This window comes from Pinus tabuliformis, chromosome 9 (assembly GCF_031772625.1).
Source record: "Pinus tabuliformis cultivar Carrire ecotype Pingquan chromosome 9, CPIR1, whole genome shotgun sequence".
NCBI lineage: Eukaryota > Viridiplantae > Streptophyta > Pinopsida > Pinales > Pinaceae > Pinus > Pinus tabuliformis.
The window spans coordinates 3,091,481-3,235,659 of NC_142307.1; the positions used below are offsets into that span (position 1 = coordinate 3,091,481).

The 144,179-nt window shown below is 39.7% G+C and overlaps 1 pseudogene; it reads right to left on the bottom strand.

Annotated features, from left to right (window-relative positions):
• Positions 1–57,299: 57,299 nt before the first annotated feature.
• LOC149146821 (cullin-3A pseudogene) lies at positions 57,300–96,701 on the bottom strand (annotated as a pseudogene).
• Positions 96,702–144,179: the final 47,478 nt, after the last annotated feature.

Below are 144,179 nucleotides of genomic sequence, written 5' to 3' on the forward strand. Positions count from 1 at the left end.
AACACCATGATATAAGGTGGAAACCCAATGTGGGTGAAAACCACCTGCTGCAATTCGTCTCTATCTTCTTTTAATAAGAAATTTCTTTTTACAATATTCTGTACTAGTGCAGTCTTATACCAGTACACAGGATTCTACCTACAAAAGGCTACAACCTGCTCTCGTTTTCCAGATTCTCCTGGAAGGGAGCTAGAACCCCCTTAGCTCTTGTACTAGCCGATCCATTTACTAGTATGTAGGCACCGGCCTACTGAAGGCTCCAACCTTCACTCGTTTTCTAGCTACTCCTAGAAGGGAGCTACAACTCCCTGGCTCTTGTACTGGCCGATATGTTTACCAGTACGCAGGCGCCAACCTACAGAACTCTATGATCTTCTTTCTTCCTCCAGGGACCACGTTTCATAAATTTTCATACTGGATACTCCTGAAGCATAACACCATAATATGAAGGCCACGTTTCATCCAATTTTCATACTGGACCCATCAATAACATTGAAGAATAGAATTAATCATCACTGCAATACACCCATCAACTACACCTGCATCACCGATCTCTGAATCACCCAATACTGAAACACTGAAACCCTGTCAACAACACAGTCACTAGAACACAGAATAGACAACAGAACTCTGCAACAATAAACAGATCATATCTCATAATGTATACGCTACTATGATGAACCAAACTGGCGTACATACACGCTTTTACCAAAGCCAACCCGCATACAGATCTGCAAATATTTACTCATAACTTTACAGTTGTTCCAGACATCAGTCATACCCAGATCATAACATTCATATAATAAAACATGCATCAAAAATTCAGATCTAGTCTATCCATGATCAAACCACATAATGATAATACATTCCAAGCCTCATGATCCCAATCCATCATCCATCATCAACCGCATAGGTGCATCCTTGATTCAGATCAAGCTAAGCATCACAAACCCATAACCAACACCCTCGATCTCACACTTCATCAGATATTCAATATGTTTCTCTTACACTCTTGGCCTAATGATCTTCTCCTTATATAGGTTTAGGCCTCTCTCAATACCATGGTCCAAAACCATGTAGAACCAATACCTTGGACCCAATTCTTGGGGTTAACACTTCAGACCAAATACCATGGACCAATACCAAAATACCATGGACCAAAACTTAGTTTTCTGACATGTACGCGCCTTTCCTTCTATGAACCTGCATGTATACGTGTATGCATCTTTTGTTCCACTAACCCACGTGTATACGCACTTTCATCAAGATTAACCTGCGTATACTTCTCGCTTGACCTGCTGCACTATGATCTGTCATCTGAGTGAGTTGCCATCAAGGACAACACCTATATCATTCCTCTGAGTGAGTTTCCATCAAGGACAACACCTGTATCATAATGCCAACAATCTCCCCCTTTGACATCAAGGGCAAAGGGCAGACCAAGTTGTTCTCTTCCTTGGTATACCTTCTAATGTCCATACTCCCTCTGAGTACCTGCTGAAATCTCTGATTGAGCTCCCCCTTTGTACATGCCAAGATGTACCTATCCGTCCATGCTCCCCCTGAGCACATGCAAGGTCTGTAAAAGCATAGCATGACTTTATACATATATCAATCTACCAACCAAGTGGGAATACACCATTTTAAACTCATCCACCCAACCAAGTGGGGATATACCAATTTTTTATACATGACTCAACAACTAGAACCATTACATCATCCATCCCATGCATAGTGGGGTAACAAAACAAAGACTAGCAATCTAATCAAGACCATGATCAGCAACTATCATACACCATGTATGATCTGCACCATAAGCATTTGTCATTAGCATCCAGACCTGTAACCTACATTACCATTCTTTTGACCAACCAACAATAAGTAGCAAGATGTATCATTTAGCTACCTAAGCATCATCACCAAAGATTTCTCATTAAAATGCCAACAATTCATTATTTGAAGTATATGCTCCCCTAGAACCTATGCCATGCCATCATCAAACAGTCACTAAACCATATCAGACTTTTGTACTGCTGCTTTTCTTCAGAACATCATATACGTGACTGTGCAGTGTCGAACTTGTGTATATACACGACTTGTCTTCATGATACTTGCATATGAGATTTAGAACACTGATGTTCCACACTTTTAGCTTCCTCTGAGTCTGTCATATCTGTGTACTCTGCTATGCCACATCTTTCTGGATGTATTTCCTTTTTCTTCCATATCTTCAACTGTGATGATGTTTTCTCCTTTTGGTATGGTGCCAAAAATCTTCTCCTGCATTCCTTTGCTATGTGTCCAAGTTTGTTACATGCATAACATCTAACATGTTTCATATTCCTCCTAAAACAGTCAATGGCTTTGTGACCAAACATATTGCAAGCAAAACAATATCCCTTAAAGTACCTAGAAGGTGATGATTATTCAACTTCTATTTGCTAGTAATCATATATTTCATCTCGATTTCCCAGTATAATTTCCTAAGTTGATCGAACACCGGTATAGTAGCATAATATAAATCAAGTTGCAAAGTGCCTTTGAGTTTTGCTCCCCATGACTGGGAGAGAAACATTCCATACCTTGGAGAAATATCATCAAAAACCACTTCCATGTTGAAATTTGGTACCGGAGGACAGGTGGTTTCCTTAGGCTTTGATCTTTGGCCTAGGGAAAAGTGTCCAAAAGAATTTAATTTTTCTCCTAAAGTGACTTTATAATTTTATAAAGTTAAATCTAATTTAAAAGTGACTTTTATAAAGTCAATGAAAAATTAGAAAGGAAAAGTGACTTTGGAAATAAATGACTAAGTGGGTCTTTATTAAAGTGGGGTGAATTAAAAAATAGAAAGTGAGATTTAAATGAGCATTTAATCTCAGCCATTGATCTAAATCTATTTCAGCCATTGGATTTAGGATCACCCAAAAGTCACTTGGAGTTATATTAAGGGAGGAAAAGGAGGAAAATATCACATTCGATTCAATTCTTTCATGAGTAGATTGGGAGAAGGAGAGCAAGAGAGCAAGAGAGATTTCTGAGCAGGGAGGAGAAGGAGACAGCAACTTGGCACACATTCCAAGGCAGCAGTTGAGCAGATTTGTATAGCTGATTCAGCACACAGTGAAAGGCAGATTTTGGCACGATTTTCGAGGAGTGGTTTGCACAAAAATCAAGGAGAAGTTTGTTGGTTTTTTTGCACACAAAACGAAGGCCGTACAGCATTTATTGCTGTCCTGTTTGCTGTAATTTCCATATTGTTGTGAGGCATGGGAAAGGAGATAAGTTGTAAATTTGCTTGCTGATTTTTTGCTGAATATTTCTCACTGTAAAAAGGCAATTTTCAGAAATAAAGAAGAGCTCTCAAACTGGTTTTCCCCAAGAGTTGTAGGGGGTTTTTCCAGGGTCACATTGACCAAAAATCTCAGTGTTTAAATGTGTTTTAATGGTTGTTTATTACTGCTGATTTTTATTTCTGCAATTTCCAGCATTCTGTAAAATTTCCAGAATTTGTGTTTTCAGCAAATTTATTTTTTCCAGCTTGTTAAATGTATGGTTATGGGAAAGGGCATTTAACTATATGGGAGAAATAAAGAGAAACTGAAAACCGAGGTGGGAAATGAGAAATTTCTACATGGTATGAGAGCTTAAGTGCTGAAGAGCAGTTTGGGACAGCAAAAGGAAAAAATACAGTTGTTGATTTTTCACTCAGAAAATTCCAGCAAGCTGATTTTTCATAAAGAGCAGTTTTACCTTTACTACAACAGTGCTATTTTTCAGTTTTAGGACAGCAAGATGTCATTGGGATTGAGTGTGGAGGATAGGCTGGATGGGCATACAAATTACAGTGTTTGGAAGGAGAGAATGCTGAGTATCTTTGAGGAGGCAGAAGTCTGGGATATCATGGTGAATACCATACAGAACCCTGTTGTTGTGCCTACTGATGCTACTCAGTTGGCTGAGTATAATAAGAAGAACAATAAGGGTAAGAGGTTGATTCTAGACAAAATCAAAGACCATTGCATTCCTCATGTGAGAGGAAAGAGCAATGCCCATGAGATGTGAACAGCATTGTCCACTCTCTACCAGAGTACCAATGAGAACCGAAAGATGGTCCTGAAGGAGAAGCTGAAGAACATTAAGATGGGTAATGATAGTGCAGCTGGATATCTCACCAAGATTACTAATGTGAGAGATGAGTTGGCAGCGATTGGAGAGGTCATTCCACCCACTGAGTTGATGCGGATTGCAGTGAATGGCCTCCCCCATTCATGGATGAACTTTGCCGATGGGGTTTGTGCACGTGAGACCCTTCCCACATGGGAGAGGTTTTGGGATGACTGCATTCAGACAGAGATCAGGAAAGGTCAGCTTAGGGCAGCCAAGCCAGTTGAGAAGGATGAGGATGTAGCACTGGTGGCAGGAGGCAAGAAAGGCAAAGGGAAGAAGCAGGCTTCCACAAGCAGTGGTGGGGGCAAAGGCAAAGGGAAAGGTAAACAGGGGAACACACAGAAGGACTATTCCAAGGTGAAGTGTTGGAATTGTCAAAAGATGGGACACTATGCAGTTGTGTGTCCGGAGAAGAAGAAGAAGAAGGGGAAGAACCAGGACGTGGCAGCTTCAGCAGAGATTGAGGACTTTGCAGGTTGTTTTGACCGGGAGTTTGCGTTCACTACGTGTGAGTCCTCTAGTGCGGGATCACCTGCCACACAAGTTCAGAGGGAGCATGCTTTTCCCTCAATTAGCGGAGCATCTTCAGGTATCTGGTATGTGGACAGTGGGGCTTCACGTCACATGACAGGAGTTCGTGAGTACTTCTCAGAGCTTTCAGAGAGTGGCACTGATATTGAGGTAGTACTCGGTGATGACAGAGTTGTTAGAGAAGTCGAGGTGGGGACAGTGACATTTCAGAAGGAGTCCAAACCTCCCTTGAAAGTGTTAGATGTTCTTTATGTGCCAGGGATGAGGAAGAACCTCATATCCGTCTCAGCTTTGGAGGACAGAGGTTATGAGGTACTGTTCAGGGGAGGACAGGTGTCGATGTATCCCAGGGGCACTCCAGCTAATTCAGCTAGAGTGATAGATGTACACCATTAAAAGGTGTACAAGTTTGCATTCCAGCCCCTTTTGGCATTGAGAAGTAGTACCGACAGCAGAGCTAGCAATTATGAGCTGTGTGAGATTTGGCACCGCAGGATGGGACATATGTATCATGGAGCCTTGAGGACATTGCGGGAGATCACTACAGGTGTGCCAGATTTCAGTACTGATCACTTTGATACTTGCAGAGGTTATGCGATGGGAAAGTTTGCCAAATCCCCTTTTCCTAGCAGTGACAGCAGAGCGACTGGGATACTTGATTTGATTCATTCCGATGTGAGTGGTTGGATGTCTCATGTTTCCTTGAGTGGATATGAGTACTATGTTTTATTCATTGATGATCACTCCAGGAGGACCTGGATTTATTTCTTGAAGACCAAGAGTGAGGTCTTCAAGCGGTTTCAGGAGTTCAAAGCTCTTGTGGAGAGACAGACAGGTCGAAAGATCAAGTCCCTGAGGTCGGACAATGGAGGAGAGTACACCCTTGGAGAGTTTGTTGACTATTGTGCGGAGGCAGGCATTAGGAGGGAGTTCACTGTTCCTTACAACCTCCAGCAGAACGGGGTTGCAGAGAGGAAGAACAAATCCATCATAGGGGCTGCCAAAGCCATGTTACATGATCAGGGGTTGCCATTGTTCTTGTGGGCAGAGGCCTGCAACACAGTTGTTTACTTGCAGAACAGGAGTCCGCATCGTGCCTTGGGGCACATGACTCCGGAGAGGCTTTTTCTGGGAAGAAGCCTGATATTGGTCATCTTCGTATCTTTGGGTGCATCACATACTCCTATATACCCAAGGAAAAGAGGACCAAACTAGAGCCCACCGCAGAGAAGGATATCTTTGTGGGCTACAGTGAGACCTCAAAGGCCTTTCGGATTTACATTCCTGCACAGAGGAGAGTTGTTGTCAGACGGGATGTGAAGTTCGAGGAGGACAGGGCCTTTAGGAGGTCATGGGAGTTAGAGTATCTGGATCATCCAGACCCTCAGCAGCAGTTGAGTCAGTCGCAGGGATCCAGTGGGCAGGGATCAGGAGGATCAGGAGGATCAGGAGGTACATCTATGAGGATGTCAGGTCCGTCAGTGAGCAGTGGCTCACCGAGCCAGAGGGGTGGTGCTCCGGGCAGCATGCAGAGCAGTTCACTAGGGAGTCCACTGATGGACAGTTCACACGGTACCTCAGCTTCTACAGGTTCAGGTGCAGGCAGGAGGACAGCAGACAGACAGTCAGGAGTTCAGGCTCCTGATGATGATGAGGAGGAGGAGTTTCATTCTCCGGTGGGAGAAGTGCACTCAGGGAAGAGGAAGCCCAAGTGGCTTCAGGACACCTTGAGAGATGCCACATCTGTTGCTAAGCCGAAGAGGCCGGTCAGAGAGAGTAGACCACCTGAGAGGTTTTGTAGCTATATGGCGATGGTTACCAACATCCTTGACTCTGAGCCTTCTAGCTATGAGGAGGCAGCTAGCCATGCAGGAGGAGTATTCTTCTATCATGAAGAATGATGTTTGGGAGGTGGTGTTGAGGCCTGAGGGCAAATCCGTGGTTACTTCCAGATGGCTTTACAAGGTAAAGCATGCTGCAGATAGCAGCATTGAGAAATTCAAAGTGAGGTTTGTGGCTAGAGGGTTCTCCCAGGTAGAGGGAGTTGATTATGAGGAGACCTTCGCTCCCATGGCTCGATATACTTCGATCCACTCCATTATATCGATAGCAGCAGAGATGGGTTGGAAGATCCACCAGATGGATGTGAAGACTGCATTTCTCAATGGCTTCATACAGGAGGAGGTGTACATTGAGAAGCCACAGGGCTTTGAGGTGCATGGCAAGGAGTCCCATGTGTGCAAACTGAAGAAGGCCCTTTACGGCCTGAAGCAAGCTCCCAGAGCTTGGTACTCCAGGATAGATACATATTTGCAGGGGATGGGTTTCCCAAAGAGTGAGGCAGATCCGAACCTTTAATTTATTGTGATTAGTGAGGAGCCTCTCATTCTGGTGTTGTATGTGGATGACTTGGTCATTACAGGTGTAGAGAGACTCATAGAGCACTGCAAGAGAGATCTTGCGACGGAGTTTGAGATGAAGGACATCAGCTTGATGCATTACTTTTTGGGCTTGGAGGTGTGGCAGGAGGAGGGGCATTTCTTCCTGGGGTAGGGGAAGTATATTATGGACATCCTTAGCAGATTCCACATGGAGGATTGTATACCCATGTCAACACCGATGATCACCAACTGGAAGAAGCTTCATGCTTCGGATTCTGAGTTGGTGGATCCCACATTGTACAGGCAGCTGATTGGTTCCTTGATGTATTTGGTCAACACTAGACCAGATATCTGTTTTGCAGTCAACACGATGAGTCAGTTTATGTGTGAGCCTAGGAAGGTTCACTAGGTGGCTGCAAAACACATTTTGCGGTACTTGCAGGGGACAGTGGATTATGGTCTGGACTACAGGCAGGGAGATGGAGTGAGATTGGCAGGATACACTGATTCTGATTAGGCAGGTCGTGCTTCTGATAGGAAGAGCACTTCAGGGTGCTGTTTTGGGTTGGGTTCAGCAATAGTGTCATGGTTCAGCCGGAAGCAGCAGTCAGTAGCACTGAGTTCAGTGGAAGCAGAGTATATGGCAGCCAGTCTAGCTAGTTGTGAGGCTATCTGGCTTCGCAAGATGTTGTTTGGCTTATTTGGTCAGCCGTTGAGACCTTCAGTGATTTACTGTGATAATCAGAGTTGCATTAAACTCACGGAGAATCTAGTATTTCATGACAGGTCAAAGCATATCGGGATCAAATATCATTTCATCAGAGACTATGTTCAGAAGGGAGCTGTGAAGCTTGAGTATATTTCCACTGATGAGCAGGTTGCAGATATTCTTACCAAAGCCTTACCATGGGGCAAGCATGTCTACTTCAGAGACAAGATGGGAGTGGTGAGGAACACCTTCCTCGGTAAGAGGGAGTGTTGAAATTTGGTACCGGAGGACAGGTGGTTCCCTTAGGCTTTGATCTTTGGCCTAGGGAAAAGTGTCCAAAAGAATTTAATTTTTCTCCTAAAGTGACTTTATAATTTTATAAAGTTAAATCTAATTTAAAAGTGACTTTAAGTGATAAAGTTACTAAGTCTAATTTTAAAGTGACTTTTATAAAGTCAATGAAAAATTAGAAAGGAAAAGTGACTTTGGAAATAAATGACTAAGTGGGTCATTATTAAAGTGGGGTGAATTAAAAAATAGAAAGTGAGATTTAAATGAGCATTTAATCTCAACCATTGATCTAAATCTATTTCAGCCATTGGATTTAGGATCACCCAAAAGTCACTTGGATCACCCAAAAGTCACTTGGAGTTATATTAAGGGAGGAAAAGGAGGAAAAGATCACATTCGATTCAATTCTTTCATGAGCAGATTGGGAGAAGGAGAGCAAAAGAGCAAGAGAGATTTCTGAGCAGGGAGGAGAAGGAGACAGCAGCTTGGCACACATTCCAAGGCAGCAGTTGAGCAGATTTGTACAGCTGATTCAGCACACAGTGAAAGGCATATTTTGGCACGATTTTTGAGGAGTGGTTTGCACAAAAATCGAGGAGCAGTTTGCTGGTTTTTCTGCACACAAAACAGAGGTCGTACAACATTTATTGCTGTCCTGTTTGTTGTAATTTCCAGATTGCTGTGAGGCACGAGAAAGGAGATAAGTTGTAAATTTGCTTGCTGATTTTTTGCTGAATATTTCTCATTGTAAAAAGGCAATTTTAAAAAATAAAGAAGAGCTCCCAAACTGGTTTTCCCCAAGAGTTGTAGGGGGTTTTTCTAGGGTCACATTGACCAAAAATCTCAGTGTTTAAATGTGTTTTAATGGCTGTTTATTACTGCTGATTTTTATTTCTGCAATTTCCAGCATTCTGTAAAATTTCCAGAATTTGTGTTTTCAGCAAATTTATTTTTTTCAGCTTGTTAAATGTATGGTTATGGGAAAGGGCATTTAACTATATGGGAGAAATAAGGAGAAACTGAAAACCGGGGTGGGAAATGAGAAATTTCTACATTCCATTAGAACATTTTTTGTCTTAATCTGATCTAAAGATACTACCAATTTTTTAATGAGACCGAGACACTTAACTCTTCCCTAGTCAAAGGAGTAAAGGTCATGATATGATCAAGTAATATCCAGTCCTAACTTGTCCATGATGGCCTTGGGCATGAGATTGTGAGAAGCTCTGGAATCTAACAAGGCATTATGAAGGATGAAATCATGGATCCTAAGACTAAGGTAAAATGGTGGGACTTCATTTTCTTCTAAACTTCCATCTATGGCAGGGCCAAGAAAAATCTCACGGTGGTCATCACTAACATTCACCATGTCTGGAATTTGATCGACCTTTAGCAATTTAGCTATATGGAATTCATACTAATCATTCTTAATTAATTCGGTCAAAGGAATGGAAACCTTCAATTTAGAAATATCATTCTCAAGACGAAATGAGTTAGGATGTTTTTCTACCTCTTTCGAAGTCATATCCTTCTTTTCTGGTTGTTCTTTGGTGGTGATATCCTTTCTTTGTCCTCCAGTTTGTGTTTCTACATTGCTCTTTCCCTGACTAGTGGCAGAAACCTCCTTTTCTTTGTTCTAACTTGTAGAGGTTGATTCTTTCGTATGAGCATATTTTTGAGAAGTTTTCTTCTTTGGATTTGAAGTTACACACTTCTGTTCCACAAATTATACTGCCTTTGCACTTGGCTAAGAGAATTTTTGTAACACCTTTGATAATATTCTGTTTCAACTGCCAACACATCATCATTTGAAATAACAAATCTCTGATCATAAGCTGCATATGGTTCCTCAAAAAACTCATTCTCTTTTGTGAGAAAAATAGGTTGTTGATCCTATTCAAAAAAGTGATTCTCACCTGCAAGCTCTTCTTCATCATCAAGTCATTGTGCATAATTTTGCTGGAGTGGAGTATGGATTTGTTGTTGTGCTCACTGATCCTGACCCCTCTACTCTCTTTGTTTGATTCTAAATTAAGGTTGTTGTTGTTGAACTTGATAATTAGGATTCCTGACTTGATTTTATGATATTGTCATATTATCCATTATTTTCTCCATGGTTTTGATTAAAGTGTCAAGGTTACCATCCGATGAAGTAGAGGTATCCTCTTTGATTGTGAATTTCTTTTCTATTTTCATCTTAGATTTCTTAATTAGCAATTTTGCTTCAACACTCACGACATTCCTCTGCATTTCTTCAAGAGATGTAAGATTCCTCTCTCTCAGTTGATATCCCATGTCATGATCAAAATCATCAGGATTTTGTATCAATGCCAAGTCAGGAGGAGGTTTGCTGTTGTCTGGGATAGCATTGTAGACCTTATTGAATCTGACAGTAAAGTCTTGCACAAATTCATTTGGATCTCTTTTCAATGAATTATATTCACCCAAGATCTGAAGGGGGCTATTTTTCTCTTCCCATATATCCAAGAATAGGTCTATAAACTGTTGGGGATTATCTATTGAAGAATCTCTCAAAGCATGGAACCATTTCTTCATTTCTCCTGAAAAACTTTGAGCTATGAGGCACATTTTGTCATCATCTTCGTCAAATTATTCGAGGTCAATGAAATAAATTATCTTATCAATATGTTGTCTCGTTGTGATCTCGGTTGTGCCATCAAATAGAGGCAACATTTAACCACAATTCTGAGGCAATGCAACAAGTTGCCCAGGCAAAACCAAAGGGCCAAATCTAGCCATAAAGGTTGCAGAAGGTGATACGATAGTTACAACAGGGTTTATTGATGGAGGAGTTGTTTTAGAATAATATGGTTTGGGAGGAGATGATGGTTTAGTTGTGGAAGATGATGGGGTAGTTGAGTAATGAGGTGTAACAGATGATGGAACAATGGGGAAAGCCTCTTGCTGATATAGGGTATAAGCCTTTTCAGAAGTTACTTTCAGTTGATCGACTAAATTTTGGAGTTTATGAAAATCGAACCAAATCTTACTCTCAAGCTTAGTAAATGAAGCCTCAGAAGATTGCACATATGACTCAAACTTAATAGGGTCAAAAAGTGTTTGTGCAAGGGAAGACACAGACTTGGACTTGAATAATGATAACTCAAAGTCAAGATCAAAAGACAAATATTCAAGAGAAACCAATTGTGTAGGTAAAGATGTATTTCTTAGCAATGGAGATGTACTTGTTTCAGATTCTGGAGGCTAAGACTTCATCTTTCTCAAGAGATTCTCAGGATTCTCAACTATTGTTGGATGGTTGGGATCAGGATTTGACCTTGTATATATTTTAGGAGCCAGTGTTTTCCTCAATTTGCACTTTAGCTCAATCACTGAATCAACCTTCTTGAAAATTAGAACTTGTCACCCAGAGGCCTAGATCTCAATGAACTCTTAAGAAACAATCTGGGGAATATTTGACACTTTATTCCCCAGTATGGTCGCCATAAATGTTAGCACTCCTCAGTGTCCCAAGGCTGAGAAAGGAGACTGATGGAGGTAACCTCAAACCAATCTTTAGATATGGTAGCTAGCCCTACCAAATCAAAGAGGGCTCTCTCAAGGATATCACAGTCAATGAAGTGACTGGAGAGGGAATCAGATGCTAGGATAGATATTAAGCTCAATGGTGTTTGAATTTAAGGTTTGATGGATGAAGCTCAAAGATCTAGGAACTAGGCTAGGGTTTCAAATCATCAATTGTAGAGTTATAATGAGGCCAGGTAGGTATGCTCATTAATAGAAGTAGGTTTTCATGGTGGTGCAAGGATGGAAAGGTAAAGGATCATAATGAGCATGTAACCATGAATTCATTCATCAAAAGAAAAGAACACTAGCATGAAAATCTCATCAGAATGGAGCATATAACTTATCAATTTTGTTAAACACCTATGAGTTGATCAAAAGAAATCATAGATATGGTAGTAAGGAAAAATATATATTCAATTTGATGATAAAAAAATAAAAACACTATCACAAAAGCATACCACAAGAATCCCAAGATAATAGTTGCAATTGCATGTTGTATTATTGCAAAAAAGTGTACACTAGCTCAACCTATGATTATCAAGCATCCAACCCTCTCTATGACTTAAATCAGGCTACATATAGATCAAAAATCACTTTCCCTCTCTCAGCGATCGAATCCATATTGATAGGAACTGTTGACAAGAATATCTCCAACCATACCTAAGACTAGGGAGGTTAGAAACCAACTCCCAATTTGGCCCAAACTGATTCACTTTAACTTTACAAGCTTTTATGAGCATGAATCTACAATAATTTGACATTTACAAGATTAATTACATTTAATTACATCATAAGAAAACCTTAGAGGATAAATTACATCACAAAACTTGACTTTGACCAAGAAAAACTTGAAAATTTCACTTGTTGACAGAAGCATAGTGAATCTCCTCAGAAGTGCAATGAATTTGATAGAAGCGCAGCAAATAGTTTGAGGGAACTTTTGAGTGACTTTTCTTCATCCACATTTTGAACTAAATGTAGATCTAGAAATCTTGGGATGTCCACTTATCCTTAGGACCTTAAAGCATGCACAAACAACTCTCCAAGGCAGCTAAAAATCACTTTTCCCAAGACTGCTCCAGAAGCGCAGCGAGGGGGTCAAAAATGTGGCAGAAACATGAATTTTAGCATGTATTTTGACTTTTCTCTAAAAATACAAGTTGAAATGGAACCCCAAGTATATATTTGATATGTATAGGTCATAAGCTATCCAACCATATAATATTTTCCTCATTTATAGGTTCCCAGAAGAAGTGCAACGTAAGCTCGTCGCGCTTCTGTGCACCATGACTGTCAAAAATGAAAAAAATACCCAAAATTGCAAAATTTGCCAAAATTTCTTCAAAATTGCTCCTTTTTCTCCCTGAATGATGAGTTAAATAATAAATTATGCATTAGAAAGTATTTCAAGGTTATCTCTCTTTTTAAGCTTCTTTAGGGTTTTCTTTAGCTTCCTCTTCATGATCCTAACCCTCATTTTGCAAATCTGATTTCTAGTGAAGTAATGTCTTTCCATGTTTCTCTAAAGCTTGGTGTCCCTATTGGCCTTCTTCAAGAGCTTCTTCAAGTTCTCATTAACCCTACCAAGCCACAACTCCTTGTCTTTCTCAATCTCATCTGCAATGGTGTCTTCAAAGTCTTGCTGACCTAGTGGAGCAGATGGCTCACTTCCTAGTGCTTCCTTTCTTTTTAGCCCTCTGGTATTTGGTCTCCTTGGCTTGATATGATGCTCCTTATCTTCAAGTTTCTCAAAATATATCACACTCTTACCTTTATCATCATAAGCCACCAAATCAACCCTAGGTTTAGAAAGAAAAAATTGATTTACCTTAAGTTGCATGTTCTCCTGCTGTAAGAATGTAATCATGATTTTTTCTTTTTCCAAGTCATCCTTAAGCTCTTTGATTTCTACCTCTTTCTCTTGGATGATCTACTCAAGTGACTTGTCTTTCTCATTCCCTTCTAGGTCTACCATGTGAGTATCAAAATGTACCTATTCTTCTTCTTGCAAAGGTGCATAATGATGATATCCTGATGCTTCTTGTCCAACAATAGGAGGCTACACTCTTTCTACATTGTTAGGAACAAGCCTCTTACCTTTGCTATATTTTTTTTCACCTCTGCCCTAGGTGTCCTTGTCATTGGTTTGCTTGTAGAGCCAACTTCTTGAGGTCTTGGTGATTTTTCCAATGGTGAACTTTGACTGCTAGATTGACTAGTAGCAGGCAAAAGAGAAGTTGACTGCATGAATGCCTCCCAAGATAAGTTGACCTATGAAAACTAATGAAAAACAATAATTTTTACCAAGCCATGATGAAATATGTTTTCTTGGTGATCTTTCCCTTTTCTCTGTACCTTCTCTGTCATCTTGACCAGGCTTCTGTATAGGTAATGAGATAGGTTAAGAGGTTTGATGGTTGTGAAATGCATGAATAGTCTTATGTGATATTGGTATAGCCTTGAAAACCTACCCTCACTGGTAAATTACTTCATGATCATCTTCATCAATGGAGAAAACCTGTCAAGCAAGTGTCTGAAGGAAAAAATGTGACTGGGAGCATTCTTGTAGGGTGGCTTTAAGAATGTTGTGTAGTTCTAAATATCTAGATCCATCCCTTTGAACCAAATTTCTCCATGGTTAGGGATTCCAGTGGCTATGGAAATGGCATCTGTTGAAATGGTGAAGTTACACCCTACTATGTTGGCCTTGTCGCTCCTGAAGGTGGTGGCAAAGAGGCTTGTCAACCTAGCATTGGAACCTACTTCTTAAATCTTCTCACAGAAAACTAGGCAGCCTACATATTGGAAAAAATTCTTGATGAAAGGTGAGGCCATGATTTCTTGGACCTGAGTGGGCTCATACCTAGAAATTTTCCCTCCTTTGTACTTTTTCTTCTCAGTGTTTGAGGTTTCAGTCTCCATGGTAAAACCATAGCTCACAAGGAGGAAGGATAGGGTTTGATTTGGGAAAACAGGGGATTTGGGACTATTTTGTTTAGGGAAGGGAATGAAGGGGTTAGGGGTGATGTAAATTTTTGGGTGTAGAAATTTCTCATTTCCCACCCCGGTTTCCAGTTTCTCCTTATTTCTCCCATATAGTTAAATTCCCTTTCCCATAACCATACATTTAACAAGCTGGAAAAAACAAATTTGTTGAAAACACAAATTCTGGAAATTTTGCAGAATGCTGGAAATTGCAGAAATAAAAATCAATAGTAATAAACAGCCATTAGAACACATTTAAACACTGAGATTTTTTGTCAATGTGACCCTGGAAAAACCCCCTACAACTCTTGGGGAAAACCAGTTTGAGAGCTCTTCTTTATTTCTGAAAATTGCCTTTTTACAGTGAGAAATATTCAGCAAAAAATCAGTAAGCAAATTTACAACTTATCTCCTTTCCCGTGCCTCACAGCAATCTGGAAATTACAACAAACAGGACAGTAATAAATGTTGTACGGCCTCCATTTTGTGTGCAGAAAAACCAGCAAACTGCTCCTCGATTTTTGTGCAAACCATTCCTCGAAAATCATGCTGAATCAGTTGTACAAATCTGCTCAACTGCTGCCTTGGAATGTGTGCCAAGCTGCTGTCTCCTTCTCCTCCCTACTCAGAAATCTCTCTTGCTCTCTTGCTCTCCTCCCAATCTACTCATGAAAGAATTGAATCGAATGTGATCTTTTCCTCCTTTTCCTCCCTTAATATAACTCCAAGTGACTTTTGGGTGATCCTAAATCCAATGGCTGAAATAGATTTAGATCAATGGCTGAGATTAAATGCTCATTTAAATCTCACTTTCTATTTTTTAATTCACCCCACTTTAATAAAGACCCACTTAGTCATTTATTTCCAAAGTCACTTTTCCTTTCTAATTTTTCATTGACTTTATAAAAGTCACTTTAAAATTAGACTTAGTAACTTTATCACTTAAAGTCACTTTTAAATTAGATTTAACTTTATAAAATTATAAAGTCACTTTAGGAGAAAAATTAAATTCTTTTGGACACTTTTCCCTAGGCCAAAGATTAAAGCCTAAGGGAACCACCTGTCCTCCGGTACCAAATTTCAACATTGGGGAAATTTTGGTGAGTAGTAATAGGTGTTAGGGAGTGTAGGGAAGTTATTTTTTGGGAATGAGTGAGGGGAAGGGGCAGAAAGCTGAAAAACACATTCGTAGCCTAGGAAATTGTAGCATAGGCTAGGGTTTATGGGAAAGTGAGGGGGATGAGGGGAATAGGTATGGGAAATAATTAGGGGAGTTAAATAAGGTGTAGAGGAGAGTGATTGAGCAAAAAATGTGATGGTTTTAACACTACAATGAAACAAAATTCCCTAGAAACCAAAATCGCAGCGAAACCTTAGGAGAGGTTATTTCATTGACCTTTTGTGAGAAAATTGATGAAAGAAAGAGTGATGGAGGTCCACTTACTTGCGAAGGATGTTTTATAACCTGTAGTTTCTTAAGAAAACCTTTGTGATGGCTTATTTGTCTCCCTCTTCAAAAGCTCAACGTTCTACGAGAAGCACAGTGAAGGAGGAGAATAGCTGACTTGGAGGAAAAAATTTGATGCTTTGGTGGCTAGGGTGCACTCTGATGGTGGAGAAATCCTTCATGAGAGTGAAATAATAAATTGGTGTGCTTTGTTGGTCTTCTTATAGGCTGGAGGTCTATTTTTTCCTTGGGTGATGATGTAACACCATTTATCTTTTTGAAAAATGAAATGATAGGCTAGTATACTGCAAATTTAAAACTTTAGTATGCATAGTTATTGTTATCACAAAATCGTGTACTAAGGGCTGCTACTTAGCAAGATCTCATGTAACTATTTCAAACCTGGCTTTAGACTAAGGCTTAGCCTCCTTAGTCAGAGAGGGCTCTCTCACAGATTTTTGATATGAATTAATAACAAGAAAAGATGGCTAACTCTTCAAACAGTTCATGAAAATAAGCTGGTTGGAACAACAAAATAACACTTCTTCCATTGGGCTCATGGAGTCAAACACCTCTGCAGTAAACTATTAACTACTCAATCATGGAAGCCAAGGCATATAATGTTTAAACACTCAGAACATTTCTCAAAAAGAACCTCAACTCATAAACATACACAGGAAGTCTGAGCACTAGGTGAATTCAGAGTGATTGCATGTCTATTGAGCTGTAAAACAAAAGGGATAAAGACAAAACCATATATATTCTGAGCCTTTGAACACAAGATGAATCTTGGGAAGAAAAAGTAATCTTTCTATTACTGTCAAAAGTCTTTTTACATTAGCCAATATGAAAACTCTGTTTTTTCATAAATCTCCAACCCCTTTTACATTCATCCGTGATCCATATATAGGAACACACTATTCCCTCACTAGAGCGAGCTCAAAGGCTCTATTAACTACTCCTATATGCTATTTAACTAATTCATTAATTACAAAAGTGCTGAGCTGTAATTACAAAAAATCCTAATCAAACTAAAACACTAATTCCATTCTCCTCGTAACATGATTCTTCTTGGATCCTTGACAGCTGTCCTCCTTCAGTTAGGCTGAGATGGCTGAGCTAAAGATGCAATAAACAAGCTAACCTTGGATGCTTGAAAGCGCTGATGGCTCATTAATTGACCAAAAGATGTGCTCTGTTTTTACGGTCTCTGTCTCCCAACATTCTTCATCTCTTAAAGAACATGTCCCCTGCTCTCTAATTCCTCATAAACAACGCATATCACCTTACTTTCCAATGAACTGGAAGCCTTATGTACTGAACAGGTGTACAAACAAACACCTCCAGTAACCTTCACCAGAACCCTAAAAATTCGGTCATTGACTGTCTTCAAGTAACAAGGAAGAAGAGATGTATGCCAATCATTGGTAATGAAAACAAAACTCTCCCCATAAGGTCCACTAAAGTGTTCACTGCTTGAGAGATTAAGAATCCTTGGAGTTTCAATAGCTGCCTGACATAAGAGGCCAAAACAAAGTTCATTGTCATCTTTCAATTTCTGCCGTAATAACAAATAGCTCTGCATTTCTTGCTGTAACCTTTGCTTCTGAGCCAGTACTATTTCGAAAGCCTTGATTTCAAATTTTCCAAGTTCAGAATACATCATAATCCAATGCTTCACCCTTTCCACAACTGAAAGATCTGATGGGAAGAGTGATTCAGAGAATACTATTTCAATTGCTTGAGGTCTGAAATCTTTGTCATAACAACACATTATGATTTTGCGTGGGATCCATTCAAACTCATAATCAATAAATGAACCATCTGAACACTTCAAACAATAAACTCTATGTATATATCTGCCAGCCTTTCCAGAGTATACATACGAACAGAAACAATTTTGTCACGAAGGCGATCAGCTACAAACTTAATTATCTCCATCGGTATAGATTTCAGGGCATAACTAGCAATATCACAAATTTCTGCCACAACTTGCTTATGCACATTTTCATCACAGTCCAACAATCTATCGCTCATCGCAGAAATGATGTCAGCTGCCTCATGCCTAAATGGATTCAATAAAAGACATTCTTTTGCATGTTCGACAACTGATAGTCGAACTTCAACATCCTTATCTGTAAGTCTCTTTAGGAATTCCAAGAAAAGCGGCCGAAACACTTCTGGCAGAGGGTGCCCAGGTATCACAAAAAGGAGACCAAGTAACTTCACTGACTTCAACCTCACATCTAATTGATCTGTCAGGAGCTCATGTGTCATATTTGGAATAACACCCTGCAGCATCCGGGGCGCACATTGATATGTATCATAAATAATCGCATGGTAGGCAGTTTGCAAGGAGACTATTTATATTATCTAAACCGCGGAAAGCTGTAACAATCAAATGAAAGACATCGCTCAACACATCATCATTGTAAGGAGCCTCTGGTGTTGTGATTCTGGTGATTTCACTAATGCAGGTGGCCATCAGAAGTGCCACATCTCTATCCCGGTGTCACTAATAACGGCGGCCTTGTGGCAATCAAATCCTTACCATCATTTGGCCTCTTCACTCATTCCATACATTTGGTAATATGGCAAGGGGGGTCCTCATAAAGACCACTTGACACATGGCATTTAATCGTTGCATTCCGTAAGAGAAAATTCTAATGCTAATGTTGTCAAACAGTTTACGTGCATTCTCCATGCTACTGCACATGGCATACATAATCACAAGATTGGGGATAATGTTTTGATCAAGTTCAATCTTCATCATGTGGGCATGGATCCATTCACGACATCGTAGAACCCTTAAGTGCGCACCCACTGGCAATACGCTAACCATGATAACAATATCATGGCTCACTCCTTCCGGCCTCAAGGCTTCTTTGACATCTTCACTCTGAGCATAAGCAGCAATCGTGTTACCCCATGAGACGGCATCTCGTTGATGTCTTCGGTCAAACAATTGACGTGCGAACTCCAGATTCCCAAATTTGGCATACATTATAGCAGGTGAATTATTATTTGACACAAAACCGCTTTTGATCAGATGGGTATGAATCTTCTTCCCCTCTAGAAGAACAGGGAGCTTAGTTCATGTCTTGAATACAAACAGAAATATAGAATTATCCGGCTATAGAATGTGAGAGCTTCCTTGTACAGACCACTTGAGATGTAGCCTTTGACATTAACATTCCATAAGAACATATCTGGTTTATACATTTTACCAAACAGTAGGCATGCATTCTCCATACTACTGCAAGTGGCATACTTGCTTACAAACTTGGTATCGAGATTGATATTCTAGCTAAGTCCATGTCTGCGCATATGACAATGTACTTCCTTCACTGCTCCATAGAATGAGAAGCATTATTCAACTTCACACAGATGATTTGTATCTTGTATGTGCATCATTATAAACCAAGACACAGAAAATAAGTACATTGAGGTTAATATTCTTTGTCCATGATGGTTCCATAGGTACAAAATTATGCCTCTGCATGCTGGGGTGAGTTTAAGTGTCTTTGTAGGATATGAAGAACCAACAGATCCATTAGCATCATTGTAATAGCTGTCCACATATCTGTTGAACAAAGATTGCTGCCCAAATGGCTGTATGATAGGCATTGGTCATGCATCCATCAATGAACCAATTATTGCACCCTTTCTAAGAAACTCACACTGACCAAACTTAATAACAAGCATTGATGATGACTTCTTGAGAACATGCCACCTGTAAAATGTATCCACCCCGGAACTATTTTGCATGACAGCTACTATGGATTCGAACAAATCCCCCATTTCGTAGCACGCTACGAAATCACTAAATCAGGCTGCGCTGCGAAACTGCTAAAGGATTCATGCGCTGCGAAAACACTTGGTCTTTAAGCTAATCTGAGCAAATGTTTGGAAACAGAATTTTCAATGATAACAGTTATATCTTCATAAGGATAAAAATTTACTTTAGGAATCATTTTAGAACATTTTCCCTAAATTACTACTCCCATAATGATGACCTAGGTGATGACATGACTCATTATGACCCTTTTTTGATGACTTGACCTAATAATGACACCTAATGGATTTACAAACTGATGATTTGGACCTTTGTACCTTGCAGTATGAATTACCATGAGATGATGACTGAAATGGTGATCAAGACACTTTACTGATGACCTATCACAAGGAGTGATGGCATGACCAATATGGAATTTTGTGACCATGAAATGATGGGAGCAGTAATATACCTAGACATACTAACTAATGATCAAATTTTTATTTAAAAACTCATTTGAAACTATAAAAATTTGACCTAGGACCTTATCAACAACTTTGAAAGGGTACATTTGATCACTGGTGACTGACATACACTAACATTCCTCATGTATGGGAGGTTGTGATGTCATTTACAAGAGGTTGTAGACTAGATTGTTGACCATTTGGAGGAGATAACAACTGGTCTCACCTGCTGCTTATGAACTAACCGAAAGGTTGGTTGAGCAGAGAATTCTGATATTTAGGAGATAATTGACTAAGGAGGATTTGCTCAAGTTTGGTGGATCATGTAGCAAGAATTATTTGAGGAGGAAGGGACTTTTCTTAATTTGCGAGGAACCATGGGGACCTAACCACTCATGCATGGGTGGCACAGAGGAGATGACAAGGGAAGATTAGGAGGAGATTCCTTCTAAAATTTAGGATGAGGATTATTCTTCTATAGTTGAGTCCATGGACAACTATGAGGAGCATGATTAGTCAGTGGGGGTTGTTGATAGCAGCTAAGATATGCAAACATGTTTGGTAGAGGATATTGATCAGCAACAACTTGTTCCCATTCAGCATGAGCATCACATAGTGGAGCGCAGTGCATATGATGGGCCATCTTTGGGGAGTCATCTAGTGGCTCATGTTGAGCCCATGATAAAGGAGGATGAGCAGATATCCTTGGGACTAGCCATTGATGAGGAGCATGCAGAAGTACAAACAACCACTAGGGAGGTAGTATTTTTAGACATGGGTCATCAATGTAGGTTTTAACCCTATATATAAATTACCTGCATAAGAATTCTAAAATAACAGAAAATAAACAATGGTGAAAGCATAAAACATAAAATAAATATACACAGAGATTTTCCTCTGGATCTCAAAACTGGGACTAGCAGATTGATTTTTTAGTATATTCCTTTGAATTTTACAATACATATATATACATGTTAAAGCATCCATAAACCCGAATCCATTATCCCTAGATTAGAACATAATCGTAGTTCCCTTGACCGGACCTACAAGATACCATGGGAAAAAAACCATCATACCCAAAACCATGTGCAAAACCCATGCACAAAACCATATGTAGGTTTGATCACCTAATATAGGGTCCAAAAAAAAATCTATGGGTGCTACCCTAGAGCTCGTAGAGGGCGGCAAACCCTCTGGCTTCACACATGGGGCTAGTCGTGGAAAGAATATAACACACAGCCAACATTCTTACACGTTGTTTTATTTTCCATGCAAGGGGTCATAGAAGAGCTTAGTCATTAGTAAAACCCTGCAACACCCATTGTTTCTCTACACCAAGAAAACTTCTCAGTGCTCACAGACTTTGTCAATGCATCTGCAGTATTCTTCAAAGTGTCCACCTTTACTAGCAACACCTTTCTGTCCTCAACCATATCCCTCACAAAGTGATAATGAACATCAATGTGCTTTGTCTTTGAATGATAAGAAGGGCTCTTTGACAAGAACAATGCACTTTGCCTCTCATAGTCTATTCTTATAGCTCGTTGTACTAACCCCATACTTGAACACAATCTCTGCAACCAAACTGCTTCCTTGCTTGCATGAGTGGTTGCCATGTATTCTGCCTCTATAGTCTAAAGTACCACTACAGACTGTCTCTTGCTCATCCAATTTATTTCACCTCCAAATAGGTTAAAAACATACCCATTTGTATATCTTCTCTAATCCATGTCTTCGGCCCAGTCTACATCAACAAATCCATGGATGTCCAAAACTCTTTCCAATCCCAGTCTTCCTTGGTAGCACAGACCATAATCACTAGTACCATGCAAATACCTGAAAACCCACTTCATTGTTGTCCAATGCTCCTTCCCAGGTTTTAACATAAACCTGCTCAATACTCCCACTACATGTGCAATGTCTAGTCTAGTACATACCATTGCATACATCAGGCTACCGAATGCACTTGCATATGGAACACAGGACATGCCATCTTCCTCTTCTTGTGTCTTGGGACATTGTTCAGCATATAAATTTACACCTACAGGAATAGGAACCTTCGTCGGTTTACTATCCTGCATATTAAACCTCTGCAGTATTATCTCGGCGTACTTCCTCTAATTTAACCAAAGCTTCTTTTTTGTCCGATCTCGTTTAATTTCCATGCCCAAAATATAATTTGCAGCATTGAATTCCTTCGTGTCGAATTTGGAGGATAATTCGATCTTCAAATCCTGGATAATTTCTTTGTTATTTTCAATCAGCAACATATCATCCACATACAAGACCAGATAAATAACACGGTCGCCAATTGATTTAAAGTACACACAGTGATTAGCTTTGCTTCTGGTGAAGCCAAGTCCCCATATAAATGTATCAAATTTTTGATACCACATCCTTGGTGACTATTTTAACCCATATAAATAATTTTTTAACCTAAATACCAGTTCTTTCTTTCCCTTCACCACAAATCCTTCAAGTTGCTTCATGTAGATATTTTCTTCCAAATCCCCATGAATAAATGTTGTCTTCACATCCATTTGTTCTACCTTAAAATCAAAAGCAGCACTGACAGATAAAAGTAATCTAATAGAAGCTACCTTGGAAACAGGAGAAAAAATATCACCAAAATCAATTCCCGGCACCTCGGAATAACCTTTTTCTAAAAATTGAGCTTGGTATTTCTCCACCTTTCCTTCTGCATTCATCTTCTTCTCAAACACCCATTTTCTTCCAATAGATTTCCTTCTAGTCAGCAACTCCACCATCTCCCAAGCCTCATTTTTTTTCGAAGTTTCCATTTCATCAACCATGACCTCTTTCCAGAGTTTTTCATCTAGATGATGATCCGAGAAAATCTGGATCTCAAAATTCCAGAGTTAGTCTCTCCAAGACCAAGATACCTTATCCTCCTCCTTATTGAGATCAACATGATTTCTGCACTGTTGAATCCATTGTTGTTGCATCACTAAGATTTTCATCATAGATTCTTCATTACATTACAGAGATCTCTTTGTCTTCATTAAGATCTTTCATCATGACCTTAATTCTCTCCCTTGATTAATGCACCAAGGGCTTCACTGTTGTTACACCATACTTGGATCATCACAGTACCTTCTCTGGAATTGTCATCATGTTGACTGTGAGCAACAGAGAGTATACGTTATAACAAAAGTGTCGAGACAGTGAGGGCAATCATAGAATCATTGTGTTTCTCCTTAAGACAACATAGTGAGATTAAGGCTATATGAGGACAGTCGGGATTCTGAGGTTCTTTCCATCACACAAATACATTCACTGAGATCCATTCCTTCCATTGTTGTCAAGACCGTATCTTCAATACTGTAATCAAGTATAACAATGCACTGTGAGGATATGCGAGGAGGTAAGATACCCTTATATGTCGAGTATGTAAGTCACTTACATTTAGGTTGCTACAGGAATGTCACTGAGTTCAATGAATCGGAACTATTATGTGAAATCATATATTTCAAGATTTTTATTATAGTAAGTGTGTATGTCCCAGAATGCATGTTGTCACAATGTTTACATCCGCAATATTCTCTAATATATCCATCCGATAACTTTACCTTTAAACCATAGGTAAGCCGAGAGTATATTATTTCGAGTTCTGCTGCTCCTTATACCCATTAGAGGAGGCAGTTGTACCCTAGATCTAGCCCACTGAAATGTGGATCTTCTTCTCCTTCATCACCCGAAATTTCAGAGACCAATTGCGAAAGTTCTTCAATCATTTGTGCTGACCCTTCATGGGTATATATAGTAGTTTGTGTACATATAATAAGACGACGTGAATCCATGAACCGACATGACCTTCTTCTCAAACCGACGTGACTTTAAATTATGCATTTAATTTATTTTCGAGCTGACATTAAGATCTATTGCTTTTCGCTTGCAGACTTCTTGGAGGATTTCGCTTGGTCTTTGGAGGGCTACTACACATATTGTAGGCTAGAATATATTGCACATAGGCTCTTAAAGAGCTCTTCAATACATGACATGACTCTTTGACAATTACATAAAAACCTAAAGACATCAATAAGAATTCTTTGACAATTACATAAAAACCTAAAGACATCAAGAAGATGTCTTTGACCTAATTACACTTCTTGCTCATGAAACCCATGAGGCAAGATTTACAATAATAATTTATTACATCATTTACAAAGATCGTGTCATTATGAAGACCGAACCTTTACATTTTCTTCAACACTCCCTCTTAACTAGGGAGGTATTCATAATGGTACTTGGTCATTTTCAATCTGAATAATTTCTCATAAGAAGAATCAGATTTGCAATCCATATGTTATAGCACCATTTCAACCAACATTGTTTCCATATAGCAAGGCCTTGACTAACAGCTCCATCTCTCACTTAGATCAGAGCACACAATGTTGTCGAGGACCAATGATTGATAGACATGCATCATCATTGTCTCTCTTAGGGACATACCCACCCGGGTGTTCTCCAAGTATGCCCACCCCTCAAGAATATTGGTCCTCTTGCCCACTCTTGTCTTAGATGCCCTACCTCATCCTCAAAGAATGTCGAATGCCAGATGATTATACAATCCTCCATTATTTCTTCCAAACTAAAGACAAGAATGTCGTGTCTAACTCTCCCTCTTAACCAAGGATGAATTCCAAGTTTCTCTTTACTTAGAGACTTGATCGAGTTCCTTGACTCATAGGAACCTCCCAGAGCTCCCTCTTACATAGGGGCTCTATCATCAGTACTTTATAGGGTCTTCTAGTTGACTAACAATCCATGATCTTGATGTCATTAATTTCTTCACGTGTAGGGTTCAGCCATCCATTAATTTCCTCCGTCATTCATTCCTTCTTTCCTGGAAAGTGTCCTCCTTGGCTTGACATCTAGGGCTTCCTTCATAAGCTCCTATGTCCCCACTTTTCTTTAATAGTGATTTCTCTGGATCACATAGTTGTGACATCCTTCACAACTCTCCTTTTCATGATCCTAAACACATACCTAGACTTTTCCAAGAGGTCAAACACCAAAAACAAATCACATATTACCTTTTGGTGATGGCCTTCTTTTAGTGACATCTTCTTGTAGGCATCAATCATCCTGCATCTATGATGGCACATATCCCAATGATATATGGTGTCAAGGGTCCTCATCTTTTCAGACTTCCATCAAAGTCTACTCATCATTCTAGGAGGTTTCCCGATCAAGTCTTCCTGATCCTCCGGATGTTGATTGCCTTCATCATGGTTGCATGTCTCATGATCTCTTTCATCCTCATGTCTTTTATTCCCATGAACTCTCATAGTTCTTCAATGGTCATCAACTACCTCATACTATATTATGAGGACATATTATGTTGATTTCATCTAGTCTGACTTTCTGCATCCTTTCAGGGGGGGGGATCTTTTTCTTCTTGATCATGCTCGATCCATTTTATCTGCAACCACAGAACATCACATCACAATATCAAATACAAATACAATTATAATCATACATACCTTATTTTTATTTAGGTATCTTTCAACAGCTTCCTTGATTGAACGGTTCTTCAATCCCTTGATCTGCTTCATTCTTCATGTCATTAAACCATCATCTCATGAGATCCAAGAGTTGGAATTTATGCTGAAACATTTGTTGCCTTTCCGAACTCGAAGTTCCTCTATTGAAATCTCTATCAGAGATCCTTCATGATCTAGTATATCCCCATCTGGAAAATGTTTCCTTTGACCTGGATGAACTCTTCCTCTCCTGAAATGTACAATGAGATTCCAAAGAGATATGTTCTTCATGATTTTATACAAGCTCTTACTTTTGTTAGTGCCTGCCAGTCATGTTAGTCACCAGTGATCAAATATGCTCTTACAAGGTTTGTTAGGGTCTCGAGGTAAAATTTTATCATTTCATTAGGTTTCAAAATAAAATTTGGTCACTAGATATTGTGTCTAGGTCACTGTTGTTCCCTTCACTTACTCATGGTCTTCATCACTCATCATGGTCATTGTCTTCTTTGAGGTATCATATCTCCATTTAAGTGTCTTGGGTCATGAAATGGTTAAATTCCTCAGTTTAGGTCATGTTTTAGGGTTTCACTCCATGTGTCATCATGATACCATATGTCAAAACAAAAAACATGTCCACGATGTGAGTTAGTGGGTAAAGGGAGTTAGTAGCTTAGGGAAAGAAAAATAAAGGTAAAGGTAACGTTTTATTTCAAATAAGACAATGTTGCAGTACACCACCTCATCTCATCATTTCTCAAAAGGAAATATGATGTTATGCCACAACCAAAGCAAAAATCAACTTTCAAGCTACAAAGGACCATTAAAAGCATCAAAATGGTTTCATTTTAGCGTTCACATGTTTAAGAATCTCCTTGGCAAGTAAGTAAACATCTGGAACCTCTTATGCATCCTTCATTTTGAAGAACTCAATGAAAATCCCTCTCCTAGGGTTTCCTTGTGCTTTTGGTCTCCAAATGCTTTTTTTTCATAGCAGTGAGAAAAAACCTAGTTTTTATGTTCCATAACTTCCACACATATCTTATATACCTCTCCCAAACATTTCTCATACCCATTCCCTTCATTTCCCCTCATTTTCCCTCACTCTTTTCAATAAATTCCACCTCCATACACTCCCTAACATCTATTCCTACCACCTAAAATTTCCCCAAGAATTTAGACAGCCCTTAAACCCTTCATTCCCCTCCATCTACAATATTGTCTCAAATCCCCTATTTTCCATAAACCAAACCCTAATTCTTCCTCCTAGTGAGTTAGGGTTTCACCTTGGAAGTAGAGGCCACACACACTGACAAGAAGAAGTAAAATAATGGATGACATGTCTGAAGAGTTGAACCATCTAACATCAAAGAGATAAATGCCTCACAAACTCATCAAGAGCTCATTTGCAGCATGCAGGGAAGGTTTTTCTTCAAAGTGTGTTTCTGGCCCAATGGAGATGAAATGGACAAAAATGGAAGAGGTTTTTTTCAATAATATACCCAGGGACAAAAATCTCCTTCAGTTTTTACACATGTATCATATATTGGTAGATATGAAACTTTCTTGGAGACTTATGCCAAAAAAATAAATAAATAAAATCAAGTTAATTTCCTGTTTTAGTCATTATTTTATGGCGCGGATTCTGAGAAATTGAAAATTTATTTCCCGAAACTGAGAGAAGTGTTTCTTTAAAACATCCTTATCTACAAAACTCTCTCTCATTTTGCCAAATAACTTTATGGTTAGAGATATATCTCTCCATATTTTAGGCCTATGTTCGCAGAAAAACACAAAATTTTCACCCTATCTACAGATGTCTAAATGACAAAAAAATGTATGCTTGGATATATAATCACCTATAATTATCAAATAGATACTTTTGCAAGATTTGTGAAAGATAAATTGGGAGAAAAAGCCAAAAAATAGGTCAAAAAGTCACTTTTTGCCACTATTCTGAAATAGGCGCTGGCTTATAGAAATACCTTGGGAGAATTAATTTTTGAAGGCCTTCCCATTGGTAATTTTCCAAAATTCAATATTTTCTAGAAACTAGACAGGAAATTCTAGTTGACCATTCTCTCAAATTTCAATTTTGACTTCATAAAGGCTTCCAAAATCCTCCTGCAAGATGGCATTGTGCTTATGATTGAGTGTGTTGCACTTATGCCTAAATGCAGTGCGCTTTTGCCTATAGCAGTCTTTCTCAATTTATTTTCACCAAATCTTTGTTTTATGATGTAATTTCAATATTTAAAAGTCTTGATGATATAATTATGGAATAAATTAGCATGATAGTTTGTTTTTTTGCTTAAATAGGCCTCATAAATGAAGAAAAACTCAAATCGAAGTCTAAGAGAAGAGTTTGTTTTTGACCTTCTCATTCTCTCTTGTTGGTTGAGAGATTCTTGGGAATTGTTCCACCACTTAGGGATTTGACCCCTGAAGGTGGGGAAATGGTTTATTCTAGTCCATATGTATCATTTCCCATTCAGAGAGAAAGGTGGGACTTCAGAGGAGAGGACTTATATCTTATGCTTTCATACAGTTAATCGAGCAGTTACAGCTATTTTTCAGGAATACTTGTGCAGTGAGTTTGTGGGGTTATTTTCCTTCTATATCAGTTTCTTATGAATGAATTCATCTCCCTTAACATGATTTGCTTTCCTCCGTGATTTTCCTTACAGTTATATAGGTAGAATTCTTTAGATTCAAAGTTCTGTTTATGTGGAAAATCATGTTTGTGTATTTCTTCTTCTAGATTAATCAATTCATGGTAATACATGCTCATTATGATTTCTTAAGCCGTCATACCCTACACTACATTGACCAAAATATTAAATCCATCATAAGACATTGTTATCTTGCTCCTCTTTATGCATGCTACTGCAAACCTTTGAGACCTTAACCTAATTGCTCTTTCTCGTCTCTAGTCCAACAACCTAAAAACCCTAAATTTTCAAAAAATCAAACCTAAACTATTATACCTAGCCTAAAATCCATTTCTCTTCCAATGATAGACTGAGAAATCCTTAGAGAGATCCCTCTCTGGTTTAGCATGGCTAGCTGTTGAACTGCAAGTGGTTTGAAGTTACCTCTTTCGTTCTCCTCCTCAGCCTAGGGCATTACAGAGCCTAACATTTTGGCGCCATTGCCAGGGAACGAAAGATCATATCTTCCCTAGGAAAGAATGACAAGGATGAGGTCTGATTGCTGATGGTGGAAAGTGATCAGACACGGGAAGGTTGAAGCATCCCACCTGGCGACTCCAATCAATTTCATGCAATATCAAAGTACTCCATTTATGATTGAATAGGAGAGTTCACTGCTGCAAGATGAATCCCAGATCTGCAAGGTATACTCCCTTAAATCATGCTCATATTCCAGGTTTTCCAAACTGCATGACTTGTGTAGATTGGCAGACTTATTTGTCGAAGTTCAAAGACAAGAAAGGAGAGCATGCTACTCTTCACTTGGTCAAATTTGGCATGCATGTACATAGACTATAGATTCAGTTTCCTAAAGATTGTCTGATGAAGATGTTCATGGCCACCTTGGAGGAACACGCAAGATCGTGGTATGAACGTTTGCCACTTGGTTGTATTTATTCACTTGTTGATTTTCATATGATGTTTTATGAAAATTTTAAAGAAGAACATCCATCTTTGCTGCTGGTAAAAGATTCTTGCAAGCAATTTCAAGGTTTTATTCATCAATTGGAAAGTGTTTATGGTGATGAAGATTTCATGGACGAAGAGATCATTGAGGCTTTATATGAGAACCCTTTCCATCACCAAGAAGAACAAGTGCTCTCTCCCTTGGATGAAAGTGAAACTGAGCAGGAGTCCAATGATGACATTAAAAAGGTTGTAGACATTTCAGAAGAACAAGACAATATTCATCCCTGTTTAATGAAGAAATGATGCTTATGAATGATAGTCATGTTCCATCCTACAAGTTTGATGAATCTTTGCAACAGATTTGTCAGTCTTTTAATAAAAGGTATGAATATAGTCATTCATTTGTTGTTTCAGATTGTTCTTTCTCGACATTTTTATTTCAAGATCAGGTTTGTGAAGACCAGGATGAGGTTTCTGATGAAATGCATGAATAAGGATCTGAAACACTATTCCAAGAGCAAATTTGTGCAAATCGTAATTTTGAACTGGCATATGTGGAGGTTTCACACAATGTAATTACAATAAAGAATAACCATCAAACATTACAAGCAAATGATGAAGAGGAGAGTAGCGATAAAGGAGAGGTTGTTTTAGAGCCTCATTCACATGATGATCTTCCTCTAGGTAAAGAAAAAGAGGAGATTGTCCCAGATCCTATGGATGTGCACATATTTGCTATTGAAGATATGGTTGCCTCAAATGCAGAATTTCAAGAACAAACTTCCCTTTTTCCTGATGCAAATGAAAAACTTAATGAACATATTCATCCTGACAAAAATTTTGCATTGGAAAATGAAGGGTGTGCTTGTATTTCTGCTGACTTTCAAGATAGGGTAACATTTCAGATTATTCAAGATCCTTTTACTAACTTGCTTTAGTCATCAAGGGAGATGAATTTTATTGTATTAATGGATCATGTACATATGTTCAATGGACACTAGGACTGGCCTATCTTTTGTTTTTTTTGCCTGCTCAAGGAAAGTACGAGCATGATTCAAATAAGTAGCCATTTGCTGGATTGGTTACACTAGAGGGATCATTTCACATTATTGTATATATATCTTCAACACATGGGCAGTTATCATCATGATTTGAATCCCTCAAATCTAGATGATTGTGTACCATAAGTAAGTTTCGTCAGTATGTTTTTCTATAGTCAAGTCAGTTCAATTAGTCAGTCAGTTTTCAGGTTTGTGTTTGGTATTTTTATTTTTGACTCCATGCCCAATAAATAAGGCTACCTGGTCTATGGTGTTTTTGACACCTCCAAGGATTTGCCATCCCCAACTGGAGCCAATGTTAGTTCCTGCCAGTCATGTCAGCCACCAATGATCAAATATGCTCTTACAAGGTTTATTAGGGTCTCGAGGTCAAATTTTATCATTTCATTAGGTTTCAAAATAAAATTTGGTCATTGGATGTTGTGTCTAGGTGATTGTTTTTCCCTTCACTTACTCATGGTCTTCATCACTCACATGGTCATTGTCTTTTTCGAGGTATCATTTCTTCATTTAAGTGTTTTGGGTCATGAAATGGTTAAATTCCTCATTTAGATCATGGTCTAGGGTTTCACTCCATGTTTCATCATGATACCATATGTCAAAACAAAAAACATGTCCATCATGTGAGAGAGTGGGTAAAGGGAGTTGGTAGCTTAGGGAAAGCAAAATAAAGGTAAAGGTAATGTTTTATTTCAAATAAGAAAATGCTACAGTACACTACCTTGTCTCATCATTTCTCAAAAGGACATATGATGTCATGCCACTACCAAAGAAAATATCAACTTTCAAGCTACAAAGGACCATTCAAAGCATCAAAAGGTTTTCATTTCAGCGTTCACAGGTTTAAGCATCTCCTTGGCAAGTGAGTAAACATTTGGCACCTCTTATGCATCCCTCATTTTGAAGAACTCAGTGAAAATTCCTCTCCTAAGGTTCCATTGTGCTTTTGGTCTCCAAATGTTTTTGCTTCATTGGAGTGAGAAAAATCCTAGTTTTTATGTTCCATAACCCCCACACATACCTTAAATACCCCTCCCAACTATTTCCCATACCCATTCTCTTCATTTCCCCTCATTTTCCCTAAACCCTAGCTCAATGTTGCATGTTTGCAAATTTCTAGGCTAGGACTATGTTTTGGACTTTTTCACACCTTTCCCTCACTCTTTTCAAGAAATTCCACCTCCCTATGCTCCCTAACATCTATCCCTACCACCAAAAATTTCCCCAAGAATTTATAAACCTCTTAACCCCTTCATTCCCCTCCATCTACAAGATTGTCTCAAATCCCCTGTTTTCCCAAAACCAAACTGTTGAGATTGCAACAAGATGATGGAGCTTAGTGAAATGAAGTCGCCTTCACTAAGTGGGCCCGCAGGCTCTTTTTGGCGCAAGTCTATTTTTAGACATATGGATCATGTCTATGGATTGCAGGTTGCTATTTATGGATGATTGGTCAAGTTGGGAAAAATAGATGGACTTCTATTTTTAGATCACAGCGGAGTGACTGCTCAGTCTAAATATAGAACAGTCAAATATTATTAGCTCATAATAATATTTAGACTATAAACTTAATCTTATTCTCTTGGAGCACTTCAGGATGAGCTACGGATGTGGTACATGCAGATCCCAGAAGGAAATACGTGGTTACCTATGGGATGACTGATCTTTACATGCATGACTTCAGTTAGAACTCAAGTGAGTTGATTTTAGTGGACTGGAGGTGCAGTTGATGGAGTTGTGTTCAGTTTAGCTTTGTTAAACTGGTTGTATTTAGTCTAACTGGAAAATAGACTAGAGATGAGTTGGGTGAATTAGTTATTAATTAATTCACAAGTTATTAACTCATAATGCAACTAAAGAATACATTAGTTAACTCAGTTGCATGTCAGTGCATGTTCAGTTCAGCAGGGATAGGTGTTAGAGGATCAGATTGCTATCAGTTGTGACTATAGTTGTGCATGAGGATTTGCACAATCAAAGGGATTGAGTATGCCAATGAATTGGCCAATACCAATTAATTATAGCCTGTGCTCACATCTTCCATAGTGTGAGTGATTCTTTGTAGGCAAAATTAGAGTTTGGTAAACCATTCTCATCAATTCTTGAGCAGGTATTGAGCTGTGGAGGCAGGCAAGCAGTGGAATAGATTTGGAGATCAGATCTGAGTTGTATTGTGTGTAACAGGTGGAGTTGGTACTAGATTTCTTGTGATAAGCATTGTACTTTGTAATGTTACATGTTCTCAGTCATTAATATACAGATAGTGTGGGGTTTTTAGCGAGATGCTTTCCCCAGGTTACATACTGTGTTAATGTGTGAATGCTCTTAATGTTTTATTGTTATTGATGCTGCTATATTGATGATCAACGTAGAGGAGCTTATGTATTGTGTATGTATTCCGCAATAGTACATGATCAGGATAATCTCTGTGAATATGTGTTAAATTATTCAAAATTTCTACATGGTATCAGAGCTGTTGATCATCTGATCTACTATTCAGGAAGTGTTTACATTCTATTTCTTCAGGCGGAGTCTATAATCGGGCCAGGTAGCCTGTGGATTCATCCTTCTTTTGGAAGGTGAGATATCCGGTGAATGCCCATACAGTCGATCTCTGTACGAGAGATATTTTGTTCTCACGAATCTTAGATCCGGGGCGGTTGAGTTGGTTGCTAGTGGAATTCGAATTTGCAGCAGTGTTTTCTTGGTGGCAATACAACAATGTCTTTCAACGGATTGCGATTGGAGTATGCTCTTGAGTGCAGCTCAAACTATATTGCATGGAAGGACAGGATGGAGTCAGTATTGGATGATAACGGGCTGAAGGAGTTCATAGAGACGGATGTCCCAAAGCCTACTGATGCTACTCAAGCTGATGCTTGGCAAAATAAGACCGCAAAATGTCGAAGAATTCTGTTGGAGGGCATGAGGGGTCACATTGTGTCCAGCCTCCATGGAAAGGCTATTCCATATTTGATGTGGAAATCATTAACAGAATTATTCCAAAGCAAGAGTGATCAAAGGAAGCTGGCGCTCAAAGATAAACTCAGAAACATCAAATGCGAGAAGGGTGACAGTATGCCCAAGTATCTCACGAGGTTCACTCAGTGTCGAGATGAGCTGGGAAGTGTGGGGGTTACTGTCGATGATGAGGACTTGGTGAGCTTGGCTCTCCTTGGTCTTCTGAAGAGTTGGCATTTCTATCAGGACTCTGTCAATGGTCGGGAGAAATTGCCAGGATGGGAAAGACTGTCGTCAGATCTTGTGCAGGAGGAGATCAGGCGGAGTACCAGGGATGGATCTTCATCAAAGGGAACTGATGAAGAAAATTGCGCTTTGGCTACCAAAGCAAAGAAAGGGAAGAGAAAGAAAGCTTCTCAATCTGGTGTGAAAGGCAAGAAGAAGGACATGTCCAAGGTGAAGTGTTTTCACTGTCACCAGCACGGACACTATGCCACTAATTGTCCGCAGAAGAAGAAGAACAAGCAGGTTGTTGGATCTTCAGCAGGAGAGGCTCTAGCCTCGTAGTTTGAGCTTGATTTTTCATTGATCGCATGCTTGGTTTCAAGTGTGATGGGATCGGTGTGGTTCTTGGACAGTGGTGCATCTTTTCACATGACGGGAGATAGAGATTTGTTTTCTGATCTGGAGGACAAAGATCTTGGAGTGCACATCGAGATGGGCGATGATGGTAGATACAGTGCGACCAGTATCGGTACCATTTCCTTTGAGAGGCAGTCTGGTAAACCCTTCGTATTGAAGGAATTCATGCATGTTCCAGGATTGAAGAAGAATCTCATCTCTGTGGCGATGTTAGAAGACAAGGGGTATGATGTTGTTTTCAGCGAGGGAAAAGCTTTCCTGCACAGCAAGACAACTGGTGAGACCCGGAAGATAGGGGTTCGAGTAAGGAACCTTTATCAGTTGCATGTAGATGGATGCACAACAATGGCAGGCAAGGCAGAAGGATTGGTGAGCCAAGATGATGGCGAGTTGTGGCACAGGAGATTGGGTCACCTTCACCATGGAGCCTTGAAGATACTGCAGTAGATCACTACAGGGCTTCCTAAAGGCACTCTTGCGCAGTTAGATCAGTGCAAGGGGTGTACTTTGGGGAAGTTTGTGAAAGCCACCTTTCACGAGAAGGATAGTCACGCCATGAAAATCCTTGAGAGAATTCACACAGACGTGTGTGGACCTTTCTCAATTGCTTCAACAGCAAAACACAGGTATTATGTGATTTTTGTTGATGATTTCTCTCGTAAGTGCTGGATATTCTTTATGCAGAAGAAGAGAAAAACATATTCAAAGTTCTGTGAATTCAAAGCACTGGTCGAGAAGGAGTCGAGGAGGAAGGTGAAGGCTCTTAGGAGCAATAACGGTGGTGAATACATCTTGGACGAGTTCAAGGGTTTCTGTAAGGCAGAAGGGATTCGTAGAGAGCTCATGGCTCCCCATAACCCACAACAGAATGGGGTAGCTGAGCGGAAGAAAAGAACGACCGTGGGTGCTACACGGGTGATGTTGCATGATCATGGTCTACCCCTTCACTTGTGGGCGGAAGCATACAATACAACAGTTTATGTGCAGAACCGTTGTCCTCATAGGATACTTGGCATGAGTACACCCGAGGAGGCTTATTCTGGTAAGAAGCCTGATCTTTCTCATTTGAGGATTTTTGGTGCTAACGTTTACATGCATGTGACAAAGGATGTCAGGAAGAAGTTGGAGCCGACTGCAGAGGTTGGGATATTTGTGGGGTACACTGATACACCCCACAACTATCGTGTGTATTTGCCAGACAGTGGTAAAACTGTTGTGCGACGGGATATAAAATTTGAGGAGGAGAAAGCCATGAAGTGTTCGCTTGAGAGGGAGCTACACTTGCATGCAGATGAGGAGCTATTAGTTCCTAAGGATGAGCTTCAAGATGTGGATCAGCCACAGGACGAGGTTCATGGAGTGGAAGATTCCACTCATGCAGCGCCAACCATCAGAGGGCGAAAGCGCTTGAAAGAAGTTCAGCGACTGGCTCAAGATGCAGAGAAAGTTGTAGGACCACTTACAGCCCAATGCAGGCAGAGACAGTCACCTGATCGGTACACTGGATAGATGGCTCTTATGAGCAAGTGTGTTGTGACTGAGCCATCCTCTTTCGAGGAAGCCGTGGAGGATCCCGCATGGGTAGACGCCATGGTGGAAGAGTATGATTCTATTGTCAGAAATAGTGCATGGGAGATTGTTCCTAGACCGGAAGGGAAATCAGTGGTGGGTTCGAGATGGATCTACAAAGTTAAGTAGGCAGCTGACGGGAGTGTGGAGAAGTACAAGGCAAGATTTGTTGCCCGAGGCTTTTCACAGATAGAGGGGATCGATTATGAGGAGACCTTTGCACCTGTCGCAAGGTATTCTTCCATACGGACGATTCTTGCTCTCTCAGCGCATATGGGATGGCACATTCATCAGATGGATGTGAAGACTACGTTCCTCAATGGAGTCATTGAGGAGGAGGTGTACATTGAGCAGCCCGAAGGCTTTGAGGTCTTCAGCAGCGAGTCGCATGTGTGCAGTCTCAAGAGAGCGTTGTATGGGTTGAAGCAAGCACCACGTGCTTGGTACACACGGATAGATAGCTATTTCACAGGACTTGGATTCTCCAAGAGCAAGGCGGATCCGAACCTATACCATATTGTGGTGGAGGGAAAGTTGCTTATCATTGTATTGTATGTTGATGATTTGATTCTAACGGGTGATGAGCTGTTGATACTGTCATGCAAGAAGGATCTTGCTACAGAGTTTGAGATGAAGGACTTGGGCCTCCTTCACTATTTCCTAGGATTGGAAATATGGCAGCACAGTGGTGGACTGTTTGTTTCTCAGGGCAAGTATGCTCGGGAGATACTGGAGAAGTTCAACATGCATGGCTGCAAGCCTGTTGATACTCCTCTTCCTGGAGGTTGGAGGAAGGAGGATGCCACTTCGGGAGAAGAAGTGGATGCCACTGTTTATCGACAGTTGGTGGGGTCGCTGATGTATTTGGTCAATACACAACCCGATATATGTTATGCAGTTAACCAGCTTTCAAAAGCTATGGTTAAGCCTACCAAGCTCTTCCGGAAAGCGGGCAAGCATGTATTGCGCTACTTGAGAGGCACATCGGGATATGGATTGTGGTACAGACAAGAGGATGAGGTGAAGCTATGTGGCTTCACGGATGCAGATTGGGCAGGTAGCCCAACGGACAGAAAGCGCACATTAGGAGGGGTCTTCAGTATTGGATCGACAACAGTTTCTTGGTACAGCAGGAAGCAGAGATCCGTGGCACTCAATTCAGCAGAGGCCGAGTATATGGCAGCAAGTTTGGCTGCATGCGAGGCTATATGGATGAGGAAGATCCTGGTTGGTTTGTTCGATTCTCATTTGGATCCTACTGTGATTTACTGTGATAACCAGAGTTGCATTAAACTCTCGGCTAATCCTGTATTTCATGATATATCTAAGCATATTGACATCAGGTACCATCATATCAGAGATTGTGTGCAGCGGAGGATCATGTTACTTTCATACATTCCAACGGAGGATCAGGATGCTGATATTCTGACGAAGGCTCTCACCAGGAGAAAATTCGAATACCACCGAGGAAGGATAGGGGTTGCTGATAATCCATATCTTGTCGAGAGGGAGTGTTGAGATTGCAACAAGATGATGGAGCTTAGTGAAATGAAGTCGCCTTCACTAAGTGGGCCCGCAGGCTATTTTTGGCGCAAGTCTATTTTTAGACATATGGATCATGTCTATGGATTGCAGGTTGCTGTTTATGGATGATTGGTCAAGTTGGGAAAAATAGATGGACTTCTATTTTTAGATCACAGCGGAGTGACTGCTCATTCTAAATATAGAACAGTCAAATATTATTAGCTCATAATAATATTTAGACTATAAACTTAATCTTATTCTCTTGGAGCACTTCAGGATGAGCTACGGATGTGGTACATGCAGATCCCAAAAGGAAATACGTGGTTACCTATGGGATGACTGATCTTTACATGCAGGACTTCAGTTAGAACTCAAGTGAGTTGAGTTTAGTGGACTGGAGGTGCAGTTGATGGAGTTGTGTTCAGTTTAGCTTTGTTAAACTGGTTGTATTTAGTCTAACTGGCAAATAGACTAGAGATGAGTTGGGTGAATTAGTTATTAATTAATTCACAAGTTATTAACTCATAATGCAACTGAAGAATACATTAGTTAACTCAGTTGCATGTCAGTGCATGTTCAGTTCAGTAGGGACAGGTGTTAGAGGATCAGATTGCTATCAGTTGTGACTATAGTTGTGCATGAGGATTTGCACAATCAAAGGGATTGAGTATGCCAATGAATTGGCCAATACCAAGTAATTGTAGCCTATGCTCACATCTTCCATAGTGTGAGTGATTCTTTGCAGGCAAAATACGAGTTTGGTAAACCATTCTCATCAATTCTTGAGCAGGTATTGAATTGTGGAGGCAGGCAAGCAGTGGAATAGATTTGGAGATCAAATCTGAGCTGTATTGTGTGTAACAGGTGGAGCTGGTACTGGATTGCTTGTGATAAGCATTGTAATTTGTAATGTTACATGTTCTCAGTCATTAATATACAGATAGTGTGGGGTTTTTAGCGAGATGCTTTCCCCGGGTTACATACTGTGTTAATGTGTGAATGCTCTTGATGTTTTATTGTTATTGATGCTGCTATATTGATGATCAATGTAGAGGAGCTTATGTATTGTGTATGTATTCCACAATAGTACATGATCACGATAATCTATGTGAATATGTGTTAAATTATTCAAAATTTCTACACAAACCCTAATTCTTCCTCCTAGTGAGCTAGGGTTTCACCTTGGAAGTGGAGGCCACACACACTGACAATAAGAAGAAAAATAATGGAGGAAATTTCTAAAGAGTTGATCCATCTAACATCAAAGAGGTGAGTGCCTCACAAACTCATCAAGAGGTCATTTGCAGCACACAGGGATGGTTTTTCTTCAAAGTGTGTTTTTGACCAAATGGAGATGAACCTGAAAAACGTGGAAGAGGTGTTTGTCAATAATATACCAAGGGACAAAAACCTCCTTCAATTTTTACACAGGTATCATAGATTGGGACACATGCAACTTCCTTGGAGACCTATTCTAGAAAATCAAAACATTCAAGTTAATTTCCTGTTTTAGCCATGATTTTGTGGCACGGATTCCGAGCGACTGAAAATGAATTGCCATAAAATGAGAGAGGTTTTTTCTTTAGACCATCCTTATCTACAAAATCCTCTCTCATTTTTCGAAAAATATTTATGGTTAGTGATATATATCTCCATATTTGAGGCCTATTTTGCAGAAAAAACCCAGAATTTTGACCCTGCTATAAGGCGTTGAGCTTTCTCTACAAACCTCTAAATGACAAAAAAGTTGTATGCTTGTATAGATAATCACCTATAATTATAAGATAAATAATTTTTCAATCTTGTTGAAAGATAAATTGGGAGAAAAATCCAAAAAACAGGTCAAAAAGTCACTTTATGCAACTATTCTGAAATAGGCATTGCACTTATAGAGACACCTTGGGAGAACCAATTTTTGAAAGCCTTCCCATAGGTCATTTTCAAAAATTCAAGATTTTCTGGAAACTAGACAGGAAATTGTAGTTGATCATTCTCTCATATTTCAAATTTGACTTCAGAAAAGGGTTCCAAAATCCTCCTGTAATATGGCGCTTCACTTATGACTGAGTGCGCTGTGCTTATGCCTAAATGCGTTGCGCTTTTTCCTGTAGCAGTCTTTCTCAACTTATTTTAGCCAGATCTTGATTTTACGATGTAATTTCGATATTTTAAAGTCTTGATGATGTAATTATGGAATAATTTAGCATGATAGGTTGTTTTTGGGCTTAAATAAGCCTCATAAATTAAGCAAACCTCAAATCAAAGTCTAAGAGAAGAGTTTGTTTTTTACCTTCTCACTCTCTCTTGTTGGTTGAGAGATTCTTGGGAAATGTTCCACCACTTATGGATTTGACCCCTGAAGGTGGGGAAATGGTTTATTCTAGTCTATATGTATCATTTCTCATTCAGAGAGAAGGGTTGGACTTCAAAGGAGAGGACTTATATCTTATGCTTTCATACAGATAATCAAGGAGCAGTTGCAGCTATTTTTCAGGAATACTTGTGCAGTGAGTTTGTGGTGTTATTTTCCTTCTATATCAATTTCTTATGAATGAATTCATCTCTCTTAACATTTTTTTCTTTCCTCATTGATTTTCCTTATAGTTATATAGGCAGAATTCTTTAGATTCAAAGCTCTGTTTATGTGGAAAATCATATTTATGTATTTCTTCTTCTACTAGATTAATGAATTCATGGTAATGCATGCTCATTATGATTTCTTAAGCCTTCAGACCCTACACTACATTGACCAGAATCTTAAATCCATCACAAGACACTGTTATCTTACTCCTCTTTACGCCTACTACTGCAAACCTTTGAGACCTTAACCTAATTTCTCTTTCTCATCTCTAGTCTAGAAACCTAAAAACCCTAAATTTTCAAAAAATCAAACCAAAACTATTATATCTAGCCTAAAATCCATTTCTCTTCCAGTCATTGACTGAGAAATCCTTAGAGAGATCCCTCTTTAGTTTAGCAGGGCTAGCTGCTGAACTGCAAGTGGTTTGAAGTTACCTCTTTTGATCTCTTCCTCAGCCTGGGACATTGTAGAGGCTAACAACTTCCATGATGCCATGATGCATCTTCTTACTATGTTTATATATGCAAGGACTTCTAATAGGATTCCTTTGAGAGGTGTAGGAATTTACAGGGTAAGTTCCTCAGACAGAACACCAAAGGACACCGCTCACAACTAGATTGCAGATCAATACACCAGTATTTTTGACGTGGTTAAAACCCTCAAAGAGGGAAACAGTCCACAGCCTGAGCCAACGCGGCCACTTCAGGCAATTTATTAATAAAAGAATGAATATTTACATAAGCTTCTCTCATAGACGGATTACCCTACAAATGACCCTCCATTCGCTTTAAATAGAAATCATGGACCAATCGGGTGTCAAGCCACGGATCAAGTGTCGGTAATACAGAGGAGAGAATGAACCGTCGGATCACTACATATCGTGACCGTCGGATTGTAAGTTACAATATGTACATAGTAAAGAAACAAACTTTACCTAACCCTATACTAGACCAAGTTGTACTTAACTATTTCCTATGTGTCGGAATATCCTAACATCCCCCCTTAAGAACAACTTGGGATAGGATTGAAGGATTTACAAATATGACACAATAGGAGAAGGAAGGAGGCACTAGAGCCTATCCCCCCTTAGTGACAACTTCCTGAACTCCAAGCATAAATCGAAGTTTAGTGAACTTCGCCTCTGTTAGAGCCTTTGTAAAGATGTCTGCAACTTGATCATCTGTTGAACAATATTGCACTTCAAGAACATGGTCGTGAATGAGCTTTCTGATGAAGTGCATGTGCAGTTCAATGTGTTTGCTGCGCTGATGTTGGACTGGATCTTTGCATAGTTGAATGGCACTTTGATTATCACACCAAAGTGTAGTAGGATGCTGCTGCTGAAAGCCAAACTCTCACAGGATCTGACGAAGCCACAAGGCTTCCTTATTAGCTTCTACAACACCATGATACTCTGCTTCTGCTGAAGAAAGAGAAATGGCACCCTGTTTCTTGCAAGCCCATGTAATAGGTCCTGAACCAAGAGTGAACACATAACAGGCAGTAGACTTTCGATCATCAGGGTCACCAGCCCAATCAGAATCAGTGAAACCAACCAATAGAGGAGCTGCTTCGGCACTGTAATGAATCCCAAACTGAACTGTACCTTGAACATAACGAAGTATTCTTTTAGCTGCTTTCCAATGACTTTCATGTGGGTTTTGCATAAACCGAGCAACAAGGCCAACAGCAAAGGAAAGGTCAGGACGAGTATGGGTTAGATACAAAAGTTTTCCTACAAGTTGACAATATAAGGTAGCATCAACTTTAGGAGAAGTACAAGTGACTAAAAGTTTGACTCCAGACTGAAAGGGAGAAGGGGCTGGCTTACAGTCTTCCATGTGAAAATGGCGTAGAATATCACAGGCATACTTGGACTGGGAAAGGGAAATACCCTCCTTGGATTGCAAGACTTGAAGACCGAGAAAATAATGTAAGTGTCCTAAGTCTGTCATTTCAAATTTATTTTTAAGGCTGGACTTCACATGGTTTATAAGGTTGGGATCACTACCGGTAAGGATAAGATCATCAACATAAAGAACAAGAATGATAAGAGACTTGCCCACTTTCTTGGTGTAGACAGTATTGTCAGAATGACACCTAGAAAAGCCAGATTCTAAAAGAAAGCTATCCATTTTGGCATACCAAGCTCGAGGAGCTTGCTTGAGACCATAAAGGGATTTCTTAAGCCGACATACAAGGCTGGAGTCTATTTTTATAAAGCCAATGGGTTGTTCCATGTAGATTTCTTCATGCAAGTCCCCATGCAAGAAGGCAGATTTAACATCCATCTGATGGACTTCCCATTTGAAAGAGGCAGCAAGGGAAAGAACAAGGCGGATAGAGTTCATTTTGGCAACAGGGGAGAAGGTTTCAGTGTAGTCAATGCCTTCAACTTGTGAAAAACCCTTAGCAACAAGACGAGCTTTATGCTTATCAACTTTCCCATTTGGTCCATACTTGGTTCTGTAAACCCATTTGCATCTAACAAGTTTTCGTCCCTTTGGTAGAGGAACAAGATCCCATGTATCATTTGCCAATAATGAATGATATTCTTCATTCATAGCTGCTTCCCAATCTGGATGGCCTGAAGCTTCTGCAAAGGTGTCAGGATCATAATTCACTGGAGCTTGAGCCAGTAAAGAAGAGGCTCTATCAAACTGAGAACGTGTACGTCGCTGATCTGTAGGATCACCGGCAAGATCACCTGCTGCATCTCGAGTAGCACGGACCCATTTTGGAAGCTGAGGAGCTGAAGGAGGATCCTGAGATGGTGGGGGAGGATTGTGATCCTCACTTTCATCATCTGAAGAAGAAATGTTTTCAAAAGTAGAAGAGATAGGGAGAGGTGGCACATCCGCCGAACTAGGCTCGCGGGCCGATATATTTTCAGCAAATTTTACATCTCTTCTAATGATAACATTTTTGGACTTAAGTGGAATAAGTCTATAGCCTTTGACATCTTCAGAATATCCAACAAAAGTACATTTTTCACTCTTAGGTTCTAAAGCTTTATGCTTTTCATCTGGAATATGGGCCCATGCTTCACTTCCAAAAACACGAAAGTGACTTACATCTGGTTTAATTGGGCTCCATGCTTCTTCTGGAGTGATATTCTTTAAAACCTTAGTAGGAGTGCAATTTATTATGTAATTTTCACAGTTAATTGCTTCTGCCCAAAAACTAAGACCAAGTCCTTTAGATTGTAGCATACAATTAGCCATTTCCTTTAAGGTGCGATTCTTCCTTTCAGCTACACCATTTTGTTGTGGAGTATATGGAACAGTATGTTGCATTTGAATTCCATTCTTAGTGCAAAAGTTGATGAATGTGTTTTTAACATATTCTCCGCCATTATCAGATCTTAGCTTAAGAATTTGATGTCCAGATTGTTTTTCAACAAAGGCCTTGAAGGCCAAAAATGTGTTAAATACTTCACTCTTGAGTTTTAAGAAGTAGACCCAAGTGCGTCTAGAGAAATCATCAATGAAAGTTAAGAAATACTTGCAGCCAGAGAATGAAACAACTGGAAGTGGACCACATAAATCACTATGCACAAGCTGTAAAGGGCTGAGGTGTGCCAAGAGGCACGTTTTTCCAAACTGTCCCGATGATGTTTTCCGAGTACACATCTGGAACAAACACCATCTCTGCAAGATACCATTGGAAGACCTGTCACCATATTTTCTTTACATAGATGTTGAAGGGAGCGATAGTTTAAGTGACCAAATCGCTCATGCCAAAGTTTGCTCACTTCATCGTTATGAGCAACAAATACGGAGGGAAGATTTGATGACCCAAAGTTGTGAAACTTATACAACCTTGTAGAATCATCAACAATGCCAGTAGCTAAAATCTATCTAGGATTTCTTAGATCCTTAATTACAACATCGTGAGGTGAAAATTCAACGATTTTACCTTCACCTGAATGAGTTATCTGATATACAGATAGAAGGTTGCAGGATAAGGTTGGAACACATAATACATCATTAAATTGACCATTGTCTAGATGAACAGTTCCAGTCCCTACAACATTAATAGATCTATCATCACCAACATATATATTTTTGGTGTTACAATCATTTAAAAAAGAAAACATGGCTTTGTTTTTGGCCATGTGATAAGAAGCTCCAGAATCAATGAGCCACTCATGAGAATGAGAAGAAGAAGATACATTTAGTGCATAACCAGACCGAGATGATTGACAACCACATGTAGAAAGTGCCATTCCTGAAGATGAAGTTGAAGTTGAAGAGTGCTCCAAATGGATGTTATGCTTCTTCATTGCTGCTTCCAAGGCTTCCATCTTCTTAAAGCATTTGGATTCTAAGTGGCCATCTCGATTACAAAAGTTGCAATGTCTATCAGTCTTCTTCCATTTGTTTTTATTTGTCTTATCATTTTGTTGAAATGATTTTTCATTTTGAGGCTAAGATTGCTTAGGACCCTTGTTTGGTTTAGGACCATTCTTTTTAGGATATGACTTCTTAGGATTCTTTGAATTTGGTTGTTGCTGGGCGGCTAACGCATTCTTGGAAGAGTTTCCAAGATTAAGAAGACCAAGGTGTAAGAGTTTTTCTTGTTCTCTTATTAAAGAATCACAAAAAGAGTCAAAGGAAGGGGACTTGTAGTCTTGTCCTTGAGAAATGAAGGCTTCTCTTGTAGAATGGAAGGTGGAAACAAACACAGAGTAGGCTGGTCCCAACTTAGTAAGGATGGAATAGATAAGGTTACTATCTTGTTTCTTAACCTTAACACCTTCCAAGAGATATCTAAGGGTCTTGAACTTGGACAAGAAATCTTCAATGCAAGAAAAATTATTGGGGTCCAATGTAAGCAACTCATTTTCAAGTTGATGGACTCTAAGTTCATTTTTAATTCCAAAAACTTTATTGATTTGTTTCATTGCTTCATCAGGAGTATCAAGTTCTGCAATATGGAATCTAAGATCTAGAGAAATAGACATCCCTATCAATCCACGTGCTTGATCTTGCCTATTTTCCCATTTAGCAGCCTTCTCTTCATCTTTCGGTTTGGTTTCTTGGTCTGAGGTTATTCTGTAGAGACCTTTACTTCTAAGTAAATCCTCAATGTAGGACAACCATTGGAAGTAGTTGGTGCTGTCAAAAGTAACTTGGTATTGACTTTACATTTCAATGGAAACTGAAGCTAAAGATACTGAAACTAAGTGTTCCAATGGATAGATCTCGAAAAATTAGGCTGGTTTAAAAAAAACGGCTCTGAAAACGGCTTCCGAATGAAGAAGTTATGGCTTTTTGAAGAAAAGTTGTTGAAGATGCCGACGAAGTGCGCGAATGTGCGGAAATGAAAAAAAACGCCCCCACAAAATGGAGATTTGAACTCAAGACCTCTACTCTCATAAAATAGCTTTGAACCAATTGAGCTATACAAAAAATTTGAGAGAGGGGGGGGGCTTGGGTTGCGTGCTTGCCTTGAGAAAGCTCTTTTTTCCTACAAAACAAAAAACACAAAACCCAACACGGACATGCAAAGAAAATGAACCTTACGGCTCGAAGTTAGCTTTAGCCGGAAACTAAATATTTTCCTCAATGTTTCTGATTTTCCGAGATCACACTAAGGCGCAGGGAAAAGAGCATACGCATGAGAAAAATCCTTCCTTTATGTTTCTGATTTGCCCAGATCGCACAGAGTCGCGGGGCAAAGAGCATATGCAGAAATGAAATGTATAGATTCGATAATAAAAAGGGCTAAATAAACCGAAACCGAAATAAACAGAGAGAAAATAATTGTAAACTGCAAATAAACACTGTATACCTCCAGATCTTAAAAATGACGCAGCTAGGGCTACCGGAAACCTTTTCGCGTGAAATGAAAGGGGTTCCTCACTGTAACAGATGCTCCGAACAAAATAGAGTAGTCCTCTCGACCTGAAAGTAGTCAGAAACAATAGATCTAGGAAACGACAGTCGGATGCAGTTCTACCGGCTTCAGATTTGGATCACCAACGGACGTGGCCCTCAAATAGCTCTGATACCATGTAGGAATTTACAGGGTAAGTTCCTCAGATAGAACACCAAAGGACACCGCTCACAACTAGATCGCAGATCAATACACCAGTATTTTTGACGTGGTTAAAACCCTCAAAGAGGGAAACAGTCCACGGCCTGAGCCAACGCGGCCACTTTAGGCAATTTATTAATAAAAGAATGAAAATTTACATAAGCTTCTCTCATAGACGGATTACCCTACAAATGACCCTCCATGCGCTTTAAATAGAAATCATGGACCAATCGGGTGTCAAGCCACGGATCAAGTGTCGGTAATACCGAGGAGAGAATGAACCGTCGGATCACTACATATCGTGACCGTCGGATTGTAAGTTACAAAATGTACATAGTAAAGAAACACACTTTACCTAACCCTATACTAGACCAAGTTGTACTTAACTATTTCCTATGTGTCGGAATATCCTAACAAGAGGGACACCATCTCATTCATAATGGAGATGTATTCCCTCTTTCCCTGATCCTTTCTTCAACTTTATCCATCCTTCTAGCAATATGAGCTTCTCTTCCATAATGTTGTTTTGTCTTATCAACCTTTTACTTATCTGCACTTATATGTGACCTATTAGCTTTCCTTTCTCTATTCGACATAGGTACAAACACTGCTGATTAAGGTAACTTTCTTGTGTATGGACATTTGTCACCTTGCTTATTAACGATGATCATCTATTCATCATTTTCCTAGATCTCTTAATTGAGACTTCTTGAAGATGTTCCTTCATTCCTTCTATACTTTATTTCAGAGAGTATGTCCTCTAGTACTTCTTGAATTCTACCTATGTCTCCTTTCTTGTTTCATAGAACCCTACTAGTTCTTATGAATTTAAAGGAGACCTTGATGTTCTGACTTCTCTAAGGATAATGACAATCCTCCTTATTCTATGCAAGAAGCTTTGACGACCCATACAACATATAGATCTTCTTGCAATGAAGTCATTACAAAAATAATTAATGAAAAATACTTACTTGAGATGTGAAGATAAAATCTTCACCTTGATCATGTTGGAGTAGGTATGTTGATGCTTCCTTTGGTTGATATCTGTGATAGGCAGACTGCCTTCCTTCCCTTCAAGCCATCTTCATTGATATATCAACAAACTGCTGATATAATTGGGTAGAGTGCAGCATCAACTTGTGATTGCAAGTGTGTTACAATTGATATCCAAAAACCCTTGCTATTGTAAACTGCTTCCTAGGGTTTCAAGAAGGTGTAGGCTTCAATTTTAAGATCCTCTGGGCTACCTTGATCTTAAGGCAATTAGGTAATGATTACTTGAGACAAAGTCTCTTGCTGATATAGACAGTAACCCTTGTTACTAATGTTGTAAGTTGATCCTTTGATATAGGGTTTAGATCTTTCTTGCTTTGATGCTCTGTTTCAAAACTTGATCCCTGCATGTCTCTTTTATGCCCTTTTCCTTGACTGATGAACCAATCCCTCTTATACCATGTTGAAGAATCTAGTGCAAGTATATTTAGAATGATTCTTCTTAGCATGATAACAATTTGTGAAGTATTTATGTAATTTAATCTTAGCTTGATCTTTCATTCATTATTAATGTGTATGAGTTAGCTTCATCAAAATGCTATCAAATCAAAAGAGACAAGAACACAAATGATCGGCTTTCTGCCAAGGAAAAAACCTCTCCCTCTTGGAGAAGAAAACCCATGCAAAATTCTTCTTATAGAGATTTCATTGAAAAATATCAAGACCATAACCCTTGACACAGTTAGCCTCTCCAAGATCAAGATACCTTATCCTCCTCCTTGCTGAGATCGACATGATTTCTACACTGTTGAAGTCATTGTTGTTGCATCGCTAAGATTTTCATCATAGCCTCTTCATTACATTACAGAGATCTCTTTGTCTTTATTAAGATTTTACATTGTGACCTTAATTCTCTCCCTTGATCGATGCACCGAGGGCTTCACTGTTGTTACACCATACTTGGATCATCACAGTACCTTCTCCTGAATCGTCATCATGTTGACTGTGAACAGTAGAGAGTATATGTTATAACAAAAGTGTCAAGACAGTGAGGGCAATGATAGAATCATTGTGTTTCTCCCTAAGCTGAGATAGTGATACTGAGGCTATACGAAGACAGTTAGGATTCTGAGGTTCTTTCCATCACACAAATACATTCACTGAGATCCATACCTTCCATTGTTGCCAAGACCGTATCTTCGATACTATAATAAAGTATAACAATACACTGCGAGGATATGCGAGGAGGTAAGATACGCTTATATGCCGAAATAATATGGCGAGTATGTAAGTCACTTACGTTTAGGCTGCTACAGGATTGTCATTGAGTTCAATGAATCAGAACTGTTATGCGAAATCATATATTTCGAGATTGTTATTACAGGAAGTGTGTCTGTCCCTGAATGTGTGTTGTCACATTGTTTACGTCCGCAATCTTCTCTAATCTATCCATCTGAGAACTTCACCTTTAAACCATAGGAAATCTGAGAGTAGATTAGTTCGGGTTCTGTTGCTCCTTATACCCATCTGAGGAGGCAGTTGTACCCTAGATCTAACCCACTGAAATGTGGATCTTCTGCTCCTTAACCACCCAAAATTTCAGAGACCAATTGCGAAATTTCTTGAATCATTTGTGCTGACCCTTAGTGGGTATATATAGTAGTTTGTGTACATATAATAAGCCGATGTGAATCCATGAACCAACCTGACCACCTTCTCAAGCTGACGTGACTTTAAATTATGCATTTAATTTATTTTGGAGGCGACATTAAGATCTATTGTTTTTCACTTGCAGACTTCTTGGAGGATTTCGCTTGGTCTTTGGAGGGTTGCTACACATCTTGTAGGCTAGAATATATTGCACATAGGCTCTTAAAGAGCTCTTTAATACATGGCATGACTCTTTGACAATTACATAAAAAACTAAAGACATCAAGAAGAAGTCTTTGACCTAATTACACTTCTTGCTTGTGAAACCCATGAGGCAAGATTTACAATAATAATTTATTACATCATTTACAAAGATCGTGTCATTATGAAGACCGAACCTAGTTACATTTTCTTCAATATGCCCTTCTTTTCCACATTTCCAACACATCTTTATAGGTTTTCTCGGAGATTTAGATCTCCCTCTAGATTTAGATCTCTCACTCAAGGACTTATTTTTATTTATGTTATGGGACTGTCCTCATACAGACAAAGAGTCTCCATTCTTTCCCTCCATATTTTTCCTTCGCATCTCCTCCGACAGCAAGGATGAGACTATTTCACAAAACTTCAAGGTAGTTGTATTGCTACCTATTGCAACAACCAGACTATCCCATGAATATGGTAGAGAACACAGCAAATTGATGCACTTATCTTCATCTGAAATTTTAATATCAACAGATAACAACTGACTTACCACAGTATTAAAGGTGTTTCGATGCTCTATCACCAAGTCTCCATCCTTCATCCTCAAATTATACATGTTTTTCCATAGGAACAATTGTTCACCAAAGACTTAGATTGGTACAAAGTCCCTAACTTATCCCACATATCCTTCGTTGTAGCTTCCTCTAATCCATTCAACAATACTGAATCTAAGATACACAACCGCATTGTGCTCTTTTCTTTCCGATCCAACTTCCCCCAGTTTTCATCTGACATTTCTGTTGGTTTAGTATCTGGATCTACCACGATCCACTAATCTTTATCCACCTGCAAATCCTCCATATTTATTTTCCAAAACTCAAAACTTTGACCATTAAATTTCTTGATCTTTATCTTTTCATTGTTCATTGGCTTCTTTCAATGCAAGAATTGATCCCACAGATCTCCCACTGAGCAGGGTCTACCACAAGCTCGAGCAAAACCCCTCAACAGCAAAGGCATCCCCTTAAAGCCGAAACAGCTCTGATACCAAATGTAGGTTTTAACACTATACAGAAATTACCTGAATATGAATTCTAAAAAAACAAAAAATAAATAATGTCGAGAGCATAAAACATAAAACAGATATACACAAAGATTTTCCCCTAGATCCCAAAACTAGGACTACCAGATTGAATTTTCATTATATTCCTTTCAATGATACAATACATATATGTACATGTCGAAGCATCCATAAACCCCAATCCATTAACCCTAGATTAGAACATAATTATAGTTCCCTTGAATATATCTACAAGATACCATGGGCAGAAAACTATCATGTCCAAAACCATGTGCAAAACCCATGCACAAAATCATAAGTAGGTCTACCCACCTAATATAGATCCAAAAAAAAAAATCACGAGGCGCTGCCCCTGACCCCGTAGAGGGGGGATATTGCCCCCTCAAACCCCACTACGACCGACGCAACGAAGGGAGGGCTGACCACCCCCCCTGGATTCACCTGTGGGGCTAGTCATAGAAAGAATATAACACACACTGAACAATCAAGAGACGCTGGGAACTGACAAGATAGTTTTGCAGGTGATGAGTGGACCGATGGAGCATGGGGTTTTCAATCATATGAGGGAGGCTCTTTTGGAAATGGTGGTGAGTCCATATTTGGGTCTACCCACTAATGAAGTGTAGGTAGATGTAGTGGCATCTAGTGAAGCTACAATATTTCCAGGTAGCATCACTTTCTAGGAGTACATAAACAAGGTGTGTAGCATGGGTTTCCCACTTATAGGGAGAGAGGCAGGGATTCCTAGACATACCCAGTTGATTCGTTGGATAGAGCTACATGATTTGAGCATGGTGCAACGTAGTGGACTCGTGCCATATACAGCTACACATGTATCTAATCCTTCCCACAGGATGGATTGGTAGGAGGTTATGATTTTGTATCCAGTTGGTGGCACAATATTCTCAGTGAGGAGCATAGTGCAGCAGGGACCCTTAAACATGAGGAGTACAACATACCACAGTCGGCAGTGGAAGGTAGGCCAACATCTTTCCAGCACTTCAAGCCTACATCTACATAGTGGGATTGACCTTGGCCTATGCCCAGAGTTGGACTAGAAAGAGGTGATGAGTTGGTACAAAATTAATAGATCAACATTCATCGCCGGAGCTATTGCACAGCAATAGCCATGGAGCATTGATGTTTGTCCTCGATGGCATTGGGATCCACAAGGATTTTTTGATGACAAGTTCAGTCAAAGATTGGTCTGGGATTCAGGCATTGAGGGGTTCGTTCATGGTGGATTGAAACAGAGGCATAGCATCACCTAGTGGTTTGTATGGGATCTAGGCATTAGGTCTTAGTTGCATTGGGCCACCAGACTAGTCCACAAGTTTGGATTGCTTGAGGGCAAGCAATCTTGGGGCGGGAGGATTTGTGATGTTCCTTTTTTTTGGTGTTCCTTATGGATGGACTTTCAATATTGGAGGCAAACAGGTCACAAGTGCAGGTTTACTTCATCAGCGGGCCTAGTGGCTTTTAGAGATGTTTCATGGGGTTTTGAGGAGTTTCTATGGGATCTGATGGTATTTTCTTGGCATGTTCCATCATCTACACAACTTGTCTTTTGTTTTGTTGCATTCTGAGAATTTTCGAGAAACAAGGTTATTATTGAACATAACTCAATTAATTATGCTTAAGGTGGAATTCCAAGAGAAATACTTGAAGTAACACCTTAGTATAATAGTTCATTCAAATCGGAATGAGGAGATCTACATGATGGGATGGTTAGAAGTGATTTTCAGTGACCTAAGGAGACATAGTGGTCAATTTACGATTTTCCCACACTTAAAAGAATATTTTAATTGAAATGAAAAGAGGGAAATGTGTTCAATGATTAAAATAATAATAAAATAGGAGGTTCTAGAGGGTTCCATCAGATTTATAAAAGAGGAAAATGAGGCCATTGGGGAACATCTGGGATGTTATCTTCTTCTTGTATGAGAAGTTTGAGAACCTGTTATGAATAAAAATATATATATAATAATTCAAATAATGTAAAACAATAATGATAATAGATAATGATTATTTAGTAACTAGTTGGGAACATCTGGGATGTTATCTTCTTCTTGTATGAGAAGTTTGAGAACCTGTTATGAATAAAAATATATATATAATAATTCAAATAATGTAAAACAATAATGATAATAGATAATGATTATTTAGTAACTAGTTAATGAAAATGTATGTACATAAGAACATAACCATTGGAAAAGAGGTACTTGCTTAGGGTATATAAGCAAGCCCTCACCTTCATTGTAATCATCTTGTATCAATTCTTTATATAATATTCAATATACAATTACTTGTCCTATTATGAATGTTTACGTCTTTCAAGTATTTTGAAGCTTACTTTGTTGTGCATACAAACCTTATCTGTTACATTGGTCTCATAGCCACGTTGGCTGACCACTGCCTTTGGCTATCAAGTATCCAAATTTGTTGTCGAAAGATTAAAGCTCTTAACCACACAAGTAATTGGAGGTTCTCCATTTCACTATCACGCCTTTGGGCATAAAATTTAAATATATATAAAAAGAAAAAATATATATAGATTTTACATTATTAAAAAAAAAAAGTCAACATAAAAAGATATTAAAAATGGACTCGTCACCAAATTCACCACTACTAGAAATGGAGTCATCAGCGTGAGCTACAAAAATATCATCTAGCTTAGAGTCTTTAGTTTCCTTAAGGACATCTGCAACCTCAATAGTAGTAGTAGTAGGTCTGGCAAAAGCATGAGTTGGCTAAGTTGCACAAATAGTGGTTGCGTGTGCCCTGATTGGTGCTTCGCTTCCTTCAGCGCTTAGTCCAACTATTGGATCTGCATTGGTATCTACCCTCGCAACTACATGGCATCAATATCAAAATAAGCATCAAACTCTTTTGGTTGAGATTCATCTACCCATATTGAAGTCGGGCGAATATCATCCAACACAATTTGATCTATATTAGATCTTTTGTTATGCAATTGGTGGTTTCTTAGTCGGAGGTTGTATTGTACAAAACGAAATCATTTGATCATTTTTGTTCCCACTGATTTATCTTCTTCGCGTGAATCTACTCAAAAACAAACCAATTGCCCTCACATCCAAAAGTATTACAAATTTGGTTGAAGACTCTAACTACAAGCTTTTGCAATTGAGGGCATTGGCTACGAAATGACTCCCACCAATGTGCCACAAAGATAAAGTATAAAGTTAGTTCACTAGCCAACAATTAAGATTATGAGTTTGACTCAAGTATTTACAATTTGAATTTTAAACAATTGAACTTTAAAAAAAAAATTGGAATTGCTTGTCTAGTCGAGTCCACATCTTTTGCAATCGTTGCTAAGTTTTTGCCAAAGGTACATGAGGCCCTAGCGAAAGCATTGATTTGTTGATGCATTTGCAATTGCTCAAACTCATCACAAACCATGCACTCCAAGCACTCACACAACCATCTTTGACCTCCCTAGTATGATCTTCTCCTAACCAAGCTTTGTAATGATACCTTGGGTTTAGCAAATACCCAAATAGGCCCATCCTTACCTACTCTATCCTTATAGTAGGCTATCCTTATTTCTTTGCTTGATTCATTGCCTATAGTAGGCTACCCTTATCTCTTTGCTTGATTCATAGCCTATAGTAGGCTACCCTTATCTCTTTGCTTGATTCATAGCCTCATAGTTGTAACCCATGGCCAAATTTTCCTCATCCACCAACTGCAACACCTTAACAAGAGGCCCGCCAAATTTTCACTCTTCTACATTTTTCAAAAGTGTTGTAAATAACTTTATTTTTGGTGTCTTTTCCATCTTGTTTACGAGTCGATTGAGATACATTCCAATCATCACTGGAAAACATTTTCTACAAGTTTTGTGCTTGGGAAAGGATAGATTGCAACGTGAGGAAGTGAGTTGCAAATCTCGTGATGGCAGCAACGTGAGGAAGTGAGTTGCAAATCTCGTGATGGCAGCAACGTGAGGAAGTGAGTTGCAAATCTCGTGATGGCAGCCACGTGAGGAAGTGAGTTGCAAATCTCGTGATGGCAGCAACGTGAGGAAGTGAGCTGCAAATCTCGTGATGGCAGCAACGTGAGGAAGTGAGCTGCAAATCTCGTGATGGCAGGCCTAACACGTTCCTTGCCCATGGTGTTTTTCCTCATTAGACTCAATACCCATGAGTGGTTATAGATGTATTTTGTGATACACTTGGTATGCTTTGTAGTGTTATTTATCCAATCCACTTTACCTGGTCCTCAAGCATGTGGTATTTGTAATGTGTATAGCACATGGAGTCCGAAATATGACCCTATATTTGGACTCTAGCACCTTACCAACAAGAACATAGTTTGAGGGATTATTCGTGATGATTTGAACAACATTTTGCACCCCCATCGTCCCAACCATCTCATCCAGAAGCTCAAATAACAAATTTGCACCCTATAAGGCACATCAATGAATTACAAATACATGGTTCCTTGAGCACAAGAGATAAGAAAATTTATGATAGTAAGATGGTACAATTTGTGTTAGCCCGTGACTATTTAAACTCCTTCAAATATTCATCTATAAACAAAACCTTTTTTTGCAAAAGAGAACCCCTCAAGTTGTGCATACTAAGGTGTGTTACTGCTCAATTTAGCAGAGGTCCGAGGAGGGGTTGTGGTGGGCCCCAATATTGTAGCAATAATGCTACAACTCCTGGAACTCCCTTCTTTAATTTTATCAACCCGGTAGTTCGTAACAAACTTGGAAGCGACGGTGCTGTATGCACAAGTACTAGCTCTTGCCGCAGCTGTCACTTGGTCAGCTGGCACAAGTCCGCTAGGGGCTCAAGCCAACTTCTATGAGCTCTTAGAAGAAGCTTTTTAACTGATGGACAAAAGCTAACTCAAAGGAATCTAATCTACTTGCGGAAAGAAACTGAAAGCCAAAAAGAAACACAAACCCTAGCAAACCCTAATTCTACCAGCTAGTCCTACCGATGCAAAGGAGAGCATGCAAACTACCAAAAGAGATGCCATTACTTCTAAGAAGGTAAAATGCATGTGTCTAAGTTATCATTATCTAAAGAAAACATCTTTTTGTATTTTTGCTTAAATTGTTGGAAATATCATGCATGGGCTTCTAACTAGCTTTTCACTGTGCAGGGATGGATCAAGGGATGAAATGCTTTGGGAAAGGTTGGGATGGTACAGAGAGGGTCTAAGGGATACCTGACATTCTCTCTGAGAGTTTCACAAAGTCTGGATGACATGCAACCGTGTTTATGAACTTCTACAGGAAGTCTGCAGGGGTTTCTACAGGATGTTCTGCAATTCTTCTACAGGATGTTTCGAAATGGGATGTTTGAGGATGGATGGTTGATGGAAGATGCATGGATGGTTATGGAGGTAGGATAGGGGTCTGAAGTGACCCAAGAACTGATGGATGGAGTGGTGAGATGATGTGGAAGGCTGACTTGCATCAACGAAGGTTTAGGCAATGGAAAAGCAAGAAGGTAGGGTTACGTGGCAAAAGAGCAGATGGGAGATGAGGAAACAGACTTGGTGATGGAGGAGCTGATCTGGACGAGGCTCAGATGAACAAGGAGGTGATAGAGATTCCCTGCATAGTGTTTACAACTGAACCAACAAAGACATGCAAGAAAACAAAGATCTAGTTATAAAACCTATGACCTAGTTACTTCACTCTAATTTGACCTAACAGCAAAAGGAAATGAACAGAAGTTTATTGGCAGTGAAACTATGTGAAACAACTATGAAACTAAGTGATTATAAACCTAAACATGCATCCAAACTGATATCGAGTTCTGCAAAGGAGATTCAAACACTAATGATTGCATGGTGAAGCAAAGAAAGTGTTTTTGTTGGCAGCAAGGTTACATTGGTCCCAGCTCATTATCCCACTGAGGGAGAGGTGAGATCCAAGGTACTTGATGGCCTTTTTGTAGAGATTTTCCTTGTCAATATCCTATCAATATATGCTAACATAAACAGCTACTTCAACCATCAAAAGAAATCTAAATAATAAAGCAAGATGTAAGTCTAAAGAGAAGATTTCATTTTAAGAACACAGCAAACACATAAAGATAGACAAGGGAGGTACTGAGCGCTTGAGATGGGCCCAACCCCAAGAGCTACAGCCTCCCAAGAGATATTTAGAGCTGGTGCAAAGCTGGATTCATCTTTATTAATCAAGAAATGAAAAGTTACATCAAAACTGTCCACAAGGAGAGTTTGAGAATGAGCTGAAAGCAAAGCTAATCTATTGCATAAAAATCGAATTACAAAATGCCTACAACAAGACTATGCAATGACTAATCTACCAGCTACAAAATGACTAACCACTAGCTCCCCAAAATGACTAACTAGCTAACCCCCAAATGAGGCCCCAAGCCTTCTTATTTATACAATTTGAGGACCTAACAGTCCTCCTAAAAGTTAGGGACTTGGCTGCCCAAGACTTGTAGTTAACAGCAGTCCTACTTGACTTGCTTGGCTGCCCTTGTGCTGATTGATTCGGTGGCCCTTGAACTCCGAGTTGATGGTGGAGAATTCGAGGTAAGGGCCCATAAATGAGGGGGACACCTTCCTACAAATCCTCTAGCTTGTTCTCCCACGAATTTGGCTGCCAAGTGCTCATTAAGACCTTCCATTTTGTCTCCAAGTTGACAAAAAAGGCTACACAAAGCACCCATTAGACTTGTTGGCATAATGACTAACCAAATTCACTCTATTAACATAAAAATAATCAAAAACATGCAATAAACCAATGAGAATGGTGGATTAAGTCAAATGAGGAGGTTGAATGAGCCCAAATAATTGCCCATTTTTGGGGCTCATCATCACCCCCCTACTGAAAGTGTTGCTCATCCTCTGAGCAACCAATCTCTCTCCTCGTCTTTGGATAGCCCTGGTGGTTGCTTTGGCTAACATCTCGGCCGATTTCTCCTTTGGCTTCCCTCTTTTCAAACTTCCTGTAGAAACAGTCTGCTGGCTTCCTGTAGAAACAGTCCTCTGTCTTCCTGTAGAAACAGTCTGCTAACTTCCTGCTGAACCAATTTTCCCTGATTTTGCTTACTTGGCTGGGGGTGCCTTCTCCTTGAACTGTGTTGTGGCAGCCTTCGTCTTCTCGCCCTTCTGCTCTTCTTCCTCACTGTCTGCTGCTTTATCATATCCATGAAGTCTACCTGAAGGTTAGATCTCCATGTGTGTCTAAACTGTGATTGCAACCGTGGAATTCAAATACCCATTGAGAGATATCAATTTACAGTTCACACTGAGGTATGCAGGCCAATATAAATTGTATGCTGAGATCCTTGATCATAAGACAGATCCTTCAACTTCATCTCTTTGATCTCCATCAAGTGGAGTCCAGCATTGCAAATTCGAACAGTTTTACTGAGTATGCAAGCACTGTTAAGTGCACCAAATCCAGATGACCCTCTTTTTGAAAACATTGCAAAACACTGGAAGAAAAATGAAATTGAGGTTGTGGAAACAGCAAAAGAATGGATAAGGCTGTATGCAAGTGGGGCTTGACATTCTACATCGATTCATTCAATAGTACTGTTCTAATGTGGTATTTGTGCGAATGAACAGGCCTTGTATGAGTGGTTCTTTTCTTTTTTTCTTGCAGCCACTGTTCCTATTTTCACCTTGTAAAACTTGCTGGTGAAACTGTCCTTGAACTGGAATGTATCTTTTTCCCCTATATCCCTGCCCATAGGTTCTTTACGCAGTACATTTTCCCTTTACACAGGCAAGAGATTGCAAGCACCTTTTCAGATCTGCAGCTAGGATATCTGTTGCCTGTTCAATTTCTTTATAGCTCAGACAATCTGCTGAATTAAACAGCATTAGAATACACATCTGATAAGTGGAAACATTAAGTTCATGTTTCCTAGATTTACCAAAGGTTTCTTTTAGGTCTGCAGTTCCCATGTTAGTCTGCCATGTCAATCTCCGACCGGTGTGTGTGTTGAGATAGTATCCCCTAAGCCTTTCACACACAGCCCAGATTTCTGTGGGCAGGTTACAACATGCACCTGGCTGTGTTGGCCATGAACCTGTTGTGAGAACTTGCACGGCCAAAGTAGGCTCTTCGCTGACTTCATTGGAGCCAGCCAGCAATGTATTGAAGCCTTGCATAGTGTCCCTGGAAGTCTTCATATCTGTAAACATACCTTCCAACTTCGAAGTGAACTGATAACCACATTCTGTCTTCAATTTCACAATTAGACTCCTCTCAGCATCGTCTGAAACAGTTTTCCCTTGTCAAGTATTACTTCTACATCCTCTTCGCTGACTCCTTTTAGACCCTTCCGACGTTTATCATCAACAAACAAAGAAATATATTCTGGTGACATTGTATTCAAATTAATAAAGAATTCAAATGATGAATTCAAAGCATTTTGGAAAGTTTTATCATTGCTAAATGCCATGCTAATAATTTTGTCATACTTATCAAGAAGGTGTTGCACAAAGTCAACTGAATCTTTCAGCATCTCTGGAGTTCCATGAGTACTTGTTCATTTTTCACTTTGTTGCACAGGTACTTGTAAAAAAATGTCAAAGCACACAGAGAGTGCAGCATGCACGGATTGAAGCAGTTGAAAATTGGTGGTCTTTTTGGGATAACAAGAGACACCTTTAGAAGCTGAATTACCAAAACCAATCAGATATTACCTTTAGAAGCTGAATTGCCAAGAACGTGGAAAAATTAATCAGCGGATGGTGAGAGTGAGCCGAGCATTTTTTTAATTACGGCATGATTTGTGGTGAGGGAGTGAAGTGGCCAAGTGTACGTGGCCACATGCAACTAGAAGTTTTGTTCCTGCACTCTGTGTTTTCCCCCTGTAATCACTGTCGTGAATTGAACTGAAGTTTAAACAACCAACACTCCTTGTTGCTTTAATTTGCACGTAAGTCAGCTATCCACGTGTACTGCGTGACTTCCAGCTGAGTTCTAGAGAAGACAATCAGCTTGACCTTGCTAATTCGTGTCTTAATCCCACCATTCCATTAATTCATGCAGTTTTTAAATTAAATTTATGCAATAGAGGAATGAGTTTCAGTCACATACCTCGAAGTTGAATGGCTGCCGTGAGCTTTTTGCTGTTGCATGCTCTGATTCTGCTGCTGCATGCTTGGATCCTTTGATTGCATGAGGGCTTGGCTGATGTTTTTTGATTGCTCTTCCTTGTGCAGGTGTCCTCTGGCCGGATCTGAGCTGCATGCAATTGTTTCCACGTTCAGATCTGCACCTTCAATCTGCTGCTGCTGCATGGTCACAAAACCAGAACTTGTTTTCGCCATTTCTCCCAAACGGCAAAGCGGATCGATCTAAAACTTGCTGAGCATGTTTCTATCATCATTATGCATCTCCCACAGAAAAATCGTGATCAATGGATGCACGGATTTCGAGAAAAATGGAAAATGTCTGAAGATTTCAGAGCTCGATTTCTCGGAAACCGTGCATCGGAATTGGCTGAAACTACTTGGGTAGGTTACCATCACCCATGTGCATCTCCCCATGAAACAGGTTTTGAAACGGATGCACGGATATGGAGAAAAGGCAAAAATGGCTGATGGTGATGGAGGTTGATTTCTTGGAAACCGTGCACCGGAATTGCATGAAACTGCTCAGGCATGTTTTCATCAACCTTGTACAATTCCCCATAAAACGGTTTGTCAAATGGATGCATGGTTTTCAAGTTATGGCAAAAACAAATTTTGTTCCATGTGTTTTTTCTTCAAGGCATTTTGCAAGTGGTTGCATGGAAGGGAAAACTGAGCTTGGGCTGTGATGCAGGTATGGAGATGATGGAGGAGGAGTTGGAATATTACATGAGGACTTCTGAACCCTTGAGGAAGCTACCATGTTCGCCAAACCACTTTTTGAAATGCATGCCTAGTTTCCCACAATTTCTACAGGAAGTTCCTGTAGAAGCACAATGAGAAGCACAAGGAGGTGGAAAAAATGATGGAGAAAGGCAAGGGATGGACACACAAGTGCTTGTAGGCCTAATCAACAGATTCCCACCATCAGATTCACTTTTGAAATTGGATTTGGCTCGTCCAAAGGTTCTACAGGATGTTTCCTGTAGAAATACAGAGCTTCCTGTAGAAGGCACAAGAAAAATTACTTTGACCTTGATTGGAGTGCTCCTCCTGTCATGAAACGTCCTTCTTGCAACCTGCAATGTCATTGCTGCAACATGAAATTATTCAATGGAGATTAGCTTTATTTTTCTTTTTCTTTTTTCTCTTTTTTTTGAAAAACAACTAGGGCACCTCATGGAGGTTTTCACCCTAATTGCCTGCCCTGGGCGCCTCCAAGGGAGGTTTTCACCCAGAGATCTTATTCTCTTTTCTCTTTTTTTTCCAACCCATTGACCGCCTCATGGAGGTTTTCAATCAATGAGCCAATCTAAGGCGCCTCCAAGGAGGTTTTCACCTTAGATTTTTATTTTTCTCTTATTTTCATTTTTTTCTCTTTTTTCTTTTTTTTTCTACCCTACCCTACTTGAAAAACAAAATCATTTTCAAGTATAAGAATACTTCCAATGGAGCCATGTGCACATCGATATTAGAGATAAAATTATGTGAAGGCTCGAAATGCATGCTTGGACAAGTATCCAAATCTCAGAGACCAACTGATCTGGCGTTGAAGGGATCAAGCAAAGCTGAGGAAGACAGTACTGTTGCAACTTAGTGACCTTCTGAAACCATATCTCAATATAGCTTTGATATCCTTGGTTCTTTTGCTGATCTGGATCATTCTTCATGTCACCTTCTATCATGACCTTCTGATCTTCCTCTTTTTGTTGATCTTTCTCTTGAGTACATGGAGGATCTGATGATAACCATGAGGGAACTCTCTTGATCTCTGATTCTGATCTCTTCTCTTCATCAAGTGCAGCCCATGGTTCTTTGATCTCCTCTTTGGAACCTTCTTTTTCCTTTGGTCCTTCAATGTGGTCAATAGAATCTCTCTTTTGCAACACTCTTCCTGAGCTTTGGTGAAGATCATTGAGCTCACGAGGAATCATTTGCACATGTTGTGCCTCAGATTTGCAATGGGGTTGAGCTGCTCCATTGTATGGCTTTGGAAGTGGTATGGGTAGTTGAGTGGAGGTGTGAAATTGAGATGGAGATGGATGGCATTGTGGTTGGGTAGGCATTTGAGGTTGCCTTGGTGGAGGAGGAGGCGATGGTTGTGGATGAGCAGGTGGTGGAGGAAAATAAGCGGGAGGAGTGTTGTATTGGGGCCTCCACTCCTGATAAGGTGCATTCCACTGAGGTTGTGGCTAAGCATAAGAGTGAAACGAATGAGAAACTGGTTGGGCATAGTATGGATCTGTGAAGGAATAAGGAGGAGGTGCGAACCAAGAAGGATGAGCAGGGGGACCCCAAGAAGGCATGAAGGTGGCTTGATAAGGGTCATAATAGGTCTCGGGTGTCCCTTGTAGTTCCTGCTGGTAGGGTATGGGTCCATGTGGCCTCCTTTGGTTCATATAACAGAGTGATTCAGTGGCTCCCTTGGCTCTTTGATATGTAGCTTTGATTCTGGGCAAGGAAGGGCACTGATCTGTAGGATGGTATTCTTCACAGATGAAACACACTTCTAGAGAGTGCATTGGACATTCGTTCCTAGGATGCTTTCTAGTGCACCTAGGACAAAAAATGGCCAAAGCCCTCTTGGCTTCTTCTTGCTTCTTTTGGATCCGCAAGGTATCCAGTTGCATGGCAAGAAACTGCCTCATATCACTCTTGAAATCTTCGATCTGATTTGCAAATTCATCTTTGGACAAGGGACTGCTCCCAACATTTCTGCTGGTAGCCATTTGCTTCAGAGGAATGTTTCTTTCTTCTTCTCCCCTAGAGGTTCTTTAAGTATATCTTGATGTCCATCCAGGGGTTCTTCTTAGTCACAGCCATCGAAGAAGAGAGAAGGTTGGCTGTGTGAAGCAATGGGGGGTGTTGTGCAATCATTTTTCTAACTTATCTCTACTCCTACCAGGCATGAAAGGAAATCTTTTTGGTTGATTTTTGTTTTTTTTTTCTACTTCTACCTGCAAAACTGAAATAGATTGAACTGCAACTAACTATCTTGCGAAATTGAAAATGCAGAATTGAAATGAAAGCAGGAAAGGACTAATCTATTTTGCTCAAATGAAATTGCAGGAATCAAATGCTAGGCTACGCTTGCGAAATTGAAATGCTAATCTACGCTTGCAGAAATGAAATTGCGGAATTGAAATGCTAATCTATGAAAGCAAGAAATGCTAATCTACTTTTGCATAAATGAAATTGCATAATGGAAATGAAATAAACTACTTAGCAGAAGGTTGTAGTAGAAAATAGAAGAATAGCAACAATCACCAATACTCTGCCGCTTCCCCGGCAACGGCGCCAAAAAGATGGTGGGCCCCAGTATTGTAGCAATAATGCTACAACTCCTGGAACTCCCTTCTTTAATTTTATCAACCCGGTAGTTCGTAACAAACTTGGAAGCGACGGTGTTGTATGCACAAGTACTAGCTCTTGCCGCAGCTGTCACTTGGTCAGCTGGCACAAGTCCACTAGGGGCTCAAGCCAACTTCTATGAGCTCTTAGAAGAAGCTTTTTAACTGATGGACGAAAGCTAACTCAAAGGAATCTAATCTACTTGCGGAAAGAAACTGAAAGCCAAAAAGAAACACAAACCCTAGCAAACCCTAATTCTACCAGCTAGTCCTACCGATGCAAAGGAGAGCATGCAAACTACCAAAAGAGATGCCATTACTTCTAAGAAGGTAAAATGCATGTGTCTAAGTTATCATTATCTAAAGAAAACATCTTTTTGTATTTTTGCTTAAGTTGTTGGAATTATCATGCATGCGCTTCTAACTAGCTTTTCACTGTGCAGGGATGGATCAAGGGATGAAATGCTTTGGGAAAGGTTGGGATGGTACAGAGAGGGTCTAAGGGATACCTGACATTCTCTCTGAGAGTTTCACAAAGTCTAGATGACATGCAACCGTGTTTATGAACTTCTACAGGAAGTCTGCAGGGGTTTCTACAGGATGTTCTGCAATTCTTCTACAGGATGTTTCGAAATGGGATGTTTGAGGATGGATGGTTGATGGAAGATGCATGGATGGTTATGGAGGTAGGATGGGGGTCTGAAGTGACCCAGGAACTGATGGATGGAGTGGTGAGATGATGTGGAAGGCTGACTTGCATCAACGAAGGTTTAGGCAATGGAAAAGCAAGAAGGTAGGGTTACGTGGCAAAAGAGCAGATGGGAGATGAGGAAACAGACTTGGTGATGGAGGAGCTGATCTGGACGAGGCTCAGATGAACGAGGAGGTGATAGAGATGCCCTGCATAGTGTTTACAACTGAACCAACAAAGACATGCAAGAAAACAAAGATCTAGTTATAAAACCTATGACCTAGTTACTTCACTCTAATTTGACCTAACAACAAAAGGAAATGAACAGAAGTTTATTGGCAGTGAAACTATGTGAAACAACTATGAAACTAAGTGATTATAAACCTAAACATGCATCCAAACTGATATCGAGTTCTGCAAAGGAGATTCAAACACTAATGATTGCATGGTGAAGCAAAGAAAGTGTTTTTGTTGGCAGCAAGGTTACATTGGTCCCAGCTCATTATCCCACTGAGGGAGAGGTGAGATCCAAGGTACTTGATGGCCTTTTTGTAGAGCTTTTCCTTGTCAATATCCTATCAATATATGCTAACATAAACAGCTACTTCAACCATCAAAATAAATCTAAATAATAAACCAAGATGTAAGTCTAAAGAGCAGATTTCATTTTAAGAACACAGCAAACACATAAAGATAGACAAGGGAGGTACTGAGCGCTTGAGATGGGCCCAACCCCAAGAGCTACAGCCTCCCAAGAGAGATTTAGAGCTGGTGTAAAGCTGGATTCATCTTTATTAATCAAGAAATGAAAAGTTACATCAAAACTGTCCACAAGGAGAGTTTGAGAATGAGCTGAAAGCAAAGCTAATCTATTGCATAAAAATCGAATTACAAAATGCCTACAACAAGACTATGCAATGACTAATCTACCAGCTACAAAATGACTAACCACTAGCTCCCCAAAATGACTAACTAGCTAACCCCCAAATGAGGCCCCAAGCCTTCTTATTTATACAATTTGAGGACCCAACAGTCCTCCTAAAAGTTAGGGACTTGGCTGCCCAAGACTTGTAGTTAACAGCAGTCCTACTTGACTTGCTTGGCTGCCCTTGTGCTGATTGATTCGGTGGCCCTTGAACTCCGAGCTGATGGTGGAGAATTCGAGGTAAGGGGCCATAAATGAGGGGGACACCTTCCTACAAATCCTCTAGCTTGTTCTCCCACGAATTTGGCTGCCAAGTGCTCATTAAGACCTTCCATTTTGTCTCCAAGTTGACAAAAAAGGCTACACAAAGCACCCATTAGACTTGTTGGCATAATGACTAACCAAATTCACTCTATTAACATAAAAATAATCAAAAACATGCAATAAACCAATGAGAATGGTGGATTAAGTCAAATGAGGAGGTTGAATGAGCCCAAATAATTGCCCATTTTTGGGGCTCATCAGGTTGCTAAGGGACTACTACTAGATCAAGTGGCAACAATGGGACAAGGACCCACTGTCACCTTAGTGGATGTCCCCTACTCTTTACAGAGTTTTACCGATGGGAAGAGTTTTAGTATAAGGAAATCACTAGGAATGATGAGTCAATGATAGGCTAGGTAGTGATTGCGAGAGCCCATTCACAAGAGAGACTCAAATGATCGGGTTTGCTTGCTTTAGAAGCAAGGTGAGGGGCTCTCTAAGAAATGCTCAAGGAGGCTTAGACCTAGGGATTATGAATATTCCTTGATGAGGGATCCCCTAGACCTAAGATTCCTAAACGAAGAAGGTTTCTAAGTGGCCTTGTGAGATAAGGAATGATGAAGAGATGGGACCACAAAAAAGCCCAACGAGACCCGATCCAAGCCTACGGTTTCAGGTGAAACTTCAAACAAAAGATCTAGACCAAGCAAGGGAAAAGAAGGGATCAAAAATAAGTGAACTTCTTTTGAGTTTTCTAGTGAAATAGATCCCATTGAAGGTCGCTAACCTAGAAGGACCAAGGGCTAAACTTTTAGGATCTAGGGCTTTGTGTATCTCACAAACCGACTGTGGGATTGACTTCCAATTTGAAGGGCATGTAGAGGACACCCGAATGCAGCTCCTTACCAAATTGTTGGGCAAACCAATGGCTAGAATGGAAATCGTTGGATGCCCTGGGTAGGTCGTCTAGGGTTAGGGCATGAAAATTCAAGAAAGGAAAAAAAAATTGTGGTGATCACCAAGGACTTGTGGACCAATGCCTTGCCAATTGTGGAGAATGGAGTCAAAGTGATTTGATTTAGGATTTTTTCTCTTCTAAGGAGCCTAATTGCAACTTTGCATGCCCTAGAGAAGTAGTGACAAGGTCACAAGGAGGATTTATATTTCGACTTGCCAAGTAATGGAGTTTCAAGGTGTAAAAAGTTAACCCACCCCTAGAAATAGTTCGATCTTCTTGCAAAGATGAATAACATATGCAATGAGCCAAAATTACCAAGTGTTAATGAATTTCGCATCACTAGTTAGGGCATAACAGTAATCAAGCACAGTGTTCCATACATTAGACAATAAAACATGAAAAAACTTGCGTATAAAGAGCAATTACAAGACAAGAAGATTATATCCATCCATTAGAATTGCAAGAATGAAGCTCCAAGACAAGATAGCAATTATCCAAACATCAAAATGCATCAAATAATCTCCAATTCGTCGAACAATAGCAGGTCCGAGTTCCTTTTCCAAGAGATACAAATCCAAGTGATGATGAGGAATGAAATGAACCTCTCATCAATTTATATGATCCTCTGAGGGATTTGAAATGCCCAATTGGGCCTCATAATGCCCCTAATAATAAAATAATGTGCCAAACAGCATCCTTTTGGTGACAAGCTCACCAAATAGCTCCATAATATGAAAAATAAGCCTCTCACAAGGGCCGAAATGGTGATACAATCGCCAAGAGGGCCATTGAAAGGCCTAATGAAGTCCTTCATGCGCCAAAATGAGTAAAAGGGCTCCAAAATAGTGATGAAGGGGATGGGCCCCTTAATTTCCAAGCAAATGACTTGTGGTGCTCCCAAATCGTTGTGGGGGCACAAAAGCATCCTCATGGCTCTCCAACTAAAGTATGTATCCCATCTGCAAGGGTTGGAACAATGATGCAAGCCCTCCCTCTGTCTCCCATCGTGAGACACAACCCCATTTGGGCCTTGGATCAACTGCTAAGTGGATGGTGCAAGTGTGTAGTTGGTTGGGCAAGGTGGTCCAGGTGCATCATCATCATCGAATAAATTGAACACTAGCGGGAAATGAATGGTGCTAAAAGATCCCATGGCATGGAAATCCACTCTCTGCTATAGTGGAAACCCATGGCTTTCAATGCACACTCTATAAATGTCAATATGATCCTCTGGAAGGCTTGGACCCTGTATAGGGAGACCAACCCCCAAGATGAAGACCCACCTGTAATCCTGTATAAGATCCAATGTGTCTCCTCACCTTCCAGTACCTCAAATCATTAGTGTAATTGAGCAAATGATCTTACAAATCATGGAACCAAGTGAACACTTCATAGCCGCACGCCCTTCCATAATGGGCTTTAGAATGTACAAGTGTTCCCAGGTACAATAAAGAGGTTAATCAAGGACCCTATTAGGTGTTTTCAGCGTCCAAGGGAGTGACAGGTCCATGGTACATCCCTCAAATGGCAGGTGTCATGTGATATAATGATGGAATGGATTGGGGGCATCAAGGGAGACTCCAAGCCACATGCCATGGTACAAGGGTAGAAAAAATGAGGTAAGGCCACACATGGGTATGTAGATGAAGGAGAGAGCAATCGTGGTACATGAGTTACCCCGACCTTTGTTATTCCACCGTTCTTCATATGTCTTTTGTCTTTTAATGATTTTTCTTTTATAACCGCTCGGGGCTCTAGGGAATGAGAGCATGATGTGAATGATATAGAAGTGGATACCCCCTTAAGGTTGGGTAGTTCATCACCCATCAGGGGTTGGCACAATCATGGGTTTTTGAATGATGCAAGTGGCTCATATGAGAGGCCCTAGGAACCAAGGTGATGGCCATAATGATAGGGGTAGAGCTCATGTTGGCTTTTGCCCATGTGCTAAATTTGTATGTCGCGTCCATCTTGTGCATTTTGTGGTACATTTCCTATTGATAGTGGCCAAATTATGCTTTTAACTTTTCTTTTCGCTGCATCAACCTCTGGGGCATCATTCCAGGCCCGACCCAAAGTGTGGACAAAGGGGAGGGTGAGGCTAACTCCCTATGGACCCAAAGGACAAATGTGGACCCAGATGGGAAATATATGAAAAGGGGCTATAATGAGTGAAGGAGAGTGATGTATGTGATGTCGGGAAGCGGGACCACACAACCAAAATCAAGGCTTCCCATGTAGTGCCCTCCTAAATCTAGTAGCCAATAAAAGAGATCCCACCGGACTAGGATACAATATTAACTGTCAAATTGGACAAGGGGGCAAGAGTACAGACCACACCCATTATTTCCGTTGAATCCCCCCACTGATCTATGTTCAAATGTGTCTGTAATAAGTAAGCAAGAATACCCAATTACATAATGAAAAGCCATACCTTCAAGTTTGGAAAGCCCGCCTTCAAACACACGATCATACAGAAAGGGCGAGGGCACATAATGGTTGCCTCAAGTGGCAGAGATAGTGGCACATCGAGCTATCCAGTGGCTGCAAAGGGTTGTTGGCCGTCGGCTGAAGACGATCTAGGAGAAAACTTCTCCTATGGGTGTCACCCACAAGATGGTGGGAAACATCTGACTCCAACTAGGACATGATGTCTCAATAAAGTGCACAAACGTACTCAAATGGGGAGGTCATGAGAACACCAACAATCTCTTGGGACCGTAGACATGTTATTTGCACATCAAAGACTAAGCACACGGGGTAGCATGTTTTTGTGGTCTCTCATGATCGCCCATGCTTGTGTTAGGCCACAAAAAACAACCGGAAATAAAATTTGACTTTAGATGCAACTTTAATCTAAATGCAGTTATTCTAGCATGATAAAGACTATGACATTAGTTCTAATGCAAAAATCAGCATGCAATACATCCTACTCTAACATGCATATAATATAATATCAAGTGCCCTCGGGGTAATATTCTTTAAGGAGTTGCCATTCACAGGGAGGCAAACGGATTCTCCATCAAGAGTTTGTAATGATAGGAATTTATACCGGCCATATCAAATATCTTGTAGGGACCTACCCATAAGTTGTCCAATTTTCTATGCATACTGGGTTTTTCTTTCCTTTTATCCCATAAGAGCACAAGGCTTCCTAGTTCAAAGTTTTTGCTTTTAACATGCTTATTGAAAATAGCTTTCATTTTGTCATGATTGCGGCCAAGTTGGTCAAGAGCTTTCCTCTTAATCTCATTAGCCTTAATGAGTTGGTCGGTTCGGGCTTGAATGGCATCTTGTTGATCAGGAAATGCTTTTAGGCATTCAACGGCAAGCAACTGGAGTTGGATAGGCAATTTGGTTGCAACACCATAAACAAGTTAAAATGGGCTATGTCCTGTCGATGCCTTTACAGTGGTACAGTCGGCCCATAACACATATTTTATCTTGCTATCCCAGTTTCGTTTGTTCTGACGAACTATTCTTTTTTATTATCTTTATTAGGTTTTTGTTGCTTGACTCAACTTGACCATTTCCTTGAGGATAATAGCTAGATGAATGCGACAAAATTATTCCATATTACATAGGGATGTTAAAGCCATAGAATCGAATGTTTTTGCATTCTCTGTCACAATCATGGCGGGAACACCAAACCTAGTAATGATCTTCTCCTCAAGGAAATCCATGACCACTTGATCGGTTGCTTTCTTGGTAGGAATTACCTCTACCCATTTGGTGAAGTAATCAATGGCAGTAGAATCCATTTGTGCCCATTGCTTGAGTTGTCCTTGAATTCACCAATAAAATCCAAACCCCATTTTTGAAAAGGTGCATCCACAATGACATTTTTGAGGGGCATAGCAGTGAGATTTTGTATTCAACAAATAGTTGGCATGGTTGGCATTTCTTGACAAAATTCAATGTGTTAGCAAAGATAGATGGCCAATAATATCCTGCCCTTAGGATCTTATGTGCGGTAGTCTTGGTAGCATAATGTCCACCACATAATCCTGCATGGAATTCCGTTATTAGATTCTCAGATTCTTCTTTGTTCACACATCGGAGGATCACCCCATCAGGGCTCATCCAACCAAGGCCATCTTGGGCGAAACAATATTTAGTTTCCTTTAATCTCAAGGCTCTCCTTTTGTGATCAAAGATGTGTGGGGGAGAAACAAGTGACGCGAGTAATAGACAATGGTTGCATACCATTCATCGTTTTCAAGTTCAATAGAGGTAGCACATGCTTGCTCCTTTTCACCTTCCAGAATGGCCTAATTATTACTTTCCGTCAACATTTCTACTAAACTTTGACCCTTGACAATCTTCTTAGGACTTATATCTAAATCATATTCCCGTATTTTTGCCATCCATTTCCCCTAGATCCAAGACAATTAGTTTGTGATAATATATCTTTCACTGCAGGGTAAGGGACATAAGCATATATTTTATTGTACCCCACATATGCTCTGAAGTGCTTGAGAGACTTAACCAGGGCATATGCTTGTTTTTCAGTAAGGGTGTATTTTGCCTCAGCATCTCTAAATGGTTTACTCATGAAGGCCACTGGTCAGTCCCTCCCCTGATCATACTTTTGCATAAGAATACCAGCAATATTATCCTTAGAAGCAAATGAATAGATGATGAAGTCTTTAGTATAATCAGGACAAGCAAGGACAGAGACAGAAGCAATCCTTTCTTTAATTTCTTCAAAAGAACTATTCTTTGTAACATCCCATGTGTAAGGAACATCTTTCTTCAAAAGGTTGTTCAAGGGTTTAATAATTTCAGCAAAGTTTGGCACAAATCTTCTTACAATGTTAATCTTGCCAAAGAATGATCTTAAGGAGCCCTTATCCTTTAAGGGAGGTATTTTCTTGATTGCTTCAATTCTCTCTAGATCAATACTAATCCCATCTTTAAATACCACATGCCCTAGCAGTTTGTCTCTATCAACCCCAAAGATAGATTTCTTAGGATTGAGGGATATGTTGTATTATCTGCATTTCTCAAATACCTTTCTTAGGTGTTTGCAATGATCTCTTCTTTCTTTGGAAGCTACGCTTAAATCATCTTGATATACTTTCATGATTTTCCCTATAAGGTCTCTAAAAGTGAAATCCACGGCCCTTTGGAAGGTTGAACCTACATTGAGTAAGCCAAAGGGCATCCTAAGAAACATATAAGTTCCCCATGGGGTGGTGAATGCAGTTTTTAAACGATCTTCTTCTTTTACCACAACTTGGTTGTATCCAGAGAAACCATCAAGAAATGAAATCATTTGAGATCCAGTTATTCTTTGTAATAAGTTCTCTATGTTTGCCAGCAGGGAATTATCTTTTAGGCATACTTAGTTGAGGTCTCTAAATTCAATGCACATCCTAATATTGTCAGTTTTCTTACAGATGATCACAGGATTAGAGACCCATGAGGAATGACGAACAGGAGCAATAAAGATGGCATCCACCATCTTCTAAAGTTCTTCTTTGACCAAGGGAGAAAGCTTAGGATTCATTCGCCTCAACTTTTTCCTTACAAGTTTAGCACCTCCTTTGAGAGGGAGGGCATGTTGAATGATTTTAGGACTATATGCTTTGAAATCACCATAAGACCATGCAAAAATGTTCTTGAATTCTCTTAGCAATCTCTCAAGTTCATTCCTTTCTTCTTTGGTCAACCTTTTTGCAATCTTAATTATTTGAAGGGATGATTCGGACCTTAGGTTGAGGTCCACAGTGTCAGGTGAATCATGATTCTCAATTTTAGTTATATTATGATCATCTCTATTGAAGTGTTGCTCATTGATGATATCTTTCTCTTTGATAGTTGATTCACCTTGGTTTTGGAGAAAACCTTCTATTTCTTTGTCATTTCAAAGACTGACCAGTGGTCATCATAGTCAAGAATAGAGGATCGGTGTATGGTATCAATGATACACCTTCCCAATTTAGTGATGTTTTCATCAATGCATTTGGATCTTGATGCAACCACAACTAGGGCATCAGCAATAGAATTAAAAGTTCAGGGAATAGCTCGGAATGAAACCTCTTGGAAGCTCTTAACAATATGGATAGCCCTTTCTCTATATGGTTTTAATCTTCCATGCTTAGTGCTAAAATTTCCCCTTACCTCTAGCACAATCAAATTTGAATCCCCTATCACCATTAATCATTGGACTTGTCGTGATCTAGCAGCGTCAAGTCCTAATAGGAGAGCTTCATATTTTGCAATATTATTGGTGCATTTAAATTGGACTTTGAGAGCAAACATGGTATATTATTCAAATGGGGATATGAGAACTATACCAGCTCTAGCTCCAAAGCCAGCTTGGGATTTAGCGCCATCAAAGTACATGATCCACATTTCAGTAGAAGGCGTGGTTTCAACAAGCTCGTTTTTAAATATCCTCCTTTCACAAGGCTCAACATTTTCTTCAATTAGCTCTTCATCAAAATCTTTTGAAGAGGCAATCATAGGGGCAAAAAAGGTTTCCCTAGGCACAAGAGCATAAGAATTTTCACCCATATGTAGATATATACTAGATCTTTCATCATTGGTAGCAATCTTTAAATCCTCTATTAATTTCTTTGACAGGATCATTCCCCACGAGGGATGAGTTTGTACCACAATTATATCTACGATTATTTCCTTTTCCGGAGAACCAAGGAAAGACACCTTTCCCCCTTTTATAACTCCATGGATTTTGACTTCCTCAAAATTCATAATTAATTTATTAGTGCATTCATTGGAGATATTAAAATTTTGGTTTTGCATTACCCTTAAAGGCATGATGTGGAATGGGCTCCCAGAATTTATGATACAATTTCTTAAGATGTGGCTATTGATGTTGAAGGAGACATAGAAGGGGTCACTCATATCAAGATTGATTCTAATTGGAAGTCCTTGGGAGGGTCTTTGCTTATCATGTCTTCACATGGAGACGAGTTTCTCTCTTCTATAGGGATATCAGGGTCACTAATTTGCACAATGTTCACTAATGTTTCCCTCATAGCTTAATCAAGATCAAAGGTGATGTTTTGGGCTTGAAAAAGGTCAATGGCTTTCTTATTTCTAGCATCAAAAGCCAATTTTCCAGTGAAGGCATTGAAAGAAGCAGCGAAGATCACCTCTTTAGGGGGTCTTAGGTCCTCAAGGATCAGATGTGCCATAGTGTTGAATCTCTGTTTGAACTCTCCAAATGGTTCTTCCTCTTTCCTTTGACTAGAAAGGAAACCTTTACATAGCTCAACCACATCCCTTTCACAAAACCATTTCTTTTTTAATGCAAGGGAAAAGTCATCCCGAGATGAAATAGAGAGGGGGCTTAAGGTTTTATACCATATTCAAGCATCACCTCGCAGTGACATGGCAAATAAAATGATATGGCCATCTTCACTATATGTTGAGTTACACACAAGGAACTCAAATTGGGTAAGGTGTTTCTGAGGGTCTCCTTTTCCATAAAATAGTGGCAAATCTGACTTTTCTGGAATACGATGAAGAAGGGCCCCAAGAATATTTGAAAAGTTTACAAGAATGAAAAATTATTGTTTATGCTTTCTTTTATTAGCCACCCTATCATAGAAAGGAATATGAGGAGGTTCATCACCTCTTCATTGATAAGTTAGAATTTCAGGGTTATCCATGTCAATGAGAGTATCGTGGAGTCACCAAATGAATGTTTGTAATGTCATTAATGAATCAATTCCTCAATGATTTACTAGGGAGGCAGACATGCTTCCTCCCCGACAACGACGCCAAAAATGTTACCGCTCAATTTAGTAGGTGTACTAGGAGGGGTTCCAAAGGGACTACTACTAGATCAAGTGGCAACAATGGGGCAAGGACTCACTATCACCTCAACCGATGTCCCCTTCTCTTTACGGACTTTTACCGATGGGAGGAGTCTCGGTATAAGGAAATCACTAGGAATGATGAATCAATGATAGACTAGGTAATGATTTCTAGATCCCATTCACAAGAGAGACTCAAATGATAGGGTTTGCTTGCTTTAGAAGCAAGGTGAGGGACTCTCTAAGAAAGGCACAAGGAGGCTTAGACCTAGGGATTATGAGTATTCCTTGATGAGGGATGTCCTAGACCTAAGATTCCTAAAGGAAGAAGGTTTATAAGTGGCCTTGTGAGGTAAGGAATGATGAAGGTATGGGACCACAAAGAAGCCCAAGAGGACCCGACCAAATCCTAGGGTTTCAAGTAAAACTTCAAAGAAAAGATTTAGACCAAGCAAGGGAAAAAAAGGGATCAAAAATAAGTGAACTTCTTTTGAGTTTTCTGGCGAAATAGATTCCTTTGAAGGCCACTAACATAGAAGGACCAAGGGCTAAACTTTTGGGAGCTAGGGTTTTGTGTATCTCACAAACCGACTGTGGGATTGACTTCAAATTTGGAGGGCACATCGACGACACCCCAGCGCAGCTCCTTACCAACTTGTTGAGCATACCAATGGCTATAATGAGAATCGTTGGATGCTCTAGGTAGTTCGTCTAGGTTTAGGGAATGAAAATTCAAGAAAGGAAAAAAAATTGTGGTGATCACCAAGGACTTGTAGACCAGTGCCTTGCCAATTGGGGAGAATAGAGTCAAAGTGATTTAATTTAGGATTTTTTCTCTTCCGAGGAGCCTAACTGCAACTTGACATGCCCTAGAGAAGCAGCTACAAGGTCACAAGTAGGATTTATACTTCAACTTGCCAATTAATGGAGTTTCAAAGTGTAAAAAGTTAACCCACCCCTAGGAATAGTTCAATCTTCTTGCAAAGATGAATAACATATGCAGCGAGCCAATATTACCAAGTGTTCATGAATTTTGCATCACTAGTTAGGGCACAACACTAATCAAGCATAGTGTTCCATACATTAGACAATAAAACATGAAAAATTTTGCATATAAAGAGCACTTACAAGACAAGAAGATCATATTCATCCATTAGAATCGCAAGAATGAAGCTCCAAGACAAGATAGCAATTATCCAAACATCAAAACGCATCAAATAATCTTCAATTCGTCCAACAATAGCAGGTCTGAGTTCCTTTTCCAAGAGATACAAATCCAAGTGATGATGAGGAATGAAATGAACCTCTCATCAATTTATATGATCCTCTAAGGGATTCAAAATGCCAAATTAGGCCTAATGATGCCCCTAATAGTAAAATAATGTGCAAAATAACATCCTTTTGGCAACAAGCCCACCAAATAGCTCCATAATATGAAAAATAAGCCTCTCAAGAGAGTCGAAATGGTGATACAATAGCTAGGAGGGCCATTAAAAGGCTTAGTGAAGTCCTTCATGCCCCAAAATTAATAAAAGGGCTCCAAAAGAGTGATAAAGGGGATGGCCCCATGATTTCCAAGCAAATGACCTAAGGTGCTCTCAAATGGCTGTGGGAGCACAAAAAACATCCTCATGGGTCTCCAACTGAAGCATGTGTCCCATCCGCAAGGGTTGGAACAATGACGCAAGCCCTCCCTCTCTCTCCCATGGTGAGACACAACCCCATCTAGGCTCTAGATCAGCTGCCAAGTGTATGGTGCAAGTGCGTAGTTTGTTGGGAAAGGTGATCCAGGTGCATCATCATCATCAAATAAATGGAACACGAGTAGGCAATGAATGGTGCAAAAGGATCCCATCTGCTCTCTGCTATAGTTGAGGCCCATGGCATGGCAATCCGCTCTCTGTTATAGTGGAGGCCCATGGCATGGCAATCCGCTCTCTACTATAGTGGAGGCTCATGGCTCTCAACGCACACCCTATAAATGCCAATATGATCCTCTAGAGGGCTTGGACCCCGTATAGGGAGACCAAGCCCCAAGATGAAGACCCACCTACAATCCTTGTATAAGATTCAATATGTCTCCTCACCTTCTAGTACATCAAATTATCAGTGTAATTGAGCAAATGAGCTTACACATCATGTTACCAAGTGGACACTTCATAGTCACATGCCCTTCCATAATGGGCTTTAGAATGTACAGTTGTTCCCATGTACAAGAAAGAGGTTAATCAAGAACCTTATTAGGTGGTTTCAACCTCCAAGGGAGTGACAGGTCCATGGTACATCCCTCAAATCACAGGTGTCATGTGATATAATGATGGGATGCATTGCGGGCATCATGGGAGGCTCTAAGCCACATACCATGATACAAGGGTAGCAAAAATGAGGGAAGCCCACACATGGGTATGTAGATGAAGGAGGGAGCAATTTTGGTACATGAGTTACCACTGCCTTTGTTTTTCCACCCTTCTTTATATGCATTTTGCCTTTTACTAAGTTTTCTTTTATAATTGCTCGATGCTCCAGGGAATGAGAGCATGATGTGAATGATATAGAAGTGGATACCCCCTTAAGGTTAGGCTCCAACTGAAACTGAGCAAGAATGTTCACTACAAAACATATATCTGGCCTAGTATTTACCAGATACATTAGGGAACCCACCAACTATCGATATGAGGTATGATCCACGAGACTAGAGTTAGAGCCCCTCAACTTCTTGAGGTTGGTGATCATAAGAGTAGTCATTGGCTTGAAATCGATCATCCCGAATTTCTGCAATAACTTGATGATGTATTTTCCTTGCCCCAAATATATCTCTCTAGGTCTCTGCCATACTTCTAGACCTAGGTAATAGTGCATCAATCCTAGATCCTTCATTTCAAATTCAATTGCCAACATCTTCTTGCATTCTTGAATTCTTCGCTCTACACCCATGATGAAGAGATCATCCACATATAGTAGAATAATGACGGGCTCATTATTCATGACCTTGATGTAGAGATTCAAATCTGCAGAACTCTTCACGAACCCAATTCTAAGTAGATATGCATCCATCCTTGCATACCATGCCCTAGGTGCTTGCTTCAAACCATATAAGGTCTTCTTAAGTTTGCAAACATGAGAGTCCCTACTATTAACTTCAAAGCCCTCGGGTTGTTCAATGTACACTTCCACATCAATGTTCCCATTCAAAAATGTGGTCTTAACATCCATTTGATGGATATTCCACCCCATTATAGCAATCAATGAAACCAATGATCTAATAGTAGTGTACCTTGCTATGGGTGCAAAGGTTTCTTCATAATTGATGCCTTCCTTTTGAGAGAAACCCCTTGCAACGAATCTTGCTTTGTACTTGTATATGCTTCCATCAATAGCATGTTTGATCTTATAGATCCACTTAGATGTGACAACCATTTGTCACTAGGTTTAGGAACGATCTCCCAAACCCCATTCTTCATGATGGATTGATATTCTTCCTGCATTGCTTTCTTCCAAACCTCTTCAACTTCCTTGAATGAAGATGGTTTGGCTTCAATTAACTTTGTCATATATGCAACATAGCCAAAATATCTCGTTGGTCTCTTTCCCTGGTTCGACTTCAATTAACTTTGTCATATATGCAGCGTAGCCAGAATATCTCTTTGGTCTCTTACTTTCCCTAAAGGAACCTTTCGCAGCTTCATGTCCTTCAACATCTTCCAATGTAGCTTTCAACCAATTTGGCCTCTTCCTTGTGGTTGGGATGACCACTGATTGAATAGGTTCACTTGGTCCTTCTTCTTCGAGATTTGTAGTAGAGTTGTCATGATGAACTTTTTCTTCTTCAAGTATGGAAACTTCCTCGTCATCAGAATCAATAGGAATATCCCTTGATTCCTTGTATGCTTGATTCTCATCAAATATGACATCCCTGCTTACTTCAATATGTCTTCCTTCCTTGATGTAGATTTTATATGCTTTTGAAGAGAGACTATAACCAACGAATATTCCCTTGATACTTATAGAGTCCAACTTCTTTCGTTTGTCTTTCGGAACATGGATATATGCTGGACTTCCAAAGATTCGGAGGTGATCCACACTCAGCTTCTTTCCTGTGATACTTCTTCAGGTGTTGTATTATCAAGACTCTTATGAGGACTTCTATTTTGAATGTATACGGTTGTCATCGTTGCTTCTCCCCATAAGAACTTTGGTAGATCTTGATCAAGGAGCATAATTCGAATGCCTTCTTCAATTGACCTATTCTTCCTTTCAGTCAATCCATTTTATTCAGGATAATAGGGAACAATGAGCTCCCTCTTAATGCCTGCTTCCTTACAATATGCAATCAATTCCTTAGAAGTGTATTCCCCACCATTGTCAAACCTCAGAGTTTTTATCTTTCTTTCGGTTAGGGTTTCCACTTCAACCCTAAACTCCTTGAACTTATCAAATACTTCATCTTTTTGTTTTGAGGAGGTAGAGCCATGTCTTTATAGAATGGTCATCAATGAATGTCACATAATAGAGATGACCTCCAAGTGATTTGTCAAACATGGGCCCATACATATCGGAATGGATGAGGTCTGATATCTCTTTAGACCTAGTTTCTCTATTATGAAATGGCTTTCTTGTATGTTTTCCCAAAGAGCATCCCTTGCACACACCTTCGTGATCCAACTTCATATTAGGAATACATGAACTAGTTGACTAAGAGTCGGGATGACCTTATAATGTAGATGACCATACCTCCTATGCCATTGCTCAATGGGACTTATTTCCATATGAACCAAAGCTTGAGGTGGTGTAATGACCCTATGAAGACTTCCTTCACGAATTCCAATAACCCTAGCTTTATCAATGCTAGAGTCTTTCCCCAAACCAATACTTTTCTATCAACAAAAGCAATTATTTCCCTTTTATCTTTTAAGCAAGAAATAGAAAGCAAGTTCTTTTTCAAACCTGGAACATATAAAATATTGTTGAGATGTTGCTTCGATCCATTATCCAACTTCAACGATGTTGATCCCAGGCCTCTAATAGCATAGCTTTTGTTGTCACCCAATTCCACTGCATGAGAAGATGGCTCCTTTGATAGTGTATGAAGTTGTTTACTTTCACCTGTCATGTGTCTCGATGCTCCACTATCAATGATCCATGCATTGTCATCAGTAAGAGAACCTGTAAGAGCAGCCAAAAATCCTTGACTTTTGACCTTGTTGAACAAATAGTAGATGACCTTCTTGATCCAACAGTGTTGATGCCCATTCTTATATAGTTCATCAACGAGGGAGAATCCATGGCAACAAAGTGATCTACGACTCTTCCTGACCTTAGCTCTGATACCATGTTGGAAAATCAAAGTAGTTATATTAGGGTTTGATTCTCCTTTCTTGATAATTACTTGTGAGTGTGTTGGCTTCTTTTACTTCTTTATTGTCTATTCCTTCATCAAGCAATTACCATATTATGTGTGTATGAAGATCACAAAACAAGAGACACAAGATATAGGCACTATGCCGGGGAAAAACCCCCTTCAAGGGGAAAACCCAGTCAAGATAATTCTTCCTTTCAATAGTATTCTTTGAGACTCTTCACCCTAGACCAAGACCAGACCTCCCCTCCACACCAAGTCAGCCTCCCAGATCTTCTACCCCTTCCAGCAACTTCGACTAGGCAGCAGCTTCTAGCAACAAGCAGCTTTCGACAACAACGAAACTTGGAAGACTTCGATCTCCCAAACTAGGGCACGAAACAAAGAGAGAGAGGCACCAAAAGTTTGATTTTCTTCTTCTCCTTAGACTTCCCCAAACTCGCACTACATTTGACTTCCCAGCAACAGACTTCGCACTTCTCCAGTTACTCTTGAGATATCAAACTAGTTTGAGATGTGATGCTCCAAATGACTTTGACTATCTTGTATTTATAGGCTTCTTGTGGGTCGAATTAGGGTCCTTAGGCCAACTTGATCTCTCTTATAGGATGACTTGGTGTGGAGGACACATAAATCATATTTGACTTAATACTAAACCTTTTTACATGATTCAAAAGCCCAAGAAGGGTCTCTTTGGATGTACAATGACTCCATAAACTCAATATTAATCCTAGGGTTCCACAATGGGGACTTTGACTAGTATAATGATTACCCAAGCGTGAAACCCATGCTTTAATAAGACATTGTTACAATAATAAAAATTCTTTTCTTTATTCTTTTGACAATTTTTTGTCTTGATGACTCAAGTACATTAATGAAGACCAAACATAGTTACATTTTCCAACACAAATCCCCTCAATTGTGACCCGGTTTACGGATAGGAGGGCGGGTTATAGACCCCCAAAGGTCTATTGGTAGCCCCATGTCACGCGAGCTGCCAAGTTCCTCTAGGTTACAAAACAAGGGGTTACAATCCAACACCATAGCTCAAAACAATAAAATAATGCCATAAATACCCACACGTGTGGGTGTTTTACAAAACAAGGGGTTACAATCCAACACCATAGCTCAAAACAATAAAATAATGCCATAAATACCCACACGTGTGGGTCAATCTCCTCCAAATGCATGGCTTCATGCACTTTTTGGGCCATAAATGCTACAAAAAGTGTGGGATGGGGTAATGAGATGTCCCACCATCATAATCAACTCCAACCCTTGAGGAGAGACCTCAAGAAGTGCCTCAAAGTGCCTCCATGTCTAGAAACCATGCTCTGGGTGCCCTATATCACCCTCTCAAGGGCTAGATGGGTGATGTCGCATTATCCCTCTCCAGCATTGGGGCTCCAAGAGTGGGAGCAATTCCTCCCTCATCATCCTAGGGATGACTATCACCATCTGGACTTCAGATCAAGCAACGTCCATCAAACAGTGTCAAGGCCGACCTAGGGGCATCCTAGGTCTGCTATGTACAACATCAATTCAATCCAACACCAAGCCAGAGGAGCTTAGCATTTCAACATTTGGGAGTGCTCTAGGGTTTCAATCATCATCTGGAATCATCAAAGTGCCCAATGCTCTACTCTGGAGAGGTAACTGCATCTATAAGGTCATCACTACAGGTTGGGCATGTTGTGTAGTGGAGTGATGTAATGTGGCCTTAAAGCCACTTGGTAAAACTATCTCAAGATTGAGTGAAAGCCACCAATCATTAGTGCAATGACCATAGATGCATCATAGTGGACCACACTTAATTGTTAAGGGCATAATAACACTTCAAAGTAAGATCACCTTCAAATATTTAACTACTAAGATCACCTTCAAATATCTAACTAGACCAAATGCCCTAAAAGTATTCCCTACTTGTACTAAGGATGGTTAGATGGCCAACCCTATTAGGTGTTCCAGACCCTAAGGGGAGCTGACATGTCCTAGGTCAACCCTTCAATCCATAGGTGCTTGCGATAATAGTGGCAATGGAGGGGAAAGACTTCCAGACAAGATGCCCATGGAACCAGTTGATGGAGGTCCATCATCCTAACTGTATAGATGTCAGGAGTGGGCAATCGTGGAGGTATGAGTTACCCCTTTCCCTATCCTGCCTTTTCCACCCCTATCGTGCACCTTTTACCTATTTTTGATAATGCTTTAACTAGGAGCATAGCTTAGGAGCCCAAGCTTGCTTTTAATGATTTAACATTTATTTACCCCTTAATGATGAATCAGTTTTTCACTCATCAAGGTTGGGACATGCAAAATTTCCTTTATCATGTGATGAAGCATCAAGTGCTCAAGGAACTAGGTGATAACTGATGAGGAGAGTCAAGGTCATCCTAGGCTTTTGCCCATGCACAAATTGATGTCCTAGGCATCTATTGCATTTTAACTTTCTTTTACTTTCATTGTGGCCATTTTATTGTTTTAACATTCTTTTGTTGCATCAACTTCTAGAGCAAAGTTTCTGCCCCAAACTAAAGGATGAAGATAAGAGAGTGTCAATACCAATGAACCAATCACCACAAGCCCAAAGAATGGAGATGAAACTTGGGGAATGATGGAAAGTGGTAAGTATGAAATATCATGGACCCGCCACTTCAATCCAAGTCTCCCAAGTAGTGTCCCTCCTGCAACCCTAAGGCCTTAGAGGAGGTCCCACTTGACTAGGGTCAAAAACTAACCTCCCTAGTAAAGTGAGAGAACAGGTTTATAGTCAAGATCGATCAATCATCCAAATGAACCCTTAATCCGTGTTAGAATGCCCAAAACATTGAGTAAAAGCACATGATAGCAAGATGGTTAAAGTACCTATTAAACAATGACCCACCTTCCGTCAAGAGGAATGTTGGATGGTGAGAGGTGTTTGACCAGTGCAAATGGTGGAGGATCCTAAGATAATTTCATGTACCAAACAATGTAGGGCCACTGACAGGCTGGCTGTCCAATGAGGGAGAAAAAAATTCCCCTATGGGGTTACCCATATTTTGGTGGGTAACAGGGCCCACTTCCCCTGCATGAACATTATCAAAACCCGAACATCCTTAAGTCAATTCCATGCCTCCATGGAAGCAACCAAGCTATCACGTTCTATTTAGAGATAAATGCCCTCCTTTTAAATGCCAAACACTCCTCTTTCAATGTAGGGTGTTCTCCAAACAAGCAAGCTCCCTCGTGTGGTCAACAGGTAAAATGTCACCAAGGTGTTTGAAGATATCTAATGCTCTAAGGAAAAATATCATGCAAGTAGCGAACAAAGGTCAAGCAATCAATAATTATGCCATCTCTAATGTGCAAATCCATCACAAACCATCCAAGGATTAATCGTACACGATGTACCCCATATATCATGAAGTGCCCTTAAACATGGTATAAACACTTTTGGAGTAACCCTCAAAGTTAACACCCCTCTTTCCAACGAAATTGTTTTCGCCAACAGCTATCAACTCCCTGTGCAACTCCACTAAACCTATCACTTGCAAATTTGCACCTACTATAGCCTTGAAATCAATTGTTGTTTATTGAAAAAGAAATTATCACCCATTCATCACAGGATGCTATCATAGTTTCTTGAACCTCCAAAGAACGTTGACCATCTGTGATTCTAAAATAAGTCCACTTGTCAATCTTAAAAATACAAGCTTGGAGTATAGGTTACAACCCATGTAAGGCTATTAACAACATATGAATAGAAGAATCCCTCTCATACAACTTGTTACTCAAAACCTCTAGCAACTGAAACAACCTAAATTAGGTCAACTCCCTCATCCTAAAAGAATCTTGAAGCAAGAGCAAAATCATGGTCGATTCCCTCTATATATGAGAATCTAACAACCCTATCCCTGTACTCTACAACAACCCATCAATCGTAAACCTAGAATCAATCGTAAACTTAAAACTTTTAAGTCCTAAGACATTTAAAATTTTGAATCTTAACGTATAAGATTGAGAGTTCAGTATTGACTTTTCACTTAAAATATGGTTGTATTCCATTTTTTCACTTAATGTATGTTATAAAATTGTGTTAGAATTTTGTAATAGTAATAACTTATCATCTTATCTTGAGACGTAGATGATCTATATCAAATATCTTCTGAATTTTTTATTTTCTAAAATAGGATGAAAGTACAATGTTGATAGTGTATAGATGAGTTATGAATGAGGATTTATGATTTATTAATTATTATATTATATTATATTGCCATGTATTGGATTATAAAATTAAAATTATTTATGTAAAAGGAATTTAGCTTAAGTGGTATGGTTCATGATTTGTGTCCCAAGTAGCGTGGATTCAAGTTTCTCGAGACATGTTGTCTCATTGTGGCATTTATGAAATAGTTCTACTAATGGTAGAATCATTGTGACATTTATGAAATAGCTCTACTAATAGTAAAATAGTGGCAGCCGTTTCTACGAAATTACTGATTGTGCCTAGTAAAATGTACTCATTACTATTAAAAAAAAATGATTTATATTTCAATTTTCATTTTCATGTATTCTAATTTAAAGTTCAGTTTTTGAACTGGGTCCTCTACATTGAAGACCCAACATCCCCTTCAATGTTCCCTAAAATTTGGGGGTACTCGCTAAAATTCGGGGGTACTTTTACACATATGCCGCTCCCACATCCCAGAAACTTGGTGGAACATTGAAGATTTCTTGTGTCCCCCTTCCTATATTCAGCTGACTTTTTGGATTATTTTGCATTATTTACTGAGTGGAACATTGAAGATTTCTTGTGTCCACCCTTCCTATATTCAGCCGACTTTTCGGATTATTTTGCATTATTTCATAGAGTGCAGTTCAGTGTTGACATCGTGGTAGACAGAAACCTCAGTTTCCCATTGTCGTTCTAGCTCCTTAACACAATATCCTTCCTGGGTGGCTTATTAGCAGTCTTAAATATATCTATTTTGAAACAATGCCTTGGGAAGCCATTTGATGGCTGAAAACCCTAAGCTTGACTTACTAGTTACGCTTTCTTCTGAAGAGTTGAAGTTTTCTTCATTCCCCCTTCCTATATTCATCCGAGTCTTTGACTTACTAGTTACGCTTTCTTCTGAAGAGTTGAAGTTTTCTTCATTCCCCTTCATATATTCATCCGAGTCTTTGGACTATTTTGCATTATTCCATAGAGTGTGATTTAGTTTTGACGTCATAGTAGATGGAAACCTCAATTTACCATTATCGTTCTAGCTCCTTAACACAAGATCCTTCCTGGGTTGTTTATTAGCAGTGTTAGATATATCTTCAAGATCTATTTCGAAACAATGCCTTGGGAAGCCATTTGATGTTTGAAAAATCCTGAGCTTGACTTACTAATTACCCTTTCTTCTCAAGAGTTGAAGCAGACATTATTTTGATGAGAGAATGTAAAACAGCTATGACAGATTCAAGCCATGGTACTGTGATGATCAGTGCTCTTAAAAACCTTTGTAGAGTGGGAATTTTTAACAAAGCTTTTGTCTTTTGGCACGAAAAGCAAAAGCTTGACCAACCCCTGATGATGTTACATATACTACTACGATTTCTGGTTTGGCTAAGCCTGGGAATGTAACTGAGGCCTATTGATTTATTTAAGAAATGAGATACTAGAAGACTTAAGCCTCATTTCGCTTATTATAATGCTCTTATCACCGGGGCTCAGCAGTGCAAACAGAGCAATGGAAGCATACATCGGTTGTGAACAAGCAAGATTGAAAGGCTGTAAAGTACGTTTTAAAAGCTTTATTATATTTCTTGATGCCCTGAACAGGGCTGAAATTTTTGAGCAGGCTACAATCGTAGGTGCCGTCTCTAGGGAATCGTCAGAATCTCGACAGGCTGCAAAATCTTTGTAATCGTGAAATACATGAATCACTAATGGTCAATTTCTCAGATTCAGAGAATTACAGCTTATGTGCAGAGTCTCAACGGGGACCCAAGTTTAGAGACAGAAAGTGCAAATAAACAATGAGAGTTGAAATGAAAACGGGTAGTACCTTGCAATCATTACGCACGAATTGGATCCCATGACCCGGATAAATCGTGGAAGAGCAAAACCAGCACTTCTCGAGCCTCATTGCTCGGCTGCGCTCCTTCTACTAGTCCGAACCCTTCCTCGATACAATAATACTGGAAGCTTTCTGAGTTATTAAACCTTCTTCACTCGAGAGGACCTCCTTTTGTAAAACCTGAGATGCAATCCACTCTTCCAACATGCGATTCACTTCTGAGATGGTCCAGGATGCTCCGTTGATTGAGTTGGGAATGAATCAAGATTGAGTCTCTCAATTTTGTCAATCACATCACTCAAAGTGTCATCCGTTATTGGAGTTTCATGCGGTAGAGAGAGTGCTTCAGAAGAAGATTCCACGGGTTGATCTAGTATAGGAATCCACCCTTCAAGATGTGGAATCTGATTATCAAATTCTTGAAATGATTTTGCATTTGCGAATCTATCCAAGCGATCAAGTTGTCGCTCAACAACATTGTCAGTTTTGGATGATTCAAGAAAGATTACATCTCTAGATACAACAAACTTTTTATTGACTTCATCATAGAGATGGTATGCTTTGGAGGTGTTTGAATACCCCAGGAAGATACACTTACGACTTGTTGCACCAAGTTTGTTTTTATGTACCTTTGGTATCAAGGCATAACAGGTGGAACCAAAGACCCTAAGATGCTTTACTGAAGGAATGTGCCCTACCACATTTCATAAGGAGTCTTATTTCTAATAGCATTATATGGACATCTATTCTTTACATATACAACACATAGAACTGCATCAACCCAAAACATCAATTTTACATTTTTGAAAAACATCATGGAGCGCACCATATTTAAGATTGTCCTATTCATTCTTTCAACTACTTCGTTCTTTTGGGGATTATAATGCGCAGTTGTTTGATGTTTGATCCCATGTTGGTGAAGATAGTTTTCAAATTCATTTGAAGTGTATTATTTTCCATTACCAGTACGAATAGAGCCAATATGAGATTGTGCATCATTTTAAATCCATGTATGAAAGTTCTTGAATGTTTGAAAAGCATCAGATTTGTTCTTCAATAAATAAACCCATCACATTCTGGTGTAGTCATCAATAAATGTCATCATATATTTATTTCCATTTGCAGAAGGAACAAGCATTGGACCACATAAATCTGAATGAATGAGTTCAAGTTTTCTATGTGCTTTGGAATGTGAATCATGAAAATGTTGTTTGTTATGCTTTCCTAGAATGCAAGCATCACATTGCTTAAGTTTCCTAGGAATTGTAGGCAAACCAGTAACACCATTTTTCTTCAATAAGCGAAGGTTGTCATAGTTCAAGTGTCCAAATCTAGCATGCCATAATAAACTTCATGGAAATGTACCTTCTTCATAATGAGAATTGTATGAGAAATTTTGTGCACGAGAAGAGGTACCCTGCAGCTTGAGAAGCCTTTCTTATCCCTGACATGACAAGTGAGTGGTCTGATGCTTTTCTCACCTCAAGCTTGCCATCAAAGATATGAATGGAGTGTCCTTGCTGGCGGATGTGGACCAAGGAAAACAAGTTTCTTCTCAGCTGTGGGAGATATAAAACATGATGCAGAAGAAAGTCTGGAAGACCAGGCAATTTAAGCCTGATTGTACCAAGCCCTGATGGCTTGGGTTTTGATTTGTTTGCAAAGTATACTATTCCATCAACATTTTCAGTAAATTCTTCAAAAAACTCTCTTCTAAAAGTCATGTGGCAAGTTGCTCCTGAATCAAGCAACCCATCTTTTTTCCAAGAAGCAAGTGAAGCATTAAATAAGTCTTCATCTACTCCAATATTACAGTGTGCCACAACATAGTGAGAAAATTCATGTGCTTTACCTTTCTCTCTATCATTAGTTTTACCCTTGGGTTGTTTCTTTCCTGCTCAATTTTGTCCTAAGGCAACTTGCATGTGGATGCATCATGCGATCCATCTCTTTTGCAGCATATGCAATGAAATTCTGACTTTTCTCCTTGAGAGTGTCTGCCTCCCTACCTCTGAAATTTCTTCTTCTTCCTCTTCGACCACCTCCTCCTCTAGAAGAATCTTGAGCAAGATTCTTCTCTCTATGTGCAAGGCACACAGCCTCTTCAGAAGACTGAGGAGTTGTCTTCTTCCCAAAAGCTTTCTCTCTTTTAGTAATTTTTTTTACAAGGGAGTCAAAGGTAATATATTTGAGGTTTCCATTTGCTTGCAATGACTCAAGATAATTTGAGTAAGTGGGATAAAGTGCCTTGAGAAAAGTTATCAGAGCAATGTCCAGTTCAACATTAGTGACTTTGATATCATGCATAATAGATTTTACTTCTGAGGCAAGAGAAAGAGAATCATCATTTTGTAATTCAAGGGTGAACAATTTAATCATGAGTTGAACAACTTCAAGTGCAAAGTGTGAGTCATAGAGTTCCTTCAGTTTTTGTAAGGCTTCGAAAACATTTGAAAATGGTGAAATATGGTGACTCACCTCTTCATTTATTGATGCCGCAATCAATGCATAAGCCTTGTTGTTCTTATTTTCCCAAATGGCGAATTCCTTGTCTGAGGTAGGTTGTTCTGGCTCTTTGTCTCTATTTCCAACACACGCTCCTTTCCACAGCTCATTAAAAATGAGAGTGTGTTTGATTTTCCGTGACCATTCTGCATAGTTCTCCTTCCTTGTGAGAACCACTCCCACAATAGATATCAATGAATGCATTTTTTTTTAAATGTACCCTGCTGCCAATATATAAAAAATGCACTTCTTGTGGTTAAAAATTGCACTCTCATATATTAAAAATAGAGGTATTATTGGGGGAGGTAATATATGGGGGAAGAAGCTAAACAACGTGGTATATGGAAACAACGTTGCATATATACCAATGTTATATATGGGGAGACAACATTATATATGAAAACAATGCTTATAACTTGGGAGACAACATGTTATATATGGAGACAGCATGAAAACAATGCTTATAAATATGGAGACAACATGTTATATATGTGGAACAGAGTTTATAAATATGGAGACATCATGTTATATATGTGGAACAACGTGGAGTTCCCAGATTTTAGAAGCTAGCGTTTAGGAGCATGTTATATATGGAGATAGCATGAAAACAACGCTTATAAATATGTGGAACAACGTTTATAAATATGGATACAACATGTTATATATGTGCAACAACGTGGAGTTGCCAGCTTTTAGGAGCCAACATTTACATACACGAGGGAGCGGCGCATGTAAGGGAGCTAGCGTAACCAAAGCCTGTAGCAGTGTTTATGGAGCGCTTATGCAAAATCCTAGAGTCCCTTAAGCAACATTACAACAATACCCATAAAATAATACTATTCCAAAGTACGATTGAGCATAAACTGTGTAAAAGGACGCTTAAGAAGTTACAGCCTTGAGAATCAGAAGAGGCGAGGGCACCACACCCATAAAATCATGACCATTGCCTAAGGGAAGTATTATCAAACTAATCCAAAATTGACCAAAGCAATAGTTGCACAAAAACATGTCTTCCACCTAGCAGAGAAATAGTAACTTCTTACTCACAACGCCAGAGGGCTCGCTTCTGCTGTGCCAGAGGGTTCCATCAATCAAAGTGTGAACCAGAAGAAGTTCAAAGCAGAACTGTATTTTCTTTTCATCAGCGTAATATGCAGCTGGGAGAGGTATGGGAGAGCAACGCATGAAAGTGGAGGAGCATGGGAGACGAGTTGTTCAGTTAGGAATAGAAACACATATGAAAGTGCACTATTCAGGCCTCTGGAGCATGACAAAGGAGTTAGTTCTTCAAAACAGGCAAAATATAGGCCAGGAGGGAGTGACAAGGGCAAACTGTGATGCCAAAGATAAAGTTGGCTCTGATACCATGTCAGGCCAGGAGGTAACTCCTGAAAATGAGAATATATTATTCATTTAGGCTGTCTATTATTATATACAAGGGAGAGACTGTTCAGTTTCATCTACCGATGACTCTCCATTTCCTCTATTATTTATTTACATTTATTTACAGTTGTTCACCCAATCCCTGTGATTAGGTGTCAACAGGTTTATTCCACGAGATCCCACATTCATGCTTGGAATATGGCGTGCGAATGACTGGCTGAAGAGAGATTTGGTTCGGCCCAATCTATGGTCGGGTGGTACGTGGAAGTCCCTGACTTGGTTGGATTTTGCATATGTGAATAAGAGCTCTTTCCTCTTGTAATTCATGAGTAAATGTACTTGTTATTATGTGGCTTTGATGGTTGTTTTTATCATGGTGTATATGTTGTTCATTTGTTGGTTATATGTTGGTTATATGATATATAATGGCTATGGCTCTTGATGTATTTGATTTGTTGATGAATGGTTAATGAATGCATGAATTAATAGATGTTATTGCAAATATTATGAGAGGTCATTAGACCTTCTTGATGAATCTCAGATAAGTATCAGATCCCTATGTTCATATATGCATTCATGACCTATAGATTACATGTTCTTAAAATGTTTGACGAAATGACTGTCATGGTTCGGCCTGGTTAGGTCAAGTCCTTGATCAATTTTTGTGTTAAAGGCTTTGTCTATGTGTCATTTATTGTTTTATAGAGTCTCATTAAGTTATGGGCAGTGGTTGGGAGTTAGGCCCTGAAAAAGTGGCTAAGAATATGGGGTTGCAGGCTCAGAACTGGAAAATTTAGGCTACAATCGTTCGCTTGCAGGTTTATGCATGTGACTGGAGGCCTACATTGACATGAAGGCCTTTTCATGCATGTGACTAGGGACCCAGGTCACTAAAAAAGCAAGTTAACTCACGATTTGGGCACTGGGAGTGGTGGTATTGCCTCTGAGTGTCCTGTGGACCCTAGAGGATGTATGCTTGTGATTTTTAAGTTCTATTTGTAGGCTTGACTTTCTTAATTGCATATAGGAGGTTGGGCCATATCATAATAACTCTTCGTCACATGTTTACCTCAATAGATTCGTGAACGTGGGTAAATGTGGGAGGAGGTGGTTACAGGGTGGTATCAGAGCTCCCAAGTTCAATACCTAGACTGGATGGGCGGAATGTGTTTGTCATGCATGTATGTTAGTTGTATATGTGCTTGATAAGTATGCATGGTGTTGGTAACTATTGCAATTGTGTCATCGTGAAGAAACCGATGATGTTGATGTTGGTATGTTGATATATATATATATATATATATATATATATATATATATATGATTATGTATATATCTATACTATATATGGTAGACAGACGAGATAACCTACTGTGAACTTCATTGAGGTACGTTTGATTTTGTTTATATTTGGTTATCTGACATGGTATGTTTGCAGGAAGTAGAGGATCAAATATGACTAGAAAAATGGTGGACTACAATTCACGTGATTCTCGCTACAAATCAAATGAGAAACATGGTGATGAGTACTCCCCTGACATAACAAACACATTGAGAAGTTTGAAAGTAGAAATAAGAAGTTGTAAGGTGGATAATGATAGAATAATTAGATCATGGGAAAGGCTTGCTAGGGAATAGGAGAAACGAGTAGAGATTATGCAGTTATCCTTCAAATTTTGTCAGATTTGTAGAGACAGTGACTACTTAGGATCAGTCATGGACAGGAGGAAATCACTAATGGGGCATATGGAAACAAGTCTCGATCAAGACACAAGTTGGATAAAGAGTATATAGTTAGAGATGGCATATTTCTAGATACACCTGACCGGAGGGGCAGTGATCATGGATTCTATCCTAGTTATGGTTCAGGGAGACAACATGGTCATCATCATTACCATCCATATAGGAGGAGTGAGAAGTAGTGCTTTCCAGATGATTTCAAGAAAGAAAAGGCACCTACATTTGATGAAGAAATGAAGAAGTCAAGGGATTTAGAAGATTGGTTGCTTGGGATGAATAAGTTCTTCAGATTGCGTGATTACTCAGCAAACATGAAAGCCAGGATAACTACATTCAGTCTTAAAGGAAAAGCAAACATTTGGTGGGAAGATGTAAAGAATCTCAGAGGTATTCATGAAGAGTAGTTGACTTGGAGTGAGTTTGAGAGCCTTTTTAGGAAGAAGTATCTATCTAAGATATACTATGATGATAGGGCAAAGGAATTATGTGAGCTAAAGATGGGGTCTATGACTGATGAGGAGTATACTAACAGGTTCTTAGAGTTGCTGAGATATATGCCTTATCTTAAGGAGGAGAAAACAAAGATTCGGAGATTCATTAGTGGGTTGTTGGCAGCATTCAAGTACAGGATCGAGTTTGATGAGCCTATATTGTTGGAGGAAGCCATCAGAAAGTTGAAGCAATATTATGAGCAATCAAAGCGTAGGTATGAATCTAAACAGGATTGGAAAGGTAACGACAAGAATAAGGGAAAGTTGAATAAGAAATTAGGAAGACTACATGTCACGCGCAACAAAGAGAATGTAATGTCACACAAGAAGTTCAATACAACTGACAAAGGATAGGGATTGTAGTTCAAGGAGCAGAACAAGGGTGATGGCAGGAAGCCTTTACAGTGTTGGACTCTTGGCAAGGATCACAGCTGGAGAGATTATCCACAACATTAGGGTGGAAGACCGTAGATTTATAGTGTTCAGGAGGCATAGATAGTTGGGGATGTTGGAAAAAGTATTCCACGGATTTATGCAACTTTGGATAACAGGCAGGTTGATCATCAAGCATATATCATTGAGATGGAAGGTAAGATTTGTGATCAAGTTGTTTCTATTTTGTTTGACCTTGGATATAACTATAGTTATATTAGTCCTGACCTAGTGTATAAGTGTCGTAAGAAGTGCATGCAAATCTTGGTTAGTGCAGTTGGCTACAAGTACAAAGAAAATAGTTCATCATTGGGTAAGATCTTGTTCATTTGAGTTGAACGACATGTTTACGTTAGCATATCTAAATATACTTCCGTTGGGATCATACAGTATGTTGTTGGGTATGGATTGGTTGTACATTCATGAGACTAAGGTGGACTACTATGATAAGGCTATTGAGTGCTTGGATGACAATGGAGAACAAAGAATTTTGCAGGGTAAGAAGAAGGCTACATCAGTGAGGATGGTTACAGCTATGCAGGCCAAGCGCAGTAGCGGGAAAGGGTCTGTATTATTTACAGTTCATATTTCTAATGATAAAGGTAAGGATGTTGAGGATGTAGATTTCTTGAAGAGGTATCCAATTTTACAGAGGTTTCAGGATGTGTTTCCAACAGAGATCTCAGAGTTGCCACCTCACAAGGAAGTGGAATTTTCTATTGAGTTGGTACTAGGAGCAGCACTAGCATCGAAAGCACCTTACCTGACGAGCACTCCAAAGTTAGTGGAACTGAAGTTACAGTTGAAGGAAATGATTGAAAAATGATATGTTAGGAAAAGTGTGTCGCCTTGGGGTGCACCAGTATTGTTTGTGAAGAAGAAGGATAGTACTCTTAGGTTATGTATTGATTACAGGAAGTTGAATAAGGTGACGATTAAGAACAGGTATCTGTTGTCGAGGATTGATCACTTGTTTGATCAGTTGAAGGGAGCAACAATTTTCTCGAAGATTGATTTGAGATTAGGATATCATCAGGTACACATCAAAGAAGAGGACATCTACAAGACTGCTTTCTGGACCAGGTATGGGCATTATGAGTTTGTTGTAGTTCCTTTTGGTTTGACTAATGCTCTAACTACTTTCATGTGTTTGATGAATAGTGTGTTGTGTCCTTATCTGGACAAGTTCGTGATAGTATTAATTGATGACATATTGATATATTCTAATAATGAGGAAGAGCATGTTGAACACTTAGAAGAAGTGTTGAGAATACTGAGAGAGAATCAGTTGTATGCCAAACTTAGAAAATGTGTTTTCTTTCAGACAAATGTACATTACTTGGGGCATGTGGTTTCTAAGGAGGGTATAGTAGTAGATCCAAAAAAAATTAGAGCTATTATGGAATGAGCAGCTCCTAGAAATGTGGATGAGGCCAAATCATTTATGGGGTTAGCAGGTTATTACAGGAGGTTCGTCAAGAACTTCTCGCGAGTTGCCTATCCTATTACATCATTGCAGAGGAAAGGAAAGAAATGTGAGTGGACAGAGGAATGTGCAACAATTTTTGAGCAGTTGAAGCAGTTATTGGCAAATTCTCTAGTTTTAAAGATTGCAAATCCAAACTACGAGTTTGTGGTATGCACAAATGCTTGCCAAAGAGGACTTGGTGGAGTCCTTATGTAGGAGAGACAAGAATTATGATATGAGTGAAGGAAATTAAATGAACATGAACAAAATTACATGACAAACGATATTGAGTTGGCAGCGATCATCCGTGAATTGAAGATGTGGAGACACTATCTTCTGTAGGTTTTAACCATGTGCAACAATTACCTGCAAATGAATTCTTAGAACATAAAATATACAATGGCGAGAACATAAAACAACTACATAAATATTTTCCCTTGGATCCTGAAACTGAGACTACCAGACCAATTTTTCATAATATTCCTTTAAATGTTACAATACATATATATAAATGTTGAAGCATTCATAAACCCCAATCTATTAACCATGGATTAGAACATAATCGTAGTTCCCTTTACCAGATCTACAAAATACCATGGGTAGAAACCATCATGCCCAAAACCATGTGCAAAACCCATGAACAAAACCATGGGTAGGTCAGCCCACCATCTTTGGGTTTGCCCCCAATCGTGCGTGTGACTATTCATGGAAATAATATAACACACACCCAACATTCTCGCGCTTGTTGTTTTCTTTCCACACATGGGGTTACATGAGAGCTTTATCATTGGTTTAGTCCTGTAATGCCCATTGTTTCTCTACACCAAGAAAACTTCTCAGTGTTGACAGACTTCGTCAATGCATTTGCAACATTCTTCAAAGTGTCCACCTTTACCAACAACACCTTTATTTACTCAAACATATCCCTCACAAAGTGATACTGAACATCAATGTGCTTTATCTTCGAATGATAAGCAAGGTTCTTTGCCAAGAAAATTGTACTTTGGTTGTCAAAGTCTATCCTTATAGCTCGTTGTACCAACCCCATACTTGAACACAATCTCTGCAACCAAACTACTTCCTTGCTTACATGAGTGCTTGCCATGTATTCAACCTTTGTAGTTGAAAGATCCACTACAAACTGTCTCTTTCTCATCCAATTGACCGCTCCTCCAAATAGGTTAAACACATACCCACTTATAGATCTTCTTCGATCCAGATCTTCAACCCAGTCTGCATCAATAAAGCCACAGATGTCCAAAACTATGTCTAATCCCAATCTTCCTTAGTAGCACAAACCATAATCACTAGTGCCATGCAAATACCTGAAAACTCGCTTCATTGTTGTCCAATGCTCCTTCCCTAGTATTGACATAAACCTGCTCAATACTCCCACTACATGTGCAATGTCTATTCTAGTACATACCCTTGCATACATCAGGTTATTGACTTCACTTTCGTATGGAACATGAGACATGTCCTCTTCCTCTTCTTGTGTCATCAGACACTATTCAACAGATAAATTTACATCTACATGAATAGGAACCTTCATCAGTTTACTATCCTGCATATTAAACCTATATAGTACTGTCTCGACATACTTCCTCTGGTTTAACTAGAGCTTCCTCTTTGCCCAATCTCGTTTAATTTCCATGCCCAAAATATAGTTTGCAGCACCAATATCCTTCATGTAGAATTTGGAGGATAATTGGGTCTTCAAATCCTGGATAATATCTTTGTCATTTCCAATCAGCAACATATCATCCACATATAAGACCAAGTAAATAACAGGGTCACCAATTAATTTAAAATACATACAGTGATCTACTTTGCTTCTGGTGAAGCCAAGTCCCCGTATATATGTGTCAAATTTCTGATACCGCATCCTTAGTGACTTTTTTAGCCCATACAAAGACTTTTTTAACCTGCATACTAGTTCTTTCTTACCCTTCACCACAAAGCCTTTAGGTTTCTTCATGTATATCTCTTCTTACATACCCATGAAGAAATGTTGTCTTCACATCCATCTGTTCTATTTCAAAATCAAAAGCAACAACAACAGATAAAAGTAATCTAATTAAAAGCTAATTTTGCAACAGGAGAAAAAAATAACACCAAAATCAATTCCCGACACCTGGGAATAACCTTTTGCTACCAATTGAGCTTTGTATTTCTCCACCTTGCCTTATGCATTCATCTTCTTTTTAAACACCCATTTTCTTCCAATGGGCCTTCTTCTAGTCGACAACTACACCAGATCCTATTGAATTTCCACGACCTTGGGTCTATGTTAGAGTATTAAAATCATTGACGATACCAAACCAAGAATCTCAACCATAAACTACTTTGCACAACAGAAATATAAAATGGTAAATCACATATGCACAAATATACATGCTTTTTAACAAATATTGTACAATCACCAATCTTCGTTAAACTAAACCAATATGAATAATACAACAATCTATGGTATACAATATACAATGTCAAACTTTGCTACAACTTTTATGTCATTTATTGTCTTGTTGGTCCTTTGCTTCCATACTGCTCACTAGCTGCCCTTTAGTCCTTCAAAGGAAAACACATCGAGACTCCAGGAGGGCTACCACCTAACACTATTGCAAGTCACTTCTGCTACATGTACACACGCTCATCAATCTTCTCTCTAGGTTGGCCACTTCCCCAGCTCCAATCTGTCAGGCTAGAATTCACCTTTGTCCATCAAGGTACTGCACTTTGGCACCAATCTTCACCCAACCTTCATCTCCTCTTCATCACTTCATGGTAGCTCATCTAGGGCTACTTTTGGTAGCCAACAAACTTCCCTCCACCAGATCAATGGTACCTAATACTACACTATAAGATCTACACTGATGAAGGCTTACGATCACCCAATCAAGACTCCAAATTGGCTCCCACAAGCTACCCAACACTCTGATCCAAATCTGACCCAAAATCATGGATCCAAAACCTCAAAAATACATCTCAGCTCATTGTTTGAGGTCCTCTTTGACTACTGCAATTTTGGTTATGGTTAGGGCACAATACACAGTCCTAACAACCCTCACAAAACGACTGCAACAGTTCTCCTTTTGTTGTGGATTCCCTACTCTAGCAAGATTTAAGCCCCATGCTACCTATTCACCACTACAACATCCTTGAATAGGCCTTACGACCCTCCTTCCTTGCTCATAACAGGCCTACGATGGCTCTAAGGCCTGCGGCTGACACTAAACAGGGATTTCCACCCTCAAACAACCCTAAAACAACTCTTTCTTGTTGCGGCCTTCTAGCACAACTCTACGGCTCCCTCTCCAACTCTTGATCACCTTGAGACAACCTTCAAACAATCCTTTAAACCACGCTGGTGTGCCCTTAAAGCTATGACCTAAAACAAAGTTATTTCCTTCTCCAATGAGCTTTTTTATGATGGAAGTGTTGCATAATGGATGAGGAAATGTCCTCCACTCCACCTCTATATATACACATAAAGAGGGCTCCACGAATTAGATGAAGGGTCATGTCTATTGGATGAATTCTTTAAGCCCACATGACTTGTCTTGTCCAAATATGAATGAAAACTTAAAAAATTCATAACTTAATTTATAGAGCTCTGATTTGAGTGATCTTTGGAGCGTTGGTATCGATACGCAAAGCTCTATCACTTCAAATTTTCTCATGCTCAAATTCATCATGGTTTTGACCCAAATCTCGATGGGTGAAAAACCCCTACCTTGGGTTCCAAGCCCACAAGTAACTCTTGTGACACTTTGTCCTCCATTCCTCGAACCCTAGGGCTTGGAGTACTTCCCAAGCTACTCAAAAATCAATAGTCCCTCTTAGAGAGGGAGTTACTTCCAAGACTAGGAAGTAACTCATCATCACCATCACTACTCACAACATTCGCCCAACTCTTGGTGCTCACAATCGCAACAATCCCTATTCTGTGAACTACACCCTTCTCGGAAGTGTCAATGTCACTGGAAGCAACTGACTTCTTCTTCTTCTCTTGTATTGCTTTCCAATCTCTCCATGATTCCTTCTTGGTAGTTGTAGGAGCACCCTTACTCCCCACTAACCATGTGCTCTTCATTAGACATCTCGACGAAAAATGACCCATCTCACCACAGTTGAAACACTTGAATTTACTCAATTCCTTCTTCTCCTTACCCTTCATTCGCGTTGTAAGTGCCGTGTCATCATCGAAAGTCTTCCTCTTTGGATGAAGATCCTCGTCTCACAACTCTTCCTGAATGAAGTCATCCCACAACCTATTACATTCTGGCAACTTCTCTCCGGCAATGATTCCTTTGATGAAGGGCTTCCATTCCTCGGTGAACCCCCAGATCCTGTTGACCTGTAAGACCAAATTGATCCTTTCCTTCCATGGACTATAGTTGGACAACCCGTCCATCCTGTCCTCATATCGGATACCAGCCCACAGTTTCGACATTGTCACCTACAATGTGACCAACTCCCTCTTAAGTTATACTTCGTTGTGCACAACTCTAATCCGGTGACTTCCAAAGTAGCTTAGAAACACTCTGATACTATGTTGAATTTCCACAAACTTGGGTCTAGGTTAGTGTCTTAAAATCACTGACGCTGCCAAACCAGGAATCTCAACCATAAACTACTTTACACAGCGGAAATATAAAGCGGTAAATCACATATGCACAAATATACACACTTTTTAACAAATATTGTACAATCAACAATCTTCGTTATATTAAACTAATCTAAATAATACAACAGCATATGGTATACAAGATACTGTAATAAACATCGCTACAACTTCCATGTCGTATCGTGTCCTATCGGTCCTTTGCTTCCGTATTTCTCACTAGCTACCGCTTAGTCCTTCAAAGGACAACACTTTAAGACTCCATGAGGGCTACCACCTAACAATGTTGCATGTACATAGGCTCATCAATTTTCTCTCTAGGTTGGCCACTTCCCGAGCTCCAATCTGCGAGGCTAGCAGTCACCTTTGTCCATCAAGGTACTGCACTTTGGCACCAATCTTCACCCAACCTTCAACTCCTCTTCGTCACTTCAAGATAGCTCATCTAGGGTTACTTTGGGTAGCCAACACACTTCCCTCCACCAGATCAATGGTATCCAATACTACACTTCAATATCTGCATTGATAAAGACCCAATCAAGCCTCGAAATTGGCTACCACAGGTTGCCCAACGCCTAGATCCAAATTTGACCTAAAATGACCGATCCAACCCCTCAAAAACACATCTCAGCTCACTGTTTGAGGTCTTCTTTGACTATTGCAATTTTGGGTTTGGTTAGGGCACAATACACAGTCATAACAACCCTCACAAAACTCCTACAACAGTCCCCCTTTTGTTGTGGATTCCCTTCTCGGACAAGATTTAAGCCCCACACTACCTGTTCATTGCTACAACATCCTTGAATAGGCCTTACGACCCTCCTTCCTTTGCCTAGAATAGGCCTGCGACTTACCCTAAACAGGGATTTCGACCCTCAAACAACCCTAAAAAAACTCCTTCTTGTTGTGGCCTTCTAGCATAGCTCTGCGGCTTCCTCTCCAACTCTCGATCACCTTGAGACAACCTTCAAGTAATCCTCTAAACTCACGCTGGTGTGCCCTCAAAGCTGCACCCCAAAACAGAGTTATTTCCTTCTCCAACGACCTTCTTTATGATGGAAGTGTTTCACAATGGATGAGGAAATGTCCTCCTCTCCACCTCTATATATACACATAAAGAAGGCTCCACAAATTAGATGAAGAGTCATGTATATTGGACAACTTAAAAAATTCATAACTTCATTTCTAGAGCTTTGATTTGAGTGATCTTTGGAGTGTTGGAATCGGCACACCAAGCTCTATCACCTCAAATTTTCTCATGTTCAAATTCATCATGGTTTTGACCCAAATCCCGATGGGTCAAAACCCCTACCTTGGGTTCTAAGCCCACAAGTGACTCTTGTGGTGCTTTTTCCTCTAATCCCCGAACCCTAGGGCTTGGAGTACCTCCCAATCTACTAAAAAATCAATAATCCCAAGCTTCATTTTTGTCCAAAGATGCCATTTCATCAACCAAGACCCCTTTCCATATTTTTCCATCCTCTGAATCTACTGCGTCAATGACAGTTTTGGGATCACCATTAGTAATATATAAAGCAAAATTTGAAAAAAAAGCAGATGGACTATATATTTCTGACTGCCTTCTCTCTCGAACTGATCTTCTCAAAGTTGGAGTTTGTGGCTCTTCATCTTCTTATTCATGTTATGTTGTACAATCTGATTCTTCCTCCTTTAGCTCAAACTCCATCTTCTCAGATTCCTTTGGTAGGACTTCATGTTTAATAACATCTTTCACTTCTGTAACCACCACATCTTGGATGTACACAACCTTCCTTGTTTATGGGTTCCAAATCTTATAACCTTTTAAACCATCCTTATACCCAATAAAGATGCATCTTTCAGATTTACTATCCATCTTGGCTCTTTTCTCCTTTGGAACATGTACATATGCATCACAACCAAATACCCTCAAATGTGAAAGAGAGGGTTTCTTACCAGTCCATACCTCATGTGGAGTCTTATCCTCCAACGTTGATGAAGGTGATCTATTAACCAAGTAACATGCAGTATCTACTGCCTCTGCCCAGAATTTCTGCCCTAATCCAATGCCATTGAGTATGCTTCTTGCCTTTTCCATCAACGTCCTGTTCATTCTTTAAGCAAATCCATTTTGCTGAGGTGTATATGGAATAATATTATGTCGCGCTATGCCACACCCTGTATAGCAATTACCTACAAACAAATTCTTAGAACATAAAATATACAATGGCAAGAACATGAAACAAATACACATATATTTTCCCATGGACCCAAAAATTGGGACTACCGATTGATATTTCATTATATTCCTTTCAATGTTACAATACATATATATACATGCTGAAGCATTCATAAACCCCAATCCATTAACCCTGGATTAGAACATAACCGTAGTTCCCCTAACTGGATCTACAAAATACCATGGGCTGAAAACCATCATGCCCAATACCATGTGCAAAATGCATGCACACAACTATGGGTAGATTCGCCCACCATCTTTGGGTCTGCCTCCCATCGCGCATGCAACTAGTCATGGAAAGAATATAACACACACCCAACTTCTTCTAGGCAGAAGGTTCTTCTTGGTGAGTGATCACAGTGGATTGAGGTACTTGTTTGATCAACTAAATTTGAATGTGAGACAAGCTAGGTGTTTGGCTACGATCAACGAGTTTGACTTCAAGATCTAGTATATTAAGGGTAGAGAGAACAGGGTTACAAATTCTCTTAGTAGAAGAGTGTAGGTAAATAACATATCAACTATGAGTTCATATGGGATAGATAGGATCTGATCTTGCAGGCAGAACAACAGAATGATAGGTACCGACAACTTAAGCACAGGTTACAACAATAGGGTGTAGGTGAATAGGATGTGGACTATCAACTCACGACAAATTGTTTGGTCAGATTTACGGACATGATCTATGCGTCAGACAACAATGAGCTCAAGAAGCTTATTTTTTGGGAATTTCATGTTAAGTCATATTCATGTCACCTAAGATATCATAATACATTTACAATGATTTAGAACTTCTACCATTGGTCGAACTTGAAGAAAGAGGTAGCATAGTTTGTTGCGAGATGTTTGTATTGTCAGCAGGTAAAAGCACAGTGTAAGAATCTGTTCAAAATAATATTGAGAAGGGGGGGGGGGGGGGTTGAATAGTATTAGCAAATCAAACACTTTTTCATTTTCATACTCAGATTCATATACGCTACTTCAGTTAAGGATACCTGTGTGTATACGCAACTGTGTTTAATGCAACTAACGTATATCCAGTAAACTTATGATTTAGTTAATTGATCTTCAATGAGTGCATCAGAACATTATTAACCATATGAATAGTAAATAGGTGCAGTAAAGCAGAACAGATCATCACACATAAGAAGCACACATGAACACTATGATATAAGGTGGAAACCCAATGTGGGTGAAAACCACCTGCTGCAATTCGTCTCTATCTCCTTATAACAAGAAATTTCTTTTTACAATATTTTTGTACTAGTGCAGTCTTATACTAGTACGCAGGCTTCTACTTGCAGAAGGCTACAACCTTCTCTCGTTCTCCAGCTTCTCCTGGAAGGGAATTACAACCCCCTTAGCTCTTGTACTAGCTGATGTACTAGTACGTAGGTGTTGTCCTATAGAAGGCTACAACCTTCTCTTTTCTTCCAGGGACCATGTTTCATAAATTTTCAGACTGAACCCATAAATACAAAACAATCACCACTGCAATACAGTCATTAACTCTAAATCACCCAACAACTGAATCACTGAAACCCTGTCATCAAAACACAGTCACCAGAACACAGACCAGAGCCCAGAACTCTGCGACAACCACTAGAACCAACAGCAACCTGAAATATCAAATCTCATAATGTATATGCTACTTGACTGTGTCTAACCAGCGTGTATACGCTCTTTCACCCGAGAGAACCCGCGTACAGATCTGAAAATAATTACTTATACCTTCACTGCAATTTTCAACTTCAGATATACCCAGAACATAAGATATAAAGGATAAAACATGCGTCAGTATTCAGATCTATTCATGATCATACCTATAATGATAATACATTTTAGTCTTCAAGATCCCGGTCCATCAACCTTTATCAACCGCATAGGTGCCTCCTTGGTTCGGATCAAGCAAAGCATCATAAACCCATAACCAGCATACTAGATCTCATACTTCATCAGATATTCATCACTTGCACACTTGCCCTTTGGCCTAATGATCTTCTTCTCCTTATATAGGTTTAGGCCTCTCTCAATACCATGGTCCAAAACCACGTAGAACCAATACCTTGGACCCAATACCTGGGGTCAACACTTCGGACCAAAATACCATGGACCAAATACCACGGACCAAAACTTAGATTCCCAACATGTACGCGCCTTTCCTTCTGTAAACGTGCGTGTGTACATATACGCCCCTTTTCTTCTGCTAACCTGCGTGTATACGCACTTTCATCAAGGTTAACCTCTGTATACCTCTCTCTTGACCTGCTGCATTATGATCTACCATCTGAGTGTGTTGCCATCAAGGACAACACCTGTATCATACCTCTGAGTGAGTTGCCATCAAGGACAACATTTGTATCATAATGCCAACAACCTCCCCTTTTGGACTTGATGGCAACCACCACACCAAGTCACTTTCCCCCTTTGGCATCAAGGGCAAAGGGCAGACTAAGAAGTTCTCTCCCTTGGTATATCTTCTGCTGTCCATACTCCCCCTGAGTACCTGCTGAAATCTCTGATTGAGCTCCCCCTTTGTATATGCCAAGATGTACCAATCCGTCCATGCTCCCCCTGAGCACATGCAAGGTCTGCATGACTCTATACATACATCAATCTCCCAACCAAGTGGGAATACACCATTTTTTACTCATCCACCCAACCAAGTGGGGATATACCAAATGTTTATACATGACTCAAAAACAAGAAACATTACATCATCCATCCCATGCATAGTGGGGTAACAAAATACATCATATCACTCACAAAGACTAAGGACCTAAACAAGACCATGATAGTTATCATCAGCTATCATACACCATATGATCTACACCATAAGCATCTGTCACTAGCATCTAGACCTGTAACCTGCAATCCATTTTCTTGGTCAATCAACAATCAGTAGCAAGATGTGTCAATAAGCATCATCACCAAATACTTCTAACCATAATGCCAACAATGCATTATTCGAAGCATATGCTCCCCCTGAGCCTGTGCCAACCATCATATACCATGACCGAACTATTTCCTGAGTCTGTTCTGCTACTTTTTCTTCAAAGCTCCATATACGTGACTCTGCAGCCTATAACTCGCTTATATACGCAATTTATCTTGATAATATCTGTGTATGCAAATTGGAATACTGAAGGTCTACACTTTCAGTTTCCCCTATGTCTGTTATGTCAGCTAACTGAGTTATGCCACATCTTTCTGTCTCTAATTTTGTCTTCTTCAATACCTGGAATTGCAATGATGTATGATCCTCTTGCTTTGGAGTTTGAATTTTGCTCCTGCATTCCCTTTCTTTATGTCCAAACTTGTTACATGCATAACATCTTACATGTTTCATATTCCTCCTATAGGAGTCAATGGCTTTGTGACCAAACATATTGCAAGCAAAACAATATCCCTTGAAGTACCTAGAGCGTGATGATCCTTTTTTGTGAGGGTCTTGACCCATTTTGCTTCTGCATCTAGCTACAATATGTCCAAAGTTATGACATACATAACATTCAACATTATTCATTTGAGGAAATAACCGACTATCACTTCCATAGTTAGGAGAAAAAGATCTTATTTGAAGCATTTCTTTCCTTGGTTGTTGCTGGGGTTTACCATTTATCTCTTCGTTGATCATTTTAGATTTTGCATTAGAGTTCCTTTCCTCACCCTGTGAGCTAGATTCACCTTTGACAGTTTCATAAAAACCAAGACCAGTTTTGATAGCAGGGGATCTTTGACTACTAAGAATATCATCCAAAATCTTGGTATTGTCTTGAAATGGTAACAATTTTTCCTTTTCTTCTAATTTACCTTTTAAGATATTTACCTCAACCTGATGTTGTTCTTCCTTTTCCAGATATTGCTTCCTTATGTTTTCTTCAGCTTTTCTTCCTTCTTCCACTTGTTGCCTTAATTCGAGCACTTCATGTTCTTGTTCTTCAAGATCTTCTTGTAGAGAGAGGATCTTAGATTCAAGTCTCTGAATTGTTATGCTCTGATCTTTTACTACATCCTGTAGCTACTCCCTTACTCTGGTTACTGTCTCCAACTGTTCTTTTAATCTGGTAACTTCTTCTGTTTCTATGTCCTTATTTTTGTATGCCATGAGAAGTCTAATGTCTTCATCACTATTGGATGAATCGTTACTTTTATCATGAGTATAATAACTTCTATTACCTTCTTCAAACATCTTTTCTTTGTTATGAGGGCATCTAGCAGCATAGTGACCAACTCTACCACATGAAAAGCATTTGAAAGGTAGCTTACCTTTGAACCTTCCAGATCCCCGTTCAAGATTCTTGACAAAATTTACCTCATATTCTTCTTCTGAAATGTATCCTGATTTACTGAGTTTTTCTTTTCCATTTGCTGATACTTTAAATGCAGCTTCTCTCATATTTGATGGTCCTCCTTTTCTCATCTTGAAAGCAGTTAAGATTCCGTGTAGCTGTGTCATAGTGATTTTCTGCAGATCCTCCTTTTCTTCTATGGTAAACACTTTGGATTCAAATTTAGCAGACAAGGATCTCAAAACTTTTTCAACTCAGACAACTGCCTTAATTTCTTCACCCAGATTCCTCATACAATTGACAATCTCATCTATACGCAGGAAGTAATTAGATATGCTTTCATTACTATGCATCTTAAGAGTTTCATACCGTATTCTGAGAGTTTGAAGCTTAGCCCGTTTTACCTGATCATCTCCTTCGTAGCTCAGAATGATTTTGTCCCATATTTCTTTGGCTGATTTGAACTGCATGACCTTGACAAATTATGATTGTGACAAACTTCCCAATAAGATAGTAACAACTTTGGCATTGAGTTCATATTGCTTTCTATCTGTTGTATCTGTAGGAGTTGCTGATGGATATGTATATCCTCCTTCCATGATTCCCCAAACATCTGTTCCAAATGATTGTAGATATGTTGTGGTTCTTATCTTCCAATAGACAAAATTGCTCCCATCGAATATTGGTGGTTTGATGGATCCCTCTCTTTCGTGATTACTCATCCTGATGGATCTTCCTTCAAGCGATCAAGCTTCTTCTGAAGGACCTGCTCAGATACCAATTTTTGGAAATAATACTGAGAAGGTGGGGGGGGGGTGAATCAATATTAGCAAATCAAACACTTTTTCATTTTTATACTCAGATTCATATATGCTACTTCAGTTAAGGATACCCGCGTATATACACAACTGTGTTTAATGCAACTAGCTATATCCAGTAAACTTATGATTCAGTTAGTTGATCTTCAATGAGTGCATCAGAACATTATTAACCATATGAATAGTAAACAGGTGCAGTAAAACAAAATAGATCATCACACATAAGAAGCACACATGAACACCATGATATAAGGTGGAAACACAATGTGGGTGAAAACCACCTGCTGCAATTCGTCTCTATCTTCTTATAATAAGAAAATTATTTTTACAATATTTCTATATTGGTGCAGTCTTATACCAGTACGCAGGCTTCTACCTGCAGAAGGCTACAACCTTCTCTTGTTCTCCAGCTTCTCCTGGAAGGGAGCTACAACCCCCTTAGCTCTTGTACTAGCTGATGTACTAGTACGTAGGTGTTGTCCTATAGAAGGCTACAACGTTCTCTTTTCTTCCAGGGACCATGTTTCATAAATTTTCAGACTGAACCCATAAATACAAAACAATCACCACTGCAATACAGTCATTAACTCTAAATCACCCAACAACTGAATCACTGAAACCCTGTCATCAAAACACAGTCACCAGAACACAGACCAGAGCACAGAACTCTGCGACAACCACTAGAACCAACAACAACCTGAAATATCAAATCTCATAATGTATATGCTACTTGACTGTGTCTAACCAGCGTGTATACGCTCTTTCACCCGAGAGAACTCGCGTACAGATCTGAAAATAATTACTTATACCTTCACTGCAATTTTCAACTTCAGATATACCCAGAACATAAGATATAAAGGATAAAACATGTGTCAGTATTCAAATCTATTCATGATCATACCTATAATGATAATACATTTTAGTCTTCAAGATCCCGGTCCATCAACCTTTATCAACCGCATAGGTGCCTCCTTGGTTCAGATCAAGCAAAGCATCACAAACCCATAACCAGCATACTAGATCTCATACTTCATCAGATATTCATCACTTGCACACTTGCCCTTTGGCCTAATGATCTTCTTCTCCTTATATAGTTTTAGGCCTCTCTCAATACCATGGTCCAAAACCACGTAGAACCAATACCTTGGACCCAATACCTGGGGTCAACACTTCGGACATAAATACCATGGACCAAATACCACGGACCAAAACTTAGATCTCCAAAGAGTCGAGCGTTTAGAATCAGAATGAGGTAGGATTCTCCTTCTCTCTGTATTTATCAAACATAAGCTAGGAAAGTGTATGTAGTTTGTTTAGTTTGTTGCTAGACCCACTCACTGGGCTAGAGGGATCACCTCTGTCCGCAAATGGGATTTGCCTTCACAACAAAATGGTGACTCCACTGGGGAACCTATATCCTTTTCATCCTCCTTTCTCAACTGATCTCTTAATAAATTTGACCGACAATCGTGTTCTCAGTTATTTTGGGTTTGTATAGGTCTGCGCAATCATTGGTTGTTGTCTTAGAGTGCTTAGTCTGGAAGTGTTTGTGGAATTATTTTTATTTTTTGCCTTATTCCTCACTCAGTGCACTTTTTTCTCTTACAGTCGCGCTGCCAACGCGCTTTTTATTAAAACAATCACGCTAATCGCCTGTTTAGTGCGAGTTTGGCCATAACAACCACATTAATATTTAAGATTGGCAAAAAACCTAGGGTTTCTATGTTAAACTCCAGTGTGTCTGAGCCCCTGAGGTCTTGTTTTGTCCTACATGACTGGATTTATTGATGTTTTGATTAATTACCTCATTTCATTAGCAAATTCTTACTTCTTTGAACTTTCAAGTGTTTGAGTGCAATTGGATTGATGTTAGGGTTTATAGGTCATTTGATTGTCACTTGCTGCTTGTGAGTGTCATTGAGTTTGTGGTTTACTGATTGTTTAGGTCCGATCATCTGGTAAAATCGTTTGAAACATTGAATTGCATTGGTTTCAGTTTTTCTTGTGCAAAGTTGCTTTTCATTTGTACTAGGTCATCTTGCATTTGAAATTCATCTTTTTCATTTATCGAGCGTATATTACATTGTTTGGTTTATAAACTAAAATGAATGTATTTGTTTATCTATTTCGAAAGAGAAAGTGAAACACATTTTCATTGAGTGCTTTTGAATTTGGTGTTGCTTTGATTGGTGCAACGTTTACGTTGGGAGATTTTTGAATCAAAATTTCATTTTTTCTTTAGTTGAAGCTTAGTTTCATATGAGCATTTGAAAATCAAAGAGAACATCATATAGGTAAAGCTCATCTTAGTAAAGTAAAAGTCATTTTTACTTTCAATAGATTGCGTGTTCATTAGTGAAATGAAGTTTATTTTTGCTTTTGCATTTGGAAAAGTTAGTGGAGTCATATTGTTTAATGCATTCTCTTGTTTGATACATTAATTGATTGAACCTTCTTCCCTCGCTAGTATAGAATTCATTGAAATGAAGGGTTTCCTTTTCCTCATATAGTTGCATTCTAGGATTCAGGGGACATCATTTGAGCCCAAAATTGAAACATAATTCAAGAAAAGCATTAAAATTAACTGAATTAACCTAAGTAGCATTTGGAATTTAACGCAAACATTTAGAAGTCTAGGCTAGAGACGTGTTCCAACGTCTATAAACCTCGCAGTTGTCGTTAATTGTCTGCATTGTATCCTGGGGGTGAAATCTCGTTCCATTACGAAAGTATATTGGAGGTTCTCTAGTACTGTTGGGTATATAGGAGGTACTCTATTATGGCAAGTATATGGGAATGCTCTCACCGAACGGTTATGCATTAGACATCACTAACACAGACTTGTGCTCCTCGTACCGTCAAGTATATAATGGGAGATCCCAATAGGTTGTTATCCTTTAGCCACAAGTAACTGAGTCAGCCACCTTGTAGACGTGATACACCGAACACAACATTCGAGGAGATCGGTCATCATATGTTAAATCCTTAGTTTCAGCTTAGGTGTATATAACAGTTCACAGATACTTGGTAAACCCTCTTTCCTAGTCCACCCTTTTCGATTTATTTCGTGTTTTTAAGTTCTAAAATTTAACTTCCCATGATAACGTGACTTATCTATGCAGTTATCCTTGGCCTCATATTGCCTAATTAATAACAAAATTTAATTGTAGGCTCAATTCAACCACCCATTTTTTTTTAGAAAAGGTCATCGTGGCTGAACCACCGGGTTCACCTTACATTTCCCCTTCATCATCTGACACTAAAGGGTCATCACAAGGAGTTCATCCTGAGATTTCATAGTCATTGAAGACCAAGGTCTTGAACTTGGAATTATCTAGAGTATTCAATGTTGGCATTATGATTCAAGTGTTGTCCTTGATGGCAACTCACTCAGAGGTTGGTACAGGTGTTCAGAGGTTGGTACAGGTGATGGCAACTTAATCAGAAGACAGATCTTAGTACAACATGCCAAGGAAGTTCATATACGCAGGTTCGTTAAGCTCAAGTCGCGTGTACACGCTAGTTGGATTCAGAAAAAGCGCGTGTATGTGGAAAAGTACCTTTTGGTCCATGGTGGTTAGTCCTTGGAAGTTGTGCCTATGATTTCGGACCATTGTGTCTCGACGGGCGTGTCGATCCCTAGTTTTGAAGTTGATGGTATTGTGTTACTATGGTTTTGGCTCTTGGTATTGAGCAAGGCCTAAGGCTATATAAGGAGAAGAAGATCATTAGGCAAACACATCTTTCGACAAGGCTTGAATATCTAAGAGAGAAAGAGATCTGATATGCAGGTGCTGGGTTGCTTGATCTAAGCCAAGGAGAGATCACATCGGTTGATGGAAGACTAGATCTAAGGATAGATCGGGATCTAATGGTTTGAAATGCACTATCATGATATGGGTGATTATGCGTATTTCTAGATCTGCATATTGTCGCAATGTTATGTTCTGGGTCTAACTGATGTCTGGTACAGCTGCAAATTGAGAAAATTTATTTTTAGATCTGTACGCAGGTTGGCTTCGGCAAAAGCGCGTGTATACGCGGGTTTTGCTCATTGAAGTAGCGTATATCTTTTGAAGCTTGATTTTGGGTTTACAGTGGGGTCTGACTGTTATTGCAGAGTTCTGTAGTCTGCTCTGTGTTCTGGTAACTGGTGATTGACAGGGTTCAGTGGTTCAGTGATTCAAAGTTTGGTTGTTTTATGCTTCAATGATCTGTTGTGAAAATTGAATGAATTGGGGTCTACAGATTGTAATGTTGTGCTTCAGGAATATCCAGTCTGAAAATGTATGAAAGGTGGTACCTGAAGGAAAGAAGATTGTAGGTCAGCACCTACGTACTAGTATCTTGGCTAGTACAAGAGCAAAGGGGGTTGGAGCTCCCTTCCAAGGAAGTTTGGAGAACGAGAGAAGGTTGTAGCCTTCTGCAGGTTGTAGCCTGCGTACTGGTATAAGGCTGCACCAGTACAAAAGATTGTAAACTGAAGTTTCATATTAAAGAAAGATAGAGACAACTTGCAGCAGGTGGTTTTCACCCACATTGGGTTTCCACCTTACATCTTGGTGTTCATGTGTGTGGCTTTTGATCTGTTCTGTTATACTGCACCTGTTTACTATTAATGTGGTGAATAATGTCCTGATGAACTTAACTGAAGAATAAGCTAACTAAATTATGAGTTTTCTTCTTATACGCTGTTTTATTTAGTCATAGTAGCGTGTACACGCTGGTTCACCTAACTGAAGTAGCGTATATGTTTCTGAGCATTGAAAAAGTTTGATTGATCTGATAATACTGATTCACCCCCCCTCTCAGTATTATTTCCAACAATTGGTATCAGAGCAGGTCCTTCAGAGAAGCTTGATCGCTTGAAGGTAGATCATTCATCATGAGCAACTACGAGAAAGAAGCATCAATCAGGCCACCGATTTTTGATGGGACAAATTTCAATTATTGGAAGGTAAGAGTTACTGCATATCTTCAATCTCTTGGTACAGAAGTTTGGAACATTGTAGAAACAGGCTATGCTTTTCCTTCAGCTACTCCTACAGATCCAGCTGAGAAAAAGCAGTATGAAACAAATGCAAAAGCAGTCAGTACTCTATTAGGAAGTATATCCCAAACAGAATTCATGAAGGTCATGCACTTCAAATCAGCAAAAGAGATATGGGACAAAATGATCACTAGCTATGAAGGAGATGAACAGGTAAAGCAAGCTAAACTTCAAACTCTCAGGATTCAATATGAGACTCTCAAGATGTATAATGATGAAAGTGTGGCTAATTATTTTCTTCGGGTAGATGAGATTGTTAATTGTATGAAAAATTTGGGTGAAGAAATAAAAGAGACTATAGTAGTTCAAAAGATTCTAAGATCATTATCCCCCAAGTTTGAATCTAAAGTATCTGCAATAGAAGAAAAAGAAAATCTCCGTGTTCTCACTATGTCTCAGCTACATGGAATTCTAACTGCTTATGAAATGAGAAAGGGAGGTCCATCTGACAGAAGGGAAGCTGCTTTTAAGGCATCAGGAAAAGAAGATTACTATGAAGCAAGCCATGTTCCAGAAGAAGAGGAAGAAGAATCAAATTTTGTCAGAAATCTTCAAAGGGGTTCTGGAAGGTTCAGAGGTAAGCTACCTTTCAAATGCTTTGCTTGTGGAAGAGTAGGTCATTATGCTGCAAAATGTCCTTATAAGGATAAAGGAAAAGAACCTGCTAGATGGAACAAGAAACAAAGTGCAAATAAGAAAAGCTACTACACCCATGAAGATAGTGATGGCTTATCAAACAGTGATGAAGATGAACAAGGTAATAAATATAAGCTGTTAATGGCATTTGAAGATGATGATTATGAGGATGCTGTAGATGTGGATAATCTCTATAATGAAATTACTAGACTCAAGAGATGCATAGAAGAAAAGAGTGTGATCATTGATACTTTGCAATTTCAAATTGATGAAAAGGAAAAACATCTTGAAAAACTAGAAGGTGAAATTGTTGGTCTCAGAAAAGAAATTGAGAAAACAAAAAACTATTAATCTTAAGTTTGTCAAAGGATCTGAAACTTTGGATGAGATTATCAATGTGCAGCGGTCTCCTCTAAACAAGACAGGTTTGGGCTATAATGGAGAAACCTCTCAAGCATCCACCTCAAAAAGTTATCTTGATGCAGCAAGAAGAAATGAGCAGAAGAACAATGAAGATAATCAGGTAAAGCAGGGACGAATTACAAACAGAAACTATCAGGGACAATCCTTCTTAAGGGTGAACAAAAGCTACAACCAACCACAGGTAAAATCTTCTCAGTTTGGCTCAAGAATAGATGAAAATAGAAATTACAATCAGTTGGCTGGTAGATTCAATAACCGCAGAAGCTTCTTCAATGGACAATGCTTTTCTTGCCATAACTTTGGTCACAAAGCAGCTCAATGTGTTGCATATAAAACAATCATGACTAGGGAAGCTCAAAAACAAAGAAGTATGACAGGGATTACAAAGAGGACCTATAACAACTTTTCGGTTCTTGAAAATGAAGTTGAATGTTCTATTTGCAATAATTTTGGTCATAAAGACTCTGAATGCAGGAGCAGGTTTCAGGAGAAAAAGGAACAAGCCACGAGCACCAAAAAATGGAGAATAAAGGAACCTCAGACAGAAAGATGTGGGATAGCTTTTTATGCAGAAGGACAGGAAAATCTATGGTACATTGACAGTGGATGTTCGAAACATATGACAGGTGATAAAGAAAAACTTGAATCTTATTCTACTTTAGAAAAGGGAAAGAAAGTTTCTTTTGGAAATGATACTCCTGCAACTATAAAAGGAAAAGGTATTGCTCCTTTGAAAGAAAAGGTCAAGGCTGGAAATGTTTTGTATGTTGATGGATTGAAGCATAATCTACTAAGTGTCAGCCAGATGTGTGATCAAAAAACCGAGGTTATTTTCAGATCGAATGGATGTCTTGTTCGTGATCTTGATACAGGTAAAACAGTTCTCAAAGGCAAAAGAACTCCAAATAATCTGTACATATTTGAAGAAGGACAACAACAATGCTATCTTAGCAAGGATGAAGAGCACTGGTTATGGCATCGAAGGTTGGGACATCTAAGCTTCTCACAAATAAGGAAAGCATGCAAATATCAGGCAGTTCGCGATCTTCCAGATATCAAAATTCCAGACAACACCATATGCAAATCTTGTCAGTTTGGAAAGCAAACCAGAACTAACTTTCCAGAGAAGGAAGGATCAGCTAGCTTGCCTCTTGAGCTAGTCCATACAGATGTATGTGGTCCATTTAGGAAAAGGACACCTCGAGGAGAAGAATATCTGATATTATTCATTGATGATTTCTCAAGGTTTGTTTGGTTAGGGCTTATGAAGCACAAAGATGAAGCATTCGAAAAATTCAAATCCTTCAAAGCATTGGCTGAAAATGAATCAGGACACAAAATTAAGTGCCTCAGATCTGACAGAGGTGGGGAGTTCACATCAAATGAATTTTTCGATTTCTGCGATGAACATGGGATAAGAAGAGAATTCTCTACAGCTAGAACTCCTCAGCAAAATGGGGTTGTGGAAAGAATGAACAGAACTATCCAACAAATGGCTCGTGCTATGCTCGATGAATCAGGTACTCCTGCAACCTTCTGGGGTGAAGCTGCACATGCTGCTGTTATTATTCTTAACAAAACAAATGTCCGAGTAAACAGCACTCAAACACCTCATGAGCTTTGGAGTGGTAAAACTCCTTCCGTGAAGCATTTCAAAATCTTTGGGAGCAAATGTTATATTAAGAATACTGATGAGCAACTTGGCAAACTTGAACCTAGAGCAGATGAGGGCATTCTTCTTGGTTATTCTCCACATAGCAAAGCATACAAGTGCTACAATAAAAGACTTGGCAGAATTGTTGACAGTATTGATATAGTGGTTGATGAGAAGGGATATATTCCTAGGCAAGTTCATCATGAAGACATTGAAGAAGATGAAGGTTACTCTCAAAGGCGAAATGATGAAGAAGAAGAACCTCAAGAAGAAGAAGAATCTCAAGAAGAACCAGAGGAGCAGACAAGAATAGAAGAGAAGACTCCATCCAGATATGTCCAAAAGAATCATCCAGAAACTCAGATTGTGGGGCAAAAAGAAGCAGGAGTACAAACAAGAAGGACACTTGCAGAAGCTTCAAGCTACTTGGCACTACTCTCCTCCACTGAACCACAAAATGTGAAAGAGGCATGCAAAGATGAATGTTGGGTCAAAGCAATGGATGAAGAACTTGAGCAAATCGAAAAGAACAACACTTGGGAATTAGTTCCTAGACCAAAAGATAAGAATGTAATAGGAACAAAATGGGTCTTCAAGAATAAATTAAATGAAAATGGAGAAGTAATTAGAAACAAGGCCAGACTTGTTTGTAAAGGGTATGCACAGCAAGAAGGAATAGATTTTGAAGAGACCTTTGCTCCTGTGGCAAGACTAGAGGCCATCCGAATGTTCCTTGCTCTCTCAAGCTTTCAAAACTTCAAGGTATTTCAAATGGACGTGAAATCAGCCTTCCTGAATGGAGACTTAGAAGAAGAAGTATATATTGAGCAGCCAGATGGCTTCATTCTTGGGAATGATCCAAACCTTGTATGCAGATTGAAAAAGGCACTCTATGGACTCAAACAAGCTCCAAGGGCTTGGTACTATCGGTTGGACAAATATCTTCACCAACAAGGCTTTTCAAAAGGATCAGCAGATAGCAATCTCTATATAAAAGTTGAAAATAACAAATTGCTAATTCTTGTTGTTTATGTAGATGATATTATTTTTGGCAGCAATGAAGAGACTATGAGTCAAAACTTTGCCTTGGTTATGCAGAAAGAATTCGAAATGTCACTTCTTGGAGAATTGACATATTTTCTTGGATTGCAAATCCAACAAAATGAAGGAGGTATCTTCTTGTCTCAAACCAAATACCTCAAGCAGATCTTGAAGAAGTATGGCATGGAAGAGTCAAAGCCAGTATGTACACCCATGGTTACAGGATGCAGCCTCAGTGCAAATGATGAATCAGCAGCAGTTCACCAACCCACTTATAGATCCATGATTGGGAGTTTGCTTTATTTGACAGGTACTCGACCAGATATTACACATGCAGTAGGAATGGTTGGAAGATTTCAAGCCAACCCAAAGGAAACTCATCTTCAGGCAGTCAAAAGAATCTTCAAATATCTTCAAGGGACCCAAAACTATGGCTTATGGTATCCTAGAAATACAGATCTCACTCTTCATGCTTACACAGATGCAGATTGGGCTGGAAGTGTGGATGATAGGAAAAGCACAAGTGGTGGTGCTTTCTTCATGGGTTCCAGATTAGTATCTTGGTTCAGCAAGAAACAGAGTTCGATTGCCTTATCTACAGCTGAAGCAGAATATGTGGCTGCAGCATCTTGTTGCACACAACTTCTTTGGATGATGCAGACCTTGCAGGACTTTCAAATCACTTGCACTCCACCAGTCTCTATCTTATGTGATAATACAAGTGCAATCAGCATTTCAAAGAATCCAGTCATGCACTCAAAGACCAAGCACATACCAATCAAGTACCATTTTCTCGGGAACAAGTGCTTGAGCAGAAGGTCAAGTTGGAGTATGTTCCTTCTAAGGAACAAGTTGCTGATATTCTCACAAAACCACTGCCCAAGGAAACTTTTGAACATCTCAGACAAAAGCTGGGAGTAGTTGATGCTTCATCCTGCTATTGAAGCTTGTCTGTTCTACAGAAAAGTTGGTATACACAAGTTACGTAAGGTATATACGCGTATACACGTAGATTTATGATGGGAAAGTCGCGTGTATGGTGTACGCTTGTTGCAGGATTATATCCGCGTACATACGCGTTTTCATGCAGGAGAAATCGCGTATATGAAGTTCTGAACAGCAAGGGCAAACTCTGGAGTTCTGAACAGCAATGGGTATGTCAGAATTCTTCAGGCACGGTTTCAGGGGGTGCAGCAGGCACAGGTTCAGGGGGAGCAGCTTAAAAGTCTCATAAAGCATTGTTGGCATTCAGATGTTTTGGTTGTTGATTTCAGGAAAAGGAGCTCAGAAAGAAATCCGGTTGCTGATCTAAAAAGATGTTTATCATATGCTGCTGGTGACTTTCATAAGTCTTGGTCTAGATCTGTTGTCTCTATGTCATGTATCTCTCTTGCGATGTCTCTTTTATGGTGTCAAGGTCATGTAACGGCCTATGTTGGTTTCCCCACTATGCCTGGGATGAATGCTGTAATATAATTGGTTGTTTCTGTTATGTCCCCTCTTGGTAGGGAGTATGGATGTATATATTGAGTCTTTTGGTGATAGGAAGGTCCCTTATGGTGTATAAGTCTTGGTTCTTGTTGAAGAACATCTTTTGCAGATCTGGCCTACTGTCAGGGGGGCATGAGTCAGCCAAGCAGAGGTATCAGCATGTCCTCAGGGGGAGCACAGCCCTTTGCCCTTGATGTCAAAGGGGGAGAGTGACTTGGTGTGGTGGTTGCCATCAAGTCCAAAGGGGGAGATTGTTGGCATTATGATTCAAGTGTTGTCCTTGATGGCAACTCACTCAGAGGTTGGTACAGGTGTTCAGAGGTTGGTACAGGTGATGGCAACTTAATCAGAAGACAGATCTTAGTACAGCATGCCAAGGAAGTTCATATACGCAGGTTCGTTAAGCTCAAGTCGCGTGTACACGCTAGTTGGATTCAGAAAAAGCGCGTGTATGTGGAAAAGTACCTTTTGGTCCATGGTGGTTAGTCCTTGGAAGTTGTGCCTATGATTTCGGACCATTGTGTCTCGACGGGCGTGTCGATCCCTAGTTTTGAAGTTGATGGTATTGTGTTACTATGGTTTTGGCTCTTGGTATTGAGCAAGGCCTAAGGCTATATAAGGAGAAGAAGATCATTAGGCAAACACATCTTTCGACAAGGCTTGAATATCTAAGAGAGAAAGAGATCTGATATGCAGGTGCTGGGTTGCTTGATCTAAGCCAAGGAGAGATCACATCGGTTGATGGAAGACTAGATCTAAGGATAGATCGGGATCTAATGGTTTGAAATGCACTATCATGATATGGGTGATTATGCGTATTTCTAGATCTGCATATTGTCGCAATGTTATGTTCTGGGTCTAACTGATGTCTGGTACAGCTGCAAATTGAGAAAATTTATTTTTAGATCTGTACGCAGGTTGGCTTCGGCAAAAGCGCGTGTATACGCGGGTTTTGCTCATTGAAGTAGCGTATATCTTTTGAAGCTTGATTTTGGGTTTACAGTGGGGTCTGACTGTTATTGCAGAGTTCTGTAGTCTGCTCTGTGTTCTGGTAACTGGTGATTGACAGGGTTCAGTGGTTCAGTGATTCAAAGTTTGGTTGTTTTATGCTTCAATGATCTGTTGTGAAAATTGAATGAATTGGGGTCTACAGATTGTAATGTTGTGCTTCAGGAATATCCAGTCTGAAAATGTATGAAAGGTGGTACCTGAAGGAAAGAAGATTGTAGGTCAGCACCTACGTACTAGTATCTTGGCTAGTACAAGAGCAAAGGGGGTTGGAGCTCCCTTCCAAGGAAGTTTGGAGAACGAGAGAAGGTTGTAGCCTTCTGCAGGTTGTAGCCTGCGTACTGGTATAAGGCTGCACCAGTACAAAAGATTGTAAACTGAAGTTTCATATTAAAGAAAGATAGAGACAACTTGCAGCAGGTGGTTTTCACCCACATTGGGTTTCCACCTTACATCTTGGTGTTCATGTGTGTGGCTTTTGATCTATTCTGTTATACTGCACCTGTTTACTATTAATGTGGTGAATAATGTCCTGATGAACTTAACTGAAGAATAAGCTAACTAAATTATGAGTTTTCTTCTTATACGCTGTTTTGTTTAGTCATAATAGCGTGTACACGCTGGTTCACCTAACTGAAGTAGCGTATATGTTTCTGAGCATTGAAAAAGTTTGATTGATCTGATAATACTGATTCACCCCCCCTCTCAGTATTATTTCCAACATTCAACCCCTTTCTTCTCGTCCTCCACCTCGAGACTCATCATCTCAGGAATCTGATGCAGAAACCCCTGAGAGTCCATTGAGGTTTTCTTCTATTTCCTATGAATCCACTTTTTGATCCATTGGTCATATCTCCTCAACAACCTTATAGTCCATACGATAATCCTAGTGTGCCTTTGGAGTTATCTCTATGATCATCTTAGATTCCCCCTCGCCAACTATTTCCTCCCATGGCATTGTTGAAAAGTGTGCAATAAGAAATGCTAAAGATAGAAATTGCTAAAAATAGCACTGTTATAAATAGCAGTTCAGCCATTGGAGGTCTTAGCTACAATGGGTGAAAAGTGAAAGTGCTAAAAATAGCTTTTCTAAAAATAACATTTCAGGATCCCTTCTTATTTTATTCAGTCCGTGAACTAAACATAGGAAGTAAAATTCGAATTTGATATCAACAACAGTTTGGAAATTAATTAATTAATTCATCTTGAGTTAATTAGTTAAGGAAAATCAAACTTGAAGTCTATGTGAGGAAATGCAACAGTTTCTCCATTAATTGAGGAATTTAGCCTTCAGTTAAAGAGATAAGGATGAGTTGTAATATTGAGTTGTAATTAATTGACTTAGTTTAAGTTAGTCAAGTCCAGTTAGATTAATTTAACAGTTTGTTAAATTAATGAGAGTTCAGTTAGTTAATGCTTGCATGCATGTAAATACTGTATTTCAGATAACTGAGTATTTACTCATGGATAACTCATGCATGTCAGTCCAGTCAGAGACCCAGTTGAGATCGGATGGAGGGACAGTGTACTATCAGTTGCTAGGATATTCCTTGGTGAATATTCCTTGCATGCAGAAGGAATATTATTCCTTATGGATTGCGCTGTTGGACTTGAGGTTACAGTGAGTGTGATGAGGCCAATTCACACATGTGATATCATTGGACCCCAATCAAAACTGTGCAAGAAAATAGGAGGCTTGGAGGGCTTGAGGAAGATATATTCTATGTCTATTGAGTATGTGAGCTGTATTGTTTGAGTGCAGAGAGATCAAGATAGCTTGAGAGCTAATTCTTTTTGTAACTTGAACAAGATTTCCACTTGTATGATAATACAGAGTTGGGGTTTTAGGCTGGTGCTTTCCCCAGTTATATATCTTTTGTGTTATGGTTGATTGCTTCTCATTCTCAGTTATATCTGTTCATGCTTGATGTTGCTCATGTTCGATTAAGCTTCCACTCAATTGTTGTAGAAGTAGATCAAGTGTTTTGCTTTAGTACATTGCATTACCAGATGATCTACAGTGGGAAATTTCTACATGGTATCGGAGCAAAGGTGATCAAGGAAGAATAGTATACAAGTAGGAGAAGTACGAAGATTGGTTTCTGAATATTGAATTGAGTTCTTATCACATTTATTTCACCGATGGCGTTCAGTGGTTTAAGACTCGAATATGCTCTTGATGGCAGTTTGAATTATATAGCCTAGAAGGATCGCATGGAGGCAGTATTAGAAGATAACGGTCTAAAGGACTTCATTGATCGAGAAGTCCAGAAGCCGACTGATGCTACTCAATTGGCGAAATGGAAAAAGTGTCTGGCTAGAGCAAAGAGAATCCTCCTGGAGGGAGTTCGAGATCACATTGTCTCGAGCCTCCATGGGAAGGAGACTCCGTTTTCGATGTGGAAAACATTGAAAGATCTTTATCAAAATAGCAGTGATCAGAGGAAGTTGGCGTTGAAGGACAAACTTCGCAAGATCAAGTGCGAAAAGGGCGACACAATCTCTACATTCTTGAACAAGCTCACCACCTGCAGGGATGAGCTTGCAAGTGTAGGGGTCGTCACTGCTGATGACGACATGGTGAGTCTAACACTCCTTGGTCTTCCAAAGAGCAGGCATAGCTACTAGGACTCGGTTAATGGAAGAGAGAAACTAGCAGATTGGGAACGACTTTGGTCGGATCTGATGCAGGAGGAGATAAGGCGAAGCACCAGGGATGGATCTTCATCAAAACAAGATGATGAAGAAAATCTAACTTTAGCGAGTAAAGCTAAGAAAGGGAAAGGGAAGGCATCCCAATCCAAATCTTCTCATGGTGGGAAGAAGGTTGACAATTCGAAGGTGCGATGCTTTCACTGTCATGAAGTGGGCCATTATGCTATGAATTGTCCACAGAAGAAATCCAAGAAGCATTCCTCAAAGGGATCTGATGGTGATGCACTAGCTTCACAATTTGAGCTGGACTTCTCTCTTATCACATGCATGGTTTCATCCATGGTGGGATGTGTTTGGTACCTGGACAGTGGAGCTTCTTTCTACATGTCGGGTGACAAGAATCTTTTCAGTACATTGGAGGAGAAGGATCTCCAGATGCGGATGGAGATGGGCGATGATGGAAAATACTGTGTCTCAGGTGAAGGTACAGTTGTGTTTAAGAGGAAGCATGGTGCTCCTCTCACCCTATTTGCTGTGAAATATGTACCAGGTTTGAAAAAGAATCTTGTGTCTGTTGCTATGCTAGAAGATAAAGGCTATGATGTAGTCTTTAGTAAAGGAAAAGTGTTCCTGAGGCATATCGGCACTGGATAGACCAAGCAAATAGGGATTCGAGTAAAGAATCTCTACAAGCTAGAGGTAGATGATTGTGCTGCGCTAAGTTCCAAAGCAGAGGTGGTGCAAAGCCAAGATGTTGGCAAGCTATGGCATAGGAAACTAGGCCACTTGCATCACAGGGCCTTGAAGATCATGCAACAAATTTCTACCAGCTTACCCAAGGGAAAACTGGAGCAAACAGACACATGCAAAGGATGCACCCTGGATAAGTGTGTGAAAGCTTCCTTTCAGGATCGGGATAGTAGAGTTGGAGCAATCCTGGAGTGAGTTCACTCAGATGTATGTGGACCATTCTTTACAGCCTCCATCGGTAAGCAAAGGTACTATGTTATTTTCATTGATGATTTTTCTCGTAGATGTTGGATCTACTTTATGCAAAAGAAGGATCATACCTTCTTGAGGTTTTGTGAGTTTAAAGCCTCGACGGAGAAAGAATCTGGGAAGAAAGTAAAAGCCTTGCGTAGCAACAATGGTGGAGAGTATGTTTCCCAGCAGTTTAAAGACTTCTGTGCTATAGAAGGAATTAAACGGGAACTGACAACACCTCATAACCCACAACAGAATGGGGTGGCCAAAAGGAAGAACAGATCTATTGTGGGAGCAGCTCGAGCGATGTTGCATGACTAAAGCCTACCACGTCATCTGTGGGCTGAGGCATGCAATACAACAATGTACCTTCAGAACATAAGTCCTCATCGTGTTTTGGGGATGAAGACACCTATGGAGGCTTTTTCGGGTAAGCGACCAGATGTGAGTCACTTTCGCATCTTTGGATCACCAGTTTTATGTCATGTGACCAAAGATGCTCGGAAGAAGCTAGACCCAACAGCTGAGTTGGGGATACTTGTGGGGTACACAGATACACCCCACAACTATCGTGTGTTTCTACCTGCCAGTCAGAGGACTGTAGTGCGCAGGGATCTGAAGTTCGACGAGAAAAGAGCCATGCGAGTGTCACTTGAGAGGGAGCTCAAGTTGCATGGCGATGAGGAACTTTTAGTTCCAAAGGAGGAGGAGCCTCCTGATGATGTGGATCAGCCACATGCAGAGGATCCAGTAGTGGAGACCACCACTCCTGGAGAGTCTTCCAAAGACGAGCGGAAACACTCACGGGAAGCTGGCAGATTGATGCAGGATGTGAGAGAGAATGTGGGGTAGCCATCCTCTCAGCGCAGATAGAGGATATCTCCCAAGAGATACATTGGCTACATGGCCCTAGTTGGGGAGTGTGTAGCGACCGAACCTTCTTCTTTTCAGGAGGAAGTGCAGCAACCAGTCTGGGTTGATGCAATGGTAGAAGAGTACGATTCTATCATGTGGAACAGTGTGTGGGATATTGTCCCTACACCTGCAGAAAAATCAGTGGTTAGTTCCCGATGGCTTTACAAGGTAAAGCAGGCAGTTGATGGTAGTGTTGAGAAACACAAGGCAAGGTTTGTTGCCCGAGGTTTCTCACAGGTTGAGGGGATCAAATAAGATGAGACCTTTGCTCCCGTAGCAAGGTACTCATCTATCAGATCGATGCTAGCTCTATCAGCTCAGATGGGTTGGAAGATCCATTAGATGGATGTGAAGATGGCGTTCCTTAATGGGAAGATTGAGGAAGAGGTATACATTGAGCAGCCTGAAGGATTTGAGACCTTCGATCGCGAGTCGCATGTTTGCCGACTGAAGCGAGCACTGTATGGGCTGAAGCAAGCACCGTGTGCTTGGTATACCAAGATTGACAGCTATTTCACCAGGTTGGGCTTCACCAAGAGTGAAGCAGATGCAAACCTATACCACATCATGGTAGATGGTAAGCCCTTCATTATTGTACTTTATGTCGATGATCTGATTTTGATAGGTGATGCGCAACTGATACAGTCTTGCAAGGAGGACCTTGCAAGAGAGTTCGAGATGAAGGACATGGGCCTCATGCACTACTTTCTAGGCATGGAAGTGTGGCAGAAAGATGGGGAAGTATTTGTGTCTCAAGGCAAGTATGCCAATGAGATACTCGAGCACTTTCACATGGAGAAGTGCAAGCCCATATAGACTCCTCTAGCTGGGAACTGAAGGAAGGAGGATGCTACTTCAGGTGAGGTAGTAGTTGCTATTGTTTATCGGCAGCTCGTGGGTTCACTCATGTATCTAGTGAACACACGACCTGACTTGTGCTTTGCGGTGAACCAACTGAGTCAAGCTATGGTTCAGCCTACCAAGCTGTTTTGGAAGGCAGTGAAGCATGTGCTAAGATATCTCAGAGGCACTACACAGTACATATTATGGTACAGACAGACAAAGGGAGTGAAGCTGCAAGGCTTCATGGATGCAGATTGGGCTGGTAGTCCATCAGACCGGAAGAGCACTTCTGGAGGAATCTTCAACCTTGGTTCAGCTGCAATTTCTTGGTATAACAGGAAATAGAGATCAGTTGCACTTAGCTCAGCAAAGGATGAATACATGGCTGTGAGTCAGGTAGCATGTGAGGCCATTTGGATGCGGAATATTCTAGTGGGATTGTTTGGTCAGATGATGGATCCTACAGTGATATACTATGATAATTAGAGTTGCATAAAACTCTCTGAGAATCCAGTGTTTCATGACAGGTCCAAGCATATATATATCCGTTACCATCATCTACGAGACTGTGTGGTCAAGAGGATCATGATGTTGCAGTATGTTTCGACTGAGGAGCAGGATGCAAATATTTTGACAAAGGCATTGTCAAAATGCAAGTTCAAGTTCCACAGAGACAGGATCGGGGTTGATGATAATCCCTTTATTGTTGAGAGGGAGTGTTGAAAAGTGTGCAACAAGAAATGCTAAAAATAGAAATTGCTAAAAATAGCAATGCTATAAATAGCCGAGCTATAAATAGCAGTTCAGCCATTGGAGGTCTTAGCTACAATGGGTGAAAAGTGAAAGCGCTAAAAATAGCTTTTCTAAAAATAACATTTCGTTCTTGTTTTAGTCAGTCCCTAGACTAAACATAGGAAGTAAAATTCGAATTTGATATCAACAGCAGTTTGGAAATTGATTAATTAATTCATCTTGAGTTAACTAGTTAAGGAAAATCAAACTTGAAGTCTATGTGAGGACATGCAACAGTGTCTCCATTAATTGAGGAATTTAACCTTCAGTTAAAGAGATAAGGATGAGTTGTAATATTGAGTTGTAATCAGTTGACTTAGTTTAACTTAGTCAAGTCCAGTTACATTAATTTAACAATTTGTTAAATTAATGAGAGTTCAGTTAGTTAATGCTTGCATGCATGTAACTATTGTATTTCAGATAACTGAGTATTCACTCATGGATAACTCATGCATGTCAGTTCAGTCAGAGACCCTGTTGAGATCAAATGGAGGGACAATGTACTATCAGTTGCTAGGATATTCCTTGGTGAATATTCCTTGCATGCAGAGGAATATTATTCCTTATGGATTACGCAGTTGGACCTGAGGTTACAGTGAGTGTGATGAGGCGAATTCACACATGTGATATAATTGGAACCCAATCAAAACTGCACAAGGAAATAGGAGGCTTGGAGGGCTTGAGGAAGATATATTCTATGTCTATTGAGACTGTGAGCTGTATTGTTTGAGTGCAGAGAGATCAGGATAGCTTGAGAGCTAATTCTTTTTGTAACTTGAACAAGATTTCCACTTGTATGAGAATACAGAGTTGGGGTTTTAGGCTGGTGCTTTCCCTAGTAATATATCTTCTGTGTTATGGTTGATTGCTTCTCATTCTCAGTTATATCTATTCATTCTTGATGTTGCTCATGTTCAATTAAGCTTCCACTCAATTGTTGTAGAAGTAGATCAAGTGTTTTGCTTTAGTACTCTGCATTACCAGGTGATCTACAGTGGGAAATTTCTACAGGCTTCCAAAAGGTGAGTTTCCAACCTCTTATCAAGGTCCTCCATAAGTCTCAGCCACTCATATTCCTGGTGTTCACAATGATTCTGAATATGACTTTCCACCTGAAGGCTATCCATGTGTGGGAAATGTAGCACCTCCACCACCGCCTGAAAGAAGTGAACCTTTGTTTTTGGCTAGCTATACCTCTTTGGCTCAATTGGTTTTAGGTACTCCAAGTGCATCTTCACTTTATCACAATCCCATTTGGTCGTCAGGCACCATGCCTACTTCTAGTCCATTTGTTTCAAATGTGGCCTCTCAAATTTCCCAGGCTCCAACCTGTATTTGCCAAGCACTGACTTTGACTTCCAAGGCTCCAACCCTATATTTGGTTCAGGCTCTGACCTAGATTCTTGAGGACTCTGATCCTCTAGGGCTCCAACCCTATCTTATCTAAGGCACCAACCTTGAGTTTAGGAGAACCAACTCCAAGGAAACCAATCTTATATTTTCCGAGCACCAACTTGGACTTTATAATGCACCAACCTTGTCAATTTTGAGGCACCAACCCCAAGGGCTCCAACCCTATAGCTTCACTTTGTCAAGATATGTTTGGTTATACTTCACAAGTCCCAATGTTTTCTTCAACAAGCCTTATCAATCTTTAGCTACGCCTTCACTTAGTCTCCACGTCACATCATCAATGACAACCTTGTTCTTCACATGAAGATGTCACCTTTTCTCTTCATGTTACTCAAACAAAAATTCTTCAAGGTCACTTCATAATGGCTTCAATGCATCATGGTCTTTAGACTTTAATGATCTCCACAAATCTTCAATATGCTACTTCACAAAGTTCTCCAACTCTGCCATATTTTGTTCTCAAGAGAAGACTTCAACAAGCTCTGTTTGTCCAATCCCAATAAATAAACACTTCGACCACGACAACTTTGACCATGACAGCTTCAACCATGGCAACTACGTCAACTTCAACCACGAAAACTACGGTGGCTTCGACCAGGGCAACTACGACAACTTCAATCACGACAACTACAACAACTTCGACCACGACAATTATAACAACTTCAACCACGACAACTACGGAGGCTTCGACCACCGCAACTACGGTAGCTTCGACCACAACAACTACGGCAATTTCGACCATGACAACTACGACAACTTTGACCACGAAAAATATGGTAGCTTCGACTAAGATTTTATGCCCAAACAGAATTATCCTTTTTTTGGTCCTAAACAATAGTCTCTTTGTTCTTCTCGGCCTTCTGTCTTCTCTTGTACTTTGTATCTCATAATTCTTTCCTAAAACCACCCATTCTTCACACAGATTGTCATAAAACCACCCATTCTTCACACAGATGCTTCAGAAACAAATGTCCTGCAAGAACAAAGATTCATCTTGGATGGATCATTTCTTGGCAATGGGCATCAACAGCCAAGAAGATATTCCAATCACATGTTAGAACTTGTTCCAGAGTATTGAACAGTCTTGCAGTTGAGTTTTCTCCATCATCTCACCTTGTATCTGACAGGGGGGGAAATGATGGTCATCTACAAGCTTCAAAGTCACATCAAGCAAGCCTGAGCCACAACCTGCCACACCAGTTTTAGAGTTGTAGCCAGAAACAAAGATGCCCCTGAGCATGCCTTCAGTTGGTAATTTGGGACACTTCCTCTAGCAGAAGACTTCAGCTTCTTGCCAGTTTCGGAAGAATTCTAGGAACAAAATTGATAACACTTCCTTTAACATAAGACTTCATCTTCTTGCCAGATTTGGAAGAGTTCTAGGAATTTCATTAAGCATTCCAGAGTTGTTGGTCATCCTTAAACCATCATAGGTTGAGACTTCCCTTTTCAGGTTGAAGTTATCCTTTTATGTGGGGTGAGACCTCCCTTTCATGGTTGAAGGTTTCCCTCTTCAAAACAATAGGAGTACTTCCTCTAGCGGAAGACTTCATCTTCTTGCCAGTTTTGAAAGAGTTTCGGGAACTGCACTAAGCGTTCTAGTGTTGGTGGTCATCCTTAAACCATCACCCTTTATACCAACATTTCATAGAGCACATTCAGCCTAGTGCTGCCATGCATTTTTTTCATATTTTGTATTATAGCACTCTTCTTGGACTCATACATAACCCTTCGGATTAAGGGGGGGAATTTTGGACACCTAATCCTCAATGGGTTAGTGTGGAAGTGGAATAGACAAAAAGAAGTCCAAGAGACCTTGGGATGTGAAACCCAACGGTCAAACAATGTACTATAAATGTATATTAGTTTTTAATAAAAGATGTACTCTCATGTTTTATCCTTCAGATTCCTTTGTTGCCTATGTGTGTTTAATAGATTTCAATATGCCTAATCCAGTTATTAAGATTTTATGCATTACTTTCACTGTTATACATGGGAAGATCAAATTTGACATCTAATTTAAAGAAAGGTTTCTTAGATGCATCCCTTGAATTCCTATGATGATGGTGATGAGAGGAAGAAGAACTTCCACTCATGGAAGGAGAAGGAGGGGGTTCTTCTCCACCATTTCCATGCACCAAAACTTGTTCTTCTAGATTTCTCTCTTCTGCTTTCTCCAGCCTTGAAAACAACTGATCGACCTTTTTTTCCACTGTATAGAAGGCTTTGCAGTAAATTCACTCCTCCTCATAACGAGCCTCGTCATATGCCATGTTTCTCCTTCGATTTGCATGCCCCTCTTTAGGATCGAAAGACTTTAGTTTCCATTCGCCTCTTTGGAGCCTGTTTCTTGTTAGCATACAAACATGCAATTCAAATCGACAAAGACCTGCTCTAATACCACTTGATCCAAGATCTTTTGCTTATATATGTATTAAATAATTACATGAACAAATTTTGCAGCTTAACCATAGGAAACTTAATGTGCACATGAAAGAAGAGAAGAAACACATAAGGCATGAAAATAAGACAAGAGACTTGATAACAGAGTTCGTCCAATTTGGACTATGTCTATAGACCCTGCTCAATCAATGGAGAGGCCTTCATTCATTAAATGGCATAAAAGAGAAAGAAGTACACTTAGCATTTACATAAGGAGTCTTATACCTCCAATCTGGAAAATGGCCGAAAAATGGAGAGCTCTATTGCAAAAATTGACATCACCGTTGAGTTCTTGTTGCTGAGAGGTGCAAAATTGATATAAAACTTGCCCAATTCTAACAATGGACCAAAATTGACCCTCTGAAAATGTGCTCATGCAAGGTTCCACCCCCCACCACAGGATGCTCAGGGTTCCACCCTCTTGCAAATCATTCACCTCGAAAATTGTGCCACACTCTCCCCCCGGACGCATTGTGCATAAGTGTTTAAATATGATTTTTGTGGGTGGATGTCCCATGGAAGATCATTGGCATGCTAGCTAAAATGGTCGGATGGTTGAGGAGGGGTTGGGGGATCAAATCCCGCCGCTCCCTTTTTTATTACATAATAGTTAAATAATTTGTAACTGGGGCAGGTCCGCCAGTCCAGTGGCCCACTCCCCCAAACTTCCATCGTCATTTATGTGGTAATAGTGATGTGTGTAGGTTTTAACCCCGTACAGAAATTACCTACATACAAATTCTAAAACACAAAAAATAAACAATGCGAGAGCATAACACATAAAACACATATACACAGATATTTTCCCTTGGATCCCAAAACTGGGACTACCAACTTGATTTTTTTCATTATGTTCCTTTCAATGTTACAATACATATTTATACATGTCAAAGCATCCAACACCATGGACCGAAAACCATCGCGTCCAAAACCATGGACCGAAAACCATCGCATCCAAAACCATGTGCAAAAAATCATGCACAAAACCATAGGTAGGTCCGCCCAACCTAATATATGGTCCAAAAACAAAAAAATTTGGGGCGCTGCCCCAGACCCCATAGAGTGGGGTTACCTACACCCCTCAAACCCCCTGTGACTCCCCCCGCTACGCAATCGGTGCAATGAAGGGGGGGCTCCCCCCCCTTCTAACCCCCCGATTAACTACGTGGGCTAGCCTTGGAAAGAATATAACACAACCCAACATTCTCCCACTTGTTGTTTTCTTTCCACAGGGGGCCACAAGAGAGCTTAGTCATTTATCCAACCCTGCAATGCCCATTGTTTCTCTACACTAAGAGAACTTCTCAAAGCCAACACATTTTGTCAATGCATCTGTAGTATTCTTCTAAGTGTCCACCTTTACCAACAACACCTTTTTGTCTTCTATCATATCCCTCACAAAGTGATATTGAACATCAATGTGCTTTGTCTTTGAATGATATGCAGGGTTATTTGCCAAGAAAATTGCACTTTGGTTGTCACAGTCTATCCTTATAGCTCCCTGTACTAACCTTATACTTGAACACAATCTCTGCAACCAAACTGCTTCCTTGCTTGCATGAGTGGCTACCATGTATTCTGCCTCTATAGTTGATAGTGCCACTACAAATTGTTTCTTACTCATCCAACTGACTGCACCTCCAAATAGGTTAAATACATACCCACTTATAGATCTTCTTTGATCTAGATATCCAGCCCAGTCCACATCAACAAAGCCACAGATATCAAAAACTCTGTCCAATCCTGGTCTTCCTTGGTAGCATAAATCATAATCACTAGTGCCACGCAAATATTGTTCAGCAGATAACTTTACACCTATAGGAATAGGAACCTTCACCAGTTTACTATCCTGCATATTAAACCTCTGCAATATTGTCACGACATACTTCCTCTGGTTTAGCCAGAGCTTCCTCTTTGCCCGATCTCTTTTAATTTCCATGCCCAAGATATAGTTTGCAACACCAAGATCTTTCATGTCGAATTTGGAGGATAATTGAATCTTCAAATCCTAGATAATTTCTTTGTAATTTCCAACTAGCAACATACCATCCACATACAAGACCAGATAAATAACACAGTCACCAATTAATTTAAAATACACACAGTGATCTACTTTGCTTTTGGTGAATCCAAGTCCCCATATAAATGTATCAAATTTCTGATATCACATCCTTGGTGACTGTTTTAACCCATACAGAGACTTCTTTAACTTGCATACTAGTTCTTTCTTACCCTTCAACACAAATCCATCATGTTGCTTCATGTAGATCTCCTCTTCCAGATCCCCGTGAGGAAATGTTGTCTTCACATCTATCTGTTCTACCTCAAAATCAAAAGCAGCAACAACAGATAAAAGTAATCTAATAGAAGCTAACTTGGCAACAGGAGAAAATATATCACCAAAATCAATTCCCGGCACCTGGGAATAACCTTTTGCTACCAACCGAGCTTTGTATTTCTCCACCTTTCCTTCTGCATTTGTCTTCTTTTTGAACACCCATTTTCTACCAATGGATTTCCTTCCAGTCGGCAACTCCACCAAATCCCAAGCCTCATTTTTGTGTAAAGATGCCATTTCATCAACCATGGCCTCTTTCCAAAGTGTTCCATCTTCTGAATCTACTGCTTCCTCCACAGTTCTGGGATCATCATTAGTAATAGATAAAGAAAAATTTGAACAGAAAGAAAACGGATTATGCCTTTCTGGTTTCCTTCTTTCTCGAACTGATCTTCTCACACTCGGAGTTTATGGCTCTTCATCTTATGATTCCTCCGCTGCTATAGAGTCTGATTCTTCCTCCTTTAGCTCAAACTCTATCTTCTCAGGTTCCTTTGGTTGGACTTCATGTTTAATAACATATTTCACCTCTCTGAACACCACATCTTGGTTGTACACAACCTTCCTTGTTACTAGGATCCAAAGCTTATAACCCTTTAAACCATCCTTATACCCAATAAAGATGCACTTTTCAGATTTACTATCCAACTTGGTTCTTTTCTCCTTTAGAACATGTACATATGCATCACATCCAAATACCCTTAGATGTGAAAGAGAAGGTTTCTTACTAGTCCATACCTCTTGTGGAGTCTTATCTTCCAATGCTAATGAAGTTGATCTGTTGACCAGGTAACATGCAGTCTCCATCGCCTTTGCCTAGAATTCTTATCCTAACCCGACACCATTGAGCATGCTTCTTGCCCTTTCCATCAACATCTTGTTCATTCTTTCTGCAACTCCATGATGCTGAGGTGTGTATGGAATAGTCTTCTGCCGTGCTATACCACACTTCTTACAGAATTCTTCAAATTCCTTACTGAAAACTCTCCATTGTTATCTGTCCTCAACACCTTTATCTTCTTTTCTATCTGGTTATCCACCAGAGCCTTAAATTCTTTAAACCTACCAAAGACTTTAGATTTCTTCTTAATGAAATATATCCATGTATTCCTTGAGAAGTCATCTATAAATGATACATAGTACACAGACTTACCCAGTGATAGAACCTTCACAGGTCCAAACACATCACTGTGCACAAGCTCTAATATATGTTTCGCCCTCTTACCACCAGAGGGGAAACTCACCTAATTCTGCTTCCCATATACACAATTTTCACATGAATCAAAATCTAGAGAGCTATTACTCATACCTTCTACCATACCTTTACCAAGAAGTATTTGAAGGCTCTTCTCTCCAATATTTCCAAGCCTTTAATGCCACAACATGGTCTTCTCTCCAGAGACCACTAGATTTTCTGCTCCACTTTCAGGAACCACAGAACTATTGCACCCATCAATAACAGTGCTACCTTGCAACTTGTACAGAGTTCCAATCCGAACTCCCTACATCAATACCAGTGCTCCCCAAACCATTTTGTAGGTACCCTTCTCGAACATTGTTTTTACAGCTGCATCATCCAGCTTTCTTACGAAATCAGATTTCTAGCCAATGCAGGAATATGCAGAACACCCGGAAGTGTTCTAACCCTTCCACCTTGCAACTTCAACTTTACTTTTTTGCGAACAACGATTATAGCCTTCCTGTCATCCCCCAAAAAGACATCACCACCATCATATTTCTCATACTCGTAGAACCACTCTCTATGGGGAGTGAAGTGAAAGGATGCACCTGAGTCAATCAACCATGCCTCATGATCTACATGTGTACTTGAAGAAGCCCATTACACATCCCCACCTTCATTTGAGATTGTTTTTGCCTCTGTAGAAGGAGCATCATCATATCCATTTCCTTTGTCAGGAGCTTTAGATTTACAATCCCTTTTGTAGTGCCCTTCCTTTCTGCATTTCTAGCACACCACCTTTACAGGTTTTCCTAGAGATTTAGATCTCCCTCTAGATTTAGATCTCCCACTCGATGACTTATTTTTGTTTCTGTTCTGGGACCGTCTTTGTACAGACAAGGCATCACCATTATGGCTCTCCATATTTTTCCATCTCATGTCATCCATCAACAAGGATGAGACTATTTCATCAGACTGCAAGGCAGTTGCATTGCTACCTATTGCAATAACCAGACTATCCCACGAATTTGATAGAGAACACAACAAACTGATGCACTTGTCTTCATCTGAAATTTTAATATCAACATATAATAATTGACTTACCACAGTATTAAATGTGTTCAGATGTTCTGTCACTGAGTCTCCATCTTTCAGATGTTGATTCGAATTGGATCCATCAAAGACTGTCAAAGAACCATGACTGTATCAGGTCAGGACAAACCTCTAAAAACTCCAAAACAGCGATCAAAAACACCCTGAACCAATGGCAATGGCAGCCAGCGAGGAACGACGAGGACCTCAGTCAAAGTGCGCTGACCGAGGCCCATGGAGAATGCATGGGAGGCGAATTTAGCCCCTGGGAGGCCCAGATTGGGAAACAGAGGAGGTTTTTGATGCACCATTAGCACCTTTGGGCAAACAGGGCCAAAATGGGGGAAGCCTGAGCACACAAATGCATGGCGAGCTGAAGAACCGCGGGCAGAAAAGGCAAAAAGTGCTGAACATGCAAAGGTGGGACTCGCACTTTGGAAACTAGCAGTATTGATCAGGGCGCCCTCAAACGGTAAGAGGTTTGGACGAAAGTAGAGCGATCCCACTCAACGATCAACGCGTGGCTGGTGGAGGTGAGAGAAAACCACCGTTGATCACGCGCTATCGGTCGAGCAGGTCAACCGCACAGGATGTGCATATGACGTTGGATCTGGGGGACCCAGATCAGACGGCTAAGATTGCGCTCGATGGAGGAAGCAGAACCAACGAAGGATTAAGCCGCGTTTGTAAAGATTTGAGGTTCGTTTGACTGCCACAATGGAGGAAAGACTTCATCCATGACGTAACTGAAGAAATGAACCGATGACGTTGAGGAGCGTTCATGATGACGTTGAATAGGGAACTCCAAGCACAGCTACAAAAGGTGAATCGACAGAGGCGGAAGAAGAACCGAATAGGCATAAGGGTCGAATGGCTAAATCCATGAATAGAGACAGTCGAATCAGAAGTTAGACACAGGGAGAGTCGAGAGACGAAGAAGTGGAACAATGAACCCTGAGAGGAGGACTGAACACAAAGAACAGCAAAGCAAAGTAGAAGAGACAGAGGGTTGAGCTAACCAGTAGTAGCATCGAGCACCAGAGCTTGAAGATTCAAGCCATCCCATAGAGGAATATGTCCGGATTGAGCATCATATTTGGATCTTTCCGCTGTAGACCCAAGGGTCATGGAGCTGGTAGGAAGAAGAAGAGCATGTGCACTCCAGTGGCTTGGGGAATCCAAGAACCACCTTGCCAAGCAAACCTGCTTCAGGAGAACTCACACTGAGTCCCTGCATTGTAATTCTCTGCTTAAAGACACAATAAAAGAAGGCCACCACTGAAAGCTGGACTAGAGATGTAGCCCTGGAGAATAGGGTGAACTGATCGATCCGTTGCTTAAAAAACACAGAACACACACCAGCACATGAGTCTGTAATACCTATGTTCTAATAAATCTTCAACTGATGACACTCATAGGGTGACTTTCAGATCACAGGTTATACAACTTTTTCCGTAGGAACAATTTATTCACTAGAGACTTAGATTGGTACAAAGTCCCTAACTTGTCCCACAAAGCCTTCGTCGTAGCTTCCCTTGATACATTCATCAATATTGAATATGAGACACACGATCGTATTGTGCTCTTAGCCTTTCGATCCAACTTCTTCCATTCTTCATCGGACACTCCCGTTGGTTTAGTACCTGGATCTACCATGACCCACTAATCTTTATCCACCAACAGATCCTCCATCTTGAGTTTCCATAACTCAAAACTTTGACCATTAAATTTCTCGATCTCAATCTTTCCATTTCTCGCCATCCTCTTTCATCACTAAAATTGATCCTGCAGATCTCCCACTGAACAAGGTCTACCACAGGCCTGAGCGAAACCCCTCAACAAAAAAGGCGTCCCGTTGAAGCCAAAACAACTCTGATACCAAATGTAGGTTTTAACCTCGTATAGAAATCACCTTCATACTAATTCTAAAACACAAAAAATAAATAATGTGAGAGCATAACACATAAAACACATATACAGAGAGATTTTCCCCTGGATCACAAAACTGGGACTACCAGCTTGATTTTTTTCATTATGTTCCTTTCAATGCTACAATACATATTTATACATGCTGAAGCATCCAATACCATGGACCGAAACCCATCGCATCCAAAACCATAGACTGAAAACCATCGCATCCAAAACCATGTGCGAAAAATCATGCACAAAACCATAATTAGGTCTGCCCAACCTAATATAGGGTTACTTGCACCCCTCAAACCCCATGTGAACCCCCCTGCTACACAATCGGTGCAACGAAGGGGGGGCTCTGCCCCACTTCTAACCCCCCTGGTTAACTACGTGGGCTAGTCGTGGAAAGAATATAACACAACCCAACAATGTGGAAGGGCAGCGGGGTTGACTGCATGCCCCCTATACATTAATACATGTGGCGATTGTTGTGGGTTCTGGGGTGGAGGGCTCATTGCCACATATATATATATATATATATATATATATATATATATATATATATATATATTGATTGATTTTGTTACACAGTGGTTCCTAGGGCAGTGGGGTCATGGCCGCCCGCCCCTCCTTTGTACTTGTTTTGAGTCATGGTTCCATCGGGGGCGGCAGGGGCCATGGCCTGCCACCCATTTTTTATTTTTCTATAACCAGCATTAGCCGTTTTCTATAAACTTATGGTTATTGGACAAATTAAGCGTCCTACAAATTTTCCCAGAAAACTTGCCGAATTCTGGTGCCGGATTTCTGCTAAATTGTGCCCTCCTTAAGCCTGCCACATGTGCAAGTCAACCTTAAAATTTGAATGCTTCTATCTTTCTCATACATACTTGGATTGGAGTGTCATTCGCGTTGTTGGAATCAGGGCAACAAGCACTTCGATCTAGTGTCAATTTCATCATCTTTCTACCACTTTGAACTTTGAGCCTTTTTCATGCCACTAGTATTTAGAGATCCACTTGGATCAGTTGTTGTATCTCTCCTTCTAGCAATGAAAGGTGACTCATATGATACTCCTACATCACTGAGGTATTCCTCATGCTCCTTCTTTGTTTCCTCTATTTCCACCTCTGCATTATTTCCACTTGTACCTGCATCCTACAGGGTACCCTTCTCATTTCCAACTGCTCCACCAAGTGGAGTCATCCATCCTTTCTTCCATTGTTGTACTACAGTAATGGAAATGGGTTCCATGTCTCAATTGGGTCCGTTGTTGCCTTCACATAAGCTTTGTGGAAGTCTACTTTGAAATCTGCAATGTGACAATACTGCTTATAGGAACTAGGTGACAAGCTTGGATGATGATCCACCACCATGTGTAGATTAATTTCCATCACTACAAATAAAATCCTATTCTTTGTTTCACGTTTTGGTTCCTTATTAAACCAGAGGGAAGCATTCATCGCTGCTGATGAGCCCCAAAAATGGATAATTGTATGGGCTCATTCAACCTCCTAATTCGACTTAATGCACCATTCTCATTAGTTTATTACATGTTTTTGATTATATTTATGCTAATAGAGTGAATTGGGTTAGTAATTATGCCAACAAGTCTAATAGGTGCTTTGTGCAGATTTTTAGTCAATTTTGAGACAAAATCAAAGGTTTTAATGAGCACTTGGCAGCCAAATTCGTGGAAGAACAAGGGAGAGGATTTGTAGGAAGGTGTCCCCTTCATTTATGGGCCCTTACCTCGAACTCTCCACCATCAGCTCGGAGTTCAAGGGACACCAAATCAATTATCGCAAGGGCAGTCGAGAAAGTGCTAGTAAAAGTGCTGTTAACTACAAGTTTTGGCAGCCGAGTTCCTAAAGTTTAGGAGGGTTGTTGGGGTCCTCAATTTGTATAAATAAGAGGTCTTAGGGCCTCATTTCAGTTAGTCACTTTGTAGGCAGAAGTTAGCTAGTTTTTAGTTCAATTTTTTGTCATGTTTTAGTCATTCTTTTAGGCAGTAGGTTAGCACTCTAGTGCTGCTTTGTTTTTGCTCATTTGTGGAGCCTTTGCTGTAAACATTGCTGTGATATGGTTATTTTATGAATAATGGAGATCAGTTTTATTCTGCTTCAGATCTGAGCTTCTTTTAGGAGCTTGTAGCTCTTGGGGTTGGGCCCAACCCAAGTGCCAAGGCCTCCTCAATGTACTGTCACATGTGTTTCTGCTATCTTTAATTAATTTCTGATAGTAGGTTACAATCTGATTTGGTTATTTAGTTCATTTTTGCTGATAGAAATAGTTGCTCATGTTTTAAGTTGATTTGATAGGTTAATAACAGAGAAGATATTCAAAAAAAGGCCATCAAGCACCTCTGATTTCACCTGTCCCGCAGTGGGATCAGGAGCTGGGATCAAGGTGACCTTGCTGCCAACAAAAACACTTTCTTTGCTTCACCATGCAACTGTTAGTGTTGTATTTTCGTTTGCAGAAGTTGATACCAATTTTGGTTAGATGATCAGGTCAATGATTGCTTCGTTTGCATAGCATTTCACATTATTTCGTTGCAAATAAACTGCTGTTCATTTTCCTTGCTGTTATTTAGGTCAAATTAGGTCAAGATAGCTAGATCTTGGGGTTGCATAGTCTTTGTTTGGTCAGTTTTAGAAAAATGTGTGCAGATCACCTGTATTAACTCTCTATATACCTTTCCTCCATCAGATAATCTACTCCAACCCTTAATCCATGATTCCTACCCTTCATTTGCCATACTTTTCCCACCTTGCCCTAATTTCTACATTCTTGTGCATCATCGCTTCCTCCTTCCTCGAACAAATCTAATCGCTCCTTAGCCTCATGCGCTAGGTCCTGGACCTCCTCACACCCTTATCTCACCTCCATACCCACTCCTTCATCTTTCTTCCTCCATCCATCCTCCAAAATCTCATTTCTGAACATCCTGTAGAAAATTACAGAACATCCTGTAGAAATTTCAAAGTATCCTGTAGAACCCCTGCATACTTCTTGTAGAAGCTCATGAAAGCGGTTTCTTGATAGCCAAACTTTGTGAAACTCTCTGGAAGGGTGCTAGGGACCCCTTAGGCCCTCTTCTAACCTTCCCAACCTCCTACAAGCATTTCCTTTTGCCAATCCACCTCTGCACAGTCAAAAACCAATCAAAGCACATGCATCATAATTCTGACAACTTATTAAAAAATACAAAAGGATGTTTTTTCCAGATGTTACTGTAGAAGTAGCATAGACACATGCATTTTACCTTCCTATAAGTCAATGGCATCTCTTTCAGTAGCTTGCATCCTCTTTCTTGCATCAGTAGGGCTAGCTGGAAAAATTAGGGTTTGTATTTCCTTTCAGCTTCTAGTTTCTTTCTGCAAGTAGATTAGCCTTCTTTGAGTTAGCTTTCATCCATCAATTAAAAAGCTTCTTCTAAGAGCTCATAGAAGTTGGCTTAAGCTCCTAGTGGACTTGTGCCAGCTGATCAAGTGACAACCGCGGCAAGAGCTAGTACTTGTGCATACAGCACCGTCACTTCCAAGTTTGTTACGAACTACCGGGTTGATAAAATTAAAGAAGGGAGTTCCAGGAGTTGCAGCATTATTGCTGCAATACTGGGGCCCACCAGTTGCCTCACAAACATCCACCTCGATAGATTTAAATTGCAAGTCTTCTAGTTCTTTCCGCGCAATCAGCGTGATGAGTATTAATAGCCAAGCTTAGTGGAATGGCTTCCCCTCTTCGTGTGCTTCCCTGTAGTATGTCAAAAATTCCTCACACAAATAAGTAGCCCATTAAACTAGACTCCTCCACTGCACTTCATAGCCAAAGACACTACAGTTGTAGGCACCTCATTGTCCCTGCACTTCCTCATTATCTTTCCTGCTAAGATGTGTGCGGTGAAATTCACTCCTTGGTTATCAATGGAGTTTATGTCATATCCCCGCAACTTCTTCACTAATCAGAAATTTTCCTTCATCATTTGTGCCATCTCCTTGTCCTTATTCTTGCCCACAAATTCTTTTGTGGGGTATTTTTCCTGATGAGGCAACGCTGTGATTTTTTTTATTAACATCTCATCAATTAGGATCCTTGTCCCTAGCCAAATGCATATGTCATATACCAATGCAACGAGTTGTCTCACACAGATTTTATTTTCTCTTCTTCGATCAAAGTGTGGCACATTTAGCATCTTCAAGAGGCTTTCTCTATGCAATCTTGTAGCCCGTTGGAACAGCTACATCCTTGTAACTCCACTTTTTGGGTACCAAAACTACTTCATATATCTACTCGGTTCAAATTGAGAGTACTTTCTTCGATCATTATATTCCTAGTCTTCCATATTTAGTTGGTGGATCCTCCCCAACACTTCAACCTCAAACGGTACTTCCTCTGGAAACAACAAAGTGAACATGTCCAACTTCCCATCCTTGGACTCCTTAACTAGCTTGGCATTTGGTTTTCTTGGTGGCATGTAAGGCGGGAGCACAGCGGGAATCTCTTCATCCTCTATCTGCATGCATTGAAATTTGGCCTCTTCTTCGCTATCACTGATATGCTAAGGCACTTTCTATTCTATCATCTTATTTCCTTTCTACATTGGATTCCTCCCCTTATCTTCTTTGTTCTTCATGCAGACTTCCATCTGTGTTTTCTTCCTTGGGGATGTTTTGAGTTCCACCCCAAAAAGCTCAGCTAGTCTCTTCTCCTGCTTATTCTTTGGCTATGGTTCTATGGGTACCTACTTTCTCAGTGACCTCTGGTGTCTTAGGTACATGGGTACCTTCGCTCCTTGTGCCTCCATAACATCTACTAATCCTTTCTCTGTAAATATTCCAACAAGTTCTTCAAAACTCTTCTCAGACATACAGTAGCTCTTTTCTATGCAATTTCTCAATTTCTCTAGATAAAAAACTGTCAAATGTGGTGTGGGATGTGGTTTTTATAACAAATTTGAATTCCAACCTCATGATTACTTCAATATTTTCTCATTTAATTCAGGTATGGAGCTAGATACATCTAGCTGTGTTTCATAAATTCTCCTTTCTTGTGACCCATTATGATAATTTCCTTTTAACAGTAGATTTTTCCTTCCAACGATCATATTTCCAGCCAAATTTGTTGAATATTTCCTCATGGTGCAGTCATCTTTTCTTTGTCGCAGCTCCTTCGAACTTTTTCATACTCCTGAGTACCGCAAAGTCCCTTTCTGCATAGTAGTTTATAGTCTCGTGCCCACTTTCAACTGTAGGTGACACTAAGACTTCCTTCCCTTCAATTTTTAGTGCGAAGTTCTAGGGACAGTGTAGTCCTTGTATATATTCAATATACTACCATTCACTCATCTTGGAATCAGCTAACCATTCAAATTCACGAGCTAAATTGCACCACCATCAAATATGTGCTTGATGATATATGGTCCTAACTAATGTGTTTTAAATTTTCCTGGGAACTTCGAGGATTTGTTGTCATACAATAATACAATATCTCCTTCTTGGAATGTCTTCTTCTTCATATGCCTTTCATGCTAGGCTTTCTCCCTTGTTTTCTGTAATTGTTGATGGAACCCTCCTATAATCTTATCTTCTTCTAGAGCTAGTATCTGTGACATTCTTTCCTTCATAATGTTAGGATCTTCCATATCTGTGACAGCTGCAATTCTCAAACTTGGCACAATGTATTCCATAGGCATAATTACCTCTTGTCCATATACCAACCTAAATAGTGTATGCCCTGTCAATTTCTTGCATGTTGTTCTATATACCCACAACACCACCAGAATTCTCAAATCCCAATCATCTATGTTCACGTTGCATACCTTGGTCAATGCATTCTCCAGAATCTTATTGAAATTTTCCACTATTCCATTTTCCTTAGGATGATAAGGAGTTCTCTTCTGGTGATAAACTTGGAATTCCTCAGTTAGTGCTTCAATAGTCTTGTTCAAGAAATGTGAGCTTTGGTCACTCATCAAGATCTTTGAACAACCAAACTTGGACAGTAGATATTGAAAGATGAACTTCGCAGTAGTTTCTATGTTGCAATCCTTCACTAGTTGTGCCTCAGCCCATCCTATCAAATAATCAATTACAATGATTATATACCTCGCACCAGTATTCTTTCCTGGCGGACTGATAGGTCCAATAAATTCAATCGCCCATTTTTCAAACACCTACAAAGTTACCTGTGGCACTAGTGGAATCTCGTCTCTTCTAGATGGATTTCTTGTTCTTTGACATACATTGCATGCTTAACACAATTGTTTTGCATAATTTTGTATTGTGGGCCACCATAACCCATCTCTTAATATTTTTTGTGCAGTGGCTTTTCCTGCATAGTGCCCCCCTGTGACTCCTCCATTAGATTCTGTCATAATACTTTGTCGTTCATGTACAGGGATGTATCTATGCAATACTTCATCCGATCCAATTTTGTACAAGTGTCCATCAATCAACGAAATCATTTACTCGAATGACCCAATCCTTCTTTTGCTTCATAGTGTACTCCATAGGTTCCATTCCTGTGGTTAGAAAATGAATAATATCCGTGAAGCATCTGAACCTCTATTTGCAAATAGTTGTGCATCAGGCAGGTTATATTTGAAATTTATGGGTTCTTCTCCTATCTATTTTCTTGATAGATGATCATGTCCAGCATTCAATTTCCCTCCATTTACTATAACTTCGAAGCCATACTCCTGGAATAATAACAACCATCGACAGATTTTTCCTCCTAAAACAGGCTTAATCACCAAATATTTCAGTGTAGAGTGATCAGTGAACATTTTGAAATGTTCCCCCAACAAGTAGTGCCTAAAATTTTGTAATTCATACACCATAGCTAATCCCTCCCTTTCCGTCGTGCTATAGTTCTTTTCCGCATTAGACAATTTCCTGCTTGCAAATGCTATAAGATGATCAATTTCCCCTGCCCCTAGTTGCACTAGCACTACACCCAATTCTATGCAAGATGCATCAACATGTACATGAAACTCCTTCTTCTAGTCTGGGAAAACTAGAATAGGCACAATTACCATCTTCTCTTTTAGTACATCCAAGCTCTTCTGGCACTCTTCGCTCCATTGAAAATTCGCGTCTTTCTTCAGCAATTTCTCTAATGGCGTAGTTATCTATGCATACCCCCTTATAAATTTTCTATGGTAGGCAGTGTGTCCCAGTGTTGTGCACAGTTGTCTCACTATTTTTGGTGTTGGCAAGTTCACAATAGTTGTGATCTTTGTGGGATCCACCATTAATCCATGTTTACAAACTACATGTCCCAACAGTATACCAAATGGTGCACAAAATATGCACTTCTTCAAGTTCAATGAGATATGGTACTGCCTACATGTATCCAACATCAACCTTAAGCTTGCCACATGCATCTTTAATAGGCCAAAGATTATCCAATCGTCGAAGTATACTTCCAGAAACTTGTGTATATATTCTTTGAAGACTGCAATTACAACTCTGGAAAATATAACAGATGCATTATTTAGTCCAAAAGGCATTAGAGTGTACTGATAACAACCTAATATGTCGCAAAATTCTTTTATGTCTATCTTCTAGCACAATCCTAATTTGATGGTATCTTGAAAAGCCATTTGTGAAAGAATAGGCCTCCTGTCCTCCTAGATTGTCCAATACTTCATTTGTAAATGGTGTAGGGAAGGCGTCATGTAGGCATGCATCATTCAGTTTTCTTAAGTCAACACAAATTATGATTTCCCCTTTTGCCATTTTTTCTTGAACAACCATGGGACTTACCCATTTGGAGTCTTCAACAATTTTAATTATCCCAACAGTTAACATTTTGTCTAATTCTTCTTTCACCTTCTCCTTATATTTGGATTCATTCTATAAGGTCTCTGTTTGACAGGTTTCGCATCCGGTTTCAAAGGAATCCTCATGACTCCCAAATATCCTAATATTCCCTTCATATCTAAAAACTTAGTAGGGAACAACTCCTTATATTCATGCAAGAGATCTATTATCTTTATGACTATGTCTTCATCCCAGTAATCTCTTATTGTTACATACTTCAGTTCAGCCTTTGACCCTATATTCACCTTCCTCGTCTTCAATGGCTTCGTTATATCAGGAATCTTTATCTCAAGTCCATTTACTTCGTGATGACCTTCTGACTCTTTGATGTCAATGTTGCGAGGATCTTCATCCTCTTCGGCAGCGAGATTATAGAATTCCATTACATTACATACCTATGCAGCCCAATCAAGTTCCCAGATAGCTGGAACTTCATTCTCAAAAATATTCTTCTTAACTATATTCAGAGTTCCATCTATATGTGGATAGTCATATTCAAATTTGAATTTCATTATAAATCCATCAACCATCTCAGCCCAGCTAACAGCACCATGTCGAAGCTCGGTTTCCAGATACCAATTCTGAGGAATTTTTTCCAAGGTATGGATGAAGCCATGTACCCATTCTTCTCACAGAATTTCTCCCTTAAATGGCATACTATGTGGTCTCTAAGATCATTTTGGCCATCATACTTTTCTATGATCTCTATTTCTACTTTTCCAAACCTTACCCACATCAACCTTCGACATTCTTTCCAATTTCCTATATTCTTCTAACGAGTACCCCACCATCTAGCAGGATTAGCCCTCAATGTTTGATCCAAAGCTAATAGTGTTTGACATCCGGGTACCCGTCTTTCATAATCTCTAAAGAAACTATTTACATCACCTAAACCATCATATAAAGTTAAATCGCGTACCTCAGTTTTCATACAGTGCACTACTTTAGTGATCCTTGCACATCACCTTGTAGACACTTCAGGCAACCTGTTATGCCAATTTTCCAATTCCTCTTTTGAATCTAAAGTGGAGGAACTATCTTTCTCCAAGTCAATTTTCCATCTGTGGTATGGTTAATCCATTCTTCTTCTTTTTTTGTTATCTGGTAAATGTTGTCGATGTCACGTTATATTCTTCTCTAACGGGTTCAGTATATCTCGCTCCCTCCAATGGATCTAATGGCATAATAACTCTCATTTTATTTCTTTCAAATATCATTGACCTTTTCTTCAAGTTAATTATAGCCATGTTATCAAATTCCCAATCCAGTCCAAGAAACACAAGGTAGGGATTATTGTCATCCACAATCTCAATCACTTTGAATTCAGTGGTAGTGCGCACTCCATCAATGTCTACTGTGATACCTAACAATCTCCTTGGAGGGTTGATCTTCTTTTGATTCGCCATCTTCACCTGGATGGTTGTGTTAGAGAATCTAGGGAAAAGTAGCGTTGTGATGATTCTCTGTGACTTGATAACAATTTGTGAATTCTTTTTACTTTTCTTATTAGATTATACTCATTCTTCTTATTATTAGTGCATATGTGTGTGCTTCATCAAATTGCTACGAAAAAAAATAACAAGAACACAGAATTTGGCTTTCTGCCAGGGACAAACCCTCTCCATTCTTGAGAGGAAAACCCTTTGTAAGATTTCTCTTATTGAAGATTCTTATTTGAACAACTGCTAAACCCTATTCCTTTGACTAGGATATCCTCCAAGCATGAGTCAAATCCTTCCTCTTTCTGCACTATAACTTTCGGCACATGGACCTCTATCTTCTAGAAACTTTAGACACTTTAGATTGCGTGTTATATTATGGCCTTTGATATTTTCTTCCTTCACTAAAGTTGGAGCCTTTCTATCTTAGAGTAACGACCTTCTAGCCTTACAACCAAATCATTTTCTCTTGAAAACTATAGCAGACTTAGGGCAGCTGTAATGTATCCCTAATTTCTTCGTATGCGTGGGAGTTTCTCTTCATTAAACCAAGTCAGACTTTCCTTTTATCCTTTGCTTGCTTATCATTCTTTCACGCTTGAGAGAGGGGCCTTGTAGGCCTAGTTTTCACACAAAACAGTGAGGTATGATGAATTTTTCTTTTATGCTACTATGGCCGCAGGAAAACCCTATCCCTTTCACATGTGTGGATGTAGGTTTACCCCATAGACAGTCCTCTTATCCTTGGGTTCATTTCTCCTTTCCTTCGTTGCCCTAGAGAGCTTCTTTTCATCCTTTGTTGACCTCTTTTCCTACCTTATACCCTCTCTGATTTCAGAGAGAATGCATTGTCCTTTTGAGGAGTGGACAGCCTTTATAAATAGATGTTTTTCCCTCCTCTTCAATCCAACATCACTGTCCATTAGGCCGACTTACAGTTTGCACTTTAATTCATCGTTTTGTTGCTTGGAGACTTTGTTGATGCTAGGAGAGGATTTTTCCATGCTTAGATGTGTTCCATAGACCTTGTATGATGTCATACATGATGTAAAATGCCCTCAAATGGTCTTATCATAATTACATTTTGACTTTGACTCTCTAGAAGCACTTCAAAATGTGCTTGTCCTATTTTCAATGAGCAAGAAACTCACTGAAAAATAATATCAAAATAAATTATCTTTTCTTAAATAAGTACAAATATCAAAATTACATATATGAAGACCGAACTTAGTTACATTTCCTCCAACACTCCCTCTTAACTAGGGAGGTATTCATACAACATTACAAGGTCATTGGTAATTTTCAATCTTGAAGAATTCACATAAGATAAACCGGGTTAGCAATCCATCTGTTATAGCATCATATTCATCAACATTGTCATAGTGCAAGGCCTTGAATAACATCTCCATTTCTTTACAATACCATGAGCTACAATGCTGGCGAGACCAATGATTTATAGAAACCTTCATCATTGTCTCTCAGGGTACATACCCCACTGGGTGTTCTCCAAGTATGACCTTCTAGGACTATTCTTAGCTTAGGTTCCCAACCCTCAAAGAATATCGGTCCTCTTTCCTACTCTTGTCTTGGATGCCCTACACATATTCAAAGAGTATTGGATGCCAGATGATTACCTATTCCTCCCATTATTTCTTCCCAAGTGAAGACAAGAATGTTGTGTCTATCTTGTGTCTAATTTCCATTCATGGCCTTCATCTAGACTTATGCCTGTTAGTCTTGGTCTAGTGCATGACCCATGAAATGGAAAACACAATTGTCACTCCTTTGTAATCAGGGGTGATCCAAAAACTCCCACTTGATCAAGGACCTTACATAGCTCCTTCTTAACTGGGGACTCTTTCCTTCATCAACATCTTCTTATTCGTGGGTCCTTTAGCTGCTTGATATCCTTCCTTTCTTGATGTCATTAAGTCTTTGTTCAAACTTCTTCTATGTACGGAACCATCCATCGATCACTTTCCTTCTTGGTTTGTCATGTCATTTCTTCGTGGAAAGTGACTATCAAGTTTTCTTTTCATCTTGGCTACTCCTTTGTCATCTTGTCCATGCTTTGGAATACTCTTCTCATGGATGCTTCATAGTACTTGCTAGTTTACATGCTTTGACCTAGTAGCTCATCATGACTTCATCCTGATATTGCTTCAACATTGCTTTTTCTTTTGTTGGATGGCTTCTTCATCACGACATCTCTATAGAGTAGAATCAGTTATATGCACCTTTTATATCTCCAAGGCCTTCATAGGTGTCAAGGGTCCTTTCTTTCTTTATCAAAGTTTTCCTTCCTTCTTTCGGGGATATCTTCAAGGCATTTTGTCAGATAGTGATTCTTGGTGACCATGGTGTTCTTCACATGCTTGATCTCTTTCTTCATTTGCTTCTTCTCAGATAGATAAGTCAATCATCTAATGCTTATTGTGGGAAAATTCCTTCATTGCTTGCTTTCTAGACTTGTCAGCATTTCTTCTTGCTTCTTCTTAGCTTGCCTACATATCATTCTTTTCTTGAATCCCATGAATGGGATTCCAAAAGAGACATCTGCTTTGGTTAATGAACCTTCTATTGAAGATTCTATCATAGGATCTTAAAGATCCTTACCTTACAAATGTTTCCTTTCTTTTTGATGATGTAGCTTTTCTAAGATTCTTATCATGATCAATTTTCTTTCATCATATATGAGATCCTATACTAGGTATGCTTCTTCTACACAAATATCTTGAGCTATATTTGTCATGCTCCTATATTCTAGAAGATATTTCTACTTATGCATTTTTGCTCTTATCATAAATGCTACATCTACATGAGTGTCTACAACTCTATGTACA